The sequence below is a fragment of the Phyllostomus discolor genome, chromosome Y (genome assembly GCF_004126475.2).
Source record: "Phyllostomus discolor isolate MPI-MPIP mPhyDis1 chromosome Y, mPhyDis1.pri.v3, whole genome shotgun sequence".
NCBI classification, from domain to species: Eukaryota; Metazoa; Chordata; class Mammalia; order Chiroptera; family Phyllostomidae; genus Phyllostomus; species Phyllostomus discolor.
The window spans coordinates 1,402,473-1,543,547 of NC_050199.1; the positions used below are offsets into that span (position 1 = coordinate 1,402,473).

The window sequence follows — 141,075 nt, forward strand, 5'->3', positions numbered from 1 at the left end:
CCACACTGTGGCATCTTCTTTATCCCAGCCACAGGGCACCGAGAGAGGAGGCTCGCTGACGGGTGGGGGGGTGGGGGAGGAAGAACCCACATCCCCGGGGCGTGTTGCTATGAAATCTCACCGACATCACTTCATACACAGAGAGCTTGCATGTCCTCGACGCTTACCCCTGGGAACTCTTAGAGAGTGATATCTAAAAAGACGTTTCTCTGGACTTTAAGCAAATCTGAGTTTGCTGCCTGAACAAGGCAACAGCACAAAAATGTAGGAGATGAGAAAGAGAGAGAGAGAGCAAGAGAGAGAGAGAGAGAGAGAGAGAGAGAGAGAGAGAGAACAGGCGTTAGATCCACTCCGGATTTCCAACGTGCGTTTCTAAAGCTCTTTAGAGGCGTGGCATCCTGTGGCGTTGGCTCCGTCCTGAGACGGGGACTGTCGCGATCCCCACCCCACCCGTGGGAGACCAGCAGCTCAGAGAGATCGGGCAGTGTGACCCAGTTTCCAGCAGCAGGAAGTCGAGAAGTCACTACTGACAAGGTCTGGTCTACGGTGCGGCGAAGACGGTGCAATATGCCGGCTCCCTGGTGCCCGTCCCGTAGATGCTCATGAAAGGTGGTTTTTCTCTGCGATTCTACTCTTTTTTTTTTAAGATTTTATGTATTTATTTTTAGAGAGGGAAGGGAGGGAGGGAGGGAGAGGGAGAGAAGAGAGAGAGAGAGAGAGAGAGAGAGAGAAACATCCATGTGAGGTTGCTGGGGGTTAAGGCCTGCAACCCAGGAATGTACCCTGACTGGGAATCGAACCTGGGACACTTTGGTTCCCAGCCCACGCTCCATCCACTGAGCTACGCCAGCCAGGGCTGATTCTACTCTTAACTGTTCTCCTCAGCCAGCATTTAAGGTATAAGCAGAACTTGAATGATATTGTGTTTTTGCCTGCTGGGGGTGACCTGTGAGGAAGAAGGCTTGCGTCCAAGCCCCAAACAGAGTGAAATGCGTTCATGGCAACGGATGCTATGAAGCTTTTACAAAGGAACGTGCTAGAAGAAATAAGGCCGGTGCCAACGGAAAACAGCACGCACCTATGCCTTCCCTCTCACCATACTGGGCATTTCGCTATTGACTTCTGCAGTGCTGTAGCTGACGGTGTAACACCCACGCTGGATTCTTTGCTCCTTCTCTCTGGTTTTCTTGACCATAGACGAGGCATCACACGCCAGCGAAGTCCAGTGTGTGCACAGGTGATTTGGAAAGACTCACGTCATCCCGGCAAAGGTTGGTGTCCTGTCTTGGCTAATGCAAGCGCCTCTCAGGCGTGACAGAAACCAGGTGCAGGCAAAGCCTTTACCCTTCCGAGAATGTGTACTTGGGCTGGTCACGAATGCGGGCACCCCCACGCCGTGAAAGGTTTGTAAAGTGCGGTGTAGAATAAGGACTCAGGGAGCGTGTTCTAAAAGCTGCAAAGGCAGCGGAGAGGAAATTAAAAAGGGGTCGTCCGAGATCTACCTGGAGAACGTGGTGCAGACAGGACCTGAACTGGGGCCAGCCCCAGAAAATGGGAACGTCCCATATTTTTTATTCAATGGCGAGGGCCTGGAAATGGTCTGAAATCCTGGGACGGTTGCCTCAGATTTTCCACTTCCCTGAGCCAGGCGAGGAACTGCATTGCACGTAAAAAAAAAAAAAGAAAGAAAAAAAAAAAGGAGTGAAGATTATTGCACCAAGAAAAATACACCCATTGTAGCATCTCACGGACGACGGCAGAATGGAAAACTCAGACACCAGCCACCATCCCAGGCTGGCTGTCCAAACGCAAAGGAAATGGGCATGTGTGTGTGGGGGTGGGGGGTGGAACTTTTTGCATCAGAGCCCACTGCTGGTCCCCATTTGAGTTACGGGACGGACGGAGTTACGGCCGCCAGGGCCTGAGATGCAGTCACCTTCCGCTCCACGGCGGCGGCGTGTTCCAGAAACACGTTCGTTCGAGGGCGGCTGTCTGGCCAGATCAGCTACGACACCAGGCAGGATAAATTGTGAGGTGCTGGAAATGTGTGTGGATGCGTTTTCGGGGGTTGCCATAACACGAGCTCCAGATGGGGCAGGTTAAACAGCAGGCATTGCTCCCTCCCCGTCCTGGAGGCTGGAGGCTGACACCCAGGGGCGGGCAGGGCTGGCTCCCCCTGAGGCCCCTCTCTCTCTCCCGGGTGTGTGCACGGCCGTCTTCCCCCGGTATCCTCCCACGGGCGTCCCTCTGGGTGTGTCTGTGTCCCCGGCTCCTCTGCTTATAAGGGCCCCAGTCCTGTGGGATCACAGCCACCTTAGGGACTTCATGTTACCTTAATCACGCCTCTAGAGACGTGCCCCCACGCAGGGTCCTGTTCTGAGGTCCTGGGGTCGGAACTTCAAGATGCAAAGTCTGGGGGTGCACAGCTCAGCCGACGGCAGGATCCGTTCCTGTGGAAGTGGGTCTGGGAGGGAGCAGTCTGTCCATCACCGTCCGCCCTGCTCCGTGTATTTTTATGAAAAATGGGAATACAGGTGCCATGCATCGGCATGAGGGGAACACGGCAGGGAAAGGTCATTACTGGGGGGGAGGGAGGGGGGATCTCCGGTCACGAAGTACGGTAGACACGACTCTTAAATGCCCTGTAAGTCGGAGGGAAGATGACCACGGGCCCCCTGCCAAACCACCGCACCACCTGTGTGTGCAGGCCGGCTATCAATCGAGGCAGATGATACAATTCCTTTGATAAAGTTTTATTGGCCTACAAGCCCTGGCTGGCGTAGCTCAGTGGATGGAGCATGGGCTGCGAACCAAAGCATGGCAGGTTCGATTCCCAGTCAGGGCACATGCCTGGGTTGCAGGCCATGACCCCCAGCAACCACACATTGATGTCTCTCTCTCTCTCTCCCTCCCTTCCCTCTCTAAAAATAAATAAAATCTTTTTTTAAAAAAGGGGAGGGTCTGCTTGTGGCAATGGGGCCTCCTCTTGGGGTGATGAACAGATACACCAAATGGGGCTCACATACACGGTGGAATATTACGCAGCCACGAACAGGAGTGTTACTCAGGCTACCGCATGGGTGGGCCTTGAACACGGGAGGCTCCGTGAGAGATGCCAGGCACCCATGGTCTCGTGGTGTGGGTTCCTCATGCATGAAACATCCAGAGAATGGAAATTGCTAGAAATATACGGCGGACCAGAGGTTGCCAGGGGCTGGGAGAGGAAAATAGAGAATGCCTACTTAATTTATTCAGGATCTTTCTTTGGAAAGACAAATGTATTTTGGAACTAGGTAGAGGTGGTGGTTGCATGACATTGGAAATATGTCAAACATCACTGTTCACTTTGAAATGGGCAATTTTATGTTATGTGGGCTTTGTCTCAATACCTTATTTAAAAACCACAGAGTGGCAGCAACATGATGACCGTAGCTCGATTTTTCTTGTCCCCATTGAAGCATAGCCATTTTTTTGTATTTTATCGCCAAATGTGGAGAGAGAGAGAAAGAGAGGGGGAGGGAGGGAAGGAGGGAGACAGGGAATGAGGCACTTGTGAATTTTACCGAAATAAACGTTTGTAGACTTGATGTTACAAAAGAAGAGGACACAGTCCAAACTCCTTCTGAAACCCCTTCCTGCTCCAAAACAGGAATACAGTAGCAGGCGAGAGAGTCAAGGACATTGGCGCAATCATCAAACCTTGGAGGACGGCTAGAATCCTGGGTAGAGGCTCTTGCGTACCTCATACCTGTCTATTTTCGGTAGGTTTGGCTTTTTGACACCAGCAGTTCCAACGGGCTCTCTCTGAGTGTTATATTGAAGAACAGTGTCAGAAGTTGGAGACTGGTGTGTTTGTTTTAGCTTTTTTTTTTTTTAACTGATGCATGGCACAGGTTTCTAGATGGTTCTAAGATCTCCTAGAGGATTTGCAGGGCAGGGGGGTTCACCACCGGCCACAAGGGTGAGGCTGTCCAGCTCCAGGCAGGACAGCATGGTCCAGGTTGCGTTTTTATTCCAGGGCCGATGTGTCTGTGTTTTGGCATCCTGACCTGAGGAACCATAGACAAATCTCGAACAAGCCAAACGTTACAGCCAGGTGTGCGGGCACTCTTTGATGAACTTTTCCTCGATAGATAGGACCTTAAATGCTTGTAATGGGTCCATAGATCAAGTTGGGCCCTGACTGGTTAGCTCAGTTGGTTGGGGCATCGTCCAGCCCAGCAAACGGTTGCAGGTTCGATCCCCGGTTGGGGCACGTGTGAGAGGCACCAGACTGATGTTTCTCACATGATGCTTTTTTTCTCTCTCTCTTTCTCCCTCCCTTCCTTTCTCGGGGAAATCAATAAACACATCCTCAGGTGAGGATAAAAAAATAACTTAAACAATCGAGCTGATGGTGCATGTATGGACACAACCCTATATTCAATGTCAAAACACCTGTAATTCTTTTCATTCGCCCAAAGCAACGTAGCTTAGAGATATGACAGGTGTGTGTGTGTGATGTTGTTTCATGGTGTCACGGGGCTTAAAATGCAGGGCACCCACGACAGGCCGGCCCCCTGTGGTGTGAAGGTTTCCATTAGCGGAGGTTATCCTTGCACAGGGTTTGGACCTCAGGCGCGGTCTTTTCTTTGGGAAGGCGGGGGAGGGGCAGTGTGCTGAGGCTCATGCTACTGCCCGGAAGTCAGTCGTCCCTCCGTGGGGGTTTAGTGCACGGAGTCTGAGCAGAAGTGCTCGCCCATGAGAATGTTTCATGCTGGTGAAGTTAGGGTGAAAAGTCTGAGAGCGGGGAGAGAAGAGGGAGGAAGGGGAGGGAAGGGGAAGGAGGAAGGAAGAAGGAAGGGAGGGGAAGAGGGAGGGAGGGAGGGAAGGAGGAAGGAAGGAAGGAAGGAGGAAGGGAGGGAGGGAAGGAGGAAGAAAGCAAGGAGAAGGAAGAGAGGAAGGAAGGAAAGGAGGTAACAAGGGAGGGAGGAAGGAAGGAAGGAAGGAGATAACAAGGGAAGGAGGAAGGAAGGAAGGGAGGGAGGGAGGAAGGAAGGGAAGGAGGTAACAAGGGAGGGAGGGAAGAAGGAAGGAAGGAAGAGAGGGAGGGAGGAAGGGAAGGAAGTAATAAGGGAGGGAGGGAGGGAGGAAAGAAGGAAGGAAGAAAGGAGAAGGAAAGAAGGGTGGGTGGGAAGGAGGAAGGAAAGGAGGAAGCAAGGAAGGAAGGAAGGGAAGGAGGCAGGGAGGAAGGCAAGAAGGAAGGAAGGAAGGAGAAGGAAGGGTGGGTGGGTGGGAAGGAGGGAGGGAGGAAGGAAAGAAGGAAGGAAGAAAGGAGAAGGAAAGAAGGGTGGGTGGGAAGGAGGGAGGAAGGAAGGGTGGGAAGGAGGGAGGGAGGAAGGCAAGAAGGAAGGAAGGGAGGAAGGAGAAGAAAGGGAGGGTGGTTGGGAAGAAGGGGGGAGGAAGGAAAGAAGGAAGGAAGAAGGAAGGAAACCATACATGTGCCTACGTGTTAAGTTGCATGATCACCTTTCAAACGGCTTCCTTTTCCCTCCCATGCACTACAAACACCAGGCTTTCGTTGCCGCATCTTCATTAATAAAACAACACACACACAAAGGCATTTGGGGAAGGAAGCATGAAACACCTATAAACCATCAGTCCTCCAGCAGGCTTTGATTTAGCCCTCAAAAACTTGCCATCTAAGTTGTTTTTTTTTTTTTTTATTGCAATCCAGACTTGCTTTACATAACTTGTCCAAACCTTCCTATTTTGTTTTGGACCTTGACTCTATCAGCTGTGCTGTTTGCCTCTTAAATCCAAGCCTTTGGAGAGAGATAAATGATTTCCACGTCTACCCTGATTTTGTTTTTCCCCTGACGAGGAATGCTGGTCTTCTTGGACAATCCTACTTTTGCTTCGCCACGCTCAGAAACACCATCAATATTAGCCACGAAAACCTGAGTTTTAGACTCGTTAAGAACAAAATACGTTATGGGCTGTTTCTCCTTTTTGATATTCAAGCCCCTTGCTTGGTGATCACCCTTTGAGTAGGAGCTCATGGGTCCGTCTACATTATGAAGAGGTGAGCTGGAAGGTTCACCTTCAATGTACATATTGAACCTGTGAGGGGTGGAAAGTTCAGCCTGCTGGTTTCCTGAGGCGGTGAGAAAGAAGCCTTCTCCTCCACACACGTGGGTGAACTCTATTTATTCTATAGAACAATGATTCTAATTTGTTCTATAGAATAAACAGAAAGAACCACGTTCCGAAGGAAGTTCCTCTCAGAGTAGAGAGAGAGAGAAACCTGCCACAAAAAAGTAAAATACATGCCTAATCGCTTTCTGGGTGCTCCTTAAATAGAACACATCCAACGGACCTACCCCCCCAAATATATATTTTTAGCTCTGATGGGATGGATCCCTTCCAGCATGAGGAGAGAAGACACATCAGTCTGCAAACGTTTCTCGTTAATTTATGTCGTCGTTTGGTTTAGGAAACCGCACTGGGCAGGGTCAGCAAACACTCCATATACAAGTGGCCGAGCCCGTGGCCCCTCAAATGGCCATAAAGTAAACTGTTTCTTCCTTTTCCCAAACACGAAGCAACGACACATTTTCTTAGGACGTTCCAATGTGTCCTGCTGAGATCTGTTCGTTCCACTTAACCCTGAAGGGTTTTGCAAGACCCGCTGGCTTCGTCATGTGCCTTCACCTACCAGCAAGAACAGAATAGCTGTTGTTTTTTTTTTTCCCCTCACACAATAATAGTGCGAAATGTGTTGGGGATATCTTCATAGGAATACAGGCCCCTGCAGGGCAGGGCTGGCCTGGCCTTCTTCTGCCTGGCTGTGCTTTCTTTTTCATTCCCGGTTGCACAAGCGGTTTTTTCAGGATGGAAAAAGGATGTGGCAACACTTCAGTGCTGGACCCAAGGAGCCAGGAGGCGCTGAGCTCCATCGAGAGCCAGGGACTTTCCGAAGGGTTGGGAGGAAGCCACTCCGTGAGGCTGGGAGTGGAGCATGGCCATTCTCTCCATACCGTGTCCCTTCTTGCTCCGGGGGGCGGGGAATAGGGACGGCGAAAAGCAGCCTGTTCTAAGTTGTCCTCACTGTGTCTCTCTGACTCCCATGGTCCTTGGGCGATTGTTGCCCACCTGGGGACACTTGGCAATGGCCAGAGACGTTGTTGGTTGCCACGGGTTCGGGGTAGAGGGCGCTACGGGCATCTGGCTGGTGGAGACCCAGAGTGCAGCTCCATACAGAGAAGTAGGCAGCACCAAATGTAGGATTACTGAAGGCAGAGAATCCTCTCTTAGCACAAGGGACGCTGTCTGTCCATCTGCTCACTCATCGACCTGTCCATCCACCCATCTGTCCACCCATCCATCTGTTCATCCATCCATCTGTTCATCCACCCCTCCATCCATCCACCCCTCCATCCACCCATCCACTCATCCATTCACATCCATCCATCCACCCATCCATCCATTCATCCATGCATCCATCTGTCCATCCATCCCTCCATCCATTCACATCCATCCATCATTCATCCATCCATCCATCCATCCATTCATCTATCCACTTATCCATCCATTCATCCATGCATCCATCTGTCCATCCATCCCTCCATCCATCCACCCCTCCATCCATCCATCCATTCATGCATCCATCCATCCATCCACCCACCCACCCACACATCCCTAGCATTATCTATCTAGCCTATATATTCATCCATCTATCCGTCCATCTATCCATCCATCCATCCATCTGTGCACCCATCCATCTGTTCATCCCTCCAGGCATCCGTCCATCCATCCATCCATCCATCCCTAGCATTATCTACCTACCCTATATATACATTATTTATCTACTGTTATCTATCTACTGTTATCTATCTATCAATCATCTATCTATATAGTACTGGTGTTATGTTTCCCTCGAGAATCCAGACTCATATGCATGGTACTGAAACGAGAAAGCCCGTGTCTCTAGTCAAGAGAGAAAGAAAATTTGGGCAGTAGGTAGAGCTGGGGAGTGTGGTCAAGCAAAGTGGAGTCTCAGAAGACTGGTCCCATACACTTTTTTAAAAAAGATTTTATTTATTTATTTTTACAGAGGAAGGGAGGGAGAAAGAGAGAGAGAGAGAAACACCAATGTGTGGTTGCTGGGGGCCATGGCCTGCAACCCAGGCACGTGCCCTGACTGGGAATCGAACCTGCAACACTTTGGTTCCCAGCCCGTGCTCCATCTGCTGAGCTAGGCCAGCCAGGGCCATAGACTTTTAAAAGGAATCCTCCCCCACTGGGTCATCTTGATCCTTGTCCCAAGTTCCCTGGTGAATAAGGGGTTCAATTCAAACCAAGCAACCTCCATGAATCATGCAATAGGCCATGGCAGAGACACAATCTGAGTCAAGGGTTATTGCAGCAGGATAAAAAAATATAACCGGGAAATCATTCCCAACCTTCTCAACTTTCCTGGGATTAGGTATTTTGCAGGAAATGTAGGAGCTTGAGTTGGAAAACCATAGAAATCTCAAGAGAGCCAGGACTCACTGGTCGCCCTAGCTCTTAGGATACTGGGGAAAATCAAATTAAAAAAAAACGTGGAAAGCAAAATGTGCCTAAATTATGCCTTGCTTGATGAATATTGTTCATTGCCCTGGGCAGGAAATGCTCAGGGCTTGAGATTAAAGGATGGTGTAGGCACACCGGATGTAAACAAGTGGATCTTGCATATTTCTCAAATACGACTTGTTTATCTTTTCCTCCCCAGAAGTGAAAGGTTTCCTTTAAAACTGGACACAGGTCTTCTCCTCCGGGATAGTTCCAGAGGACGGCCTAGGAAAGCCGTTTAATTTATAAGATGGACTGCCCTGGCTGGCGTAGCTCAGTGGATTGAGCATGGGCTGCGAACCAAAGTGTCCCAGGTTCGATTCCCAGCCAGGGTACATGCCTGGATTGCAGGCCATGACCCCCAGCAACCACACATGGATGTTTCTCTCTCTCTATCTCCCTCCCTTCCCTCTCTAAAAATAAATAAATAAAATCTTTAAAAAAATAAAAAATAATAATTTATAAGATGGAAAATATGGATAAAACTTCATTTTGTATTATTTTAGGAAATAAGGCATCCTTCAGTGGTGTCCTAAATTTGAATCTCGACAGGCATTCGTTCTTCAAAGAATACCAATAAGGTGCTTAACACTGCCAATGGGAGGTGCTCACGGGTGGGTCACCACCGTGAATATAGGTCACGTCACCACTGTGAAGAAAGGTCATGTCACCACTGAGAATATAGGTCACCACTAGCCTGCACTGACACCCTATTTTCTTTTTTTTTTAAGGTGTTATTTATTTATTTTTATAGAGGGAAGGGAGGGAGGGAGAGAGAGAGACAGATAGACAGACAGACACAGACATCAATGTGCGGTGGCTGGGGGTTATGGCCTGCAACCCAGGAATGTACCTGGCTGGGAATCGAACCTGGGACACTTTGGTTCCCAGCCCGAGCTCAATCCACTGAGCTACGCCAGCCAGGTAATATTTTCAACACCCGTTGAGTGTTCCAATCCTTGCACACAGTCTAGTCAGAGAACTTCCATCTAATCCTTTCCACTGACTCAACAAAACTAAATTATATGCCGGGCAGGGTGAGCACTGGGGGACGTGGTTAACGGGACCCATGTGGTCAAGTCCCTTCACGGGGGAGCCGGCCGTGGGGGACGGGAAAAGGACACACCCATTCCACAGAGGACCTGGTTCCGTGCACAGTGAACCCTGTGTGCTAGTTCAATCCCCAGATCATCCCAGGACCTCCTTACCCAATGAGGACAGCCACCACCACCATCTGGAAGAAACAAATTGCATCCAAGAGGTGACCCTGGTGGTGTGGGGCTGGAGTTTACCACATTCGGGCGGGGGAAAGGTCATCCCGAAGAACGTGAATTCCAACGTCTTCCTTTGGGGAATTTTGAAAAACCCACACGTGTGGGTGTGGCGATCCGTGGGCACCGAGGAAAGAACACTAGTGCCATTCACGGGGGCACCCCCTCATCATCACCAAAAAACCTCCCCAAGACAGCTCCTCCGAAATAACATTGCGCTGGGGATTTAGCATCGCCCTATGGATTTGGGGAGGGACACCTTCATTCTAGAACACCCCGGTCTGTCCCCTCCACGAGGGCCACATCGGGCCACCTACAAGACGCCGTTTGCAACACATACCCACGGCGTTCCGTCGCATGCACGGCCCAGCTCACAGAAACCACCGAGCCTCCTCTGGCTGTGGGTTCCGTGGGCCCGACCAAACGCTGCTATTTCCATACTGACACGGGCCACTGAATTGAGTGGCCCTACATTGGCTTTTCCTAGTGAGACCATTACGACAGGCACCTCGACAGGACTTTGGAAATGACCCAGTGAAACCTGTTCCTGTCCACAGGTGGTGAAGGAAGACCAATCGGATGGATGTATTCAATACCATCTTCTGCAACAGAACGCATTCTCTCGGCGCATTATAGAAAATTTGAAGCGGTGGAATAAATCCCAAGCACTAAAGGATGTCTTCATTTTTTTTAAGATTTTTATTTATTTATTTTTAGAGAGGGAAGGGAGGGAGAGAGAGAGAGAGAGAGAGAGAGAGAGAGAGAGAGGGAGAAACATCTATGTGCGGTTGCTGGGCTCATGGCCTGCAACCCAGGCATGTGCCCTGACTGGGAATCGAACCTGCGACACTTTGGTTCACAGCCCGAGCTCAATCCACTGAGCTACGCCAGCCAGGGCTAAAGTACGTCTTTATATTAAAAAAAAAAAACAACAAAAAATAAAAAACAACTCAGTGCTTTTTTTGGGGGTGAAATAATCTATGGGCTATTCAGATAACGACTTCACACACAGTTATTCTGTGACATCAGTGCTGATTTTAGGCGTTTCGACTGAGATCAATGCATCGAGGCTGAGCGTCCTCCCGTGGGGTAAAAAGAAGAAAAACAGTGAGTTAAAGACAGTGTTTTCTATTCCTGTGAAAATCTAGCTTCAAGCCACTTTGGTCCAAATTGAATGTGACACCGAATATGGAAGCTCTCCCTTCCCCTGACCACCCAGTGCAGTTCTTCAGAAATCTCCAGAATGACCTAAAATTGGAATCAGCTCAGCCAGCGCTTGTAAAGCAATTTTTTTTCTCATGCATATGACTTTTTTTTTTTTTTATGAGAAGAGCACTTAATACTTTGGCTCTCGTGGACCGGTTCTGCCGAAAAGTTGCATCATCGCTTTATGAGCAAGGAATCCAGATAGCTGGTCTGGCTCATAACTGACGGGCCAACGAATACATAATTTAAACCCAGATAGATACATAGAGAGATAACAGGGGAAGACAGATATCTTTGCATAACACAGAAACATATAAAAGCACATGAGCAAATAGCTCATAAAATGGAAAAAAAAAAGGTTACTTAACTTTCAAAAGTATTTGCAGTATTGTGAAACCACTCATAACGACGGCTAGTCATCAAACCTATCTTCTAAAGCGTTCATGCGACTCTTCCGAATGTTGTCCTTGAGTATCCACCAGGGTTTCTCAGTCTGAGTGATGTTTGATATTTGGGCTAAATAATTGTCTGTCCTGGGAGCTACCGGGGGCATGGAGGGTGTTGAGCAGCACCCCTGGCCTCCACTCCCCACGTGCCGGTATCACCCCCTCCCCCCAGCGGTGACAACCCAAACCATCTCCAGGCCTTGCCAGACATCCGCTGGGGGACACGCTCCCCCCAGCTGACCCCAGCGGGTGTCAGCCTGCAACGTAATTGTCTCAGCAGTTGTCATTCAGTTCATCCTAGTGTGTGTGTGTGATGACTCCTTCTGTGGGTCAACTTGGTTGGGCCATTGTGTCCAGGTACGGATGGGGTCGACCATTGTGCTAGATATTTCTGTGAGGGCGGGTCTGGGAGGAGATTGACATTTAAGTCAGGAAAGCAGACTGCCCCCCATCATGCAGGTGGGTCTCACCTCACCAGTGGAGGGCCTGAAGAGCACAGAGACTGAAGATGAAGGAACTCAGCAGCAGACAGCCTTTGGCCTTGACCCGGAAGTCTTCCTGGAGTCTCCAGACTTCCAGCTTACCTGCACATCGCACTGTGGGCTCTCCAAACCTTCACAATTGTGTGAGCCGGTTCCTTAAAAGAAATGTCTCAATGGATGGAAGTGTGGGTGGATGGATAGGTGGAGGGGTGGACAGATGGATGGATGGAGAGGTAGGTGGGTGGATGGATGGATGGATGGATGGATGGGTGTATGGATGGGTGGGTGGATGGATGGAGGGATGGATGGATGGATGGGCATGTGATGGATGGATGAACAAATGGATGAATGGAGAGGTAGGTGGGTAGATGGATGGGTGGATGGGTGGGTGGATGGATAAGAGGAGAGGTGGATGGATGGGTGGACATATGGATGGGTGGATGGGCAAATAGATGAATAGACAGGTAGGTGAATGGATGAATAAATAAATAAGTGAATGATCGATAGATACATAGATAGACCTTGTGTACCTACTCCATTCACCCTGTTGGTTCTGAGCCGCTGACTGACATGCCATGGTTCTAGAATCCATCTGGGAGAAGCTTGTTCCCCTCTTTCCCATCACAGAACCCGGGCTCTCACCCCACGCTCACCTTTTCCTCTCAGTCCCACTTTCCTCATGCCCCACGGGCCTTCGAGTGCCAAGGCCGTCTGGTTGTAACTGCCTGGTGGTGCAAAGCTCTGTAGTGTGGATGGAGTCTGCAACTCTCATGTTACATTCATTGTCCCGTAGGGGAGACCCTGCCTTGGAATCTGGTGATCTGCTGGGAATAGTCCATTCTTTTTTTAAAAAAAAATTTATTTATTTATTTTTAGAGAGGGAAGGGAGGAAGAAAGAGAAAGAGAGAGAGAGAGAAACATCCATGTGTGGTTGCTGGGGGCCGTGGCCTGCAACCCAGGCATGTACCCTGACTGGGAATCGAATCTGTGACACCTTGGTTCGCAGCCCGTGCTCCATCCACTGAGCTACGCCAGCCAGGGCCCAAACAACCATTTTAAAGTGGCCTCTTTGGGAGGCATTCAGGGCACTCATAAAGTATGCAATGAACAGCTCTGTCCAGTTCAAAGACCTCCTCATCTCCCCAGAACACAGCCCCACACAGCCCTCCCCCTCCCCCCAGGCCTTCCGATGCCTGTGATTTTGCCTGTTCTGGACATTTCCTGTCCATGAAATCACACCCTATGTGGTCTGGGTGTCTGGCTTCTTGAGTCATGTTTTTGAAGTTGATCCACATGGAATGATGTACCAGAGCTTCTTTCTCTCTTTCTCTCTCTCTCTCTCTCTTTTTTTTTTTTTTTAGTGTAACAGCTTTCTGGAGAATGAGGTGTGCACTGTGATTTTGTGGGGGCAGTGGCTACTGATCCATGTGCTGATCGATCCGTTATCACCACATGGATTCAATGTGCCTGGTGAAGAGCACCATTGTCAGTTTGGAGTCTTTTCTGTTGTTGCTGTCGTTCATTTATTCGCCCACTGATGAGAAGCAAGAAAACCAGAAGGTTCCTGTCTTGTAAAAATCCTTGCTCAAAATATTGCTGATTTCTCAAAAATGTATCTGTGGATTTGGATGGGTCTCAAGACATTGTTTCAATGTTTCGCTTCCACACACCCATCCACTCCCTGGACACTTTCCTGTGACCTGCCATGCAGTGAATTATTTCACTCTCAGACACATACGAAATGGAAGGAGGCAGCTCTCAGAAACCCTCCCGAAGCCTGAGTTTGCGTTGCGCCGTGCTAGGCACGCTCGCCTGTCATCGACTTCAGAAAGTCTGGGGAACAGGCGAACGTACGTGAAATATTTGCCCCCGGTGACTATCGCTGGCCAACTGGTGTGCGTCCGAGAAAATGGATACAACGAAGCCCCCAAACTGTGAGAAATCCCTGCAAGCATTCCCAGACAGCTGCGCGACGTTATGATAATATGCTGATTCCGTGTGGTTCTGTGTAGCCGTTTGGTGGATGCACACCAACATGAAAACCACGCAGGAGTAAACATCGTTTTACTCTGTCTCCGCTCTTTGATGTCCTTATCTTTGAAGAAAACGAGCCAAGTTCCGAGGGACATAAAGAGCTCTAAACAGGAGGGTGCCTTCCGTGCAGCCTCGGAAAGGGGCAGGGAGGAGGAGGAAGGGGACGGGTTGTTGAGCTTCCTGGGTCGCCGCGGTTGAAGGAAGGGGTGCAGGTGGGCATAGCGAAAATGACAGGGACAGTAGGGACAAGAGCGTGTGCCCACTGGTGAGCGATCAGAGTGACGACAAAAGCCACTTACCCCGTGCCTCACTCTTTTCCTGTTGTCATTCATTGGAACGCCAGCGCGGGGCACGGTTCATGCCCAGCTCCTTAATCTCCCGTGTCCAAGACGGAGACGGTACTCTCCTGTATTCTCCCCTTGCACCGAGCTGCACCACCGACCCAAGGCAAACAGGGGTTGCTTCTTCTTTGTTTAGGTAAAGAGATGTTTTAAAAGAATTTATTTATTTATTTTTAGAGAGGAAACGGAGGGAGAAAGAGAGAGAGAGAGAAACATCCATGTGCGGTTGCTGGGGGTCGTGGCCTGCAACCCAGGCATGTGCCCTGACTGGGAATCGAACCTGCGACGCTTGGGTTCGCAGCCTTAAGTATATTTTACTGACGAGGCTGTTATGGTTGTCCCATTCTTTTCTCCCCTTTACCTGCCAACCTCTCTGTCCTCAGGAGCCCGCTGCCCTCCCTGAACCCCGGGGGCAGCTTGGTTGTGTGAGGCCCCCCGGTATCCTGCCCCCACCTTGGCTTCTAACGCTTAGCACACCCACTCTGGGCATTGGACGTGGGTCCATCTCTCTCTCTCTCTCTCTCTCTCTCTCTCACACACACACACACACACACAGACACCCCCCAGGTGGCTCCCAGATCTCCCTCAAGGGGCCCCCTCCCACCTGGCCCTGGGCCGGCCACCTGCACCGCCCTGTCCACATCCAAGGAAGCGAGACTTAGCTCATCGGACACCTCCCATGGAAGCCCGCCCCAAATTAGGGCCCTGATTACAACCCCTAACATCCAATTACCCACGGGGAGGGGGGCTCTTTGTCGGCTCCAAAGCCCAGCTGGCAGGAGAGGCTGAAAGGCGGGTCCTTCCTAAGAATCCATTCAGCATCCAGTGCCCTCACAGAGAGGTCCCGGGGCATTTTGTCCAGGCAGACCCCCCCCCCCCCAAGCTGGGTTTGCGATGCGTCTGCTCTTATGCCCGGCCAAAGGACACTGAGCGTGTTTCCCCGTGACGCCCCGTGGCACACGCTCGCCTGCATGGGGGTGCTTTGGGGGAAACTTTCTGAGATTCGTTCGTGATTTGGGGGAGAGGTTGGGTGTCCCTCACCCGCCAGCTGTCCCCCCTGGGAGGGGGGTAGAAGGAACCCGATGGGAATTCTATTTCCCTCTGCGTTCTCCTTGATGGGCTCCGTTCTGACTTTCTGATGGGAGGTGGCATGGCTGAAGTTTTTTCCCTGAAAAAAACGATCACCACCCTTACATTCTAGATGCCTTTTAATCATCTCTCCATGCCAGGGGGGTTGAAATGGTTTAAATGATCATTTACATGGTTTACATACTTTTGAAGTGTTTTAATGAGGTTCCCTAGGATTGGGAGGGAAATCCATGCATTTTGTAAAGTTCAATCGTATGCACATGGCAAAGGCGGGGAGGGGGGGTGGGGAGAAAAAAAGTGTGGAGATGGTGTGCAAGCCGGGGAGTTGAAATCTAATTTTCTTCTAAAAGAATGAAAGCCGAGGAAATTCTTTTTTTTTTCTCCAAGATTAGAAACCATTCAAACTTCATGAGTTTGCTGTTTTGATCATAATTTAAATCTCTTCCAGATTTCTGCCCCGAGGAGGAAAAAAAAAATATATGGGTTCATGCTTTTAGCAAAGCAAGATCAAAATAGTATATTAAATACTCCCAGAAGACTTCTTGTACATACAAAAAATATTCAGTGAGTTAATATGAAATAAATCAGAAACAGATTGACGGATCCTTCCCCGGATTATGCAAGCGTTTAACCGTTAAGAAGATGAGGGATCAGAAATGAGGAGACTAGTGAAAAACAGCCATCCCCCAAAGAGAAATGTTTCAAAGTCTTAATTGTGGTTCTGAGTCCCTACACCCAACAAAACTCAAGGAATACATGGAAAGTGGGAATGGTCATGCCTATGTTCTTTACACAATGTGGAATTTGCACTGTGTACATTTTCAGGGCTTTTTTGGCGGGGGGGAACAAGGAAAGGATAATGATGGAGTAACTAGGGCAGATTAGGCAGCAAAGCCCTTGTCCTGTGCGCAATCCAAATCATAAACAAACAGAATCCTGTCTGGAACATACATTCCCGTCGTGGCGTCCGGCCTCCCTGGTTCTGAGGGAATTCCCTTTGCAAGCCCAAGCTGAGCCTGGCTCAAGGGCACGAGCCCTCCGCCGAAAAAGGCTGTGCCCTCCCAAGACCGTCCGGCCGCTACAACCAGCCACCACCTGTCCTCACACTCTGTAGGATCTTCAGGCCCCTTCCGGGCCCACAGGACCAATGGGGGGCTCGCCGTCCATGCTGGGGTTCCTTATCAACCACAGTGTGAGAGCCTCCCCACGCCCCAGAAATAAAGCATGGGTTCATTCAAGAGCCCTGGCAGTTCACAGCTAAAGGCAATCACCACGTGCCTTCCTGTCTGTGTGGGTCAGCAATGTAGGCTGGGCTCTTCCTGCTGGTCCTCTCTGTGTGAGAACAGCCCCATGGCCTCTGGTTGACGATGGGTGGGCAGATGGCCCAGGCTGGGGTCCCGCCCCGTGTCTGGCTATTGGCACGGGTGTCTGAGGGGCTAATCCGCTAATCCTGTGTGCTCACCCCAGGAGAGCTTACCTGGCTTCCTCCACAGGGGAGCCACGTTGGTTCTGGGGGACCACCGCCACAGACCGCCGTGACCTCTGTGATTTCCAACAAGATGTGGTTGGAGATGTGCCCAGCAGGACGCCAGCTAGGAACGCTGGCTGCATCTACAAGAAACGCAGAGGAGGTGAGCCTGTAACCAGTCTGGTGTAAATCATATAATATTATGGATATACATATATATATTTGAGCCTCCTTTGCAATCTACACTTTACTCAATCTTTTAAAAATATATATATATATTTTTAAAGATTTTATTTATTTATTTTTAGAGAGGGAAGGGAGGGAGATGGATAGAGAGAGAGAAACATCCATGTGCAGTTGCTGGGGGTCGTGGCCTGCAACCCAGGCATGTGACCTGACTGGGAATCGAACCTGCGACACTTTGGTTCGCAGCCCTTGCTCCATCCACTGAGCTACGCCAGCCAGGGCTCAATCTTTTTTCTTTTTCTTTTCCGTTGTTGTTCAAGTACTGTTGTCTCCTTTTGTCCCCACCCCACCACTCCCTTCACCCCCTCCATCCCCACTTCCCACCCCTGATCCCACCCCCCCTTGGTTTTGTCCACGTGTCCTTTATAGTTGCCCCTGAAAACCCTTCCCCCTTTTCCCCCATGATCCCCTCCCACCTCCCCTCTGGTTCCTGTCACTTTGTTCTTCATTTCCATGCCTCTGTCTCTATTTGGCTTGCTTGTTTGCCTCGTTGATTAGGCTCTAATCAATATTTTTCTTGACCCGGAGATCTCTTGCTCGATGAAGCCAGAGCCCCTCCCATGAGGAAACCCGTAAGTAAAACCCACAGAGCTCTTTGAAAGGGCAGAGGAGTATTTAGCGTCCTGCCCGCGTGAAGGATGATTTCTTTACGGGGAGCCCGAGACGGGGCGTTCAGGAGGAACCTGCCATGGGCCTCACAGGAAAGCCTCAAGGAGGGACGCAGCAGCTGCCCCCGCCCCTCCATGGTGCCCCTGACCTGAACACCCACATCGGGAGGACGTGCATGCACTTAACGAGTGAGGTCATCCCCTCGGTGCAGCTCAACGCAAGCTGCGGGCTATAAATAGAAGCCCCGTCCACTCTCCTCGCTGGGACGTTCGTTTCTGCAGCAGAAGCACATTTCAGAAGCGGACGCGGGCGGGGGGGGCGCCCCATCTGGGCCCCACGTGTCTGCAGGAGCGAGGCTTCTCACATACGCCGGGCTGTATCACCCACCCGTGGCTTCCGTGGGGGACCCTCAGGCTTGTGCTGCCCCTGGTGCGTCCGCCTGGCGTTCACGGGCTGGTGGGGAGAAATAAGACAGAGGGGGGCCTAGGAGCTGGCGGACAAGGCCTGGGCTCCCGCAACGGGGGGCTGGGGGGAGTTTCCTGGCAGGAGAGCCCAAGAAATGCCGGTGGAAGGACGCTCATTTCACACTGAAACGTGGCCTTGGTGTCCCGGCCACATGGTTCAGTGGGTGGGAGTGGTGTCCACGCACCAAAAGGTTGTGGGTTCCAGGCCCAGCCAGGGCACAGACGGAGGATGCAGGGTCAATACCCGGTCAGGGCGCGTACCATAAACAAACGAAGAATTGTTTCTCACGTTGATGTTCCTCTCTCCCTCTTCCTCCTTTCCTCTCTCTCTAGAATCAATAAACATATCCTGGGGTGAAGAGTAAAAAATAAAAGAAACAAAGGTTTTGTTTGTGCACAAACACAGAGAGAATTAACAGTGTCAGGAAACTGATCTTGTGCACGAAGCAACCTGGGAAGGAGGTTCATGGAAAAGTGGACCATTTCATCCCCATGGGGTGCATTGTTGGTTACTGGGGTAGTAAGTCAAGGATAATAATGTGTGTCAGAAGAGACCCATTTTTTTAAAGATTTTATTTATTTATTTTTAGAGAGGGACGGGAGGGAGAAAGAGAGAGAGAGAAACATCCATGTGCAGTTGCTGGGGGTCATGGCCTGCAGCCCAGGCATGTGCCCTGACTGGGAATCGAACCTGCGACACTTTGGTTTGCAGCCTGAGCTCCATCCACTGAGCTAAGCCAGCCGGGGTGAGGAGACCCATTTTGGAGATCTTTGTTCCTAAAACTGAGAGGTACATGTTGAAACCCACCTTAAGATGGTCGTGTCAACCTCAAGAAGACTAAACTCTTTTTAGGGTTTTTTGACACCTATTATATATATATTTTTAATATTAGCTCTACACTGCATGCTAACACCCAATGGTGGGTAGATTTTCCCCTCTGTGTGTTTTCTCTTTCTACATTGCTTGGGGTGGTCCTAGGGGGATAAGACACCCTCTGGAAAATACACAAGGTCGTTGCCCAGGGAAGTCCACGCTCAAAGTGTGAGCTAAAAAGCCCTCCTTATTCGACTGCGACGGCGTTCCGAGCATTTCGGAATCCGTGCGTCGGTTCCTGGACAGAGTGAGGAAAAGATTTCTTGGCCTGAGATTCGTTCCACTCTTACGCTATAAAGACATATTGGATTCTATCATTTTGGGGCAACCCCGTATTTCCAACAAGGTACCACAGTTCCAGCTGCAGCCAAGTGTCGCGGCTGCTGAGGCTTGTACGTGGGTCGGCGTGTGTTGGGGGCATGGCCTCCCAGTCCTCAGGGTCTCAGCACCCACGCGTCCGCCGCTCAAGGTGGGACCTGTCATCTCTCTGTCCCATATCGATGGCGTCGAATTGCCGGACAAAGGCAGGCCTGGCCTCTGGGAGCCCGGCACCCATTCGGTTACACGGGGGGTCCGCTGTTCCATGTAACAGCACACGTGTTCGACACTCCAGCCTTCCAGATAAAAGGCTCAGCGTGTCACATGTGCTCAGGACCCTATGGAATTGGAGGTCGCAGTAAAGGAGAACAAATCCTCTACCCAGAGAGAACTCCGTTCCAGACGGCGATCGGCCTTGACCCCCAAAGGCACGCCGTAGAGATGAGCTCAGCCAAAGTCCAGTTCACACTGGCTTCTAACACCCATTTTTTAATAGTTAAAATCCTTAAAAGTCTTCCCCAAGTGCGGCCTTCTTGAAAGAAGCGAGAAGCTCGCTGTGGTGTCAGCGCACAAGGAAACCTTCCGTGTCTGCCCTGGCCGGGTGGCTGGGTGGGTTGGAGCATCATCCTGTGCACCGAAGGGTTGTGGGTTCAGTTCCCAGTCACGGTGCATACCCAGGTTGTGGGTTTGATCCCTGGACGGGGAGCACATGGGGAAGCAACAGGTCGATGTTTCTGTCTATGTCTGTCCTTCCTCTCTCTCTCTCAAATCAATACACCTGCCCCTGGCTGGCGTAGCTCCATGGATTGAGCGCGGGCTAGGAACCAAAACATCGCAGGTTCGATTCCCAGTCAGGGCACAGGCCTGGGTTGCAGGCCATGACCCCGCAGCAACTGCACATGGATGTTTCTCTCTCTCTCTCTCTCCCTCCCTTCCCTCTCTAAAAATAAATAAATAAAATCTTTTGAAAAAAATCAATAAACCTGTCTTCAGGTGGGCATTAGAAAAGAAGAAGAAGAAAAAAATAAAGATCCCTTCTCTACAACCAGCGTCGCAGATCATGGGTTCATCAGACCCCAGCACAAACGGCCTCTCGAAAGATTTCTTCAGTGAGTTTTACTAATCGTAGGGATGATGTCCAGCAATGCGTGTTTGCCCTGGCAGGTAAGAATTCCTCGATCAAAAAACTATGGAACATTTACACAACGGAATACTATGCAGCAGAAAAGAAGAAAGTGCTCCTATCCTTTGCAACAGCGTGGGTGGAGCTGGAAAGCATGAGGCTAAGCGAAACAAGCCAGGCGGTGAGAGACAAATACCACATGACCTCACCTTTAACAGGAACCTAAACAACAAAACAAACAAACAAGCAAAATAGAACCAAAGACACTGAAATAGAGGACAGGCTGACAGTGACCAGAGGGGAGAGGGGAGGGAATTTTAGGGGAGAATGGGAAGGGTTTACGAGGACAAGGATAAAGGACACATGGACAAAAACTAGGGGCAGGTGGAAATGGGAGGGAGGAGGGGAGGGCTGGGTGGCTGGGTGGGTGGGGATGGGAGTAAAAGATAGAAAATTGTACTGCAAGAACAATTAAAATAAAAGAGAAAAAAAAGAGTTCATGCTTCCCCAGACCCGTGGGCCCACTCAAGTTCTCGGTGGCACTCGGAGCCCTTTGCCGCCTCCAGAGCATCCTGTGGGGTCCACACCCCCGAGCTGCCGCTGCTGGGAGAGCAGGCGGCGCGGCTCAGGCCCTCCTAGGCTCATAACCCACAGCCCGAAGCAAAGTCGGGGAAATATTTGGAGCCAGTGCTGGGTCTCCCCAGTCCCATCGGCCCCCCGTCCTTTCCCAAGACTGCTTTATAACAATATCAGCGCGATGATGCCTTTTTCTGGAAGAGCCGCCCCTCAGATTGGGAAAATTAATGACCAGCGGCTTGCAAGGCACAGCTGTTTGCGGGGAGAAGCCTCCAGCATGTTTTTTTTTTCTTCTGTGCGTAATCACTTTCTCAGGGACCCACCGCTGCGGCCGATATTCTCAGAGTGACAGCTCAGCCTTGACCGTGACATCGCAGGCCACAGAGGTCACGGAGTGGGACCAGCTCAGTGACACTCCTATGGGGTCAATCTGCAGGAAAAGAAGGATACTCTTTTGCAAACATGCTATTTCGGGTTTTCCTCTTGCCTTAGCCAATTATCTTTGTGGAGGTGGTTTCCTCCCCGTGTGCCTTAGCACCAGCAACTTTGGTGTTCACGGGAATCCCAGCACACACACGCTCATTTTCTCTTGACTACAGGGATAACGTGGGATGTTTTCCTTTTTCTTTTTAAGATTTTATTATTATTTACTTTTAGAGAGGGAGGGGAGGGAGATAGAGAGAGAGAGAAAGAAACATTCATGTGCAGTTGCTGGGGGTCATGGCCTGCAGCCCAGGCATGTGCCCTGACTGGGAATCGAACCTGCGACGCTTTGGTTTGCAGCCCACGCTCCATCCACTGAGCTATGCCAGCCAGGGCGGATGTTTTCTTGATTTTGTCTGTCGTTCACTTTTCAGGAAAATGGCCTTTTGTCGCTTGAATGAAGAGACAAATAATCATGGAGTGTTACCATATTGTGTGGTCGAATACACATAAACGTAGGAGTTTACATACTTTATAATGTTGCAGGGAGACACGAATAAAGAAGTATCACTGACCTCTGAGTACAATTTTAGAAAGCCCGAGATGGGTTAGGATACCCCACAGATTCCCAAATAGTGGCCGGGGGAAGAATATAACAAATAACTTTAACAAAATGCCAAAGAATGCATGCCACTCAGAATCTGGGAAATAAAACTGAAATGCCACAGAATGGGAGACCATATTCGCCGGCACATCTGGTAAGGGGTTAGCACCCAAAATTTATAACGTACTTACAAAACTCAACACCAAAACCACAAACAACCCGAGTAAAAAATGGGCAAAGGCCTTGAATAGGCACTTCTCCAGAGAGCACCTACAGATGGCCCAGAGACATATGAGAAGATGCTTGACATCTCGAATCATCAGAGAGATGCCAATGAAAACCACAATGAGACGCCGCTTGGAACCAATCACAATGGCCAGCGTCAACAAAGCACCAAACAACAAGTGCTTTGGCGAGGATGTCGACAGAGGGGAACCCCGGTACGCTGTTGGTGGGAATGCAGACGGGTGTAGCCCCTGTGGAAAACAATATGCAGTTACCTCAAAAAACTGAAAAAGGAACTGCTTTTTGACCCAGCGATCCTCCTTGTGGGAATCCATCCGAAGGAACCCCAAACGCTGAGTCAAAAGAGCATCAGCACCCCTATGTTCTCGGCAGCATTATCTACCATCGCCAAGATATGGAAGCAACCCGAGTGTCCATCAGTAGATGAGTGGATGCAACAACTATGGGACATTTGCACGGTGGAATACTACTCGGCCATAAAAGAAGAAAAAAGTTACCCTTTGCAACAGCATGGATGGACATGGAGATCGTTATGCTAAGAGAAATAAACCAGTCGGGGAAAAACAAATACCACATGATTTCACTCATATGGGAAATCTAATGAGCAAACTGAACTCACAAGCAAAACAGAGACAGACTCATGGATGGAGAGCAGATGGCAGCTCGTGGGCCGGGGGGGACTGGGGGCGGAGGGGTTGATGCAAAACAAAAAAGAATTCATGGGCCTGGGCAACACCGTGGTGACTGCTGGACGGAGGGGGATCTGAGGGGGTGAAACGGTCATGGGAGAAATACAATAAAGATGGAATTTTAAACAACTGCCATGAGGGTGATATGGGGAAGTTTGAAGGGTAAAGGATGATGGAGTGAGAACTGAGACACCCAAAGGCTGGAGTAGCTGGAGACGCTTTAATGAGTGTTGGCAATAGCAGCTGCCCTTTCTTTCAATTCACTCCATACGAAGAAGAAGAAGAAGAAGGAGAAGGAGAAGAAGGAGAAGGAAGAAGAAGGAGAAGAAGGAGAAGAAGGAGAAGAAGGAGAAGAGGAGAGAGAGAAGGAGAAAAGAAAGAAGAAGGAGAAGGAGAAGAAGGAGAGAGAAGAAGGAGAAGAAGGAGAAGAAGGAGAAGAAGGAGAAGGAGGAGAAGAAGAAGGAGGAGGAGAAGAAGAAGAAGAAGAAGAAGAAGGAGAAGAAGGAGAAGAAGGAGAAGAAGGAGAAGAAGAGGAAGAGGAAGAGGAAGAGGAAGAGAAGAAGAAGAAGAAGAGAAGAAGAAAAACAACAACAGGTCTACCCAGAAACAGGTCTCCCAGAAAAAGAGAAAAATGGCTGTTTGTGAAAACACATCCCGTGCAAAAGCACGAGAAGTATTTTCAAACCGGGACAGACAGTGTAGAGGTACAAACCCCAGCAGAGGAGAGTAAAAGTTCTCAGAACGTGGCAAAGGTTCAGAGCACGCCCTGTCACATCTCAAATTCACGACGCGGAAGACAAACTCGGGAAAGAGGAAACTGGGAGGGAAAAAAGTTGGCTGCCATCAAAACGGTAGCAGTTTTGTTGTTCTTGCATTTGAATATGGAGGAGAGTTCCGGCGAACCCACGCAGAAATTCCCCCAACCCCGTTCGCCCGAAAGAAATCACGGAAGACACAGTAGAAGAAAACTCCTCTGAGCTGGTAGAAGACCCAAGCCCAAAGACGCAAGAAACCCACGGACGGTAAAGAAACAACAAGTAACGAATCCATTCATTCGGAACCTCAATTCCAATGCCCAAAAGGCCCGGGATGGCAAGTCAACTGATAGAACACACCAAGAGACTATAAAATAGTACGCTGGGCTTCATGCGCGGCGTCTGTCCCCCCAAATGTGGGCCGTGCATGGGGGTCACGGAGAGCCGGCACGTTCTCTGTGGATGGTTCAAATGCCATCCGGGATACGGCGTGAGGCACCCATGACTATTCCCCTCACGGAGCACCCGCCTCACACCACCTTGCTGTCCCCTCCACCGGCCATGCTCGAGGGGAAGGATTCTGTCCCTGTGTGCAGGGCACAGGGGACAAGGTCTGGAGGTGTTTTGGGTTGTCACAGCCGGCGCTGCTGCCCCCATGCATGAGGGGTGTTGCTCAAGACCCTGAGGCACACAGGGGGGTCTCCCACGAAACCCAATGATCCCCTCTGAGGTGTTGGTGGTGGCAAGATGAAGGAACCCCAGCCGATGTGTTGTCTTTCTTCTGTGTTGTCTCAGCCTCCTACCTGGGCTCTGGTCTGTCTTTCTTCCCCATCCCCAGGGGTTGGCCTGCCTAAATTGTGGGGTCTCATACTTTTTTTTTTAGATTTTATTTATTTATTTATAGAGAGGGAAAGGAGGGAGAAAGAGGGAGAGACATCCATGTGCGGTTGCTGGGGGCTGTGGCCTGCAACCCAGGCATGCGCCCTGACTGGGAATCGAACCTGCGACGCTTTGGTTCGCAGCCCGCGCTCCATCCACTGAGCTACGCCAGCCAGGGCAGAGGGTCTCATACGTTTTTGTTGTTGAGGTCCTTCCCTGGAGTCGATGGTCCTTCACCATCGGACTCAGGATCTCCGTCAACCACGGCAAGGCCTCGCCTTGTGGATCCTCTTTCCCTGGCAATCCACGCCCCCACCCCCACCCCCCACAATCTGTGTGACACGTGTCCTTGATAATGCCTGCGGGCTATAAACTATGCTGTGTTGCCTCGTGCCTGTGTGTTTCTCATCTGTATAAAAATAGCGTCGCGCTATAAATCTTGTTCTATTTCTGAACGCGTTGCACTCAGCAAAATGCTTGGGAGACCGAGTCATGCTGCTCGTAGCCAACCCTTCTGCCTCATGGCTGGGCGCGGTGTGAATCCACCACAGTGTGGGCGTTTTACGCGGTGCTGGTTACCGACACCGGCCTCGACTTCCCAACGCCGAGGGAAGTGCCCGAGACGTGTCACCTTGCACTCTTCTGTAAGACTTTGGGGTGGGGTGGGGGTCACGCCTAGCATGGATATTGCCGTGTCACGAGATTAGAAAAATTTTACATCTTAGGGAGCAAGAATCTAAAGTGTGGCTTCCTTTGGTCGTGAGAGAGCACACCTGGAAGGTAACCAAAAGGAGAATTTATGCCGTTATTACTGGTTCAAGCTTCCTTCTGTTCATGGCAACCATGTCTGTGTGCCGGCACCGCGAAACCCAGAGGTCTCCGTGGTACGGGAGGCATGTCCGAGGAGAAAAGGAGGCCAGGTGACCGACGCCCCATTTCTCTGCCCCTCTGGGTGGCATCTCAGAGGGCACACTTCTGGGAAAACATGACACGGGGGGACCATGAAGTGACAGAACTTGGAGAAGAGCAGGGAGGGGCCCCTGGTCGCCAGGGAGTGATGTCCTCACTCCAAGGAGAGAAATCATCTCAGCGGCCCACACAGTCCCTGCCGGCAAAGGCGTCAGGCACTTGCTGTCCTGCATCCCAGGAATCCTGGGTGTGCTGGGGGCTTTCACCATCGTTCCAGCAGATTCCTGGGCACCTCCCAGATGGCTTCCTGCCCTTTCCATTTTTGCTCTTTTATGAAGAACCACAGAAATGAAGATAAAGTGCTTCCCAGAAAGGGTCAAGTTAAAGTTGTTCATCATCACCCAACCCTTGTTTTATGAAATGTTAAAGGGACTTATCTAAGAAAAAGAAGATAAAAAACATGTACAGTAAAAGGACAGCAAACTCACAATGATTAATAACCATGCCTAAAGCAAAAGCAAAAACAAATTAAGCAAACAACTAGAACAGGAACAGAACCACAGAAAGGGAGATCCCATGGAGGGTTAGCAACAGGGGAGTGGGAAGGGGAGAGAGAGGGAAAAGGTACGGAGAATAAGTAGCATAGATGGTAGGCACAAAATAGACAGGGGGAAGGTAAGAACAGTATGGGAAATGTAGAAGCTAAAGAACTTCTACGTATGACCCATGGACATGAACTATAAAGTGGGGGAATGTGGGTGGGAGAGGGTGTGCAGGGTGGAGGGGAGTGAAGGGGGGAAATGGGACAACTGTAATAGCATAATCAATAAACTATATTAAAAAAACAAAAAATAAAAAAAGATTTGTAGTCACAATATACATACACCATCATATTCATTTCAGGGGTACACACAGTGGTTAGACATTAACATACTTACAAGATTTCTAGCACCCACCTGGCCCCGTACATATTACTGACTATTCCTTTTGCCGGACTTTACATCCTGTGACTGTTTGTATAACTGGCAATTTGTCCTTCTTTTCTTTTTCTTTTTAAAAATGTTTTATTTATTTATTTATTTGTAGAGAAAGGAAGGGAGGGATAAAGAGACAGAGAGAGACATCAATGTGTGGTTGCCTCCTGTGCGCCCCCTACTGGGGACCTGGCCCACAACCCATGCATGTGCCCTGACTAGGAATTGAACCTGCGACCCTTTGGTTCTCAGGCTAGCCCTCAATTCACTAAGCCACACCAGCCAAGGCTATTTTTATTTTATATTTAAATTTTATTTTTAAATTTGCCAAGTACAGCTGCTATTCAGTATCATGTTATATGACTTTGAGGTGCATAGCATCATGGTGAGACATTTATAGAATTCATCGTCACGGAGACACAAAGTACAGCGTGGGGACTGCACTCAATCACAGTGTAATAACTGTGCGGGATGAGGTCGGCATAAGCCTCACTGAGGATCACTCTGTGCTTCTCAGTGCTTCCTGCTTTTCCAGCCCTCCCCACCCCCCGCCCCCCCACTCCTGCCATCTGGAGACCACCAGTTTGCTCTCTGTACCAATGAGTTCCTTCCTGCTTCGTTTGTTCGTGTATTTGGTTAGAGACCACAAACAAGCAACTCCATTTAAGAAAAAAAAAGGAGGAGGTCAGGTACCACTCCATAAAAAGACATAGTGGTGTTCATCTCGTCTCTTTTCTAGAATCTCAATGAAACCCCACTTTTCTTCACGTCCTATGGGCGCAAACGTGCTTGTTCATTGCAAGTGTTTTCCCTGAGAAGGTATTCCCCGTCCACGGGCTGCACATGCTCCCGTGTTTGCCACACATGTGCAGAGAAAACCACGTTTCTTCGTGGCTCTTCTGCCTTTCTTCTGCTGCAGGCCGCGCTCGCGTGGGTCTCAGGCTTTGGCGTCCGGGGCCATCGTCCTACCAAAATAAAATCCCACCCCCCCACAAAAAAAGAGAGGAAACCCATTAGATTTATTCATCCAACATGCTTTCTTTTGCCCGGAGAAATAGACCCCACCTGTACAAATATTTGACGCTCAGGCAAAGACGTTTCCACTTGTTATTCTAGAGCCTACAAGACGGTAGGAAGCGGATCCGGTGTTTATTTTCCGACACGGCATCACATGTGAGCCCACTGTGACAGCAGGACGAGACGGAGAGGCTGAACGAGGGGAAACAGGATGGAACTTTCCCGCACGGGACAGGAGCACCGGCCGGCAGGTCCTGGAGACGATGCTGGGATCACTGGGGGCTGCTCAGGTGTGGCCTCGTGTGTGTGCAGAGAAAGGGCTTAGAAGACAGCCAGCCCCGAGCCAAATGCAAACCCAAGGCATTTTTTCCTTCTCCGAAATGACGCGAGTTGCCGATCGTGGGGTAAAATCCAGCCCCGACGAGAGTATTCCGTCGTCAGCAAAGAGCCTTCGGGTCATCCTGCGTGAATTTCCTTCCGGTGCCATTTTTTTTTTTTTCACACTGTTCCAAAGCACAGTTTCTCTTGCCTGCCAGTCCCCTCTGCCTCAGTGAATGAGAGCCTCGTTCTCTTCCCCGTTCAGATTTGCTTCCTTTCACTCGATCCCGTGTAGACATCCCTGTGAGTAAAAGCCCGTGGAGGTGGCGAGAGATTCCTCACGGGTCCGACACCCTTTGCAGCAGCGTCCTGCGTATCGCTGCGTGGGATGGACTGACACACGCCAGCCGTCTAACCAATTCCTCGGCCCCCGTTTCCGTGGGATGCAACTCTCCCTTTTCAAAACCATTCGCGGTTCACCCCCGAGTTCAACCCGAGCAGCCTGTGTCGTATCTGGCCACCGCCCCTCCGTGCACTCAAACGACGGCTTGGGTGTGTTTGTGTTCTGGTGCGCTGCTGTGGGTACCACAACACATCCTGAACGGTCGTCCTCCGGGAGGCGCTCTTGTTGACGGTGAGACAATCTGGGGGTCTTACCTCTTCTCTCTGCAACACGGAAGGTGTGCAGAGGGGTGGTCTGCCACCTTGAACATCCACACAGACGGTGTGTGAGCTAATCGCACGAGCGAGGAGTATCGCTCAGAGATAAGTCCCTGTGGGGCTCAGAGCAGAGCGTAGAGAGGGGGCCGTGGGTCCCAGGCTCGCTGTTCCAAGTGGGGCCACTTGCTTCCCTAGTCTCTGTATCTGGAGGAAGGACAGTGGCCTGGGTCCCAGCACCTTCCTGAGAAGCAGGATGGTGACTGAGAATGTCTGAGAAGCAAGCAAGACCTCACCAAGGAGATGCTCTGACCGCAGGCTCCGAACAGGTGTGGAAGGCTCACACCTTTTAGGGAGCAGGGGCCGGTGGGAGGGGGACGGTGCCGAGAAGCAAGCAAAGGCTAGCTGGGAGTCTGGGCCGTGGGAGGAATTCCGGTATCAAGGTACCTGGGTCGACCTGAGCTAGACACGAATACTGATGTGGAAACCGGGCCTGCTAACAGCTGCTGCCTCAGAGGTCCCCGGGGCAGGGCGGGGGGGATGATGGGAGAGGCAAGAATTTAGAATCCAGCCCTGGCTGGCGTAGCTCAGTGGATGGAGCACGCGGGCTGTGAACCAAAGCATCGCAGGTTCAATTCCCGGTCAGGACACATGCCTGGGTTGCAGGCCACGGCCCCCAGCAACCGCACATGGATGTTTCTCTCTCTCTCTCTCTTTCTCCCTCCCTTCCCTCTCTAAAAATAAATAAATAAAATCTAATAAATAAATAAATAAACAGGGCTGATAAAGAGTTTTGTGATCCTGTCTTTCCATTGCGGGTCACAGCGGAAGCATTTACACCACAGCAATTGGCAACAGCTCAACAGCCCGGGCTTTATGTCACTGGGGACAAGGGGTTGACCCGCACTCCTCAACCTGAGATGTCCTGAACGTGTGTATCACTTCTGCGGCGGCCTGTACCCTCCCAGACGCTCAAGGGGCTGGCAGGAACAGGACGGGTGAGGGACGCTCTACACTCTGCAAGCTGCAAGACGGTTTTCTCGGCGTGACCTCGAGGCCGGTCGCAGACAGAAAAATAAATAACGGGGAGGAAATCTAGCATACCCCTAGGAAACGTTGTGAGCTACCCAGAGGTCATGAAAAGAAAGAGAAGACCCAGGAGGCCGCATGTAAATGGAGGAGGGAAATGCTTTCCGCTCTCAGCTTTCACGCAAACACCAAGCACAAGGGCGGACACCCAGCTCGCGGCAGCGTCCCCATTGTCCGGAATAATTGGCGAGAGGAACAATGCCGGCCTTCTGTGCTTCTGCTCATTTACTTCCAAATATCGCAGGAAGCGCTCCGGGCGGCATACGGGTTGGGTATGCGCTCCAGCGCTCCGCACCAAGCAGACCCTGGAAGACAAAGGGGGTGTCTGTGAAAAACGACAGGAATAAACGTTTTATTTGGCCCCGATAAGCTGAACTAATAAGGACACTCCGCACGATGCCGTCAGTGGCTAAGTTCGGGGGTTGAAGGGTTGGCGAAAGGGGGAGTTACAGCGGTTTCTTTTTCTTTTTTTTTTAAATAGATTCAATTTTTTTCTTTTTTAAATATGTTATTTAGTTAGTTTCAGGGAGGGAAGGGAGGGAGATAGAGAGAGAGAGAGAGAGAGAAACATCCATGTGCGGTTGCTGGGGGCCGTGGCCTACAACCCAGGCATGTGCCCTGACTGGGAATTGAACCTGCGACACTTTGGTTCGCAGCCCGAGCTCTATCCACTGAGCTAAGCCAGCCAGGGCTTACAGCGATTTCTTTATAGCGTTTACTCCAAAGCGAGACACCTCTCGACGGCGAGTATTTTGAGCAAAGACAATGTCACATCCGTGAGTTACATATACAAAAATCCATAAACGTTTTGAGTAAAATTATGCAATGTATTTTTATATGTTACCGAAAGTTATGTTCTATAGAGCAGATTGAGAAAAAGTGAAATTAACTGGGCAATATTTTCAGGTTACAGGCAGTGTGGTTCTGGTGTTGACCACGCCTCATGGCACATAAAAAGTGATGTCATTGGGGTGCGCTGGGTGAGGGTCCACAGGACCTGTGTTTTGTATCTGTGACTTCCTGTGAGTCTTAAATTACTTTGAAGGAAAAAAGAATCCCTAAATAATCTCTAAGACTGTAACAGGAGCCCCACAGACCTTCATATGAAACCCACTCTAAATACGGGGCAAAGGATAGCAACTGCCAAGAAACATAGATGTTGAAAACATCTAAAAATGTCTGAAAAAATCTCGCTAAGAAGAAAATACAGATTACAAACACTGAGATATCACTTTGTTAAACGAAGTCAGTTTCCAAGACTGTACATGGTGGCTACATCTGCTGTGGACCGAGGTCTGAAGGAATTTCATCCACTGCCGAGGGGTTAAATCGACACACCCTTTATTTATTTCTGGATTACGATTCACAATGCCTGACCCTCATTGGATTCTTTTGATCCAGCCGCTTGTTTTCTTGAAACTGACTCTGCACACACATGCACACTCGTGCAGACACACAGCCATATACACACACATGCATGCCGTGACATTTTATGTAGCATTGGTCCTAATACACACAATGCAGAAAACGTAAGTTAATCTTATTTTAAGCAATTGGGTAGCTGGTCCACATGGCATCTTATCCATAAATCAGAATAATCACGATTATTGGGAGCAAAAATGCAGCAAGACCATGTCTAGATCCCGGAAGCCGTAAAAACACGGTTTTCTGTGCCTAAGGCCCCTTCCGTGTCGTCACGACTATTTCAGGCACCAGGGAGGTGAAGCAAAGAACTAAAGTAAAGACCAGATTTCCTGTCCCCGTGGAGAGAGGGAGAATAAAAATAAATAAAGAAGAAATGTGTCTAAGCCATGAGGAAGTGCTTGGTGCTAGGGAGGAAAATAAACTAGGGGAGGATTGGCAGGAAGAGGTGAATGTTTATTGATTTTATTATTATTATGATTATGATTATTATTATTATTATTATTTCAGTGGAATGAGAAGCCAGCAGCAATGGCCCCTTTGCACACCCATCACGGAAGTGTCAGCCCCTCTTCCTTCCCTGTTTCGCCCTTCACTCAGAGGCACACTGTCCGTCCGTCTGTCCCGTGGCGTGACTTTGCCTGGGATTTCTCCCACCTGGCGTCTCTGACCCTGCACTCAGGCAGCAGGACAAGAGCCCACCCCCTCGGCTGGGCGTGTCGGCACGCTGTGTCCCGTGCACCAGCTGGGACGATGAGGCCCTGAGCTCAGGGTCCGGCAGCTGTGCCAAGACCAGCCTTGTTGTCAGAGCCACAGTGCCCCTCGTCAGGGACGCCTTCCCTCTGTCCCCGCTGGACTTTCAAGGTGAGGGACCCTCCGGTGCTCCCTGGCATCCAAATCACACTGAACACCGTGGTTTTCAACCAGGGGGTGCGTGCACCTCCCGGGGAGCTTTCAGGATGTCCGCACACACTTGTGGTTGTCACCACTGGGGGGTGGGGGTGTTCCTGGCACCCGGTGGGTGCAGAGGAGGGACCCTACAGTGCACAGGGCGCCCCACACCAGGGAGCCACTGGCCACAGATGTCGCTCGTGGGATGTGAGCAGCCTCAGACCTTTGCACGGGAGATAATACCCACCGATCTGTGTTTCTAACTGCCCATCATCCATGTATAACTACTTGTCATCTGTCTATCTAGTCTATCATCATCATCTATCTACCCATCACCCATCTATATTTACCGATCCACCCATTATCTATCTATCCATTCAACCTTCCACAAATCATCCATTATCTATCCATCCATTATCTATCTATCTATCTATCTAATCATTCGCCCTTCCACAAATCATCCCTCTATGATCTACCCATCCATTACCAATCTGTCCATCATCCATCCATCCATCCACATCTCTTTCTTTACCCATCTCTCTTCCTACCCATTTACCCACTTACCTTTCTATCTACAGCCATGGGTTCCAATAAAGGGATAAAGTTGGCCCTTGTCACGCGTGTCCATCAGCACCTGCAGGCGTCTGAGGATGTCACGACCAAGGAGCTGCCGGTCCCTGTGGCCGGAGAGTAGGGATGCAACTCAACACCCTACAGGGCCCAGCACGCCCTGAGCCCAGCACACCATCCAGCCCCCACAGTTCCCTGTGCCACGTGCGATGAAGCCCGCCTTAACGATATCATCTCCAGGGTGAAGTCCTTCCTACCGCTGGACACGCAGGAGTCACTGCCCGCTTTCGGTGACAATCTTCCTGTTCAGCACTCACCTGGGGTGTGCACTGCAAGGGGGGAGGGGCTTTCCCGTCGGAAGAGGCAGGAGTGGAAGCAGAGCGGGGATCTTGGGGTCCCCGAGGGCCTGACGAACAGCAGGAGGCACAGCCTGGGGCTGAGCTGAGCCAGGTGACACGCTGGCAGACATGCAGGTAAGGGGCCAAATCAGGGAACTCTGTGGTTCCCTTCCCAGAATGCCCTAGCGTGTCATGAGCCCGCCCAGAGTCTTTTGTGAACCGGGAAGTGGCTGTGCCTAAACAATAAAAAAAAAATCCTGGATCAAGAATACTATATATTTTCCGCCCTGGCTGGTGTAGCTCAGTGGGTTGACCATGGGCTGTGAACCAAAGCGTCACAGGTTCAATTCCCAGTCAAGGCACATGCCTGGGTTGCAGGCCACGGCCCCCAGCAACCGCACATTGATGTTTCTCTCTCTCTCTCTTTCTCCCTCCCTTCCCTCTCTAAAAATAAATAAATAAATAAATAAATAAATAAACAAAATATTTTTTAAAAAAAGAAAAAAAGAGAATAGTATATATTTTCCTACCATTATAAACCCTCTGTAACCATGGCTGAAGAGGCTATTTCTAGTAATACCAATTTATCCACGGTTCCATGGGTTTTAAATTTGTGCGATGTCTGACATATTTTTTTATTGTTTGCAGTATACCCTTGACGATGTTAAGGAGTGCAAGTGAAATGTTATAAGACTTAAAACTGGTTTAAGGAATTAAGTTATTTGAAATATTTAACGTTACCAACTAAAGGGCTTCCCTATGCTTCTTCAAGGAAAAGGGCATTTTGAAGTGGATGATTCACATGCATTTTGCCTGGAAACAGGAATCTACCACTGTATAGGGAGCCTGGAGTGACAATTATCCGTCACTACTTTAAAAAAATTTTTTTTAAGCTCTGGCTGGTGTGGCTCTGTGGCCTGAACACCGGCCTGTGAAGCAAAGGGTCACTGGTTCGATTCCCAGTCAGGGCACATGCCTGGGTTATTGGCCAGGTCCCCAGTAGGGGGCGCTCGAGAGGCAACCACACATTGCTGTTTCTCTCCCTCTCTTCCTCCCTCCCTTCCCCTGTGTCTAAAAACAAATAAATAAAAATTTTAAAAGAAAGAAATGTTTAAAAATATTTTTTAACGTGCAGAAAACAAAGCAGATTCTCAGTGAAGACCCACGGACCCAAAATGCAAGCCAACATCCCAATTCAGTCCGTGAAGGGAAGGGAGACCCGGGTGGAAGGTTACAACTTGAGGGTCTTGCGGACCGACCAGGACAAGAGGAAACCGCAATAGCCGCACCTCTGACCTGAAACAGTTAAGCGCCCGAGAGGTGGGATTCCTCCTCCAGCCCCTTCCTCCCCCAGTGGAAGGAGATCGCTCAGCCAGCTGCCCCCGCGGGGGGCTTGCGCGCATCACCCCAAGCTGCCTCGGCGAGAACCGGGAAGGTCCTGAGCTACGGGCGGGGGCGCCTGTCGCTCCGCCACCCAGCGACCGCCCGCCCCTCTCAGCGCAGGTGGGAAAAACTCCAAGAGCGACCGGCACCGGCAAACGGAATTTTGACCCAACGCTTGCAAAAAAAAAAAAGAAGAAGAAGAATTTTTTAAAAAATAGCTGGACCAAGTCTTTTTTTCCTTGGTCCAAGTACACATTTACAGAGACGCAGAAAAAAAGTGGAAAAAGGGCAAATGTGACCCCTGACACGCCTTTCCATCAAGGCACCCTGACGCGCCCTAGCGGCCGGAAGGCGCGCGCGCGCCGGGGCGAACTAACCAACCATGGAAATGCGAATAAACAGATTCACCATCCGCACTCGTGAGCGCGGAGACCGGCGGGTTTCCTCTGGACCCCCGCGGGGGTGAAATTCCGTGTTAGCTCAGCAGCCACGTGGAAAGAAAGGGAGACGTTCAGAGCAGGCACACTTTTCTTAGAAAAGCATTTTTTTTTTTTTTTGGTTACATAGTAAGCAAAACCCATGCATTCCATTTGGGGGTCCTCACTACCATTCAAACTGAATTTGGAATAAAAACCAGTGGGCTCTTTCCTTTGTAATCCTCACTTCCGGGAAGGGTGTTTATTTAATTTTAGGGACAGAGAGGACGTAGGAGGAAGGGATGGAGAGAGAGGGGGAGAGAGAGAGAGAGAGAGAGAGGGAGAGAGAGAGGGAGAGAGAGAGGGAGAGAGAGAGGGAGAGAGAGAGGGAGAGAGAGAGGGAGAGGGAGAGGGAGGGAGAGAGAGAGAGAGAGAGAGAGAGAGAGAGAGAGATCCCTGACTGGGGATCGAACCTGAAACCCACATATGTGCTGTGACCGGGAATCAAACCCGCAACCTTTCGGTACACAGGATGATGCTCCAACCAACCAAACCTCGCAGCCAGGGCACCAGTGCTCAGTGTCAGGTTAATAAAGGCATATTTGAGAACACGATTTCTACGCTATTGATTTTGCCAAGTTGGGGATTGGGGATTTCACGTTTCGTTTTAGAGATGCGTGCTTGTGAGTTCCGGAGGCTTCTCCCAAGTATGGCAAATATATTTCTCGCTCTGGCCACAGGAAACCTTTGCAAAACAAAGAGTGGCTTACAGGGGTCTTTGATTCAGCCCCAGTTAAGTCGAAGATTATGTACTAAAACAGACATCAACATCCCATATTAGACCACCAGGGCTCTTTTTTTCTCAGTAGAAAGGGTAGTTGAGGGTTGTGTTGGAAAGAGATAGGAAATGAAGAGACAGAAAAGATATCCGGGCCCTGGCTGGTATAGCTCAGTGGACTGAGCGTAGGCTGCGAACCAAAGCATCGCAGGTTCGATTCCCAGTCAGAGCACATGCCTGGGTTGTAGGCCACGACCCCCAGCAACCGCACATGGATGTTTCTCTCTCTCTCTCTCTCTCTCTCTTTCTCCCTCCCTTCCCTCTCTAAAAATAAATAAATAAAATCTTTAAAAAACTAAAATTAAAAAAATAAAAGAGGTGTCGTGTGTGCCAGAGGGTCTCGGGTTCGATTCCCAGTCAGGACGCATGCCTGGGTTGTGGGCCAGGTACCCAGTAGGGGGCGCACGTGAGAGGCAACCACACATGGATACTTCTCTCTCTTTCTCCTTCGCTTTCCCTCTCTCTAAAAATCAATAAATAAAACCTCTTAAAAATATATATAAAAAAGAAATGATGAGTGGAGATCTCTCCACAATAAAACAGACAGTTCTAGGACCTTCGATGTATGTTTCACAATATGAATTCTGCCCCCCCTCCCCCCAGTCTTTGAGGCCTTGTGGGCATTACTCGTCAGTTCAAGAGAAAAAAAAAAGAAGCACGGTGGAAAATAATTGTAAGACCTCAGACCTCTCTGTTCACTCCCCACTGTGACATCACTTTTTAAACTTTGCCCTTTCTGGATCTAAATGTAGTTGTTTTTTTCCCCCTCCTTTTTTTCCAAGGCGCCGGTTGGCAGCAGCCGCACACACATTCTGATTCACGACAGAGAACTGTGTTTCGGCCAGTGGGTCTCGGAGACACGGCCCCCCGGGGGCTGGTAACGCGGGGTCTGCGACAGGCTGAGCGCCAGGCGTCTAGAAGGAGACCAGAAACCTGGGGTCTGCTCTCCGTGACGTTCTCGAACTGCAAACGTTTCCCGTGACACGGAAGACCCCTCACTTTTCCAATGTGAGACAAAACCGGGGGGCGGGGGGGCCGGCCGACAGGGGACTGAGGTGCCCCTCTTGCACGGGGGACGACGGAGTCACCTCTTGAGACCTGCTGGCCCACGTGGTGCTCATGGAGGACAATATTCTATTGTGCACTCCCGTGTGGTTCACAGGGACCACCTCACGGTGCGTGGGTTTTATTTTATTTTATGTTTTAACCGGCATAAAAAAAAAGAAAAGGGTCTGAGTGTGTAGCCTCACGGGTTTACGACACGGTCGGCCAGACGTGGCTCTGGAGGGCCACGTGCCCGTGAAAATAAAACCGGATTCTCGGAGAGGTGGCCTGACCAGGGTGAGCATGCATTCTCAGGGTCTGCCTCAACGTGAGCCTTCTGATTCCAACTCCCCGTTTTCAATGTGTGCATGGTCGCTCTGTGGCTGTGGCCCGTTTGGCCAGTGTGCTCGTCGGGACCCCGGCAATCTGGTCCCTAGTTTCTCCGCCCAGTGTCTCCCTAGTTTTTAAACGGAACCGTCCCGGGCTCGTTGGAAGGAGCAGGAGCGGGAGCAGCTGGAGTTTGCATCTCAGCCCGGAGATTTATGGAGTGTGAGGGCTTGCGTAAGTGAGCGAGCCTGTTTTGGCCCCCACGCCGCTGCCTTTCAAGCGGGCGGATATCCTATTTCACGGTATTTTTCAGTATTAGCACTGGATGTCGGCCCACCAGGGAAATTGCTGGGTCCTAGGGTAGTTCTATCTTTAATGTTTTGTTGTTTTTTTTTTCCCCCAAGAAGGTTCGTACTGCTTTCTACGGTGGCTTTACGAAGTGAAAATCCCACCCATGGTGCACGAGGGGTCCCTTTCCTCTGCATACTCACCAACATTTGTTACTTCTTGTCGTATTGTTTATATCCATTCTAATAGGTGTCCGGTGGTGCCTCAGCGTGCTTTTGATTGCGTACGTCAGGGGCATGCCACACCCCAACGTTCACAATCTATCAAAGAAACCCAAGTGCCTGTCAACAACTGAGTGGATAAAGAAACCATGGCCCGTATAGACGATGGAATATTACTCAACTGTGAAAAAGGAGCTCTTGCCATTTGTAACAAGCGGGGATGCAACTGGGAGGGCCTTATGCTTAGTGAAAGAAGTAAAAAAGAAAAAAAGACAAGTACTATGTGATCTAACTCACATGCACGATCTAAAAAAAAAACCCTCATAAAAATAAAGAATAAAATGGCGATCACTAGGATCTAGGATGTGAGGAGTAGGAGTGCTGTGTTAAGGGTCCACAGTGACAAGTGGGACATGGGTAAGTCCTGGAAATGGAATGGAGAGCGTGGCAGACATGGGCAGCCGTACTCCGTGAGCACCATCAAACTGGCCGAGAGACGGGAGAACGTAGGAATTGCCACCCTCCCAACACAAAATGACGAGTATGGGACCCGATGGAGGTGCTAGCGAGTGCTGCAGGGTCCACTGTATTGTGGCATAGAAACGGCCCGAATCAACATGGGGTGCCCATGACACCTCCCCAAGGTCATATGGCAAATGCTAGTGTCCCCCTTAATCTCCGGTGCAGCTCTCCATGGTCTCAATTATGCAACGACACTCATCCTGGCCCTTTACAGAAATAAGGGTACAATAACACCGTACTCTACAGGGGGCTCCTGGGAAGTTGCTAAGAGGGTAGGTGTTCAAAAAGTCCTCCCTACGAAAAAATGGACAGCTCTGTGTGGTGATGGGCGTGAGCTGGACGGACCACGGCGATGATTTTGCAATAGATAGGCATGTCCAATCATCCTATCGTGCACCCGAAAGTAACGGAACTTTATATAGGTCAGTTCTATCTCAATAAAAAAAATTAGACTTAATTGACAGGGTGAAAACGACTGGGACCCCTGGAGTAGGTCACAGCAAAGACGCGATAGCTTCTCTGGCAACGCCGAACAACGCAGAACCACACTCCGCATTCGTAAAAGATACAAAGTCTTTATTAAACAAACTTGGAATCAACAGGGTAGGTCCATAAATTAGACAGCAGTAGAATCTCCCGAAGGTAAATATATAATATATATATATATGTATATATATACAGATCACAGTGATTTTCATTGTGCAAGGAACTGAACGGATTACAAACGGTTTGCTTTCCGCCCCCCACCCCCGCCACGAGAGAAGTTGGGACGCACTGCGGCAGGGGGTCCGAGGGGGCGGGGTGCCGGGCCGCGCCGTGGGGAGCAAAGGCACTGTGTCTCTGGCAGCCCCCCGGCCCCTGGAGGACAATGAGGGCACCCTGGCCAGGAGGCCCACGGCACGGCATGAGGAGAAGCGAAGCCACAGAGAGCACAAGCCAAGACTGCAGCGGGGTCGGAGGGCCTCCCACCCCGCCTGATAGAACAGGCGTGGGATGGCTTTTGCTTCCATCACAGAAGTGCACAGCGCGGAAGAGCGAGGGAGAGCGAAATCCAACATCTCGAGAGGCCATCGTTAATGAGAAATCGTCACAGCGCGTGTCGGGGGTGGGGCCTGTTCCGTCGGACGCAAGCCCGCGGGGTGTGCAAAACCAGCGTGTTGTGACGAGGGTGTGATGGGTCAGAACAGTGCCGCCCACGCCACCGCCGTCACCACCTCCACACACACACATACACACACACCAAACACACCATCCAAATCCTTCCTTCACACCACCGTTGTTCGTGGGCTTGGCTCTTTGATTTCGGGTAGGCGGGCCTCACCCCTTTGCGCTGGGACTCATTCGTCAGGGACGGCAAGGCAGAGAGGGCTGAGCGGCGGCTTGCCACTCAGAGCGTCGGCCACATCCTAACGGGGAACGTGGTCCGACACGGAGAGGCGACGTAGGTGGGTGGAGGAATGGGAAACGCAGGTCACGTCACACACGTGTTCAGCCTGAGGAGTCTGCCACTGGTGACACGTGGGTCTGCAGGGTTAGCCGTGTAGAATGAAACAAGACATTCTAGATTCTTCTTGAAGTGGATCCTTGGGTGTGGAGGGTGTGAAGCAAGCACACGGAATCTTGTTGCTGGGTTTTCTCTTTTCTTTTTTTTTTTTTGCACCATCGGCCCTATGGACAGCAGCAACCAACAGGGGGCCATTCCGGGCAAGAGTATTTGTATGCGGAGTGCGATTCTGACTTCTGTTGGGAAGGGGTCACACGTCGGCCAGTACACGTGTATGCGATGGTGTGCGATCAATTGTGGTTTTATTTCATTTCTAGCTCTGCAGGTGCTAGTGAAAGACAGGAGTGATAGATAGTTCTAGCCAGAAAGCAAGACCCACCCAAATATAACTCTTGTTGGCTTAGGTCCAAACCCTAGAGATGTGTAAAGGGACTTTCATACAGGATAATATCGCCACAACTTGAACGGGCAGGAAACCAATCTGTCGCCTTTCCTGAGCCGAATTTTGTGATGATTCCCAAGAGCTGGCTTCCACGTGTGACCCACGCACACTGATTGTATGTGATCACAGACACATACATGTCAGCATGAGCCTACTGCATGGTTTATCAAACGGGCACGGAGGGTCTCACATGTTGGGAGCTCGTTTTGATTCCATCAGCTTTTTCATGGCCACGCAATGTCACGGACCCCTCGCTGCGGATGCCTAACACAGCAAGTGTGCGACATGGAAAGTGGGAGGGACTGTCCAAGGTGGGTGTGAACAGCATCAGGGATGGTTAGAAATTTTTTTCCTTGCTCATTGGTGTCGCATGGCGGGCGGCTGAGGGCCACGCTTTCCAAGGGCAACGTTACCCATGCACTCAAACATCTGTTGTTCTTGCAAAATTCGTTGAAAATTTGTTCACAATGAAGGCAATCCCCACCATGCTCCCTTGAAGCTATTTCCATCCCATTTAGTCAATCCTGGACCGTGAGAACTCAGCCTAAAAATAGGCAGAATGGCAAATGCATTGCTTGTATTCAAGAATAATCATTCACTCATTTTTTTTTAAATTTTAAGCAGAAGATTCCAAAGTGATTCTCATAATAATAATAATAATAATAATAATAATAATTTATGTTGTAGTAGGAAGATGTGCTTTTCTTTCTAGGTAGGTAAGTCAGGGCAGAAAATCGCCTCACCAGTCTTATCTAACGTTTCGCGATGGAAGCTTAGAAACCGCTGGAGTTTTGGGCAAGGCTGGCCCTCCACGAAATCCACACGGGATGGCGACCCAGAAGTCCAGAGGGAAGGGACAGTCCTGTGACGGACACGTGCCTAGAACCCATTTGGCAATAATGTCTCCTTGAGGTGCACGTGACAGCGAGTTTGTTTTATTAAATGCTGCAGCCAGGCTCGCCTCCTGAGTTGCTTCTGTTTGGAGAATAGGTCCTGTCTCAGAGGTCTTGTCTGAGAAGGGGGAGCCTTTAGCATCTTCCCTTTGTCTCATGCTACAGTTTGAGAGGTGCAGGTGGTCTTCATGTCACCTCCGAGTACACTCGGGGCCTTCTGATTTGTGGGTGGCATCTGCCCGAATCCGATAGGTCGACGCATTGCCTTTGACATGTTTGCGATGGAAAAAAAAAAAAAAAGATGCACGGCTTTGTGAGAAGGTGGTTCGTCGTGTCGCTGGACACGCGTGTGTGGGAGGCAGAGGTAGCAAGAGGTGTGGGAAGACACGCCTTTTGGGGGCCACAGGAGAGAAGACGGGATCGACAGCAAAGAACAGCCAGGCAGCTCCAGAACACACCTGAGGTGCACAAACCTAAGAAGGCACACGACACTCCATCTTCCTGCCCAGGTTTTCACCGACCTAATCCCCCGGGACACACACTCTCCCTATGGCGGCGGCGGCCCGAGGAGCTGAGCCTGCCTGGACAAGACCTGAGAGAAAAAGGAGGAGGGACAGAAGAGGCCTCAGAGAGTCACCGAAGGCTCCTGGAGCTACTCCTTACATACACAGGTGTCACATGCCCACGGGGGCGGGCACAGCGGAGCCCCCAGACCAGATACGCAGCGATTGGGCTAACACTGTTTCCCCAGGTGCTGTATAGGCAGCTGGCAGCTTAGGTTTGCAGAGCGAAGTCTAGAAATCAGGAGGCAGAAGACGGGGGGAAAGGCAATGAGTGATGGACAACGCAGACACCGAGAACGTCTATCTACGAGTGCCCGGGTTCGGGGGAAGACGAGCATCGAGTCACATGCACGGGGTGGCCAACCCACCTCTGGCTTTCAGGAGGTCACCCTTGTGGGGCGGTGCGGGGGGGGGGGGAAGAGTTGGGAGGGTTCTCTTCCAAGTTCGTTCAGAATCAGCTCCAAAGAGATGTCACCCGCCACACCTCCCTGGTGCCTGCCCCGTCTCTGAGACCACCGTGTGCAGGGTGCACTCAACACAACCGTGGACGAGGAGAAAAGCCCGCATGAGGGAAGTTCGTGGGACCACTTCCGACACCTCAGAGGTCCCCTGTGCGTTACTTTCCCCAACATGAAAATGGAAAGAAAAATCTCTGACCGAAGGTGACGCACACCATGGAGCCAACATCAAGCCACCTTTTTGGGGGGCGGGGGGGGTTACGTTGTAGAATTTTTATAGGTGGCCTTCCCCCAGGCCACGTGGAATTTGGGAAGATACAGAAGATATTTCTTGATTGGGGTTGCATTCCTTGAGCCACTGTCAGGGTCACTGAGTATTTCTGGATTAAAGTCCAAGCACAAGTCTCCTTCCTTTGCCTTTGCCTCCAAGACCTCCTGTGAGCAGACACGAGGCGTTTCAGGTGCTAGCTAGGCAAGGCCACACGATTCTTTTCTTCACAGATGCACAGAAGGGGGTGAAGCCAACACACACCCCATCCTACTTTTCAGGCATTGTCCCCAAGAGAGAGCCGTTCCTTGACGGAGGAAAGGGAGGACTGAAAGCCGGCGGCTGTGCAAAGTCTGAACGTGGTCTCCACGGCTTTCGTCACACGGCTGTTGCACACGCACGCAAACACACATGCACACACACACAATCTGTGGTTATACCCAAGCACGCTCGATTCAAGCTTATAAAAAGCTGAGGCTCTGAGGAAACCAGGCATCGTCACAGTGAGAACCCGTGCGAAAGACAACATAAAACCTGCACCCAGACAAGGGTTTATGACATCCTCCTGTGCCGTCGACTTCCAGGTGCTTAAATAAGGTGAGGTCCATGAGTGTCCAGTGTGGCTTCCGGTCGCTTTGTGGAGATACGGGGGGGGGCGGGTACGACGGGGTCCCATCCTAGTCCCATCTGCAGGGTGTCCCCAAGGCCGCACAGCGGGGACGCCTTTGTCCCACACAGGCTGACGTCATTCCGTGTCTGGGAGGAAACAGGACGAGGGATTTGGTTAGCGTCTAACGTGGGAGTTAAGGGGCACGGGGACAGTCATCTGACCAAAGACACCCAGCTGGCTTTGCCCTTTTTATTGCAAAGGTCCACAGACCCGAATTCTACGAAGGGGAGGTCGTGCCTCCCCAGAGGAACTGAGCACGGTTTCATTCTTTCCTTTTTTTCTTTTTTTTTCTGAACAGTGTTTTAGAGGCGGGCTTTCCTTGTGTGTACACTATCCTCCTCCACGCTAAGAAGCGATTCATGGCTCCTGCAAAACTGGCTCTTGGTGTCAACGTGCTTAATGACAAATGCCACTAAAACAGAAAATGAGGTGCCTCCTTCCCGGCCCGCTGCCCTACCTTTCTCCCTGACATGCTGAACATCGTGCAGAGTAATTTGGACACACACAGTGAGGTCAACTTTCCTTAATCATCTGGAGAGGGGAGTGCTGACTTGGAAACTGTCTTACCCACAGGGCACGGTTTTGCTTCATGAAAAACTACGTTCTTGAGTGGTATTTCCACACCTAAGCGCTCTTCCTAACAAAAACAGCAGCTCTCGGTTTTGCCCCACCTACAGATTATTGCCAGGAAAAGGGCTGAGAAAGGTTAAAATATGAGCGTGCTGGGGGTTTCAAAGAAAAACAGCAGAATCCAGATTTGTGGGATAAAGAGAGAGCCACGTGATCAAGAAATGGCGTCTTGGTTTCCAACTATCGTTCAAGCACGTCTTCAAACCCTGTGCCCACCACTGCACAACGGACATTAAGAAGGAGTCCACCCGGAAAAATGCTGTTTACACATTTTCTCAAGGAGGTAGACCACATTAAGAAAGGTTCTTTCCATAGGCATAATATTTTTTAGGGCAGCTAGGGACAGAGGGTAAAAAGGTATTTATTCACCCAGTAGGAGACAAAAATTTATCAGGTGGCAGCCTTCTGTGTCACTTAAGCCTACGTAAAGAGTAAATTTCACAATCTCTATACCAGAAAAAAAACTCTCTGGATTTTGCTTATCCATAAAACAAAGCAAGCCTTTTCATCATTTAAAGAGTATTGAAAAAAGATCAATCATAAAACATTACAGGAACATCAGACAAAATACGAACATCTGAGTAGACCCGAAAGAAAAAAAATTGTTTTTTAAAGATTCAAGAAGATTTTTGTGATTTTTAAAAATCACAGGCTGGGCTGGGAGTAAAAGGCAGAAAACTGTACTGGAATAATAATTAAAAGGAAATAGAAAAAAAAGAAAATATATAAACAGGAAAATAAAATAAACTGTCCATACTAAAAAAAAAAAAAGAAAAAAAGGAAGCCCAAAATTATTTTGAAAATAACCGGCCAGGATAGTCAGGAAGCTGCTTTGAATCTCATGCTTTTCATGGCCCAAGAACTAAGGGTTTGGGCCCCCCCCCCCCCCCCCGCCACCGAAACAGCTCTGCCTGTCGGATGTCTAGATGCACACGAATCTCCAAGGGGCCTGATTCTGACACACGGGTTCTGCCCAGGCTGACCCGGCTGGGGATGGAGATCCTGCAGGAGAGGCTGAGGACGCCAGGGCCCCACCACACACCCCCAGGAATGCCCAACTAGGGTCTTACAGGATGAACTTGGAAGGCCCGTCTCTCTCTGCGGCATGGCATAACAGAAGGAAGCCCTCCTCCATCAACACAATACCCCCTTACCGCGGGATCCTGTCCACCCTGCTCCTTCTTACTTTTACTTTATTTTTTAAAAATATTACTGAATTTTAGCCCTGGCTGGCCTAGCTCCGTCGATGGAGCACGGGCTGTGAACCAAAGTGTCACAGGTTCGATTCCCAGTCAGGGTACATGCCTGGGTTGCAGGCCATGACCCCCAGCAACCACACATGGATGTTTCTCTCTCTCTCTATCTCCCTCCCTTCCCTCTCTAAAAATAAATAAATAAATTTTTAAAAAAATATTACTGGATGTATTGGGGTGACATGGGTTAATAAAATTAGATAGGTCTCAAGTATACAATTTTGTTGAACATCTTCTGTATTTTGTATTAACCTCACTGTTTTTTTTTTTTGGTTTTTGTTTTTTTGTTTTCCAGTCACTAAGCATACAGACATACCTTCCCGGGGTGGGCTCGCGCCCTCAGAAGTTCTTGAACAGCTCCAGCTCTTTGGCAGACACCGCGGGAGCTGTGGTCCAGTCGTTGTCAGGGTAAGGTTCGAAGTTGGAGGTGTCGCCTTCGCCGCACACTTTGGGCTGGATGGGGGGCTACGGGGCGGGCCGGGACACAAAGGCACGGTTGAGAAGCTGTGGCGAGCACTTGCGTCTCTGTCCCTCCGCCTCCCCCCGTCACGTCACGCAGCCTCAGCATGCGGGTGGTGTGGGCTGACCCCCCGGAGTGCAGGCTAGAGCCCGGGCATCCTCTCCTTGCGCTCACTCTGAGGCACCACGTCCAGGACACTCTGCGAGCAAAGCTGTCCATCACGTACTCCACTCAGAGGAAGATGCCCCACGGAATACTTTCTACCTCATCGACAACCACCCCTGCAAAGCACCCACAGGTCCCTCCCAGACACCAGCTTCCTCGTCGCGGCCACCGAGCCAGGGAGAGAAGGAGCCGGGTGGCCGCCAGCCCGACGGCCAAACCTGGGGTCTTAATTCCTCATTAAGGTGCCCGTTGAGCGGCAAGACGCCCACTGGACAGGTGACGCGGCTCAGGACGGCTCTCGAAGGATCGGTCAGATCTCGCCAGTTAACGAGGGATCAGCCATAGGCAACTACGTCATAGCCTCAGGATTCTGTGACCTTGTCTCAGGGTGGCAGGCGCCCTTGGGTGAACGGCGTGCATACCTTGAGTTTTCTCTGCGGGACGGCGTCCCAGTCCAGCGTGCGGAACCAGCGGTGGCGCTTGACGTCATCAGCTCCGTTCTGGGGGAGAAAAACGTGCGCCATCAGGGTAAATAGGACTTTCATGGGACGGGAGATAAATATTCTAAAGAGCCTGCGTTCTTTCAGGATAGACACCAACCCAAACGGTTGGTAGGTTTTCAATAGTTCCCTGGAATAGGAGCCATTAGGAAAAACTCCCAATACACTTAGTTGTGTTTCCAACTAGCCCCTTGCTAGGAGACATCAACGGTCCTTAGGCTCCCATGGGTGCTGGTCTGGAAGAAAGACCAAGACAGGACCTCGGGCCAGCCTCTCGGCTCCAAGGGACAGAGCCAGTCACTTCTGTGTTTGTCACCTCTGTCCATCTTTACCGTGTTTCCCCGCTGTTCATCATCCTCCCCACACACAGAGACGGAATCTTATGATTTGCTGAGTCATTAAGACTGGTTCCCTGCTGTCCAGCAAGGAAGTCACAGGAGCAGGTCTGGGAGGATGGCTGCGGTCAGAGATCTCAACCATGGCGCAACGTGACCTTCCAATGAACAACTAGGGCCTGTCCATGTCCCTCCCGGGGTGGGGGCGCTGATGGCCAGCTGGCGGACACCAAGCTCACCATGACTCTTCCTCCTTCGAGGACGCCCTTAATTTAAAGGACACTTTGGCCAACTTTTCCCATCAGTTTAACATTGGAAGTGGTAAGAGAGACACGTAATCGGTGCCGTTACACAGAAAACAGGGGATCTCAACTCTACATGAAGTTCCGAAAATATGTATCGGTTCCTCGTCTTTCAAGTTTTAATGGTTTTCATCTCTTCGGCAGCAAAGAAAACCCTTCACTACCACAACTATGAAAGGAAAGGAATGGCGATGTGAACTGTTGCCAGCTTTCTCTAATGCTACCCTTCGGACGGTTCTTCTTTTCCTACTGGGGAAAAAATATGTCACCGTCACACGGGACGCCCAACAACGGGTACCTGTGGCCCGCGCACCTGAGGTGGGGCGGGGAGGAGGCAAGAAGGACCCGGGGTTGACGACTTGCAAGTGGTTCCAACTCTAGTGCAGATAGTAAGGTGTCACGGTATCCCCGTAGAAGACAGGAAGATGGATAGATAGACAGATGGATCGAAAGATAGATGGTACATAGAAAGCCGTGATAGACAGATTGATTAGATAGATATGGGGAGAGAGAGAGAAAGGTCATAGATACGTACATACCTACACAGATGATAGATAAAATAGGCAATAGGTAGATAACAGATAGATGGATACAGAGAGAGAGGAAGATGGACAGATGATACATAGACACACATACACAATCGGTAACAAATGATAAAAAGGTAGACAACGGAGACGGTGGAAGATTGATACATCACAAATAGATGATACACATAGAAAAACAGATGACAGGTGGACAGACAGATAAAACATGGATAACTATGGAAACAGAGAAAGGAAAATAGATGATTGATACATAGACAGATGGATGAGCAGGTAAGATCGATGGCAGAAAGATGCGTAGACGGATGGGTACACTGACACATAGCTAATCCCTCACAGATCCCTGGGGGTCATTTCCTCATCTGCCCACGAGCTGGGGCGTGCACCCCGAAACCCAGACCTGAAATCCGGCCGACGGGTCCCCACGAGCGCCGTGCCTTTTGGTTTTCCTCCAAAACTCCCAAGCGTGGCGCCCATGACAGCGACACGGCATGGAAACCGCCCCCCCGCCCCGTGCAAGGACCCACACTGACCTTCATGTTTCCCAGGCGCTTGGTCCGGTCAACCACCAGAAGCTTCCGGATGAGGTCCCTGTGCGGAGAAAGGAGACGCAGGAGTAAAAGCCGTTCGGGTCGTGAGGGAGGCCCACGTGGGTGGAGCGTGTCGACGGCCGTAACGCCGACCCCCAGAGCAGGACTTTGGACAGCGGTTTACTGGCTCGCGTTTTTTTTTTTTTAATGTTTCCTACCACTTCCGTTTCAGCGCGATCCATCCCCAAATCATTTACGGGACGCTGTGTCGCCTGCACACGGGGAGGGAGCTCACGGGAAAGGAGGCTGATGACATCTTTGCGCAGAAAAAGGGACTTAAGACGATGAGACAAATTGCCCTGGCTGGCGTAGCTCCGTGGATGGAGTGTGGGCTGCGAACCACAGTGTCACAGGTTCGATTCCCAGTCAGGGCACATGCCTGGGTTGCAGGCCATGACCTCCAGCAACCGCACATGGATGTTTCTCTCTCTCTCTCTTTCTCCCTCCCTTCCCTCTCTAAAAACAAATAAATAAATCTTTAAAAAAAAAGACAATGAGATGAATCTATACACCTGCTCTGAGGAAAGTGTGGGGCTGGACGGAAAAGGCACCTGCTAGGCGGTCCCTCCCGAGAAGACACCTCCTCTCACCAAAACAAGACCACCATGCCGTGCCCTGTGGGTTTCCGAGTTTACGGGATCCTGGGTTGGCCAGACCTGCCTTCCCATCAGGGCACAGAGCACTGGGGCCTGTTTAGGTCCGACGTCACATTCATCAGCTCTTCCCCCGAAACGGCAGACCGGGTCGGGACACGGCAAGCCAGTCCCGTTCGGATGGGAGACGAGCAAGCCCAAGGTTGGAGGGAAGGACCTGGGTCTGCATAAATGATGAGGATCTTATTTCTTTTTTTCTTTTTCTTCTTTTTTGGGGGGGAGTGGGGATGGAAGAGAAGAGGAGAGAGAGAGGGGAGAGAGAAACAGAAAAATGAGGAGGAGTGGAAACCAAAATAAACATAAGCTACGAGAACGCAAGCGAGAAAAGGGACCAGACTGGGAGGATGGTTACGTCGACAGTGCCTTCTTCTTTCTCCGGAACGTGCCGGAAGCCCAGGCAATGGATTCATCGGAATGACCTCAGCCCTTCCCAGGAAAGTCCTCATCAACAGCCTAAGATTTTTGGGGTCGTCCTTCCCCGGGGAGACTTCTCTTGGAAGACCTGAATCACTCAGTACTGGACAAATGGACACAGACCTGGTGATCTTCTGAGCTGCCTAAGAATTTGCAGGACCACGCCCTCCGTGGGCAGGACCCCCGCAGGTGCACCTGAGCCAGGACCCTTTCCACAGCCCCCTGGTTCGCCCAGGAGAATGCTAGGCGGCCACCCACGGCCAGACTTCTCTGTGGTTGTGAGTGGCTGTAAATCTGATTGTTGGCCAATGACTGCAAATACAGAACTCAGCATTAACACTGCTTTGCTGCCCACGCGAAATGTGGGGACCCCACTCACATGGACCCTGGGAGAAAAATCCCATGCAAGAGTGAGAGTGTCCATTTCTTTCTAGACAACATAGACTTTGGATTGCTCTCGCTGCCTTTGCAGCTCACTAGCTCACCATGCATGGGGCAGGGCTTCTTCCAGGGGATGAGCTTTAAATGCAGCTTCTTTTTTTGCTAAAAAACCCCCCAAAAACCTTAAAGGAGCAGAAAAGAGAGTGAAGCTTGTGCCTGAACTAGATTCATTAGCACCATCTGGGATGGGCAAGGGGTGAACGGACCCATCGACCCCTCTGGTGCAGCCAGAAATCAGGAGTCAGGGTACAAAATGGCTAAAAGGGGAGCAGATGGGTTAAGGTGTCTGGAAACCAAAAGCATTGTTACATTTTTTTTTAATTTTAGAGGGACAGAAGGAGATACACACACACACACACACACACACACACCCAAACTTGTTGTTCCACTTATGCATGCATCACTAGCTGCTTCTTGCATACGCCCTGCCTGACCGGGGATCGAACCTGCAACCTTGGCCTATGGAGACCACGCTCTAACCCACTGAACTACCCAGCGAAGGCCAGCATTCTTACATTGCTTAAAAACCCACGTTTTTTTGTTGTTGTTGTTGCTGTTTCCCTGCTGCCACGAACTCAATGGCACGCACACTCACAGACACTCACGTCGTCGAGGCCAGGCGAACGTTCCGGAAGCAGCCGGCTGGTTTCTGAAAACCTCAGTGTGAAAAAGGGACTCAAAGAATGAGAGTGACTCAGCCGGCAGGGAGAAGATACAACTCTGCTAAACTCATTACCACGGACGCCCACGGCCACGTGAGCTGCAGAAAGGGGGGGGGGCTTTCGTGTGAAACAGCCCGATGTCTCTCTCGTGAACCGTACCAACGAATGCAGCCCCGTACCCTCAGTCAACATCTGTCCCAGAAGGTGCCGATGACGGCCGAGACTCACGAAGAGGTGAAACGTCGTCAAAGCCGAGACCTGAAACCCTTTCCCCTCTCCACGGAAAACATGCCCCAAACACTTTAAACGCAGAGAAATAACGCAATACGGTCTCTTGCTCCGCAGCTGCCTGGCCCACGATTTTTCTTCTTCTTCTTCTTTGTGACGCCTGACAAATACACACGCCCGAAGGCAGAGGAAACGTCTCACTTACTTGACGTTGAAATCCAAGTGTCTGGGGAAGTCGATTCTGCCGGCAAGGATCTTCTGATAGATGCCAAAGGGGTTGTCGTCGAAAAACGGGGGGAACCTGTGGAATACACCCACAGGTTTATGCTCAGTGGGCGGGCGGCGGGGATGGGAAACATCCCCGCTGGGGGCCGGCGGCTGGGGCTGGTCCGTGGGGCTGGGGCTGGTCCGTGGGGACAGGGCGTAAGTGGCCCCACACGTCCCCTTTGCTTGCGTGCGGGAGCCCTGTCCGGGGACCCAGGGGGAGGGACTGTTGTAAGCCACAGGGCCCTGCCCAGCAGACACAGGGTGACCACACAGATGCCACGTGGCCAGCTGTGATGTGGCAGCTTGTGCAACGGACCAACATCCCCACGGTAGGTAGGCACGAGGGGCTCTCTTTGGGGTCCTCACTCGTCTGCCCAGAGGTGGCGCGCAGTAGGGACTCGGCCACCAGCTCAGGGACGCCTGGAGCCCCCGGAGCTGGAAGATGGGGGAAGGGTCCTCCCTGGAGCCTGTGGAGGGAGCACAGCCCCAGGACACCTGGGTAACCTCAGACGCCTGGTCTCCAGGACGAGGGAGGGTGAACGGCTGTGGTTTAAAGCCCCGCAGGGAGTGGACATTTGTGAGGACAGTGCCAGGACACCCATACACACAGATGACACACCTTAACTCTCCAAGTATTGATCAGAGAAGTAGAAAAACGGAAGAAATCAGAACGTGCCGTATCCCCTACAGAAAGGAAAATCCGTGGGAAGCACAGGCAGGTGAGTTAGAAAAAAGAAGGACCCTCCACCAACATAAAAACGCAGCAATGCCGGACGTGGTGTAAAATAGTCTTTAAAGCCCTGGCTGGCGTAGCTCAGTGGGTTGAGCACGGGCTGCGAACCAGAGTGTCGCAGGTTCGATTCCCATCCAGGGCACATGCCTGGGTTGCAGGCCATGGCCCCCAGCAGCCGCACATGGATGTTTCTCTCTCTCTCTGTCTCTCTCTCTCTCTCTCTCTCTCCCTCCCTTCCCTCTCTAAAAACAAATAAATAAATAAATCTTTAAAAAAAAAAAAAAAGATCATTGCGCCCCAGGATACAATTCTCGGCGGGCGGTACCGCCCTCTAGTGGCCGATAGCCTTGCAGCCGGAAAGCGAGCTGAGGACGCCCAGCGGGGAAGCTGATTCCCGGGGCTACTTTGTAGCCACCTTCGCATCCGCTTCCGCGTCCCCAGGCGCGCGGGGGACAGCGACCTTTGCCTCTGCTTGGGAACTTCCTGCGCGGGGGTGTCGGCGGAGGCATGCGGTCCTCGTGGTTTGCTGCTACAGACCTCTGAGTAAACAGGGATGGAACAGTCTCCAGCATTTTAGGTGGATAAACAGGTAGATGATAGAGGTGATTGACAGGTAGGTGAGTTAGATCGATAAATACATAGATGGATAGGTGGATGGACAGATACCTAGGTAGATAGACACATGATAGGTAGACATCAATGATTGATGAATAGACACTATGGAGAGAGATGATGGAGATAATAGATATTTAGAAAGAGGTAGATAGATAGATAGTGAGATTGGTAGATGGTGCAGGAGGGTGGACACAGATATGCAGATAGATTCGTACAGAGATGATATGCAGGCAATAAGACGATGGGCACTGAGTGATCGATAGATACACGAATTATAAGCAGATGCACGGTAGACAGACAGACAGAAAAATAAATCCCGGTGTGCACAGACTGCACTCCAGCTGGTCACCCTGTCCATGCAGAAAAAAAAAAATCCCTCACTCCACCTTCCTCTCTCCCTGGAAGGGAAGGCTCCCAGGTACCCTCTGGGGAGTTTTCCCGCATTGCCCAGGTGCAGAGCGGGGTCTGGCTTTGGATATGACCAGGAGCTGCCCTGAGTGTGGCCGTGAGACTGGCGGCCAGGAAACCGGGATGGGGGAGGAAGGGACACGGAGGGAAGGGGAGCAGGTGTGAGGGGCAGAGACGCAGCCCGTCCCATGGTCTGCAGAAACGGTCCCGGGCCGGCTGGCCGGCTGGCCACGGAACCAGCCAAGGCGAGAAGCAGCCCCCAGCTCCCAGGACGGGGAAGAGCACTTGCTGTAGGCAGCTGGTGGGGGACATCGGACCACCCTCAGCCGAAAGCCAGGCTTGCTGACTCCACCCCAAGGAGCCCTTGACAAAGGGTTGACCTCTCGGGCAACTGGGCGAGCGAGAGACATACCCTTCCAAAAGCCCTTCAGCGCCAGTTCTGGGTTTCAGAAAAACAGACGCTTTTTCTCTCCTCCGTGGTCACCCTCACTGAGTCCTAAACCACTTTTTGGATGGGTGTACGGGTGTCCGCCAGGGAGCTTACCCGGCTCCAGGGAGACCACACAGAGGAGAAGACAGAAGTATGGACAGAAGAGAGGGGTGTGTGGATGCAGGATAAAGAGTGTCCCCGGGCGTGCCTGGCTGGTGTACCTCAGTGGATGGAGCTCGGGCTGCGAACCAAGGTGTCGCAGGTTCAATTCCCAGCCAGGGCACATGCCTGGGTTGCAGGCCACGGCCCCCAGCAACTGCACACTGATGTTTCTCTCTCTCCCTCTCTCTTTCTGCCTCCCTTCCCTCTCTAAAAATAAATAAATAAAATCTTAAAACAAAAAATAAGAGTGTCCCCGGGCGTGACAAACCGCTCCCTGCTTCTGGTCGTAGGAAGCCAGCGGCGCTGTCAGGGTGCCCAGCCAACGACAGCGCCGGGACATCCAGGTGGAAGCGGCACCCCAAGGATCTGTGAGCCCCCCGTGCACCCTCCAGGGGCTGACAGGGCAGAGCAAAGTGAGCAGGCAACGGAAGTTGGGGGAGCATACCCTGACCCTCCCTGGCAGCCGGTACTCACCCCGAAAGCATCTCGAATATGAGGATGCCCAGCGCCCACCAGTCGACGGCTCGGCCGTGGCCCTTGCTCTGGATGACCTCGGGGGCCAGGTACTCGGGGGTCCCGCAGAGGGTCCATGTCCTGCGGAGACAAAGGGGTTCGCAGAAGCTCAGCGGTGGCGGACGCCGCCGGGACCGGCCCCTGCACGAGGTAGTCACGGTGGAACTGCCTGGCCACACCCGAAATGAGTACAAAAACCACAGTGAGCACCCGCTGTCAACTGAACCATAAAAGGGAATTCAGGGGACAAAAAACCCAGGACTTATACACAGACACTTAAATTACATACATACACACACATACATAGTGTTTTTTTTCTACTCCAGTTTACACTCAATAGTATTCTGCATTCCTTTCACAGGAATGGTACGGTGATGACAGAATCGTGTATTTTTTGGAGACGCTCCCCCCCCCCTACATTTTAAGTGTATGTCCCTACCAATGAGCAGCTTAAATGCAGATGGATTAAATGCTTCAACCAACAGAGGGTAGCTGAGTGGATAAGAAAACAATACCCAGGGACGTGCTGCCTCCAAGAGACCCCCCTCAGAACAAACAGAGCAGAAATATATTTGAAAATTTTTGCTAATGGAGCGACATGGTTGCCAAAGCTGACTTTTTTGTTGTTGTGGCTTGAAAATCAAGTGAATAAATAACGGTGCCGCCCTCCTAAAACACCAGATAAAACAAAATCAAATTCCTTGGGGCATAAAAAAAAAAAAAAAGGAAGGTAGGCCAAGGCCGGTGTAGCTCCGTGAATTGAGCGCAGGTCTGCGAACCAAAGGAATTGGTTCGATTGGTTGCAGGTTCGATTCCCAGTCAGGGCACGTGCCTGGGTTGCTGGCTTGGGTCCCCGGTGAGCGTGCGAGACGCAACCTCACACATGCATGTTTCTCTCCCTCTCTTTCTCCTTCCCTTCCCCTCTCTCTAAAAATAAATAAATAAAATCTTTTAAAAAATAATAATAATAATAATAAAAAGAATGTGGAATGGTACGGTAAGGTCCCTGACCGCAACGAATTCACTGTCCGCAACCCTCGGATGGAAACAGTGTCATTATTCCAGCTGCTCATTATCCCAGCTGCCTCGGTCTCCTGCAAACACCCTGTATCGGAGGAGATAACTTGCGGGCTTGCCTCAGTGCCAGGAGCTTGGTACTGTTGCGCACGGCGCTGGGTACTGTTGCGCACAGCGCTTGGTACTGTTGCGCGCCGCGCTTGGTGCTGTTGCGCACCGCGGTTACGCAGTTAAAACGACATTAGAACGAATGAGGGAAGCATCCTGTCCTCGGACTCTGTCTCCGGGACCCCTTACAGAGCCGCAGCCGGCTCTGTGGGCAGGAATAAGCCAGTTCTGTTCTCCCAGGGAGATTCGAGGCTCCGGCTGCCTCCGTGTTCCACGTGCTCGAGCCAAGGTGGGAAGGCTGAGCAAGGCTCACGTGCGCTCGCCATCATTGCAATGGCCTGGGTGGCTTCTCACCATAAGGGATGCTGGGATGTTAGGGGGTTACTCGAGGCGGAGAATTTGTGAGAGGATTTTCTCTGCTGAGGAGGCGTAATTTGCAAAAAATAAAAACTAAAATTAGCTTCTAGCCCCACCTAGAGGACGGCCGGAGGGAAGCAAGAGATTCTCTACAGCCAAGCGCTTTTCTGTCTAGTTGGTTACTCCGTTTCTTATTGGGATCATCCCCCGTTTGCCTGTTTTTTTGTTTGTTTGTTTTTTCACAACAAACGGGCGAACGGTTCCTTTCTTCTCCTTATAAAAGAATTCTCTTTACACTTAAAAAGAACCGCGACATTCAGTTACAACCTATACATTTGGGACGTTTCTGAAGACAGATCTTAGTTTTACGCTCTATTGTCTGATTGTCTTGATTTGCTCCTAGTCTGCCTAACTCGACCCAACCAACTTAGCTAACACAGTCTCACCTGTAAACAGGTGACGGTCCGCCCCGGCTGGTGTGGCTCAGTGGATTGAGCACCAGCCTGCAAACCCAAGGGTCGCTGGTTCGATTCCCAGTCAGGGCACATGGGGGAGTTGCAGGACAGGCCCCCAGGAGGGGGCGCATGAGAGGGAACCACGCATGGATGTTTCTCTCCCTCTCTTTTTCCCTCCCTTCCCCTCTCTCTAAAAATAAATATCTTTCAAAAAAGGTGACGGTACCAACTTCCACCTAAAAAGCATAACACTGGGACTAGACTTATTCAATCATAACACTGTGTTTTTTTCTCGAAAGTTGCTAAGACAGTCGCTGTAACAACTTGCCAGCACAAGAACGTGATTATCACGAAGGTGCGTGGTAACTAGATTTTTTTTTTTGCCATATATATGCAGCTATCAAATCATGGTGCTTTAGACTGGGAAAGAATAGACTATGGTGTGGGCCATATCTCAATGAAAAACAAAACAAAAGGAATAAAAAAAAAAATAACCACACAAGAGCCTTAGCCAAGGAGCTCGGTTGGTTGGAGCATTATGCTGTCACACCCCAGAGACTGTGGGTCCGATCCGATTCCCAGCCGGGGCAGGTACCTAGGCGGCGAGTTCTGATCCTGGTCAGGGCGCTCACCGGCGGCGACCAACGGCAGCATCTCACCCCACGGCTTCTCTTTGTCTCTCTTCTTGTGGGGGCCGGGGGCCTGGTCCCTGCTGATAGTAAACACCACGTCGTCGAGGCCGGCCGCGCAGGTACCGGGGCCTGCCTCCTCCGAAACGCGCGTCTCGGCTTACACGTGGGGAAGCGAGGCTGTGTGTTGGCTCCGTTGAGTAATGCAAGGCCCTGCGCTCATTGGCGGCTGTGCGCGTGGCTCTTGGAGAGGAGGCTGTTCTCAGCGTGCTCCCGGTGACGCCCCCCACCCACCACAGCAGCGGTGGGAGACCGTGTGCGCCACGGAATGACGGGGCTCTCCGCCACATGGGACGGCCGAAGCCCTCACGGCCGTGGTCCCGCTGCCCTGGCCTCGTGGGCCGTCTGCAGTGGGGTAACTCGTGTTCCCCGCCCCCCAAAAGCCCCATCCGCCCCCGTTGCTGTGCGCGGGACCTGATTTGGGGGCGGGGTCTTGGAGATGGGGTGACGTCGCCGTGAGCGGATAGGGAATGAAGGTGGGGCCAACTCCGTGAGTGGCCTCGTTAGGAAGAGGACACAGAGAAAGAGAAAGAGAGGGACAGACAGACAGACTTCTCTCTGCGCGCCGTGGGAGGGCCTGCTGGGGAGGGGGTGCCGTGAACTCCAGGAAGGCAACTCCGCCGGGAAGCGGCCACGCCCTGACCTTGGACCCGAAGCCTCCGGGAGTGTGAGAAACCAATGTCGACAGGGGTATTGATCCGAGGAGATCGCGATCTCACTCTGTGGACGTGGCTTAACCTTTACCACCTCCTCAGGTATTACCTCCGAATTTGGTGGCATCCGGGGTTACAGGTTCGACACGGGGATGTCGGAGGGACACAGTTGGGTGCGATACAATGGTAACCATGGTGCCAATTATGGTGGGGATGGTGATGATCATGGTGATGATGATGGTGATGGTAGGGATGATGGTGATTACAGTGATGATGGTGATGGTGATGATGATGGTGATGATGAGGATGATGATGGTGATGGTGATGATGGTGATGGTAGGGATGATGGTGATTACAGTGATGATGGTGATGGTGATGATGATGGTGATGATGAGGATGATGATGGTGATGGTGATGATGGTGATGGTAGGGATGATGGTGATTACAGTGATGATGGTGATGATGGTGGTGATGATGGTGATTACAGTGATGATGGTGATGGTCATGATGATGGTGATGATGATGGTGATGATGATGGTGATGGTGGACGGGATGGCGATGGAGTTGACAGACACAGACCACCTCATGCCTGCTCAGTGGTGGGCGGTGGGAGGCAGGTGAGACTGGGAACACCGGGACCCACCCAGCAACCATTTCCACTGCTTTATGGCAGGACAGGGAGGGGTGCCCACTTCTCGCCAGGATGCAAAAAAACCCCCACTGCACCACCCGTTTTTTAAAAACAAAGCAGGGAAAGGGAAGAGGGAAGAGACCCTGAATCTCACCCAGCCCATCGGTGATCTAACCAACCACCGGTTCACGAGACTTCCTGGGGACAGGAAACAAGAACAGGGACAGTGTGTGCTGGCAAGCCACCACACCCAGGCCGCAGGGTCTCCTGGTGGGCCAACAGCCTCCTGCGTTTCACAAATAAACAGCCAGAGGGAGGGGGGCGGGGCAAAAGTCAGAAGGTGAACTTGATGGATGAAATGCAGCTGACAGAGAACTCCGCCAAATGCCCTGTAGGAACCTGGGTTAGAGTCCGAGTCCCATGGCCGGGAGGGAAAAAGACATTTTTGAGACATTTGGGGGCAATGGGAATGTGGACTGGCTCTTAGATGACATGAAGGGTTTTTTTCTTTATAATTTCCTTAGATGGGATAAGGGCATCAGAGGGAGAGACAGGATGGTGGGCGCCTGCTGGAAAATAATCCCAGAAACGAAAACAGCAGAGGGGCAGAGACACCCAAGTGGTGATGTTTTGCGGTCTATGCATGCTGGCTGGTGGGTAGGGAGGGAGTCCATGTACGCTCTTCCCTGTACTTTTGTGTGTGTCGGAAAACATTAGGGGGATATTGAAAATATCCTATTGCGTGTCATCCCTAGCAGGAGGCCAGAAATAAAAATTCAAAGGACAGTATCGAACGGAAAACATCCGAATTAATGAAACTACCATGGAATCACTACTAAAGATCTGTCGCAGGGCAAGACAACCATCACTAAAAAGGAATGCTATGAATTTTACTTGTAAAAATCAAATGAGATGTTCTCAGTAGCTTCCTCTGACCCTTTTGGAAAATCAGCAATAATTCTAGTGTGTCCCTGCGTCTCTCAGGAGGGCTGGCTGTGTGTTGAAGAGGGTCAGCTGATTTCTGCACAGAAAGTTTGCCACGAGACGTTGGAAAGAAATGTTCAAAGTGATGAAAAGGAAGAAGAAGCGACACCCTAGATGGCTCTATCCAGCCGAGCTATCATGGAGAACGGAAGGGCAGATCGGAATGCTTCCTGGACAAGCTAAAGCTAAAGGACTCCACCGTCACCCAGCCCTTTATTCTAGGACGCGCGGAATCGACTTCTCTGAGAAAAAGAAGAAGATCAAAAAAAACGATGAACGTGAAAACGGCCACAAGCACGTACGTATCGAAAATGGAACCTAAAGAAGCAGAGTAAACACAAGAGTCATGGGTGCAAACCACATTTGGAGACAGTTGCCACACGGGAGAAGGGGTGGGCGGCAGAAGAAAAAGGCGAAGGGGTGGAGAAGCACAGGTGGACAGTTACGGAATCGTCCCCACCCCCCCAGGACGGAAAGTGCAGCCCAGGGAGCGTGGTTAGTAACAGCCCAACAACTGTGGACACAGCCAGGCAGGCGGGAAGAGATTTATTGCGATGACCGTCTCGTTAGTTACTTAATGTGTCATCACTGGGGTGTACGCCGGAAAGGAACACAGCATAATAATCTATGTCAACTGTAACTGAACAATAAATATGATGGAAACATGCAACCCCCCCCCACATTTGTATGCAAAACCGTTTCAAACAGGAATAAGAAATGTCCCCGTGAGAACACAAGAGTTTTGCAAAATCAAGGGGCAAGAGAAAAAAAAAAAAAACATCTAGGAAAAACATCGTCAATCAAGTCACCGTGAGCGAATAAACAAAAATTCGTAGAACAAGGAGGGCATTGAATTCCAGGGTGCTAAAATATGTTGTCCTTCACGGCATTCAAAAAAAAAAAAAAAAAAAGGCCCTGGCTGGTGTAGCTCAGTGGATGGAGCGTGGGCTGCGAACCAAAGTGTCGCAGGTTCGACTCCCAGTCAGGGCACATGCCTGGGTTGCAGGCCACGGCGCCCAGCAACCGCACATTGGTGTTTCTCTCTCTCCCTCTCTCTCTCTTTCTCCCTCCCTTCCCTCTCTAAAAAATAAATAAATAAATCTTTTTAAAAAATATGAGAAACATGGTTCTCTAAGTTGTCCTTTCAAAAATATTTTTCAGGAGGAAGTGTCTGTGTTTTGTTCCTTCTATCTTTGTCAGGGTTCCTGGGGACTTGGGGGGAATGTGTTGCTGTTTTTATGCAGAAGGGGGGCTTGCTTTGGGGACAGCTGACTCAGACCCGGCTGCTTCAGCAAACCAGGAGAAACACAGGAAAAGGGGGAAAAAAAGACTAAAAGTAAAAATCTTTGCAAACCACACTATGCATGTTGGGGAAGCTAAAAATTAGTGTCTAAAACCCATCTATCAAGCTGATAATAAGGCTGTCTTCCCAAAGCGCCAACCTATTTGTTAACCTCATTAATCGCGTGTTGATCTACACGGAACTGATTTCATTTGTTGAATCGTAAGCAGATGAACTGGATGGGGACATAGTCTGCCGCCCTTGCCACCAAGTGAGTCTGAGACACATTTTCCTTCTGCTTCATAGGAATCAGACTTCCGAATAAAACGAATTCAAAATAAAGGAAAGGTCCATCCTACACCACGTGCTGCCTGTAGGGGGCAGCACGCAGGTACTGAAACCGACATCCATGATTTAAAAAAAAAAAATGAGTTTTTCTTTCTACATTGTAAAAACACCTCCTTTTTTTTTTTTTTATCTGCTTGATTCTCAGAAATGCGACCAATGGAATTCCATAAAGGAAAATGAAAGTGCATTGAACTAAGAAGCTCATGGGGTGGCCCCTCACACACTGTCAGGGAGAGAAATAACTTGCTATAAAACTGTCCCCAGTTCAGTTTTCCCTTAAATACAGATGCGTCTACCACGTGACGAATACAGTTCTCTCCTTCTCTGAGCCTCCTTGCCTGAGAAGCACCTACTGAGCCCTTGCAATGCACTGAGAAACCCACATCTTAATCCAACTATAGTCATTGAAAACTTGGCAAACCCACAGACGAAGCACGCACTACAACGGCTTAAGGATTTTGGGAGAGTTTGCACGGGTGCATCAGCCTCTGCAGCTGTAAATATTAGGCGTCGAGTGTTCCTGATACAGATTGAGGGCACCGATTCGGGCGCCTTTGTGAGAGGCAAAGGCACCTGGGGTTCCAAAAACTTGGCAGCAAAAAATGCGTGGAATGTGTCCACTTTTATTAGGGCCGTGTGTTGAAATGGCTGGACTGGTCCTATGTTGCACTGGAGAGGCACGTGAGTAAAATTATTTGTTACTTAGTTAAAAAAAGGATGACTTGAGAATTTTAAACAACCCAGGAGGTTGTTTGTATTAGACAGTGGTGCTCTAGAACAACAGGACTTTCAGAACATAAATGAGGAAAGTTGCCCAGAGCGCCCCCTTCAGGCATCCATGTTGCTGTCCGCAGGTGTGGGGACATCAGCAACGAGACTGTCCCTGAGACCGCTGTGCCTGGGTGTGTCTGTGTTTCACACTTAATGGTTCTCAGTGACTTGGTGAGCCCTTCAGGACAGGAGAAAGGGGGCTCACATTTTATTACGGGGATAAAAACGACAAGAAAAGCAACCAAAGCCCTGGCTGGCGTAGCTCAGTGGATTGAGCGTGGGCTGCGAACCAAAGTGTTGCAGGTTCGATTCCCAGTCAGGGCACATGCCTGGGTTGCAGGCCACGGCCCCCAGCAACCGCACATGGATGTTTCTCTCTCTCTCTCTTTCTCCCTCCCTTCCCTCTCTAAAAATAAATAAATAAAATCTTTAAAGAAAAAAAGCAACCATATAAACCAAGGCGCCATCCCCCCCAAGCAACAAACCTACTAATAGAAAACTATCATGTGGCATGAAACGGAGAAAAGGCCAATGCACCAAAAAAAAAAATTAGAACGTTTCTTTCCTCCACTCTTCTTCCCTCGCCCTGTCTCTCTCATCCCTCTGCGCTAAATAAAACTCGAGAATCGCATTCGAAAACAAATGTTTGGACCCCAAGAGAGACCGCCCCCCCCCTTTGCTTCATGGAAGGGGTCCTTCTGGCTGAAAGGCACGGGATAGAAAACACGAAGAGGGTTTTGTGAAACTATGAAGAGTGAATGAAATCCTTCGTTTTATGAACGTGGTGCATCACGCCAGACTCACTGTGCAATATCGAACCCCACTGTGTGTGCCAGGGAGAGAGACCCCGCTTACTACGGCGTAGGGGCTTTGGGCCGTCCTGCTAAATAAACTCTGTTTGGTCGCGTGTCACTGAGGGCTCCTGTTGTACGCCCAAGGCTAATATAATACCCAGTGTCCACTCTAATTCTCATTATACAGGACGGACTTCGGCACAGTCATCATAACCTCCTCCCCCTCCGGTTGAATAAACCGGTCCATGAAGCCAAAAGATATTTCATCGTGGACGATGTAAACTTTTATTGGTGCTGTTATTCTGAGTAATATCCATTCTCGGGGACGGGACAATGGAGAAAACGGTTGTCCCAGTAATTTCGTGTTCTGGAAGTCTACATGAAATGACGGCATGGATTATACAGTTCCGTCTGCATGATGGTTTTAGAATTCATGTGAAACACCAGTAAATATTTATGCCCAGGGTATGCACTATATATACTTTTACTTCTCTAAGAAAACACTGAAATTAATTAATAAACTATATATCCATCAAGAGGACCTTTTTTGTATTTTGTTATTATGAGAAATAAAACCCCCAAAATATGGCTTTTAAAAAAGTACATGAACATGCCCTCATTAGTTTCACATTCGTATTCTGCTTCTGTCAAACACGGGGAAATGAAACAAGGTCAGCCCTGCCCGTTTCCAGCCATGTCGTAAAAATGATTTGTTGGCGCAAAGAAAATAATGGCAAGTGTAACTCACAGCACTTAAGGGACAAGGGGAAAATACAGTCGTTTTGGGGAGTTGCCCAAGAGATGGGCCAGAGGTCGGAAGGTGGCTCTCTGTTGAAAATGGAAAAAAAAAAAAAAAAAAGGTGGGGGATGGGTGAGTGTGGCAACACAGCTCCTTGACTTCCTGATGTTGATGAAATAAAACCAAGCTACCTTCAGATACATCATCGCACGCCACTGAGACTGGCTACCGCCAATAAACCCACAGACAGCAAGGGCCTGCGAGGTCGTGGAGGAAAAGGGAACCCCCGTGCCCTGTGGGTGGGACTGCAGACTGGGGCGGCCACGGTGCGGAGAAAAAAAAAAATACCGGTAGGAAACGTCCTCAAGAAATTAAAAAATGGAACTGCCATTCCACTGCTGGGTATATCTGAAAAAATAAATAAATAAAAGCAAAACGTAATTTTGCTTTTGCAAGAGTAATTGGAAAGAATTTGTGCACCCCTGTGTTCATGGCAGTGTGGCAAGGCTTGGAAGCAGCCCAAGTGCCCGTGAATAGGTGAGTGCATAAAACACCTTGGGCACATTTGCACGTTTGCACTATGCAATACTGCTCAGCTGTTAAAAAAAAAGGGGGAGCAATAAAAACGGGGTCTCCAAGAGATACCTGCACCCCACTGCATCACGGCGTTGCTGACAGCTGCCCAGACACAGGAACCACCTGCCTGTCCACGGACGCATGTACGAGTGGGAAAAACAGCGCGAGACCGAGGCCATGGTTAGTATCCAGCCATTCGCGACAGCCCGCGGGGGGCGCAGCAGGCGCCCAGCTAAGTGAGGCAAGCCAGGCAGAGGAAGCCGAATACGGCACGATCTCCATTATCCGTGGGCTCGCAGAGAAAAGGAAGAACGCGCAGAGGAAGGGAGAGCAGGTGGGCGGCTGCGCGCAGCAGGGACAGGGTGCGTGCGGTCAGAGGGCGCAGGCGAGGGGAAGACGCATAGGCGGTCACTTACTTGTCCACCAGCTTCTTGGCAAAGCCGAAGTCGGTCAGCTTGACGTGCCCGTCCTTGTCCAGCAGGATGTTCTCGGGCTTCAGGTCCCGGTACACGATCTCCTTGGAGTGCAGGTACTCGAGCGCGCACACGATCTCGGCCGAGTAGAAGAGCCCCGCGCTGTTGGAGAAGCGGCCGCAGTTGCGCAGGTAGCTGAACAGCTCGCCGCCCGGCACGAACTCCATCAGCATGTAGAGGAAGCGCTCGTCGTGGTGCGTCCAGAAGCTGCGTGGGAGGCGGGGCGTGAGCGCGGGGGCCACAGGGGGCGGGCGGACCCAGGCAGGGGGCGCGCAGGTGGGAGGGCGTGCGCAGAGGCGCGCGCACCAAGGTGCAGGGGCGGATTGGCCTGAGGACCGACACTCCTTCCGAAGGGCACATGCCAACTAAAACAGCGGCTATTTCCGGAGGCTGGGGTTGGTTGGATAGGTGCTAGGCGTTTAGATACAAACTGAAAACACAGCACACACACAGCAGTGATCACACGTGCCTAGATGTATGCAAAGGAACGGGTATCCTTATGAAATGTATACACAAGTGTGCCAATGGCGCTGGCTGGCGTGGCTCAGTGGATCCAGGGCTGCTGTGTGAACCAAAGGGTCACCGGTTCGATTCCCAGTCAGGGCACAGGCCTGGGCTGCCATCCAGGTCTCCAGCAGGGGGCATGTGAGAGGCAACCACACATTGATGTTTCTCTTCCTCTCTTTCTCCCTCCTTTCCCCTCTCTCTAAACATAATAAATAAAATATCTTTTTTAAAAAAGTGTGAGAATGGACAAGAGGAAATACCGTGTGTTGGTAATCAAGTGGCCAACAGCTTCTGACAGGTTGAATTCTGTCCCACACACGTAATTCCTACGTAACTGTGCGAACTCCAGGACTTCAAAAAGGCACTGCATTTGGAGGTGGGTCTTTACAGAGGTGACTTAGGTGACATGAGGTCCCTAGGGTGGTGGCCCTGGTCCCACAGGGCTGGGGTCCGTGTAAGAAGAGGAGCTGGGGACACAGACACACCCAGAGGGACGCCCATGGGAGGACACAGGGGGAAGACGGCTGTCCACATGCCCGGGAGAGAGAGAGGCCTCAGGGGGAGCCAGCCCTGCCCTCCCCTGGATCCCAGCCTCCAGGACAGGGAGGAAGAATTGTCTGAGGCCCTGGACAGACCTTTTAGGGGCAGACAACCTTGAGCATCATTTAGCGGACTCGGAGAATGAAATCTCTGTGTTTCAAGCTGCCCCGGTGGAGGACGTTTGCTTTGGCTTCTCTCGCTCACATGCACCCCCGGGGGCACATTGGCAGAGGGCTCACACCCAGTTCGGCGAGCCAACACACCATCAGGGCCTGGAAACTTCCAGCTCATTAACGCCGGACCGCCGTGCCCCCAGCAGCAGGAGGCATTACGGGCTGCAGAGGGAGAGGTTCCTGAGCCATTACGGGCAGGGGAGGGCCCGGGAGAGCCAGGGAGTGGGAGAGTGCCCGGGAGAGCCAGGGAGTGGCAGCCTGCTTACAAGGGCATTGGCGGGCTCTGTTCCCGAAAGAGAAGGCTCCCGTCGGGAACCAAGACGTGGAAAAAAAGGGTGGATGAGACACTGAGACACGGGGCGGGGGGCAGCTGAGTGTGCTGGGTATATTTCGGAAATCTTGGAGATGAGGGAGAAGAAGGTTTTCCCACTGAGGCGACGAGGCAAAAAGAGACAGGAGTTTACACCATGCATTCTCATAACCCCCTCGACGCCCAGTGGATTGGCTGCAGAGGCTCCCAGAAGTCAGAGACGCATTCCTCACTGGGTCCCCAGTTTTGTTGGGTTTTGTTTCTTTCGTGAACGGAGTGAACTCGGAAGCAGGAAGATGGGAGAGACGCGGAGGGCAAGGGGGCGGGAAGGAGTAGGGGGGATGCCTCGCCTTGCCCAATGGACACCTGCAGCTGTTTGCCAACCCACAGACTCCCCAAAGTCATCTTTGTGGGTCGACGGCAGCTATATGGGGTTCAGGGTTTCCACTCCAGCCCCTCTCCCCTGCCAGGAGGGCAGCGGAGGGGGGGGGGGGCCTGAAAGCTTTCACCCCTGATCTCCTTGGCCGGCCCACCTGGTAGGCAGCCCCCACACTCAGGTAGGGACCCAAAGTCACCTTGTTCACACAGCACACCTGGGTCGTGCTCTTCCCGGGAAATCCCGACGGGTTTCAGAGAGCCATGTCGAACACAGAGAGGAAGAACCGAACACCCAGTTCTTAGTAGAGGTCACAGGACAGCTGTCCCCTCACCACGGGGGAAGAAGGGCGCCATGATCTTGGGCTGTGGGAAGGTAAGTCCGTCCCACGGACCTCGCCACAAAGTCACTCAAAGCACACACAAGCCGTAATACCCAGGAGCGGCACTGATTATTATGTGACAGAAGGCATCTTTGCCTCCGCACTTCCCCGCCACGGGCCCCGAGCTATCAGCAGCCATGAGCACTAACACATGCCCTATAAAGATTCTCCATCATCAGTTAAAAACAAAAAACAAAAACAAAACCCCACAATGGCTATGGAAAGAGAAATTTCCCGAGAGCCCCAATTCTGATTCCTTCGTCTTTCTCCAAATCACTGATGCCCAAGAAATACCGTGGGGGGGGGGGCTGGGTGGGGAGAAACAGAAACTCCTTGGCCACATCCTTCCTTCCAATCTCCAAAAATAAGACTTCTCTCTTATGCAGAGCATTTACGGAGAGTCAGGCATTACGAATGACCAGAGCCAAAGTACCCAAAGCGAGAGGAATCACCGCCACCCCCAGAACGTCCACAGACATGCAGGCGTCACTTGGGGCTTACGCGCTGACGGAACACAGTCCGTGCGGCCACAAGTGAATTCAAGTCCGAGTTCGGAACATCGTACAGGGTTGACTGTGAGCAGGCCATCCGTGGGTCAGACCATCCCCCTTACATGCGGGGTGCTGACCCTTGCACTCAGTCCATAAACAAATAAATAAAAGTGCATTTCACTCAGCAGCATGCTCTCCGGGTCCGTCCACGTGAAGGGTACGATTCCCTTCTTCTTTGCGGCCGTGTAACTATTGCTTGTGCTTTTTTTTTTTGTCCACTCCTCTGCTGATGGACCACGCTTGGGCCGCTTCCAAACCTTAAAAACCAGCCGGAGAGAGAAAGGCCAGGCCCTAGCATGTCACTCCTACGTGAAATCGAATGAACGGAATATAAAGTGAAAAGCAAAGCAGAAACAGACTCATAGACACAGAGAACAGACTGACAGCTGTCCGAGGGAAAGGGGTTGGGGAGCTAGAGGAAAAAGTTGCAGGGATGAAGCAAAACAAAAAAATACTCATAGACACAGACCACAGTGTGGGGATGAGCAGTAGGAAGGGCAGAGGGGAGGCGGAGGAGGGTGGAGGGAGACACACGGTGACGGAAGGAGACGTGACTCGGGCGGTGAGCACGCAATCAATGCAACATACAGGTGACATTTCATGCAACCGTGTGCCCGAAACACGTACAATCGTATTAACCAATGTCACCGCCATAAATTCAATAAAAAACAAACTGCAAAGGCAAAGAGAATGAGAAGGTTGGCCGCACGGATAAGAGAAAGGAAGGGCATGTTTCGGAGCTAACACTCACTGAGAAAGGTGTGTTTTGCGGCTAACACTCCCTGTACGGGTTCTTGAATGTTTTCGGCTGGGACACCTGGCACAGGAGGTGCTACTGGGTGCAGGGGGAGAGGCCAGGCAGGCTGCCCAGCAGGGCAGAGGGTGCCCCATCCACCGCCAGCGGTTACCTAAGCTTCCTATGTCCATGGTGCTGCGTCTGAGACACCTGGTTTATGAGCACGAGAGACTCTCTTGGCCTCTCTCTGCCTCTCTGTGCCTGTCTCTCTCTCTCTGTCGACACATGTATCATCCATCCATGTATCATCTATCAGCTGTGTATGTATTAATTATCTATCCATCCATCCATCCATGAATCCATCCATGAATCCATGAATGCATCCATCCATCCATCCATGAATCCATCCATGAATCCATGAATGCATCCATCCATCCATCCATGAATCCATGAATGCATCCATCCATCCATCCATGAATCCATCCATGAATCCATGAATGCATCCATCCATCCGTCCATCCATCCGTCCATCCATGAATCTATGAATCCATCCATCCATGAATGCATCCATCTATCCATCCATCCATGAATGCATCCATCCATCCATCCATCCATGAATCCATGAATGCATCTATCCATTCATCCATTCATGAATCCATCCATGAATCCATGAATGCATCCATCCATCCATCTATCCATCCATCCATGAATCCATCCATGAATCCATGAATGCATCCATCCATCCATCCATCCATGAATGCATCCATCCATCCATCCATTCATGAATCCATCCATGAATCCATGAATGCATCCATCCATCCATCTATCCATCCATCCATGAATCCATCCATGAATCCATGAATGCATCCATCCATCCGTCCGTCCATCAGTCCATCCATGAATCTATGAATCCATCCATCCATGAATGCATCCATCCATCCATCCATCCATGCATGAATGCATCCATCCATCCACCCACCCACCCACCCACCCACCCACCCAAGGCAGTGGCCTCTAATCAAGGTCAATCTCCCTGTTGGGAGTATTTCTGACCACATCAGAGACACTCTCCCTTGTGGCTGCTGCAGAGGGTGCGTTGCTGGCATCGAGTGGGGAGAGACCAGGGAGGCCTGCTGCCCCACAGCCCCCAGCAAACAGAACAGCCCCTCCCCCCAGAGAAGTACCTGTCCCCAGCTGTCAACAGGGCCCAGCTCCAGACACCTCTGACACGCTGGCCCTCTCTAAAAGCAGCAAGGGCGAGGAGGGCTCTGGGTCTGCCAGCAGCCTGCAGGCCTCGGCGCCTGCACACGCTGGCTTTGCTACGCCCCCTCTGCACCCCAGACGGGGAGTTCCTGGGCTATTCTAAAATTATCTCGGCCAGCAGCGGCTGAGCTGGCCGGCCTTGGGGAGCGGCTTCCTCCCAGCGCAGCGCGTGTTCCTTCATGCGCCTTGAACGGGTGCCCGGGCAACGTTTCAAAAACAGAACCAGAAGCAGCAGCTCGCACGCTGGGCTTTGATAGATGGATGCGTCCGATGACTCCCGGGACTGTTCAAGGGGAAACTAACTGAACACTCCGGCCAGCGCGCATGCACGCACGCACGCGCGCGCGCGCGCTCGCTCCTGTGCGCCTGGCCGGCTGGCACCCTCCGCCTGGCGTGCGTTTGGACAACACGCAGACCAGCGTGCTCCGTGTTTAAGGACACAGTATGGAGAGCAGATGTCGGGGGAGGCGACCCAGCGTTTACCAGACAAAACACACGGCTGCGGGGACGGGAAGGCGCTCCTCGCTCGTGGTGTTTTTCCACCAACACACGTCCCTTGTTCCAAGGCCCTGGACCCCTTCCAGGTCCCAGCGCCCGGGGCCGGGCTGGCCAGATACAACATGCTCCGGCGTGCTAGGCACGTACAGGCAGGCAGCCCTGGTCACACCGGGTCAACTTGCACGCCAGTTTGAAACACACCTGGGCTGTCAACGGCACTGCACAGGAAAACACACAGACACAAACACACACACACACACACACACACACACCACAAGCTGAAGTGCATTCTAACAAGACCCCTGGGCGCTGAGAAACACGCCGTTAGCAAAGTCTCTGAGTAAGTGTCGCAGGTGGAGGAACTACATTCCCACAGGCTTACAGGTGGAAGCCCTGAGCCCCAGGCGCTCAGAAAGGGGCTGCACTTGCAGGTGGATCTTTAAAGAGGGGATGAAGGTAAACATGGGGTCACCAGGGTGGCCCGGATCCCACAGGACTGGGGTCCTTATAAGCAGAGGAGATGGGGACACAGACACACCCAGAGGGACGCCCGTGGGAGGACACGGATGGGGGGGGGGGAAGACGGCTGTCCACAAGCCCAGGAGAGAGACAGGCCTCAGGGCGAGCCAGCCCCGCCCAGCCCGGCCTCCAGGACGGGGAGGACTAAATATGTGGGGTCCTGGACGCACCTTTTGGGGGAGGACAGCATTTAACTGGCGACAAAATCAAATCCCCAGATTTGGAGGCCTTCCCCCCCCCAGCATTCCATGGATAGCCTACAGCACCCCCGAACCAGACCCGGGGAGTGAGCCTGTACACTCCAGCACAAATGAGCCACGTGAACGAGAGATATACTCCGTGGGTCCCCACCGCACACTCCAGATCCTGGAGGAACCTCCTGCCACCGGCTTCCTCTGTCTTCTCAACTCTTGCTGCTTCTCAACAACCACATCTGAGCCTTCTTGCTTTCACACGAATCCCTCTTGCTCCTCACGCCCCCCCAGGGTCACCGCCAGCACGCTAACACCTCTTGCCTCACGGTTTCCGGAGACGAACCGGAGCCCTGGTGTCCCGCACACGGCGTCCCTTGGAAAAGGCAGCTAGAAATCGCCTTGTGGGACTCATGCCCGGTGTGGTGTGCGATGTCCCGTGCTGGGGACCAGCCTGAGACGGCTGTCCTAACACACAGGATGACAGTTAGGTGATAGTACAACCCAGGCCATGTCTCCGCAGACAAGATTTACTGAAAAACCCGGTCCGCGGGAGTCTTCCCAGAATCCCTATTTCAGCTCCTAGAAGACCCATCCCTAGGAGCTGTTCTCTCCCGCCCAGGAAGACCCATGACAGCGGTCTCTTCTGGCCGCCCTGCCCCCTGGCTAGGCGCAGACTTGGACACTTAACAGACAGCGGTGGAGTGCCCGGGGCACCAGCTGCTTTCGGATGCAGGAGAGAAAAATAAAACAAAAACGTCCTCCGCCTCTCCTCGCCCATCCTTCCACCTACCACCCGAGACAACTCTGTGCAAGACCCTGTGTCAGGCTTGGAGGAGCATGCTCGGGCGTGTTGGGGTCCCAGGGGTACCTCCCTGTGCAGGGGTGCGTGCCGTGTGCCTGGAGATCAGGAGGCACAACACTTGTCTCCGTGCACACGGGTGCACGGGGCACGTCCCCACGTCCTCCTGCGGTTCGGTGGACACAACGGTGTGGGAAGAGAAACGGAGATGAAGCACAAGCCCCCATGAACTCTTTGCAGGCCCCTAAGCCCCTGGGGCCTCACCCTGGGCACCTGGGACCCACGCCGCAGGTTGCTCTGCAGAGACGCAGGTCGTTGGAGAGGCAGGTGGGAAGAACCACCATGGCTCTAAGGTGAACAACGCTTTGGCGGAAAGCAGGGTTCGGGGCGGGGGTCAGCAAGGGGCGATGCCGGGACAGAAAATCAGGGCAGAGAGGGGGGCACTGGGCTCCTTCCACTGGGGAGCAGGGTCCGAGGGACCTCGTCCTGCACCCGAGGAAAGACGTGAGGAAATGAATGAATGGGAGAAGGTGGCCGAGGTCCCTGGAACACCCAACTGTCCAGGGAGCTGGGGCAGCAGGCCCCGATGGGACAAGTGCATTTCGGGAACCGGTGCCTCTGTCCGCGGCCCTGGCCAGCCTGGGGTCAGCATCCGTGGCGGGACCACGTCGGCAAGACCCGAAGCCAACATAAGCTCAGACATGGAACACACTCACACATCCTCCAGCCACGACCTCACTCCAGCCGCTGCCTGGGATCCCAGAGAGGAAGCAAAGGAAGGAACAGACCCCGCCCGGGGGTCAGGACCCTCAGGGGGAGGGCGGGGCCCGGGGTGGACTCACAGCTTCACCAGGAAGGGGTGGTTGACCTCCTTCAGCACCGACTTCTCGTTGTGCACGTGCTGCTCCTGCTTCAGCCGGATCACCTCGGGGATGCTCATGACCTTCAGGGCGAAGAAGCGCTTGGCCGTCTTCAGCTGCACCAGCTGCACCCGCCCGAACGTCCCCGTGCCTGTGGGGGGGGACGAGAGACCAGGCCGTGTTGGCGCCCGCGTGGGACGGTGGGGGGAGCCGCTCCGCGCACTGTCTAAGGCACCGGCGACGTGGCGTGCTGGGGCACTCTTCTAGAATTTCCCACGGGGGCCGCACACGGCCCACACGCGTCGGCACGGAGGGTCCCCCGCCTCTGAAAGGTGTTTTAATTGGAAGGACGCTGGACATCATTCCTGCAAATGGGTCATCTCAGGAAACACGCTCACGTGCGCGTGCACACACGTACCTCGAGGGGTGAGCACGGAAAAGCATGGTACATACGTGTCTTCCACGTGTGGCTTTTAAAATGCCGTTTGGATTGCATTTATCGGGAGAGACATTGGTTAGTAACTCTCTCTCTCTATATATAGGTTGTGGGAGGGACTCCGGCCCGCAGGCAGAATCCTCCTGTCCACCACAGATGGTACATAAGTCGTCCCCGACACGATCTTGCTGTTCCGGTGGGAAAGGGGAGTGGACAGAGTGGTCCCCAGGGATAGGCCTCAGGTGCACATTTCTCTAATACGATATCTGGACAGTGGATTGTGTGTGTGCACCTCCCCAGGTCCCGGCTCCGTCCCCGTGTGTGTCTTGTTTCCGGCCGTCTGCATACACACGGGACATGCGGCCGCCTGCAATGATGAAGCCCCGTTCACTAACGCACGACAGCCTGCTCATGAGCACGCCTGGGTCTTTGCCTTCAACTCTGCCAGGCGTCGCAAGGAACGGATACAGATGCCCGAAGAAAGGCAGCCAAAAAAAAAAAAAAATATTGCCACCACGGCAAATACAGAAGGTCACCAAACCCTCTTGGATACTCACACGCCACATGTTGAACCCCAATTCTTTCTCGTCCCCGTACTCCTGGCCTGCCCTGTCTCCTCCCAAATCTTTCTTGTCCTCTGAGCCTCAATGTGGCGCATCGCGAGCACCTTGTACCCTCACACTGCCCGCCAATCACGTGTGCAATGATGCCATTAACAATGCAGAGGGATGTCACCCAAAGGCGAGACGCAAAGTTGGGGAAGAAAAATGGACACCCGTCTGTGTGCTTTGGCACTCGAGATGCGTGTCAATGGTGGCAGCCTTTCGCGTCCAAATCCGCCAGAAGGATAATGCAAACAAATGCATCTTCTTCCGAAGCCCAGAGATGGAGCTCTGCTGGCTAACGGAGCTCCTGGCTGGGCAAACGGCCATCGAGCAGATGAGAAAGGAGGAGGGAGGAACCCAGTGGTGGCTTGGAAAGAGACAAGCCCTCCAACGCAACCACGCAACCCACACAACAACTAAACAATGTGTCTCCTTTCTTGCGTAGAGCTCGGAGGTGCACAGGGTAGCAACCGAAGAAGAACCCAGTTCCCCCTCAAGCAATGTGATTTTTCAGCATTTTCTATAAATTGAAGTCCCCGCGAGACCCAATACATCTACTGGGTAATGGAGTGAGGGTGGGGCGGGGCGGGGCGGGGCAGTGGGGTGTGGGGGGAGCTTCTGGAACCTTGGCTTTCAAACGAAATTTCCGTCATGAATATTTTATTCCAGCAGCAGCAGAAAGCAAGCTACAAAAGACCAGAGAGAGATGTTTGTGTAAGGAACGGCAAACGATGAGTAATTCCCTTTTCAAAGTGTATTCTCTTGAAAAAGACAACTCAGAATTGTATGAGAGGGAGGTGGCATCGTGCTGATACCCTAACGCGGAGGGCGATCCAGATAGACAGGCAGCAGGCAAAGCGCGCTGGAAAGAGCGAGCGGAAGCAGTTCAGGTGTTTTTGTACAGAGGAGAGTGTTTCTATCAAGTCAAGTGCATTCAGCTGCAAACCACGCTGTGTCATCCACGGTTTCCCCTCAAGTTTCATCTATGACCTTCGGTGGTTCGTGTCTCCAAAAGTGCAGGGACATCCCTACGAACAATAGAATAGTCTTGCCACATTCTAAGATGCTAATAACAAAAAGAAGGTTGTGTGTCTCAGTCTTTTTGTTTCTGTCCCTGCCCCCTTTTTCTTTTTTCTTTATCATCTCGTTTATTGCCCCTGGGACGGGATTCACTCCCTTTTCTGCCGGTATTGACTAGACAGTATATTCTGTCTTCTGAGCACTCGTATTTGATTGGCTCCCTGCTGTGAGGTGTCTATGCCCACGGGAAGCATAAGCCACTGTGACTCAACAGATTTTTTAGTGTTTCTGTCTGCCGCGTCGTTTAAGCTTTCTCTGAGCCGTGAGTTATGATCACACGGGATTCAAATCCCTCAGCCCTGAACCTCAGGCCTCAGTCACCCCAGTGGGGATGTGGGGAGACCCCTGAGGCACAAGCAGATGATCAGGACTACACGGGGACACCACCTGGGTCCAGGTGGACAAACCCAGCATGCTTTCATTTTGAAGGTGATGTGTGTAAAAGTGGCCAAGCCAAAGAGAGCTGAAGGTATTGGGATCGAGTCGTGATTGCCGTGGAAACAAGGAAAGTGGAGAGATCACTTCCTGTTGGTGTCGGGAGTCTGCCCCACATGCATCCCCGCTTCTCAGCATCTCCCACGAGAAAGCGGAAAAGGCCAGTGCTCTGTAGCTTCGCACCAGGTAAGAACTGCCGTATGGTTACACGGCGGGATACAACTGGGCCACAACAAAGGAGGAAACCCCAGCAGGAGCAATGACACGGATGGACTGAGAGACTATTCCGGTGAATGGAATAGTAAGTCAGATAGACGAAGACAAAGGTCATACGATGTCCCTTTTATGTGCAACCTGAAAATAATGAACTCACGGATACACACCAGAGAGGGGTGGCGGCCTGAGGCGGGGGTGGGGAATGGGTAAAGAAGGTCCAGAGAAACCAACCTCCACCCGTAAGATGACTTCAGTATTTTTTTAAAGATTTTATTTATTTATTTCTGGAAAGGAAGGTAGGGAGAGAGAGAGAGAGAGAGAGAGAGAGGGAGAGAGAGAAACATCCATGTGCGGTTGCTGGGGGCCGTGGTCTGCAACCCAGACATGTGCCCTGACTGGGAATCGAACCTGCGACACTTTGGTTCACAGCCTGCGCTCAATCCACTGAGCTACGCCAGCCAGGGCTTAAGATGGCTTCAGTTTTGAGGATGGACTGTACAAGGTGATGACTAGAGCCACTAACTGCATCACGTGTTTGGCAGTTGCTGACAGAGCACATGTTAAAAGTTCTCATCCCGGGTGGATGGGCGGGGGGGGGGGGGGCAAGTGATGAGGGGGAAATGGAGACAACTGTACTTGAACAACAATAAAAAAAAATAAGAAAATAAGGAAGTTCTCATCCAGGGAAAAAAAAGTGTTACTAGGTCAGGTGATGAAAGTTAACTGGATGTATTCTGTTTTTTCAAAGATTTTATTTATTTATTTTTAGAGAGGGGAGGGAGGGAGATAGAGAGAGAGAAAGAAACATCCATGTGCAGTTGCTGGGGGCTGTGGTCTGCAACCCAGGCATGTGCCCTGACTGGGAATCGAACCTGTGACGCTTTGGTTCGCAGCCCGCGCTCAGTCCACTGAGCTACGCCAGCCGGGGCTTAACTGGACGTAGTCTGCAGTGGAGATGAGATGGGGGACGACAAGAGACACGCTCCTCAACACAACATTCTTAATTTTCTTAGTTCATACACTGTGGAAGTATTTACTCTACATAATAGTAAAAAGGAAGATACATCAGTACTGTCGATGAAATGAACAGACTACAGAATTATTGCAGAGTAAGGAGTGTGTTGTCATGTACGGAGTTACCGTAGTAACACTCCTTCTTTCCTTTGGAGTTTCCTCCCTCACAGGAATAGCCCAAAAGGTTATATATATAAAACCACAATGCACAGCCTCACAAAGGTTCAAACCCTTCCGGTCACCTTTAATAAGCTGGTGTTTGAAATCGTTGCTACACGTACCGAGGCTGGTCCAGCCTCTGTTTTATGGGGTGGCGGGGGCGGGGTGGGGAAGCCTTTAAAATTTATTTTCAAACGTGGGCTCATTCTCTGATTAAGCGAAAAACCACAGAACTGGAGGCACAAGGAAAGATTCCATCTTACAAGATGTGTGTGATATGTCAGCGATCCAAGTGCACCCACAAAAAAAGGAGGTGTGCTCCGGGCAGTGTGATGACAGTTGTCTTAAAAACTTGGACTGTGCAGGCAAAGATCAGCTGAGTAAACGGAACCCACTCAGCACAGCACAGGGGGGCAGGAAGGGGGGGCGCTCTCTGAGCTCACTCGTCTAGACGGCTTAAGAAAACAAGCACATGCACTAGCGACTCCCTGGAAATTGTGTCGAAGCCAGCAATGTTCAGCTGGGCATGGCCCCACTCGGAAAGATAAAAAAACACAGCAGGTATTGTAGAAGCTCTGTTTCTCTCTCTCTCTCTCTTTTTTTTTTTTTTTTTGCACATTATTTACAAAGCTCTCCTCTCCGCCGGGATGCCGGGAGAGATGTAAAATAAATACTTGCTGCAGGACAGAGAGGCACGGGAAGCCCCGCCCCCCGACACCCAGAGCTGAGCGAGGCTGTGGAAGGGAAATGCCTGGCATGCCTGGCCCATGCCTGGACGTCTGTGGCTTGGGATGGCACGTCGGGGAGTTCCCACCCAGAAGAGCAAGGGTGGATCTCCCCGTGTCCACAGTGTGCGCCAGCCCAGTGAACCCCACGGCCTTCAGCACCGTCCAGGACAGGACGGAACAACGTCGTGGTACCCCCCGCCAAAGGATTGCCCTTTCCATCGGGGGTTTTTTCAAACTGGGCACAGGGGGCATCTGGGGCTGGAGGGGTGTCTGGGGCGGGGGTGCTGGTGCATCTTTGGTCTCTACCCACAGTGTGGGAGGAGCACCCTCCATGAGATAACAAGATGTGTTTGCAGAGGTTGCCAAGAGTTCCCGGTGGGCAGAATCACTCTTTTTTGAGAAGCGCAGTGGCAGATGGATGAATGGATGGTGCGTGGGTAAGTGGACGGATGGGGGGATGGGTGGATGGATAGGCAGATGGATGGATAGATCGATAAATAGATGGATGGATGGGTGGATGGATGGATGGATGGATAGATGGATGGATGAATGGATGAATGGATGGATAGATCAATAAATGGATGGGTGGGTGGATGGATGGATGGATGGATGGATGGATGGATAGATCAATAAATGGATGGATGGGTGGATGGACGGATGGATAGATGGATGGATGAATGGATGGATGGATGGATGGATGGATAGATCAATAAATGGATGGATGGATGGATGGATGGATCGATCAATTGATAAATGGATGGGTTGGTGGATGGATGGGTGGGTGGATAGATGGATGGATAGATGGATGGATGGATAGATCGATAAATAGATGGATGGATGGATGGATGGATGGGTGGATAGATGAATGAATGGATGGATGGATAGATCAATAAATAGATGGATGGGTGGGTGGATGGATAGATCAATAAATAGATGGATGGGTGGGTGGATGGATAGATCAATAAATAGATGGATGGGTGGGTGGATGGATGATGGATGGATGGGTGGATGGATAGATGGATGGTGGATGATGGATGGATGGGTGGATGGATAGATGGATGGTGGATGATGGATGGATAGGTAGATAAATGGATGGATGGATAGATCGATAAATAGATGGATGGATGATGGATGGATAGATGGATGGATGGATGGATGGATAGATCGATAAATAGATGGATGGGTAGGTGGATGGATAGATAGATGGATGATGGATGATGCATGGATAGGTAGATGAATGGATGGATGGATGGATAGACAATATAGACAGAGTACTGACAGACAGTTTATATAACATATGAATGGAGAGAAGAGAGAAGACAGGTGAACAGCTAAGGTAAAGACAGAGAGATGCATGCATGTGAGAGAGAAACACAGAGAGAGAGAGAGAGAATGGATATCTCTGCCAGCTCAGGGCCCCTCAGCCTCTCACACGTACAATGTGGGGCGTCCTGGGCACGGCAGGGTGCTGAGCAGCCTCCCTCCTCACCACCCACCACACACCAGCAGCATCACCCCGCAACCCCCCTGCCCCGGTTTCAACAGCCCCAGAACCTGCAGACATGCCCCAGGGTCTGGTGGAAGCAGTGTCCCTGCCCACAGTTGAGAGCCACCAGCCCAGAGCGAGCCCGTCCACCAGAGCTTCCTGAGACGACCCCCACACACACGGCCCCCTGCGCCGTCCAACCCAGGAGCCACACGCTCCCCCATTGGCCCCCGAGGATGGGAGCCATGGCCACTGTCTTTTTGTGGTTGTCCCTGTGGCTCGTGGGTTCTGATCTGCACTGTCTGCCCCTCAGCTCACACTCAATTCTTACGCCCACCGCCAACGGAAGACCAAGTTTGCAAACTCCGCCTGAGACAACAAACGCTTATGCACCCGTGTCACGAATACCATCCAGCTCTCTCCCTCTCTCTCTAAAAAAGGGGGGGCCCATATAAGGAAGTGAGGTGTTTGTTCCCCCACCACGGAGGCTTTGCCTGTGTGTGGGGTGCTCCAGACGGCACTGAAACAGCCGTGGCGCACAGCGGGCTGGCCCCCAAAACTCCACTGCCCTGAGGGACTGAGCCCAGACATTCAAGACCACGGCAAGGAGGCCTCTGGTGGGCTCCCCGGGGTTCAGCGAGCTTGTTTGGTCTCGACGTTTGAGAGCCTGTTTCCTAGGGCAGGTGGGCTGAGCCCCGTGAGCGCCCCCTGATCTCAGGGCTGGGGGACAGGCTGGCGTGGGAGGAAGCAAAGTTCCAGACGGAGATCGGAGGAGGGTGCTCTGGGGCGAGGGCTAAGCCGTCGAGTGTAGGGTGCCGGAGAGGAGGCTAGGCAAGGCAGCCGCAGCAGCCAGAGAGAGAGAGAGAGAGCTGAGATTCGGGAGCTTGGGGGGGCAGGGGGGTAACATGCGGACACAAGGAAGGGACTCTGAAACCCTGAGTGACCTCTCTCTTCCAAGGGCAGCAGGAAGTCACGCGGCCCGGAGCAGGGAAGTGCCTGGGTGGATGGCGGGTGTGCGTGCTTTTGTTCCGTTTTGTTTTGTTCTGCTTTGTTTTGTTGTGGAGGTTTCCCTCAGGTCAGGGAGGCCTGGCGGGAAGGATGACAAGGAGAGAGAAGAGGGGACCCCGGCACCCACCACACGGATGCCAGGCACCAGCGGGGTGAGCCGTGGTGGGTAGGACAGGCACCGCCAAGAGGTGGCTGCAGCAGTCCACTGAGAACCTGCCTGGGGCGGGAGAGGGAGGGAGGGAGGGCGGGAGGAATGCGTCCAGGTGGGCTGTTCAGGTGTCTGAGCTGAGGGCGGGAAGAACCACGCAGACAGGTCACCCAGGCTGGTGCGCAAGGGCCTCCTGAGTTAACTGCACCTGGGGACGAAGGTGGCCAGTTCCCTGATGGAGCTGCGGGGATGCAGGGGGCAAGGAATGCAGCAGGTGACACTGTATCTCCCCCAAAAGGTACGCTCAAGTCCTAACCTGGGCTACCTGGGCTACCTGGGAATGGGGCCTTATCTGGAAATAGGGCGTTTGCAGGTGGGATTGAGGGGAGGGTCTGAGAGGAGGTCGTCCTGGGTCAGGGTGGCCCTGCGTCCAGTGACCGTGTCCTGTGAAGGGACAGAAGAGGAGACGCAGACCCGGAGGAGAAGCCACGTGGAGACGGAGGCAGAGACGGGAGGGATGCGGCCAGCAGCCCAGGGGCACCTGGAGCCCCCAGAGCTGGAAGAGGGGGGAGGGACCCTTCCTGGAGCCTGTGGAGGGAGTACAGCCCTGGGACCCCTGGGTGACCTCACACGCCTGGTCTCCAGGACGGGGGGAGGGTGGTGCATGTCTGTTGGAGGCCACCAGGCTGCTGCAGCCACGGGAGGCTCACAGGAAGGACACATGGAGTGTCCAGGGAGACGTGGACCCCACGGGGCGTGGAGGGTCCGTGCCTTGGAGACTCACTCATGGCACCCAAGACAAACATGGAGATTAGAGCCGTGCATTTGAGGGCAAACACGTCTTTTAAAAATTTTCTTCTTTAAATGTTTTTAAAGATTTTGTTCATTTATTTTTAGACAGAGGAGAAGGAAGGGAGAAAGAGAGGGAGAGAAACATCCATGTGTGGTTGCCTTTCTCACGCCCCCTACTGGGGACCTGGCCCGCAACCCAGGCATGTGCCCTGACTGGGAATCGAACCGGCGACCCTTTGGTTTGCAGGCCAGCACTCAACCCAGTGAGCCCCACCAGCCAGGGCTCTCCTTTAATTAAAAAAAAAAAAAAATTAAGCAATGCTATCGAAAGTTCTTTCTGTTTCTCTATTATTGCAACATCCCTTTTTTTTTGTTGATGAACACAGAATATTCTCAGGCTTTTCTAAATATATGACTCAAAAGGACAGTTTTCTTTAAAAAAAAATGATCTTATGTTTCCCTTTTTGGTTGAACCTTCTCTTAGGCTCTCAGAATTATCTCCTCTCTCTGGGACGCCATGTCTTTACTTATGTGGATGTCTCAGAGTCTAAGCTGTTGATCAGCCCTGGGTGTGAGATTTTTTTTCTAATCAAAATGAAGCACCAAGCCCTGGCTGGCATAGCTCAGTGGATTGAGCGTGGGCTGTGAACCAAAGCGTCGCAGGTTCGATTCCCAGTCAGGGCACATGCCTGGGTTGCAGGCCACGGCCCCCAGCAACCACACATTGATGTTGCTCTCTCTTTCTCTCTCTCTCTTTCTCCCTCCCTTCCCTCTCTAAAAATAAATAAATAAAATCTTTAAGAAAAACCTCTTTCTCTCTACAATCAAAGGTGCCATTTGAGAATGGGACTGAACATGGTACTTTTCCCCCAACAATCTTCCTTCCACCGTTTTTCCCCTGTCCTGGGGGGTGGATATGGAACTCACACTGCCCATCCCTTGTTACCTACCCAAGGGGACTTCTGCATCATCCTGCAGGGGGGTCTGGAAGGATTTGAGGGTGTCGGGCAATGATCTTTTACACGTCCCTGTGGACGGGGCCCAGTGGCTCAGCTGGCTGGGGTGTCTACCCCACACCTGAGAAGGTTGCAGGTTCGGTCCCCGGGCGGGTGTGTATGGGAGGCAATGGATCAATGTTTCTCTCCCTCTCTCTCCTCCCTTCCTACCCGCCTCAAATCAATAAACACACCTTCGGGCCCTGGCTGGTATGGCTCACGAGACAGAGCACCAGACTGGGAAGCAAAAGGTCACTGGTTCGATTCTGAGTCAGGACAGATGCCTGGGCTGCAGGCCAGGTCCCTCCAGTAGGGGGCGCTCAAGAGGCAACCACCCATGGATGTTTCCCTCTCTTTCTACCTCCCTTCCCCTCTCTGTAAAAATAAGTAAATGAAATCCTTTAAAAATAATAAAAAATAAACACTTCTTTGGGTAAGGATTGAAAAATAATTAAATTTAAAATAAAATAAAAATAAATAAATAATTAAAATAAATTAAATTAATAAAATAAATAAAATAAAATAAAATAATGAAATAAATAAAATAAAATAAAAATAAATAAATAAATAAATAAAATAAATTAAATTAATAAAATAAATAAAATAAAATAAAATAATGAAATAAATAAAATTAATAAAATAAAATAAAATAAATAAATTAATTAATTAAAATAAATTAAATTAATAAATAAATAAAATAAAATAAAATAATGAAATAAATAAAATAAAATAAAATAAAATGAATAAAATAAATAAATAAATAAAAATAATGAAATAAATAAATATAAAAATAAAATAAAATAAAATAAAGTGAATAAAATAAATACATAGAATAAATAAATAAAATAAAACAATGAAATAAATAAATAAATCAATAATAAAATAAAACGAATGAATAAATAAATAAATAAAACAATGAAATAAATAAAATAAATAAAAATAAATAAAATAAAATAAAAATAATAAAATAAATAAAATAATAAAATAAAAAATGAAATAATGAAATAAAATAAGTAAAATAAAATAAAATAACATAACATAATAAAATAAAATAAATAAAATAAAATAAATAAAATAAGTCCCCGTGCTCTGGACTGAGGCGCAATCCCACCGGTCACCCCCGCGTGGCTGAGACGCCCCACCCCCTGCGCCAGCCCGCGGGCTGCAGGCGTGTCCTGAGAAAGCACCGCACGAGCCCCTGTCCCGCCTGCCGCGCGTTGTCTGACTCCGGGCCCGGCGGGAGCGAAGCCACGGGCCATTTTCACGAACGCCACGTTCTCACCCCAGCCCCGCCACGGAGGCCCCGTGCAGAGCCGGGGCACGCCAAGGCGCTCTCTGGAAAGGAAAGCACACGCCCGCCACAAAGAAAGCCAAGAGGAGACAAAGCCACCGACAGAGGGGGTTGACACTCCCCGGGCATCACGGTAGAAGCCCCTCTGAGCCGGGGGCGGGGGGGGGTCTCCTCCCTGAGCCCTCCCGTCCCTCCTGCGTGTCACCAGCACGCGCGCCCACTGCTGCCCTGCACGCTTGCTGTGTCCCGTAGACGAATCCCGCCTTGCGTCATACCCCTGCTTTCCACCTTCCTCCTGTCTCGCGGTGCGCGCTCTGATTCCCGGCCGTGTTTTTGTGCGCTACCGACGAACCCCCCTGCAACTCCAACCGTCCCGCGTGGGGTCGTTTGCAGCACACGGACGCCCCGAAGGGACCGTCCACGCACCCCCTTCTGGGGCAGGACACGGGCTTCCGCGCCAGCTCCGTGTTCTGCCCCGCGCCCAGGAACGCCACGGGTCGGAGCCGGCTTCCCTGCACCACGTGGCAGCCCCTCTGAGCACGCATCAGGGCCTTTGCCCACATCCAGACCCACAGCGCCCTCCACCGGCACAACGGTTGTCGCCCCATCCGCCAAAAGCCCTCCCACGCGCAGGGACGTCTGCACCCCCATGGGTGTGTTGGGGTCACAACTGCGTGTGCACACTGCTCGCCCTCGGTAACCAACCAGGTCAAGAAGTGCAGTGCGTTTCGTTATCACAGACTAAGGGGTCTCCGCTCCCTTCCACGGGGGGTAAAGGAACTGGGAGGCACTACCAGGCACACCCACCCCAATCGCCCCGCCACGGCTGCGCCAGGGGCATCTCAGATCTTGGATGGGAATTCTGAGCCAGATGCCGACAACCACCCTCCACAAAGCGGCAGGCTTTGATTGCAGCGTTTACTGAACTGCTTCTGAGTTTAAAGGCCGGCCGGCTGGTGCCCGGGACGCCCCTCACAGGGAGGGACCTGCTTCTGGGGCCGGTGGCTGCTGAGTGGCTTTCTTCGGGGCTTCATAATTCCCGAGGCTTGTGTGCTGGGGAGGGAGCTGGCGTGTTGATTAGGTGCGGGGGTGGGGGGCGCGGGAGGGAGTTGGGGCCACGGCAACCCTTTGGGGAGAGGGAAACGGAAACCCACCGAGAAGCACGAGCTGGGAAAGAGGGCCAGCCAAACACACGGACGGGAGAACACAGCACAGTCTCAAAGACCGGGGTTCCGCTGCTGGGCTGCCCTGAACACAGAATAAATACAGAAAAACGTGCTGTTTTCGTGGGCAGTTCCCTGGGTTATGATCTCATCTCTTCCGTGGCTCCCTGACACCCTCCAAGCAGCAGCCCGGCGGTGTTAATCCACATAAAATACTTGAGAAAGCGACGCCAACAGGACTGGCCCAACCCTGTACACGATAATATAAGTGGGGCCACTTTAGAGCAGAGCAACATGACCTTTGAACCGAGCCAAAGCCACCGTGTGTCCCACAGAGCCATCTGCAAAGGGGACAGGGAAGCAGACGGGGTGACGCCTGGACGGAGGAGCCCAGGACTGAGCATGAAACACGCCGTGGAGAATCAGCGTCACAATGCCGTGTCCTCTGCACCCCCAGCCACGCCCCCCCTGCTGGGGGTGTCCCTGTCCCCTCCCCTTTCTCCCACATAAGTGCCACCCCTTTGTCTGCTCCTCGTGGGGACCCCGAGTGGGCTCCTGCCCCAGTCAACGCTTCCGCAGGAGCGGTTCTTACGGATCTCACATAAATCGCCTCTCCCGTCGAAATGCCCTTTACTTTCAGATGAACAAACCTATACAGCAGGCAGGACAAGAGGCCTAAGAAAAATGAGCAGAAATCCGTGAAACCGAAAGCAGGAAAGCAACAGAGAAAAGAAATAATCAAAGAAACGAGATGCCGGATCTTGGAAGACATCCATGGAGCGGACCCCACAGGATCTGTGATCAAAATGAAACGTGAAGCTGCTGAGGATGGCACGAAAGAAACTTTTCACAAGCTAAATCCCCTCCCTCGAGGACGACCGACATTCCAGGATGCGGCGGGGGACGTGCTGACGTTTTCTTGCCTTTATTAATTCATCGGTTTTACAGAGAAAGAGGAAAGGAGACGGGGTGGGGGGGGGGGGCGGAATGAAACACGGATTTGTTGTACCACGTATGCACGCATCCTTGGTTAATTCTCCTTACGTGCTCTGACCGGGGATTGAACCCGAGACCTTGGCGTACCGGGAAGACACTCGACCCAAAGGAGCCACACGGCCGGAGCAGGTCAAGTCTCTTCAAAGGAGCCTCAGGAGGCCTGGCCACTATGGCTCTCAGTTGCTTGGAGTGTCATCCATCCCATAGCCAGAGGGTTGTGGGTTCGATCCCCGGTCAGGGCACAAATTGTGGTTATGGGTTCAACACCCAGTCTGGGTGCCTAGGATCTGGCCCACGTGCAAATGGGAAGCAACCCATCGATGCTTCTTGCTCACATCAGTGTTTCCTTGTGTCCCTCCCTCTGTCTCTCTCTAAAAGCAATTTAAAAAACGTCTTCAAGACGCGATTAAAAACAAAACAGAACAAAACCCTTGCAGGTTGCCCTGTGGGTGTCTTTGGTGACTCATCCAAGTATCATCCAAAACTACGTCCAAACTAGCTAGCCACCTCCAGAGTATCAATAGGATGCCGGCACTGGAGACCTCGTCCATCTACTGTAGAAACTGGCCGCAGTTACCCGTGAGAACTGGACATTCTCACTTCCTTTTTCTGGCCGCTGGCGGGAAAACCAGCATCACCTCCGAGTGGGTTCAACAGGGTCGCCAACCCCAGTTGGACACCCCACGGCGTGAGAGGGGAGGACCAGGTTTTGGAATGTGGGATGAACCGGTGGGTGGGGCCCCCGGGGCACGCAGGGTTTGGCCTGGGCACTCCTTCGGGTGTCAGGGGGTGGGGACCCCCCGGGCAGGTCTGGGAGAGGCCACGGGAGGCCCCGATGGGAGATCAAAGCGTGGAAAACCCGTCCGGAGGTGCCCTGCGGGGGAAAAACTCCTCCGCTGGGTGCCAGGGGAGCACCAGGCTGACTCACCCGAGTGGGCGTGGCCTCCCACGGGGAGAGTCTCCGCCCACCCACCGCGTCCTGACCCCACAGGCGCGTGGGGCGCCAGAAGCTGAGCTCTGGAACGCACACCTCCGTGGCCAGCCGCTCCCACCCCTTATGCGGCCTCACAGATGGACACGCAGCGCTTTCGTGGAAGAGTGGCCAGGCGGCGTCTCGTTCGTGGCCATTTATCACCCTGTCTCCTGTTCACACGTCAGCCAGACACCCACTGGACACTACTCGGGTAGTGCCTTACTGGTGAGGCAAAGCTGCGGCACCCCCTCTGTCCAACCCAGCACAGCCCTGATCGGGGGTCCCCCCGTATAATGGAGGGGAGAACGCTGCTGAACCAGGAGCTGGTGACGAGCACTCGTCGTGTGGATTGCATTATCTTCCCACAAAGTAGCTCTGACAACAAAAAGAGCTTGCCAAGTTTATTTATATATATTTTAAACTGCCCATGTTATCAGTGAATGCACCCACATGCTCCACAATGTTGGAGACGACCCACCTCCCCGGCTTTGCCCTGTGGCTCCAGGTGGGAACCAGGTTTGCCTGTAGGACTCCCCGGGCCGGGACGCCCTCCCGGAAGGCAGGCCATCTCGTCTTCATAGAATCCTGTGCCCGGGCTCCCTCGCCATGCTAGAACTGGTTCTGCTGGCTGAGCACGAGGGAGGGCCCCAGGGAGGTGCCAATGAGTCCCCGTCCCCGGTGCCAGGCAGGCAGGAGGAGGTGTGACACGCAGGTGTGAGAGCCTGAATGAACTCCTTTCATTGCTTCCCCGGGCACACGCGGGAACATGCACAGCCCCATCCACTGTGCGTCGGCGGTGGCCTCCCTGCTCTTGGGGACACGTGTGTGGGAGAGCTTCCTGCTGTCCCCGTGGTTTCGGCATGCGCGGGGGTCCCTGCAGGGGGCCACGGACGAGCCCAGGCCAGCGTGTGCTAGCCACACGGCCGCACCCCACTGTAGGATGTCCCGCCGGAGTCCCCACAGTGTGTGAGTTTGTGAGCGAAGGAGGCAAAGGGGAAAGGTAGCCTCAAGACACTAGATACAGATGGCCATCCATGGTCCTCAAACGGGGAGGTGACCCTGGGTTATCTGCGTGAGCCCCGTGGAATCCCCAGGGTCCTTATTAGTGGCAGGGAGGTAGGAGAGAGACACCGGAGACAGGGGCGTGAAGGGGATTTGACCCCACCCGGCTTGCCTAGAAGGTGCAAGAAGGTCTCACAAGCCAAAGCACATGGAAGCTTCCAGAAGCAGGGAAACGCAAGGAAACAGACATGCCCCTAGGGACTCCGGAAGGAGCCAGCCCTGCTGGTGCCTTGATGTTAGCCTTCTAAGCCTCACTTTCACACTCATAGTCTGCGAAACTGTGAGACAGTACATGCATGTAGTTTTTTTATTATTATTTAGTTTTTAAAGATTTTTATTTATTTATTTTTAGAGAGAGAAGGGAGGGAGATAGGGGGAGACAGAGAGAAACCTCCATGTGCAGTTGCTGGGGGCCGTGGCCTACAACCCAGGCATGTGCCCTGACTGGGAATCGAACCTGCGACGCTTCGGTTCGCAGCCCACGCTCCATCCACTGAGCTATGCCAGCCAGGGCTTGCATGCAGTTTTAAGACATTCAGTTTTGGGCAATTTGTTAGGGCAGGAGCCAAAACGAGGGTGAAAGCCCATGAGAGAGACCAGGGGAGGGAACCAAGGAAAGATGACCGTGCGGTGGACAGCCTGTGGGTCTCACCCCGCCCTAACCCAGGAGTTGGAACAGGGAGGCGGCCCGTGCAGGGGACGGGTGAAAACCCTGGCCCACTCACGGCAGGTGGGCTGAACAGAGTAGGGTCCAAATGTACGCGAATAACGCCCCATCCCTCCCTGAAAATTTGGTGAGCCTGAGACATGTTCACAAAGTAATGGTCAGGATGATGATGGTCATGATGGTGATGGTGATGATGGTATTGATGTGATGGTGATGGTGATGATGGTGATGGTGGCAATAGTGATGGTGATGAAGGTGATGATAATGGTGATGGTGTTGATGATGGTGATGCTGGTGGTAGTGATGATGATGGTGGTGATGGTAATGGTGATGGTGATGAAGGTGATGATAATGGTGATGGTGTTGATGGTGATGCTGGTGATGGTGATGATGATAATGGTGATGGTGATGAAGATGATGATGGTAGTGATGACAATGGTAATGGTGATGATGATGGTGATGGTGGTGATAATGATGGCAATAATGATGGTGATGAAGGGGATGATAATGGTGGTGATGATGATAATGGTGATGGTGATGAAGATGATGATGGTAGTGATGGTAATGGTGATAGTGATGATGGTGATGATGATGGTGATGCTGATGATGACAAGGTTTGCCTTCAATGAGGCGTGCTCACTTCCTGGCTCATGTGGAAAGGACCACGGTCATTGGCGCTCATGGCCACGCTGTGGAGGAGTCCCACGGAGGACAACACAGTGCCCACCACACACACACACACACACACACACACACCCCTGCCAAGCCCGCAGGAAGCAGCACCCCCCTGGGCCGCAGTTGAGCAGATGGCGTCTGACAGCTCAGGAGCCCCGGTGAGGGACCTCCCCCACCATGTGGAGACCCTCCGTCCCTCCTGGAGGCCTCCTCGAGGGTTGTGTGAGAAACAAGAGTAACCTGGAATCCAGCACACACACACACACGCATCGTGGAGCAACGCCCGGGAGGAAGGGGCGGCAAGGCTGACGGACAGGGTCTTCCCCTTTTCCCAGAAGAGACCATGCCCACCCCCCGTGCACGGTGCTACAGCTGTCACCTGGGTGAACAAAGAGCCTTCAGGGTGGACGACCGCCATCCACCTGTAAGCCACGACACCTTTATGGGACAGTCGCCAGTGAGCGGGGGAAAGAAGGAAAGGACTGTGGTGGACGGTCACACAGGGAAAGGCAGGCGGAGCTGATGCCCGGACCAAGCAGAGGGGGGTCTGCAAACCAGGGGCACCGCCTTCCCTCTGTTGCCTTAGCAGCCTCCTGCCTCCTGCGCTCACAGCTGATGAGTCAGACCTGCCCGGTGAGATGCAAAACCACACAGTGTTACAGGGACTCTATGAGGCACGGGGGCATTGCTGGGTGCACGGGCCGGTTCATGGAGACGCCTCTTTTTATAGGTGATTAAGCTAAACGGAGGTCCCTAGGGTGGCTCTGATCCCATAAGACTAGGGTCCTTATGGGACGAGGAGCTGGGGACACAGACACACCCAGAGGGACGCCCGTGGGAGGACACAGGGGGAAGACGGCCGTCCACACGCCCAGGAGAGAGGGAGGCCTCAGGGGGAGCCAGCCCTGCCCGCCCCTGCGTGTCAGCCTCCAGCCTCCAGGACGGGGAGGGAGAAATGTCTGTTGTTCAAGCCCTGGCTGGCGTAGCTCAGTGGATGGAGCGCGGGCTGCGAACCAAAGCGTCGCAGGGTCGATTCCCAGTCAGGGCACATGCCTGGGTTGCAGGCCACGGCCCCCAGCCACCGCACATGGATGTTTCTCTCTCTCTGTCTCTTTCTCCCTTCCTTCCTTCTCTAAAAATAAATCAATAAAATCTTTTTAAAAAATTACAGGCTTTAAAAAAAAAAGTGTCTTTTGTTCCAGGCGCCCTGTCTTCCAACTTGGTTCCTCTGAAGACATGAATGGCACCTACAGATAGACCAAAGCATGGTCCATCCCACACGTGACATATTACTGAGCCAGGGGGAAGGAATGAAGACACAGGTGCATTTGCTGTTACGTGGGAAGGTGCCACACACACACACACACACACACACACAGGGAGATGCCAGCCACCCTGTGAGTGAGTAAAGGAAGGCGTGCCGGCCGGTGTTTTGGGGCGCGGTCCCTCAGGATGCCCGCACCACGCGGAACACCACGGTGGATGCCTTAGCTGCTCCGTCCGCAGCAGCTCAGCAGCTGTGAGCATCAGCCCCACTTTCTCAACGGGGAAGAGCAGGAAACCTGCTGCCCACACAGGGTCGGCACTCAGCACAGTGCAACCAGCCTCTCCTTCCAGCCACAGTGGGCGAGGGTGACCCATGCCGGGGACCTGACTGCCACCATGCTGTGCACCGTCCACAGCCCCTCACAAATCCGTGTGGAAATCAGAGCACTCGGGTTCTCTCTGCCCCCCACGCTGTGGACAATCTCCAAAAAAAAAAGGAAAAAAAAAAGTGGACCAATATCCTACTATTCTTCTCGGCAGGAAACAGGCCGGGGAGCGTTCCGAGGAAATCGGGGAGAGAGGAACGGTGTGGACAGGGCAGCGCTGTGGGGGTGCTGTGGCTGTGAAAAAAAGGAAAAAATTGGGGGGAAATACAGAGAAAGGCCCAAGAAGGGGGCTCCCCAAACGAGGCTGACGGCAGCCGACTGAGAACTCTGAGCGTGTCTCTCCCAGAAAGGACCCTGTGTCTAGAAGCTTCCTGCGGCCTCAGGGAGGGGAACGTGGCAGCGAAGCTTTGCTCCGTGTCATGAGTCCCTCCGCCCTTTTCTCCTGGTGACAACGGTGGTCTCTCCTTGGTGGTCCTCAGCTGTGGAGGGACTCACTCAGGAGCTGGGTCTGAGACCACGTGGTGAGGTGCCAGGGCCCTGTGCCCATGGGGGACCCAGGCTGGGGCACAGAGGGCTGTCCCCAGACCCAGGGAGGAGGGGGTCCTCCCTGGGCATTCCGGGATGGGACAGAGTCAGACTGCGGCCAGGGCAGGCACCTTCACCCCAAATGGACGATTTCAGGAGACAAAAGGCAAAGCAGCCCACGATGGGCAAAGCTAGTGTTACGGCCCGAGGGTTAGTGTCTCCGGAAATCGGTGCCCGGAGGCCCTAACGCCCAGTGGGGTGGCATTCGCAGGCAGGTGGGTCTCTGGGAGGGAATTAGGGTCCGATGAGTTCCCGAGGGTGGCATCCCCCTGACGGGACGACTGTCTTTCCAAGAGTCACAAGGAGTCACGAGCGTCGTGGTTCCCTTGTCTGCCCTCGGCCACGCCAGGACACACCGAGAAGCAAGCCATCGGCAGCCCAGAAGAGAGATCTCGCCAGGTCTCAACCCTGTCGGCACCAAGATGTCAGACTTCCGGCCCCCAGAACTGTGACATGTAACCCCCTGGGGTGTCTAAGCCCAGCCCCCGGGTTTGGGGTATGTAGTTCGAGAAGTCCAACTGGACAAAAATGACAAAACTGCGGCTGATTCAAGACGGCAGCCTTTGGCCGGACCAGGTGGGTGGGATGCGGGCTCTCCCCTATGCTCACGGGTGGGGATGAAGGGAGCCGCACACTGTGTGCGGGGCACCACTCTCTGCCGGGGTCGGGGTCCGGGGGTCGGGAACACCGAGTTCTTGGTGCTCTCCGTCTAGCCCTGAACACGGGCCTCATGCATGGAACCACAGACAGAATCATGCACGGCATCATGCATGGCCTCCTGAGAAGAAACCCATGGGTTCTTGCTTTCACTGCGCCCCTCTCCTGCAGACCAGGCGTCTGAGATGATCCAGGTGTCCCCAGGGCTGTGCTCCCCCCACAGGCCCCAGGGCGGGGCCTTCCCGCCTCTTCCAGCTCCTGGGGCTCCAAGCGTCCCTGGGCTGGTGGCCTCGTCCCTCCAGTCAGGGCACATTCCTGGGTTGCAGGCCGGGTCCCCAGGAGGGGGCGCACGAGAGCCAGCCACGCAATTTGACCCTCTCTTGCTCCCCTCTCCTGTCTCTAAAATAAATAAATATATATATTTTAAAGGAGGAACAGCTACCTGCCAGACTTCTGGACTTGTTAGTGTCCTTTCCTCATCTTTTAGCTAATTTCTGACTTTCCCGGGGCGGCGCGATGTCGGCGCCATCCTCCAAGTCTGCTTGGATGGTGTGCTCTAGAGCGCCCTCCCAAGGCGGAGAGTGAGCAGTAAACACTTCGGATCGCGATGGCAGCTCCACCCTTGTGGCTGCCCCTTCCCACAATCTCCCTGGACCTGATGGCCCTCGCTTGGTCTGGGGGGGTGCTGAGGGGTGCTGAGGGGCGCTCAGGGGCAACAGTGCAGGGGTACTGGACAGCCCGGGCCGAAAGCAGACACACAGTGGGGCCAATTCCAGGAAACCAAGGTCAGAGGAGAAAGGGCTGTCAGTACACTGGAAAAGGCCCGGAGAGAACTTGGTCATGACTGATGCGTGAGGGACCGTCTCCCAGGCTGTAACGAAACACAGGCTTGTCGTCTCGTGGTGGGACACAGTAAAGAAAGGGAAGCAGGGCCCTGGCTGGCGTGGCTCAGTCGGATGGAGCTGGGGCTGCGAACCAAAGCGTCGCAGGTTCGATTCCCAGTCAGGGCACAGGCCTGGGTTGCAGGCCACGGCCCCCAGCCACCGCACATGGATGTTTCTCTCTCTCTCTGTCTTTTTCTCCCTCCCTTCCCTCTCTAAAAATAAATACAATCTTTAAAAAAAATAATATTTTTTTTAAAAAGAAATGAAAGCAGGAAGCATTCGGGAGTGGTCGGTGAGGAGGCAATAACTTGTGCACCTTGACCTTGGGGGCGGGGTTCTCTAAACGGACGCCCTGTCTAGAAACACACAGGCGCTCACCCTTGGAAACACGAAGGAGACCCCCCCCTAGGAGCCGGGAGCAGCGAGCAGGGTCTCTCGTCTCTGAGAGGACGTGACCCACGCTGCCATCCGGGTTCCCATATTGTGCTACAGCTATGAAAGATGTCACCGTGTCCGTCCGCATGGGGGGAGGTGTGGGACTCTACAGAAAGCTTTTGGGATCCCCTTGGAGGTTATAACGATGCCACTATAAATATATATATATATATATATATATATATATATACACACACACACACATATAGCCATGCACAAGGAGGGAGGGGGAACCATTTCCACCTGGCATGCCAGCAACGGCCCACACACCTAACCTAACGCACGTGGAGGAGGACTCGGGACACCCTGTGACGTCATACGGGTCCTCACTCCGTCCCCGGGCGCCAACACCCCCGTGTGCTCCCAGCTGGATCTCAGGCTCGTGGTACCTCCCGGAGGGCCCCGCCGTCCATCCTCACAGCCACGTGCCCTAACACACCAACGTCCCCTCAGCCCTGTCGCACGGATTGGGAGTCAGCGATTCCGGCCCCAGGGTGGGGGGACCCCTCCCCACCCCCAGGCCAAGCTCACGGGCAGAAACAAAGGGGTGAAAAACACAAGCGTGTGCGGGGGACGAAAGGGACCCGTCACCCACACGCGGAGAGACCAGACCCAAGGGGCAGGGACGTGAGCGGGGGACACAGACTGTGAACAGCCCACAGACGACAACCCGAGCTGAGCTCTGCCTTTGCCCTGTGCCTGGTTCTAGGGGCGGGCGGGGGGTGGGGACGGCATCAGGCACACGCCAGACAGTCGCCTCGGTCAGCAGGAAAAGTGCGGACAGACACCCCGAGGAGAAAACTCAGAGCCCCTGTGGGCAGTGCCTGTGCGGGGCGGGCAGGCAGAGGCTCAGGGCCGGGACCCAGGGGCAGGCGGAAACCCAGGCCCTCTCCCGCCGAGCTGCAAACGCTGGCAGCAGAGCATGCACGCCCGCCCTGACTGCCTTCAGGGTACAGATACCGGGCCCCCTGCGCCGTCTGAGGCGAGCTGAGGGCGCCCCACGGGGTGACTCGGGGACACCCCATTCCGGTGCTTCGGGGACGGCTTGTCATTTTTTTTCTTTTTACGCTCATTCTTAATCTCTTGCATGTGTCGTGCTCAGATGAGTCTGTCACCTATAGTCAAGAGAGGGGTTGAGGTCACAGGTCGCCGAGAGTGTCAGGGGCTGGGAAGAGGGCCGTGCACCGTGTACACACAGGTGTGGGTTCCTGTCCCCTGCGTGCCCACTGCCGGAAACAGCGACAACCGGCCTCGGCCTCCAGGCCCACAAGGAGTCGCCCTGGATGAGCAAGCACCGGCTTCACTGAGACAAGCAGAGAGGAAAGAATGAAACAGCTCCCCTTCCCAGCCCCGGCTGGCCGGCTGGTCGGTCCCCACAGGCGGTGACATTCTGTTTTTAAGGACATGACTCACTGGGTACCTATGCTCACTTGGCAGCGCCCACGGGGCACCAGACGAGGTCACACCTGCAGCCCACCACCCGCCTGCCCGGCACGGGCTCGGCGCCCTGGCCTCCACAGCCCCCACGGCTGCCACCACGGACCCAAGCGCGCGTCCGAGAGGAGCACAATGGCGGGACCAGGCGCCAAGGGGCGGCGGGGCGGCCAGCAACTTTCCATTGTTCACCTGCTCTCCACCTCCTGCGGGACTCCCCCCGGGGCCTGGGTCCCCGGTCCCGTGGTGGACAAGTGCTAAGCACATCGGCGCAGGACCGACCCGAGTTTGAGGGAGGAGAGAGCGAGAGGGAGAGGGAGGGAAGAAGAAGAGGAAGAGGAGGGAGAAGGGGAAAAGAGGCGAACAGAGGAAAAGAGAGAGAAGGCAGAAAGGTGGAGAAAGACAGAAGGGTGGATACATGACAGGTAGATGGATAATGGATGGGTGGATGGGTGGGTGGGGGCACGCATTCACAGGCAGGTACCCAGGTACACAGGTAGGTAGCTACAGAGCTAAATGCAAGGAGGAAAGAGGCCGAAAGAGAAAGACGCGAGTGTCTCCCGCTGAAGTCGGAGCCTCTCACCCTCAGCCTCACAGCCTGACTCCGCGGCTGCCGGCCGCCCACTCGTGGGGTGTCCTGGGCCCCGTGTGTGGGAGGGTGTGGAGCAGCCCCCTACCCCGTCTCCACCCACCAGGTGGCAGCAGGAGCACCGCCTCCCCAGCTGTGACAACCAGAAACGTCCCCATACGGCACCTCTGTGACAAGCTTTCCCCACAGGTAGACAAATAGATTGGGGGGGGGGGGAGGGGGCCCCTCCTACGCCCTTCGCCCCCCATCAGGGTGCCTGCTGACGCCTTCCTCACACCCAGCTGCACTTGGAGAAGGGAAGGCCCCTCGCCACTGGGGCTCTCACCGTCACCCTGGCTCTGGCCCTCATGACCTTGACCTCACCCTAGTCCGCTCCCTTGTTCCAAATTTGGGGGAGCGTGAAGAAACTTCTTAAGCACCCCTGCCTCACGGGTCACTCTCAGCATGGCCCCCCCCCGTCCATAAACAACAGGCCGGCGCAACCCCTCGGCACCGGGTGGCCAAGCGGCCACCCCCGAGCTTGTGCGCGCACAGTTCAACTGACTAGCTCGCAAGGCCAGGCACCTTTCAATTCAGTCTGGCTGTATCCATACGCCAGGCGCGTTTTCGGGATCCAGGCGCCGCTGAGGAAACGGGAAAGTGACATTCCCAGTGGCCCAGGTGGGGGGGGGGGGGATCCCTTTGGAACAGAGAGGGGACAGAAGGAAAGCAAGGTCTGGTGGAAGGACGGCCAGTGATGTCTGGAAACGTCTAATCCATCTCCCTTGTCCCAACCCCACAGCGTGGCGGGACACCTGTGTCCAAAAGCGATTCCTTCCAAGGCCCACCTCAGGTGCTGCCTCCTACCACCGGGCGCAGGAGCGCCGGTCCACCTCCCCAGCGGCCTCCTCTTCCCCTGGGGGTCCCCGCCGGGGGAGGGCGCCTGAGGTCCCCAATGGGAGGTCAGCTCCAGGAACTTTCGTGACGTCAGGGAGCCCCGGCACCCGAGCGGTTTAGTGGCGGCAGGTATAAAAAGACGGCGCCTTTGGAGGCGCCAGGTGGGGCGCTGGCAGCTTAGGGAGGTACTCGGGGGGGACCGGGGGGACTCACTCCAACTCTCCGGGCGTCTGTGGGACCGAGGGCGCCGGAGCAGGCGGGACCAGGCGGCGGGCTCCACGGGAGACAGCCGGGGGGGACGACACTCTCCGGGAGCTTTGTCTGACGCCCGCATCCCGGGCGGCGCCGAGCGCCCCAGCGGGCCGGGTCCCCACGTCTCGCACTCACCCACGGTGGCCAGCGTGTCGAAGTCTTGCAGGCGGTAGGCGGGCGACTCGGAGGCGGGGGTGTCAGAGCCGGGCCCCTGAGCGGGCGCCTCATCGGGAGTCTCTCCCGGGCTCTGGGGAGGGTCGGGGTCTACCGCGGCCGCTTTGGTTGGCTCGGGCGCCTCCATGGGGTCGCGCTCCAGGGCGGGGAGCCTCGCCGGACTTGGGGGAGAGGAGAGCCGGACTTCCTGGGACGCAGCCTCGGAGTGCGGCGCAGCGGCGCGGGCATCAGCTGCGCCCACCCATGCGCGCCCCTCGCCTCCCGATCCGCGGCGCGGCTTCGCTGGCAGGGCGGTGGGGACAATGGCGCGGCGCGGGGCGGTGTTCAATGCAGCAGCAGCGGCAGCGGCGGCGGCGGCAGCAGCTGGTGGGAGTAGCCGGCGGCTTCGGCAGGCGGGCACCGCGGGCCGGGCGCCCGCAGCGGCGGGCCGGGCGGCGGCGCGGCTTCGGAGTGGGACGCGGCTGGGCTGCGCGGAATTGGAGCAGGGTCCCGGCTGCCGGAGCCGAGGCCCGCGCTCATTCCTCGTGTCCCGACTCTGCCACTACTGGTGCCAGGGGCGCGGAGTGCGTGATAAAAAAGGTAGTCGGGCGGAAGCGGGCAGGGCGGGGCCGCGCGCTCTCCCCGCCCTCCCCGGGGACCCCGCCTGCGGGGCGGGGTCTCTCCGTGTCGCGGGGCTCGCTCCGCCCCCCGCCGTGTCCCGCCCAGGAACCGCGAGGCGGGGCGTGGGGGGGGCGGCTGGCAGCTTTGGGGTGGTGCCCACGCCCCTCTGCACCCCGGGCCACCCCAGGGTGGGGTGCCTGCCGAGCTCCCCCCGGGGGGTGGGGGAGATGCCAGAGGTTGGCCACAGAGATCGCTGGGCCACATCCCGTAAAGTTGGAGGTGGGCCCCGCTGGGGACGCGGGGAGCGTGGTGCAGACCGAAGTACAAAGTTAAAAAATAAAACTGAACACGAGCGGTTAAAGGCGGATGGGAGGGTTGGCGGGCTGCGCCGGGTCCCCAAGTCCCCAAGGAGGTGCCGCCGGCCGCCGGGGCCACTTCCTGGAGGCGCCGCTGTGGGCCTGGAGCGGGGCGGGACGCTGATTGTGTCGCGGGCGCGGGGTGCCACGAGCCTTGGGGACGTTTCTGCACAGCTTCCTTGCACCCCATAACGATTTCCAAAAAAAAAAAAAAAAAACCGGGAAAATAATGACACTAAGGGTAACCGATTTCAGAGACACAACAAGGGCAGGCGGCGCGTGCGACTGCATGGGCCGCTGCCCCAGACGCACCAGGGACACTCGGAAAACAGTTTCTTACTGGTGGGTCTGCAGGCCAGACAGATAGATTTAGATGCGCTGCAAAGTGGCTAGTGCACTTCGGAGATTATAATGTCCCCGGAGGTCCTGAGTTCTCAGTGGCCACTATCTCCCCCGCCCGAGGCATGTGGTTAAAAAGCACGCCGGCTTCCGCTGGCCCAGCGAGGCCTGAACGCCTCGGTGCTAACCAGGCCCCGGGGCTGGCTGTCCCAGGTGCCGGCCCGCGGAAGCCACTGTGAGCTGAACCGGGGCACCCTGCCTGCCACTTTGTTTGCAGGGGTCTCCGCGATTGTGATCATGGGTTGGGGAAAGTGTCCCGCCCGCGGGGAAGGGTGTTCTTGGAGAAGCGAGGGACGCATTCAAAAACGGAAAACCTTTACCAGCTCGAGCCCGGTGGCTGGCGGGGAGGGGGCGACGGAAACCGGAACCGGCTCTGGGTGTGGTTTTTCTGGCCGGGGCTGCCAGTCTGGCCCCGCCCCCTCAGGGGCGCTCTGTGGGTGGCATTGTCGCTGGGGCGGGGTAGCCTGCTCTCTCCTCGCCGGTTGCCAAATCTGCAGCTGGAATTCGAAAAATACGCGCCGGGAGTGGGCCGTGCGTACCGTGCGCCCTAGCTTGGGGACCCGAATGAGGGGACCCCCGCGCCTGGGCCAAAAGACCCCGTCCGCCCCAAGGGGCTTGGGGACACCAGGAGGTTCTCCCCATGGAGCGCTGCGCCCTCTCCACAGGGATTCCATCTTGGGACTGCGGAGCTGGGGGCTGATCGGCGTCGGTGCCCAACGTCCGGGGGGATTCCGCACCGAGTTGAGGACGTGCCTTGCCCTCCCTCCTCCTTGCGCCCCGCCAGAAAACGTCAGCGTCAAATCCTGGGCCGCAGAGTGGCCGCGACCCCTTCCGCTCCCACCCTCGAGTCTGACCACCTTACTTGCCTCCGTTCCCCCAAAAGGTCCCGGGGCAGGTTTCCCAAGGGCTGGCTGTCCTTCCCTCTGCGAGGACGGCCCGCATTGCCCAGAAAACGCGGCCATGGCACTGGGAAGGCCTGAAACCCTGGGGCCAGGCAGGTGTCCCAGCGCCATTCCCACCTTTGTAGTGGCGAGCGCGAGAACCCCCAAGACCACTCCCGGCCCTCGGTTATCGAACTCAAGGGCAGTAAAAACGACCTATGAGGGCGCTTCTTTCGCGGTGTATGGTATACGTACACACACAGACACACACACAACTTTGTGCATATGTATGAATGCACGTGCGCACAGGTGGACAAATACACATGTCTAGGTGTGTCTACACACGGAGTTAGAATGACAAAGAAGCATCCCCTGAGTGACCTTCAGAGACTGCAGAGTTCCTACGTGGTATATAGCATTTTATTCTAATACATCCTATTCCTTATATACATTCTAACACATTTCCTTACATCGTCTATGACTTCTCATGCGCGTATTAGAATAAAAGACGTTTTCAGCCGTCTTCACAGATTTTTAAAGTGTCCATGGATCGTATTACACTTGAAATGCTCTGTAACAGACTACACTATATATATATATATATTTATACTATATATTCTATTTTATTGAATATTCTCATATATTATAAGAGAATTGTTAAGCTGGCTTCACACACACTACGAGTTATTTGTGTGATATTAGATATTATATATATATAGTATGTTGTCAGGGTTGCATCATACATTCTAGTATAGTTTATCATATAATATTGTTTACTGTGTATTCTGAAACACATGTTTTAAAAGAACTGCTTTTAAAACAGGTGGGTTCATAGGCCTGACAACTTATATATATATATATATATATATATATATATATTAGATGTTGCCTATGTCATATATATTCTGTTTGTCAAATGCAGTCTAACACACATTACATATACTCCAACATAGTCTATTACATATTCTCACACACATATTTTCCAGAGTGTTCCGCTGCTGCCTTCCCAGACAGGACGGTGATCAGCCTAAAACCGCACCTGTACGTACTCTGTGTCAGCTGTGCGTACGTGGGCTGCCACCCACGCAGGTGAGCACAGGTATTAGGGAGTCACAGAGCGCCTTCTGCCGTGCTTGGGAAGAGGCCGTCCTGGGACCTCCGGAAGGGGACCCCGCCCTGGGACGTAGGGATCCCCTGGCATGTGGGCCTGGGCGGGCCAGGAGATGTCAGACCGTACGTTGAGTAGCAGGGGGAGGCTCATTTAGGGTTCGGCCTCAGCGAGTAGGCGGATGTATCTGGGCCCCGGCCTGAGGCCTCGGACTGCAGCGGGGATTTGCCAGCACAACGCACAGAAAGCCCCCTGTGTGTGTGTGCGCGGGGCGGGGGGGGGGGGGGCACTCTGCTTAGGCCTTTCCGGGACTCAGGGCCTTGCTTCCACCGTCCTTGGATGCACCAGGGGCCTTGGGGGTGTCGTCACTCGAGCACAGGAACACCTTCCAGGCCAGGACAAAGTCAAGTACATCGGGGCACGTACCGGGAGTCGCTCTGCCCGCATCTGCCCCTGGCCTCTCCCCCGTCACCAGACAGGCCCCGCGGTGGACGCCTGGGTGTCTGATCTGTTAGGAATTCCTGATAAGCTAGGGTGGTGTCTGACTTCTGGAGCCTTTGGTCCACTGCGGGGGGGATGACTCGAATTCCTTTCATAGACACTCAACAAGAACCAGGCACCCTTGACCCGCGCCAGGCCCCGCCCCCCCTGGACCCTCAGCGCACCCAACTCTCCAAAGATGTTTCCTGGAAAGGGAACAGCCCGTCCCCACCACTGAGGCCTCGCTTCTCCAGGTACCTTAGAACTTCAGGTACAGACTAGTGTCCAGACCCAACTCGTGTCCCCCAGCACCCAGCAAGGGACCCAGAAAACTGGGGGCGTTGCATGGGGACGCCAGTGCCGTGTTTGGTAGGGACCCTGCAGCTCCGGCTACAGGGGGCTGTGCATCCCAAGTGGGCTTAGAGCCATGGATCCATCCATCCACAAACCTGTGCACTTAACTCACGGCAGGTCCCGAGAAACACGCACCCATCCCCAACCTCGCTCAGAAAACCGAACCCTGCGCCACTCACTCTAGAAACTCTGAAGTTTAAACGTCAGAAGCAGTTCTCACTGGCAGCCAAGATGGAGGTTTAATGGAGAGACACGCTGGGCCTCCTCACACAACCAAAAGAAGGACAACAACCAGGTTTAAAAACAAAACACAACCGGAACTGCCAGAAAAGTAAACTGTGTGGAAGTCCAACCATTGGGGAACTGAAGCACAAACATTCATCCAGACCAGTGGGAGGGGTGGACATGGGCAGCCGGGGTGGAGAAGGCTGGCGGCCAGGCGGTGGCTGGAGAGCTGGGGCGGGCAGGGTGGCAGCGGGCGGGCCGGGCAAGAAGGCGGCTGGCGGGGTGAGTGGTCCCACATTTGCGAACGGATAAACCAGGAGGAACAACTGGGGAGCGTAACAGACCATGCAACTCAGGGTTCCAGCGTGAGGAAATAAAGCCTCAAAACCTCTGACTGAAAACACCTGTGGGGGTTGTGGCGGCGGGAGAGACTCCCAGCCTCACAGGGGTGTTTGTTGGAGAGACCCACAACAGGGCCCTAGGTGTACACAAACCCACCCACCCGGGAATCAGCACCAGAAGGGCCCATTTGCTTGTGGGTAGAGGAGGAAGTGACTGAAAGCCAGGGAGAGCTGAGCGAACGACACTGTTCCCTCTCAGACCCCTCCCCCACATACAGCACCACAATGCAGGGACCTGGGTTGCCCTGCCCTGGTGAACGCCTAAGACTCTGCCACCATGCTATGCAAAAAGTGCGCTGAGATTTTTTTTAAAAATGGCCCAAATGAAAGAACAGATCAAACCTCAAGAAAAAATACAACTAAGGGATACAGAGATAGCCAACCTATCAGCTGCAGAGGTCAAAACACTGGTCATCAGGATGCTCACAGAATCCGTTGAGTATGGTCACAAAATAGATGAAAAAGGGAAGGCTAGGAAAAGTGAAATAAAGGCAAGTGCTCAGGGAACCAACAGTGAAGGGAAGGAAACCTCGACTCAAATCAATAGTTTGGAGCAAAAGGAAGAAATAAACATTTGGCCAGAACAGAATGAAGAAACAAGCATTGGAAAAAATGAGGAGAGGCTGAGGAACCTCTGGGACACCTTTAAACGTTCCAACACCTGAATCATAGGGGTTCCAGATGGAGAAGAGGAAGGACAAGAAATTGAAAACTTATTTGAACAAATAATAAAGGAGAACTTCCCCAGTCTGGCAAAGGAAATAGACTTCCAGGAAGTCCAGGAAGCCCAGAGAGCCCCAAAGAAGTTGGACCCAAGAAAGCACACACCAAGGCACATCATCATGACATTACCCAAGATTAAAAGTAAGGAGAGAATCTTAAAAGCAGCAAGAGAAAAGGAGACAGTTATCTACAAAGGAGTTCCTATAAGACTGTCAGCTGTTTCTCAAAAGAAATCTTGCAGGCAAGAGGGGGCTGGAAAGAAGTATTCCAAGTCATGAAAGACAAGGACCTCCATCCAAGATTGCTCTATCCAGCAAAGCTTTCATTTAGAATGGAAGGGTGGATAAAGGGCTTCCCAGATAAGGTCAAGTTCAAGGAGTTCATCATCACCAAGCCCTTGTTATAGGGAATGTTCAAGGGACTTATCTAAGAAACAGAAGATGATCAAAAATGTGAACAGCGAAATGACAACAAACTCACAACTATCAACAACCAAACCTAAAAAAGTAAAACCAGAAACAAACGAAGCAAACAGCTAGAACAGGAACAGAATCACAGAAATGGAGATCACGTGGAGGGTTCCCAGTGAGGGAGGGGGAGGGGGGAGAATGAGAGGAAAGGTACAGGGAATAAGAAGCGTAAAATGTAGGTACAAAATACGGAGAGTTCATAGTATAGGAAATGGAGAAGCCAGAGAATTTATGTATAAGACTCATGGACATGAAACAAGGGGGTGAGGGGTAATGCTGATGGGAGGGGGAGTGCAGGGCAGAGAGGAATAAAGGGGCAGGGGAATGGGAAACTACAATAGCATAATCAATAAAAACATTTAAAACTAGGAGGCAACTCAAGGACTTTTGCGATGTGACACGGAGATGCCCTTATTCAAACACGCAGCACCGACTTCTGAAAAATAATGCTTCCACACCAGTCTGTCTACACTGAGGTTTTCCTTGGATGGTTATTTGTAGAAAGCCATAGAGAGAAGCATTTTTTTTTCCTACTTTGGGCACCTCATGGGATGGCAGTTCTTTAAAAAAAAAAAGATTTTATTTATTTATTTTTAGAGAGGGAAGAGAAGGAGGAAGAGAGAGAGACATCCATGTGCGGTTGCTGGGGGCCGTGGCCTGCAACCCAGGCATGTACCCTGACTGGGAATCGAACCTGCGACCCTTTGGTTCGCAGCCCGTGCTCCATCCACTGAGCTACGCCAGCCAGGGCTCGTTTTTTTTTTTGTTTGTTGTTTTTTTTGTTTTGAAATGAGGCAGCAGGCTTCAGACCACATGATACACGATTTCACGGGAGATAAACGCACCCCGCGATCTGGAAAACAGGTTTCACGCGATGGGGGGGGGGGGGCGGGGCACTTATCTCTCAGGAACTGTGGTCCTGCCGCCGCCCGCCGCCCCCGGAGAGCGGGGATGCGGCCTTATCAGCGCACCAGATTGGCCCTTCCATCGGCCCAAGGCCCCCAGGGAGGACACTCGGAAGTCCTGAAGGCCCTAGGGAAGTAGGGGCACGCTGGGTGACCTCGCACACGGGACGTTGGCGGCCGCCCTTCCCCCTTGGCAGGTAACACTTTGAGGTCCGTGTCTTCCTGGCACTGGGTCTGAAAAAGCCAGCGTGACAGACAGGACGGTGAAACTTCTGAGAAATGAGACTCTTGGGGGGAGGGGGGGGTGAGAAGTAGCTTTCGGTCCAGATACAGGCGGGCGTGACACCATAGTGTGGGGGACACGTGGTGAGCGGTGGCATCACCCGGGAGTCTGTGAGTGGGGTGCAGAGCGCAGGGCTGGCCCCACACACGCTACCACACGGGGATGTTCGTGTTTTTCACAGGCAGCGTGCCTTTTGTACTCTTCACACCAAAGGAGGTTTTCATGTGTTCAAACGTACACGTAAAAACGAAGCCACAGGGTGTTCATATCATTTACATGTAATATAAATTATGTATTTGATATATTTATAATTTTCACATTTAATTTATACGTGGTGTATAACATACAATTTACACAGGAGATATATAATTTGCATATAAAATACATCGTTTATAGTGTATAATATATAAAATGTATCATTTATATTGCATAATTTACGAACAAAATATATATAATTTGGGGGTACAGAGGCTTTCCCAAGAATCCACAAAGACAGGTATATTAGTGCTTATATTACACAGGAAAATGATACACTTTCTATGCAGACACATATCTATGCAAAGATATAGAAAAATGCATGTTACGGTACAATACAGCACTACAATGTAGTACAATGTAGGTAGACACACGTGTCTATACACCACAGTGTGCACTACAGTAGAATACAATGGTACAATGTAATACAATGTAGGTAGACACACATGTCTATACACCACAATGTGCATTACAATAGAATGCAATGTAATACAAGGTAATACAATGTAGATGACACACATGTCTATACACCACAATGTGCACTACAATAGAATACAATGTTACAATGTAATACAATGTAGATATATGCACTTGTCCATATACCATAATGTGCATTACAATAGAATACAATGTTACAATAGAATACAATGTTACAATGTAGATAGACCCACATGTCTATACACCACAATGTGCATCACAATAGAATACAATGTAATACAAGGTAATACAATGTAGGTAGACACACGTGTCTATACACCACAGTGTGCACTACAGTAGAATACAATGGTACAATGTAATACAATGTAGGTAGACACACATGTCTATACACCACAATGTGCACTACAATAGAATGCAATGTAATACAAGGTAATACAATGTAGATGACACACATGTCTATACACCACAATGTGCACTACAATAGAATGCAATGTTACAATGTAATACAATGTAGATAGACACACATGTCTATACACCACAATGTGCATCACAATAGAATACAATGTTACAATGTAATACAATGTAGATAGACACACATGTCTATACACCACAATGTGCACTACAATAGAATACAATGTTACAATGTAATACAATGTAGATATATGCACTTGTCCATATACCATAATGTGCATTACAATAGAATACAATGTTACAATAGAATACAATGTTACAATGTAGATAGACCCACATGTCTATACACCACAATGTGCATCACAATAGAATACAATGTAATACAAGGTAATACAATGTAGATAGACACACATGTCTATACACCACAATGTGCACTACAATAGAATGCAATGTTACAATGTAATACAATGTAGATAGACACACATGTCTATACACCACAATGTGCACTACAATAGAATACAATGTTACAATGTAATACAATGTAGATATATGCACTTGTCCATATACCATAATGTGCATTACAATAGAATACAATGTTACAATAGAATACAATGTTACAATGTAGATAGACCCACATGTCTATACACCACAATGTGCATCACAATAGAATACAATGTTACAATGTAATACAATGTAAGTAGACCCACATGTCTATACACCACAATGTGCACTACAATAGAATGCAATGTTACAATGTAATACAATGTAAGTAGACCCACATGTCTATACACCACAATGTGCACTACAATAGAATACAATGTTACAATGTAATACAATGTAGATATATGCACTTGTCCATATACCATAATGTGCATTACAATAGAATACAATGTTACAATAGAATACAATGTTACAATGTAGATAGACCCACATGTCTATACACCACAATGTGCATCACAATAGAATACAATGTAATACAAGGTAATACAATGTAGGTAGACACACATGTCTATACACCACAATGTGCATTACAATAGAATGCAATGTTACAATGTAATACAATGTAAGTAGACCCACATGTCTATACACCACAATGTGCGTTACAATAGAATACAATGTAATACAAGGTAATACAATGTAGATAGACACACATGTCTATACACCACAATGTGCGTTACAATAGAATACAATGTAATACAAGGTAATACAATGTAAGTACACCCACATGTCTATACACCACAATGTGCACTACAATAGAATACAATGTAATACAAGGTAATACAATGTAGATAGACACACATGTCTATACACCACAATGTGCATCACAATAGAATACAATGTAATACAAGGTAATACAATGTAGGTAGACACACATGTCTATACACCACAATGTGCATCACAATAGAATACAATGTTACAATGTAATACAATGTAAGTAGACCCACATGTCTATACACCACAATGTGCACTACAATAGAATGCAATGTTACAATGTAATACAATGTAAGTAGACACACATGTCTATACACCACAATGTGCATCACAATAGAATACAATGTTACAATGTAATACAATGTAAGTAGACCCACATGTCTATACACCACAATGTGCACTACAATAGAATACAATGTTACAATGTAATACAATGTAGATATATGCACTTGTCCATATACCATAATGTGCATTACAATAGAATACAATGTTACAATAGAATACAATGTTACAATGTAGATAGACCCACATGTCTATACACCACAATGTGCATCACAATAGAATACAATGTAATACAAGGTAATACAATGTAGATAGACACACATGTCTATACACCACAATGTGCACTACAATAGAATACAATGTTACAATGTAATACAATGTAGATAGACCCACATGTCTATACACCACAATGTGCACTACAATAGAATACAATGTAATACAAGGTAATACACTGTAGATACATGCACAGTAGACAAGGAAATACAGGCATGCACCTAAGTGTGTCCTCCCCCAAATGTCAAGACCCGCAGGCCTGCTTAATCAGCGCTCCTGACCCTGGTGCCTGTATCCATAGAGTACACACGAGCACAGCCCTTTGAACTTCGCGTCTCTGAAAGCAACATAAGCTCATTTCCCAGGCCACGGTGGACGTCAAAAATACCTGCGCGCCTCCCCGTCCTTCACGCCGCGCGTGTGCAGGTCTTGCTTTCTGCTCTCTGCGTCTCCCCGTCACCACGCCGCCTCTGCCTTTTCGCACTTGAACTCTGACCTTGGCTGAGAAGCGGCTGGTGGTGATATCGCTGCTGCCGGACTGAGCGCAGGACCCTGTGGGTCCTCAGGGGGAAGCGATGGGCCCGGACACCCTGTGCCAACACCCCTGACACCCAGGCTCGGAGGAAACGCAGGTTAACGTGCCCGGGGTGGCTGCTCCCCTGGCAAGGCGCGCGCGCCCACCGCATTCAGGACACTCAGCCTCCGGCAGCCGCTCCGCTGCACCCCGCAAGGCGGAGCTCGGATGGGTTGGGCCTCGGCAGACAGTGATGGCTTCCGGGTAGCTAGCTGGCCAGGTACGCACAGGTGTTGCCAGAAGTAGTCCCTGGCAGCGGAAGTTCACATCGGACAGGCGGCCACCCAACAGGGTGCCGGTGGAATCCATCGCACGTGCAGGACAGGCGGCCACCCAACAGGGTGCCGGTGGAATCCATCGCACGTGCAGGGCGGGGGACCCCCAATGTGGGCCTGTGGGTGAAGCAGACGCAAGCAGACACCCGGGGCCTGGGACTCGGATACCCGCGGAGGGCGACGCGCAGTCAGAGCGCAGAGAGGCGGTTACAGGGAGGCCAAGAGTGGAGGGAAAACCAGAGGCAGCAAAGTCGCAGAGCCGCGAGTGGGAGAGGGTATAGAGTGTGATAATTATCTGTGCTCGCTGTATATACAATTATCCGTAAGTACATGCTGCTGTTCTGTATCTCGCAATAGAGGTGTGTGCCCGTTTGTGATGCCGTAGATGTAGGTCGGTATGCACACCTGCATAAGGCCTTCCAGAGGGGGCGGGCCCTGGCTGGCGTAGCTCAGTGGATGGAGCGCATGGGCTGCGAACCAAAGGGTCGCAGGTTCGATTCCCAGCCAGGGCACATGCCTGGGTTGCAGGCCATGGCCCCCAGCAACCGCACATGGATGTTTCTCTCTCTCTCTCTCTATCTCCCTCCCTTCCCTCTCTAAAATAAATAAATAACATCTTTAAAAAAAATAGAGGAAGTGGGATTTGAACAGCTTCAAGGAGGGCAGGTGTGACCGTCGCAGGTGTCAGGGAAGGGACACCCACCGCGTGGCTGTGCCTTGAACTCTCCGCGGGGTTGTGGGATGGAGCAAGGAAAAATAACAGCCTGCCGGCGACCCTGGAATTTCCCATAAAGAATAAATCATCGCTTGAGAGACTTCTATAAATGCCTTTACACCTCAGCCTAATAATATAGAGAGTGCACTGCAATGGAAAAGTTAATTATTTTATTTTATTTTATTTTAAGATTTTATTTAGGCCTTTTTAGACAGAGGGGAAGAGAAGGAGAAAGAGAGGGAGAGAAACATCCGTGTGTGGTTGCCTCTCCAGCGCCCTGTACTGGGGACCCGGCCCGCAACCCAGGCCTGTGCCCTGACTGGGAATCGAACCGGCGACCCTTTGGTTCACAGCCCACGCTCAATCCACTGAGCTACACCAGTCAGGGCAAAAAGGTAATAATTTTAAAAAGTGACATCATAAAACTAAGTAATTATTTTTGTATAAGCACACCTCATGCAACGTTTGGGATATATTTATGTTACATGCGAAGCTGAATTTGAATCTGCAATAAACAATACTTCTCATAACTATGCCCCAAACTCCGGTAGGCTCAGTTTGAATTTGAGTCTATGTCATTAACCTTTGGGGCATATTTATACTAAATGCCTTATCTGAGTTTCAGTCTCAGATAAGTTTAATATACATGTGTCCCATGCAATCTTTGGGAGGTTTTTATATTAAATGCCCAATGAGATTTGAATTTTAGCTAAGCATGAATAACGCTTTTACCATAAATATGTCCTATCCTGTATTTGTGACACAGTTACACTAAAAAACAAAATCATTCGTGGTATACCTGAAATTCTGGGATGCACCTGTATGAAGAGAAGTATTTGTGCTTTCTCCGAAGTTCAAGTTCAACAGGGGCCTTGTATTTTACCTGGCAGCTCTAACTCTGAGCGGAACGCAGAACCACTGTCGAATCGGGGAGCAGAAATACGGCCGCTGTGCCCCGCGGCACGGGAGCCTGCTGCTCCCCGCGGTGTTGAGAATGAGCTTCACCAGCCCACCCAGTGCAGGAGCGACAGCTACCTGGAGCGTGGTGGAAACCCCAGGTGTGATGGCCGAAGCCGTACATGGGACACCCCTGTAATTTAACTTTCCTGTAAATGTAAAACTGCTCCAAGAGATAATGGACTGTGAAAAATAAAAACACACGGATGCCTGTCTTTGCAGCTGAATGCTGTGTGTTCACTGAGAAGCATAAACTGGCATGCTCTCTCCGTGTTTATTGGTGGGAAGCTATCCAGGTAGTATTGCTAAGACATGCTTTGTAATACAGGATCTATTGGTGGCTTAGCCAAACCCGAAGGATTCAGTGATCTGTGGGATCTTCACCAAGCAGGCTGAGTGAGTCCTGAAACCCAGGGCTCTGCCCTGAGGTAGGTAAACCAAGTCACGCTCGGGTGGGGAATTGAAAGGGGAGACGGAAAGTTTGCTTTGGAGCTATAATCCCTTTCGACGCGATTTGAGTTTCTTAACGGGAGACGTCATTTTGTAAAAGGTTTTGGGTTTTTTTTTGGTCGTTTTTTAATGAAGTAGTTTTGTTAGCTGCCGGGATGGGGAAGGTGGGGAGTTACGTGCAAGCAACCCGGGCATCTGTTCCGAGACGCCGAGGGCCCAGCATGCTGGCCAAAGAGAAATGCCATCCTCGTTGGCCTGCAAGTTCAAAGGCTGCTCATTCCTGAATGGCTGGGTCAGGAATCTTTCTGAGGTGGACAGATAACAGTGTGATTACCCTCAACAGAGCCTGCAGAACATTCTGGTAAAAAAGAAAAAAAAAAACAGAAAGAAAGAAGGACAAGTTCATCTTGGCTGGGTAGCTCAGGCAGTTGCAGCATTGTTCTGTGGGGCTAAAGGTTATTATAGGTTTCGTCCTCGGTCAGGGCACAGACAAGAGACAATTGATTGATCTCTCTCTCTCCCTCCCTCTCTCCCTCCCTCCCTCTCTCTCTCCCTCCCTCTCTCTCTCTCCACCCCATGTACCTACCTGTAAGGTTTCATAGCTTTCCCTACTAATTCTCTCTTTCTCTCCCCTTCCCTCTCTCTCTCTGTCTCTCTCTGTCTCTCTGTCTCCCCCCCCTCTCTCTCTCTCCCCTCCCTCTCTCCCTCTCTCTCTCCCTCCCTCCCTCTCCCTCTATCTCTCTCTCTCCCCCCCTCTCCTTTCTCTGTAAAACAAGTGAACATATCCTCAGGTGAGGATGTAAAACAGGAAAAGTTCAAAATGCACGTGAACACACATAATGAACACTTACATATATTTTTCCTACAATGCCTTCTGTATTCATGAAGCTGATCAAGGCCCTCCCCCCCCCCAAAAAAAGCAAAAAAAAACCCCCACAAACCCACCCCAAACAAACCCTAAAGACCATAGAAAACAACCTATGTCTTATCAGATGGTGTTCGAGATTTCCCCACACTCATGTTTCACAGCCTCTTGGGTGTCATTAGAGCGACCCACGGGGGACCGGAAATGATGGCCCCTGAAGAAGTCACACCGCTCAGGACTGTTTATTTATTTTTGAATGTATAAGAACCGTTCTCTTATTGCAAGGTGCCCGGAGATAGAGAAAGCAAAGAAAAACAGACACGTAGCAGAGAGTGAACCATATTTGTGCAGGACGCACTTGGCCGGCTGGAAAGATAACTCTGCCCAACTCTGCTCTCAGGACGTAGCAGGAAGCTTCTAAGACGTGGATTCTCCTGGATGGGGGGCTGGGGCTGAGGCTGGGGGCTCAGGTTCACGGCCACCTGGAGTTTTTTCAGGCCTTTCTGCCCGTGTGTACCAGTGGGCAGTGTGGGAGCAGCGGAAGCTGAGAGAGACAGAGAGAGAGCAGATGTAGGCAGAGCCGTAGGAAGGGAATTCTGCAGCCGTTCGCTGCCAGGGAGTGAGACTCCCGACGTGGGTGGGAGGATACAACACAGGGGCCAAGATTTCTGCTCGGAGGGCAGCTCCCAGCCACACGGCCAAAGAGGCAAGGCCATTTCACGCCAGCCCACTTGATGTAAACACGAGTTCCGTTCCTAGTGGGTCTCATCCGTGTTGTAAGGAAGCCGGGATGAACAACAGGACGCGACTCAAACACCTGTGGTGTGTGTGTGCATGTGTGTGTGTGTGTGTGTGTGTGTGCGTGGTGGGGACTTTGGACCCTCCGTGTCTGCAGAGGACATCATCTGCGTGACGCCGGCCCGGGAGGGAGCTGGGCCCGGATGCCGTTCTCGGGACGACGAGAGCCAGGACACGCCCTTCCTTCTCTGCCTTCCCCCACGGGGGCTGCACCACCACCAGCTCGAACCCTCTTCCTTCGTTGGGGATTCCGAGCCACCCCGGGGCAGGAGTGCCTCTGGAGGTGCCCCCCTGTCCCCCTCCCCAGGGGCACGGAGCACATATTTCCCCAACACACACATGCATTCACACATGCACACACACACAACTGTCGGAGGGATCCTTAGCCATGTGGTGGGCTGGCTTTCTCCTGCCCCAAGGAGCAGGCCGGGCCTGGGACCTGCAAGGCGTGTGACATCCCAAGGCTGCAGGAATGTTCCGGAAGGCAGCCCGTGCAGCGAACACTGTGTGTCCAGGGCAGGACGGCCGCTTCCAGATCCCGGCCGCCCCTGGGAGCTCTTGCCGCCAATGCCCTTGCTCTGGAGGGGGTTCCTTCTGGAATGATCCGCCAGCAACCGTCGCACCCAGACACGCAGAGCGGCTCTCAGACTAGGCACCCGTGCTTCTGTCCCGTGGGGCGTGCTGTTGTTGTGGTCCCAGCTGGGGTTGTGGGGGGGCTTTGGGGTTTTGTGCTCATGTGTGTCGGGGGTGGAGGGGAGGTGTTGGTTTTGGGGAGCGTTTGTGGGAGAAGCTGGGGCGTCTGTGGGCAGGCCCTCACGCTCCCAGCATAGCTCTGTGGGGCCGGAAGAAGTCTTTGCTCTCCAGCTGGGCTCCTGGGCTGGTGTTTCTGGGCTGCTGGCTGCCAGGTGCTGCACCTCCCCTCCCCCCCCCCCGAAAAGGCAAGCCAAGCTTTGCCCAAAACCTCATCCAGAAGACCTGAACGCAGCTGTTGTGGAAATGCACTGGATTCCTGGGCCCCACGTTGGACGGGATTGACACCCCCCACACACACGGCAGTGTGTGTTGGTCTCACATGGAGACCATCTCTCTCTTTCTCTCTCTTTTTTTCTACCTGGTTTCAGGTTCGGTCACTGGCTGTGCTTAACGGCAGCGATGTGGGTCTCATATGGAGACGGTCCGGGTCCTAGTTTGGGATGAAACTGTCCAGTCACCATGCTGAGACCTCGAATGGAGTGATGGGGGGGACCGGGGTCAGCTGGGGATGACCTCGGAATGGGGCTGGACTTGGAGGTGGGTCTTTATAGGAGGGATGTAGGTGAAATGAGGTCCCTAGGGTGGCCCTGGTCCCAAGCACTGGGGTCCTTATAAGACGAGGAGCTGGGGACACAGACACACCCAGAGGGACGCCCGTGGGAGGACACAGGGGGAAGACGGCCGTCCACACGCCCAGGAGAGAGAGAGAGGCCTCAGGGGGAGCCAGCCCTGCCCACCCCTGGGTGTCAGCCTCCAGCCTCCAGGGCAGGGAGGGAGAAATGTCTGTTGTTGCAGCTGCCCCGTGTGGGGTAGTTTCTCCTATCTGCCCCAGCAAATGAAGGCATGTGGGCCACGGCGAGTCCATCTCAGATTCGACAGGAAGGAAGGAATACCACGTCTTCCTGCAGAAGTGTTCGTCGTGTAGAGCGTGGGGTTTTACGAGGCCAGGACATGGATAAAAAATACACTCGCCTCTTCCCCCCCCCCCCCCCCCCCGCCCCCCCATCAACAGGCCCTGCATTCAGGGCGGGGAAAGACAAGACCCACTCCGCCTTCGGAAGTCGCCTGACTCAGGAAGGCCCCAGTCTGCGGTCCCCCCCTCCTCCCGGCAAACCGAGGAAACCCCTCCCCTGGCAAACTCGGGGTGTCCCCTCCCTGGCTGGTCGGTCCGGGGGCCCACGCCCAGCCCCGCCCCTCACACTTCCTGCCTCGGGCTTCGCTCAGAAACCCTGTGAGGGTTTTCTGACACCTCACCGTGCAAACAACACACGCCCTGAGGGACGGGGGGTTCCAGACAGCTGGTGTGTTTGTGTGTGTGCATGAAAAAAAGAAAACCCACTGAAAAAAACACACGTCATTTATTTATTGGAAACGTTACTAGGAGATTGTTTGGTGGGGGGGCGTTCTACCTGTGGTCTTTGCAGGTGCAGCAGGTAGGGCCTGGGGTGCTCCCCAGCTTGGACACCAAAGCGCTGCCCACTGGCTGACCGGCAGGGTCTGAGGGGCGGGTGGGCACCCGGTGGACCCTCCCCTGCATTGGAGCGGTTGTGCTCAGAGCATTGCAGGGTCCCCTCCCCGGGGTGTGAATCAGGTGCGTCTCGCTGGCTGTTTCGCTGCTGATTCTGAGCTCAGGGTGTCTCGACCTGGGCACGGTTAGCACTTGGAGCCAGCTCCTTTTTCACTGTGGGGCGTTGTGTGCATGGCAGGGGGGTTGGGGAGCAGTCCTGGGCTCTGCTCACCACAGGCCAGGAGCTCCACCCATCTCCTGTCCCCCCCCCCCCATCAGTGTGACAACCCCAGTGTCCCCAGACATGGCCGCCTGCCCCCTGGAGGTGGACGGCATTGTCCCGGGTTCAGACACATTCTCTCAGCAGCACGTAGGACTTACATCAGGGGTGTCAAAGTCATGTTCACCCCGGGGAGGCCACATCGGCCTTGAGGTTGCCTTTGAAGGGCTGAATGTACCTTTAGGACCATATACAGGTCCTAACTCCTACTTTTAGGGCCGTATACAGGTCCTAGCTCCTTAACGAGGGGCAAGGAGCTGGGCGCTGCCCTTGTGTAGAAACAAGGTGCTGGGCTGGATTGAACCAGGTGGGGGGCTGGATTCAGCCCACGGGCCTTGTGCTGGCCGCCTCTGCCTGACACTCCACGCCAATCCTGGACACAATTCATACACATCACCGCACTTACTTGTGGTGCGAACAAAGATCGATCGATAGACGAGAGGCCTGCAGATAACAGATAGATAAATAACCAGATACACAGATACCAGAGATAAGCAGTAGATACAGATATATATATGTATATATATATATGTATTTGTATATATGTATATATATATATCACACACTCATTGATACACAAATGGAGAGGCCCCAAATTATCTTTTAGAATTTGCCTCTCATTTCCATTTAAAGAAAACACCACTAGGATGGATTGGTCTCTGGTTAATCTTAAAAAAAAAAAAAAAAATCAGCCCTGGCTGGCGTAGCTCAGTGGATGGAGCTCGGGCTGTGAACCAAAGCATCGCAGGTTTGATTCCCAGTCAGGGCACATGCCTGGGTTGCAGGCCACGGCCCCCAGCAACCGCACATGGATGTTTCTCTCTCTCTCTCTCTCTATCTCTTTCTCCCTTCCCTCTCTAAAAAATAAATAAGTAAAATCTTTAAAAAAAACATATTTACAACACCCAACAGACTTCTTAACCTTACACTGGGTGCTGGAGTGGCACGGAGCATTTCCCACCACCCCAGCAGAAGGCTCAGTTGCACACGCTGAGGAGTGAGAAAATACCGTAGAGCCTTTTCGTCAGCTCCGTTCCGGAGACGCCGGAAGAGTCAGATGTGGTGTGTGCTCCCCGGCAAGCGACAGGGAACACGATGCCAACATCTTATCTCCACACAAGGAGATCCTCAAATGTCAGCCCTTGGCCCGGAGAAAGGGGGCCCGCGGGGAGAGTGGCCGATGGCTCACTCACCCACCAACGACACTCCTCTCTCTGCCCGCCTGTGCCATCGCTGGCCGCCAGCCTCGGCGCTGCGGCCACTTATGGCCGGTGACTCCCTGCTGCGGGGCGTGCTGTGCACTGCAGGGTGACGGTCAGCGTGTCTGGGGCCAGGCACAACCTGTCCCCCCGTCGCCGTGACACTGAAAATGTCCCCAGACACGGGAAGCTGGGGGCCAGCCCCGGGGCTACGCAGGTATTTTGGGCAGGGTCCTCTTGGGTCAGGAAGAGGGCCAGGCAATCCGGATGGCCCCACCTGTAAGCTGCGTGGTGTCACCTCTGTGAACGATGCCTTGTCCCCCTGGCCACTCCCATGCTCCCACACGACGGAGCAAGACAGACAGACCCATGTCCTGTGGCCCCTACGACGATTCCAGCACCTGGCGACCCCCAAGCCCCCTCCGAACCTGTAGACACTGTGTGTCAAAACACGCGTGAGCCAAACGGTGGCTGCTCCTGTGAACAAGGTCTGAGCGGACGGAGAAACACGCTTCTCGGAACCAGGGTGCCTTTTCTGGGGTGGGGTTTCGGGAGGGGGAGGAAGGCAGGTCACAGGCAGGTGGGAGAAAGCAAAGTGGGGATTGTGTTGCAGGAGCATGAGGGTTGTGAGGCCAGGGATGCCCCTGAGGGGTGTTGTGGCATGGCAAAGGTGTGTTGTCGTAGGTGCATCAGCAAGAGCAATGAACACGACCTCTTTAGGGCAAGGTCAGCCCTTCCCTCTAAAAGCTACAACCTGGGGTGGGACTCCCCATTCTCAGCAGCCCGCTGAGGGAGGTATGATCTCATCACCCCGGCAGGAGCTTCCTCTTTGTGAAACCCCCTTTCGTCTGCATCCCCTTCCGGCCGTGGGGAACCGTGTTTCCGTGAACACGCATGGACCCATTTTCGTAGGGACGCCCTGGATTTATTTCTCCTGGGTGTCTTGGACCCAGGAGCGGGAAGTGTGCAGCACACACAGGTTCAGAGAGAACGGGGGTCTTCTGTTTCCTGTGTGTGACCTCCTGAGGGGGCGTGTTGCTTGCACACTTGGAGGAGGAACGTGTCAAGAAGCTCTGGCAGTTGCTAGCTCTGACCTGTGGCTTTTTTTTTGGGGGGGGGGTAGTAGGACTTATTCCTCTCATCTGGGAGAGGTGGGCTTCTTGGTGGTGAGGGTGGTGAAGACAATGCCTGTTCATTTTTGCCCTGGGAGGGGGAAGGACCGAACAGGTGTGGAGTTCACGGAGACGGAGAGAGGGAGCAGGCAGGAAAGCGTGGGCAGTCTGTGAAGGGGAGTGGAGTTGGGGGCGGCCCAGAATAGTAGGTCCACGGGACACCCAGAGCTGAGAGTTAGACTGAGCCAGTCACGAAGCACCCAGGAGAGAGGCGCAGGGCACTGAGACAAAGAGGAGAGGGACGAGAAAAACCAGGGTGACACCCCCCAGAAGGGAGCTTGCCTGGACATCGGTGGGAGTGCCGTCTCCCCCCGCTGTCTTCCCCGGGGCTGGCCCTGTGATGAGCCTCTCACGGGGCCCAGGCAGACAGACACCAGCCTCCAGACCTGGGTGCGGGGCTGCGGGCGGGGTCAGGGTGTGCTCAGGGTGATGGCTGAGGGACGTGAGGCTCAGAAACGGCAGGTATGCGTCTGGCCAGCGTCCAGCATGCCTCTGTCTGCATTTCTCAGCCGTGGCGACACTCTGGCTGTCCTGGGGATGTTGCGGAAGGGCAGATGAGGCTGGGGCGGGGGGGTGGGGGTTATTCCCTGCCGGTGATCTGGGCTCGGTCCTGCTTTCCTGGGGGCTACCATCGCTGTGCCCCAGACAGTGTGATTCAGCAGCAGTCACTTTGGCTACAGTTCTTAACCTCTGGCATTGCAACGGAGACAGACAAAGGGCCAGAATGCACTGGGCCAGGGGGAACCCCAGCAATTATGAGGCAGTTTATATATATAGTTCAAGGAGGCCCTCCTTGCTGTAAAATAATCATGTTTTTGTGTGCTCAAAACACCCTGTCATCCTCCTGCGATTGACAAGTAAGGAAATGTAGCCCGGACAACTGGTCGACCTCAGGCCCCGTGGAAGGTGTGGTTGGGGGGGCCAGCAGTGGTTCCCAAGTTCAAGCGCTGTCTACACGGACAAAACCTTGGTGTCACAGCACATCCCGAGAACGGCAGGTTTTTACAGCCGTGTAACTTTTAATCCTCGGGTTCCGCTGCTGTGGGTTTACTTTGGATGCGTCCATTCTGACGGGATGTTTCTCTCTTGTCTACAAAGCAGCCTCCGCTCCAGGGCACTGGCTAAGGAAGGGGTGGTTCTGGTCCATTTGTTCTGCCTGGTAACTTGGCCACATTCTGGCTCCTCTTCCCGGGTAACCTCAGGGCCACCCTGGTCGAGCAGGCTGCTCAGACAGAGCTCCCCACAGAGGGCTGGAGGTGTTCACTGTTTCCAACCAGCCCCCACTTGGGACCTTGTTAAAAATAGCCACACCCCAGGAGGTTCAGATGCCACAGACTCGGGGAGGGGGGCCTGGGGCTGGAGCTGACGTATTGAACAGGCTCCCCCGGTGGCTCTGACCCGTGATGAAGTGAAGTAACTCACCACATGAAGCCAGCTGCCCGGTGGCTTGGGGGTTCATTGGGGGTATTCCACCATGGAAGGTGCTTCTAGAAGGTGGCCTGTTCATGGAGTGTGGCAGCCTCCTGCTTTTGCTCCCCAAGGTTTCTTTACAAAGGTTCAGATGTGGGTTCACTTGCGTCCCTCCACACTCCCCCACCCCCCGAAAGTTCATGTGTGAAGGTCGTGACCTCCACTAACTCACAATGCAGCCCTTACGTGGAAATAGGGTCTTTGCACATCTAACTGGTGCTCCCATCTTTTCAGCTCCCAAGTGACAGCCTGCTTGTGTTCTGTTCAAAGCCACCCCCGGCGATGTGACAGTGAGGACAGGCATGTAAGACACCACGATTCCACCCTGGCTGGCATAGCTCAGTGGATTGAGCTCGGGCTGCGAACCAAAGCATCGCAGGTTCGATTCCCAGTCAGGGCACATGCCTGGGTTGCAGGCCACAGCCCCCAAGCAACCGCACATGGATGTTTCTCTCTCTCTCTCTCTTTCTCCCTCCCTTCCCTCTCTAAAAATAAATAAATAAAATCTTTAAAAAAATAAAAATAAAATAAAACTCAATGATTCCATACTTCTTTTGTTCTCCTGTAATTTTTTTTTCCCAGTTAGAGTGGATATTCAATGTTATATTACTTCCATGTCCTCAGCACAGTGGTTACACATGCACCTAACTTAGGAAGCAGCCCACCAATATGTCCAGTCCCCACCTGACTCTAGGTATCGTTATGGCAATATTCCTGACGACATTCCCTGTGCTGGAACTCACATGCCCGAGACTCCCCTGTACCTGCCCGCCTGTGCTTCTGAATCCTTCACCTTTTCACCCAGCGCCCCAATCCCCCTCTGTATCTACGAGCCTGTCTCTGTTTTGCTTCTGTATTTATTGGTGTTTTAGATTCCACACCTGATTGAGATCACATGATATTCATTGTCCTGTGTCCGACTTATTTCCCTGAGCCCGATACCCTCTAGGTCCACCCACGTTGTCTCAAACGGTACGATTCCACAGGAACCTAACCAACAACATGAAACAAACAAGCAAAATAGAACCAAAGGCGCTGAAGCTGAGAACAGGCTGACGGTGACCAGAGGGGAGAGGGGAGGGTGTTCCAGGGGAAAAGGGGTGAAGGGTTTATAGGAACAAGGATAAAGGACACATGGACAAAAACAAGGGGTATGGGAAGTAGGGGAGGGAGGTGGGGAGGGCTGGGGGGAAAGGCCAAAAACTATACTTGAACAACAGTAAAAAAATGTTAATGAAAAAAATGGTAAGATTTCCTCCTTTGGCATGGCTGAGTAGCAGTCCGTTGTATGTAAATGTACCACAGCTGGTGAAGACACCCCAAACTCTAGTTCAAAAAGACGTATGTAACCCCATATCCTCGTAACAGCATGATTTACAATAACCAAGAAATGCAAGCACCCATGAATAGATGACTGGATAGGGAAGGTGACACCCAAGCCATCTGTGGGTGTCTCTTCTTAGGGTCCCCTCCGACACACACTAATCAAATAGACTTTTCACATTTGGTGTCTGTTCCAGGAGGAGCCCAACCAGAGAGAAATGTAAAAAGGGTGAAGGGGAAAGCTACCCTTGGCCCCCATACCTGGGCGCCAGGGTTTCCAGGTAGAGATTAGCAAGGAATGCGGCCCCGTCCAGAATCCTGGAAAACAGGTTTCAGGCGAAGGCAGGTGGAGATAAGGGAAGAACAGAGCCTGCTACCTACGAAATGGACTCCTCCACCTCTCTCCTGCTCAGGCCACGGAGCTGGGGTCTAGTCCCAGGGAGCATCACACACGAGGCTTGTTGGGGGGCTGGGAGGCCTCCCCAGCTTGGTGATGGGGACCCCCGGCCAGGAGGCCGCCAGGGGAGAAACCAGTCAGGTGAAGGGAATTGTGCACACTTCCATCTGACGGACCCTCAGGCCATGGCCTTGAACCCTTCCTGACTTGTGCCTCTGAAAGACACTGTTGGCAAAACATGGAGGATTTGGGCTTCCCGGGCTAAGGGTTTCCTCCTGTTCTTGTGCGGCGTGAGCTGTGGGGACTGTGATGTCTCCATAGCCATTGTCCCCCATTTGGTTTTTGGTGCTGTGGCCGCATTTCAGCTCCATAACATGCTGACACATTTGCCTGAAGCTTTGGCTTCTAGCTCAAAGATGTCCGGTTCCTCCGGGGGGAGAGCGACCACAGGGCCTCCCTCTCAGAATCCTTGGTGCTCAGCCCTGCACCAGCAGCATGGTGACACCTGGGGGCTTGTGGGGAATGCAGGTTCTCGGGTTCTGCCCTGAGAGGCTGGAGGGCAATGTCAGCATGGGGCAGAATCGAGCAGTGCGTGCAGGAGATGTTGGGCATGCAGGGGACCCCTAGACATGGAAGGAGAGGAAAATGGGTGCTTCTTCACAGAGACCCCCAAGGTTCATCATCACCTGTCTGTCCCCTGGGAGGGTTGGGGTGCTTCTCTGAGAGCAGCCGCCTGGGGTTGGACAGGTGTGACTCGGAAAACACCTGCTAGTCTAGGGGCTTTTCCAGGGGGTCCTTCCTGCCTCTCCCAGCTCCTGGGGCTCCAGGTGGGGGCTGGTGGCCGCATCCCACCCATCTCTGCCTCCATCTCCACGTGGCTTCTCCTCCGGGTCTGTGTCTCCTCCTCTGTCCCTTCTCAGGACACGGTCACTGCACGCAGGGCCACCCTGACCCAGGACGGCCTCCTCTCAGACCCTTCACTAGGTGTCACCTGTAAAGACCCCATTTCCAGGTGAGGTCCCATTGTGAGGGTAGTGGTGGTCAGGAATGTCGGGGCCACCACGGAACCCACCCAGAGTTGTCTTAGGATTCTGGCAGCCGCACCTCGTACTGTCAATGCGTCTCCCCGGAAGGAAACTCGGAAGTGTACCTGCTGTGTTTTCCAGCCCATTCCGGCATGACATTCACGGGCACGTCCTCCAAACAGCCTCACAAATGAAGACAGCTGCAGCCCTTTTTTTGAAAAACCCCGAAACCGCAGCTCCTTCTCCCAGCGCACGGTGAAGGCAGTCGAAAAAGTAAATAATGAAGTAAGATAGAAATGAGGAGTTCTCATGGTTTCCGGCTTCTCGTCTGCGTTACGTCTTTATTTTTTTAATATTTTATTTATTTATTTTTAGAGAGGGAAGGGAGGGAGATAGAGAGAGAGAGAGAGAGAGAGAGAGAGAGAGAGAGAGAGAAACATCCATGTGCAGTTTCTGGGGGTCATGGCCTGCAACCCAGGCATGTGCCCTGACTGGGAATCGAACCTGGGACACTTTGGTTCCCAGCCTGCGCTCCATCCACTGAGCTACGCCAGCCAGGGATGTGTTATGTCTTTATTTCAGCTGGCACTGCGTCGAACAGTCTCACACCCCGTGGCTCATGTGCACGCAGACCCATCTATTTTTTTTCCAGCCAGTCCCGGAAATATTGACAGTTTGCTTGTTTTTAGCCAACAAACCACTTACAACACCCAAAACTGTCTGCCATTCCCCGCCCCCCATTTCATATTTCACCAGGACAGACTGCACTGGCCTGTCTTTCCCCGCCCACGTGTTCTACTGTTTTTCATGTCTTTTTCTATTTCAGTCCCTTTGTTTTGGAAGAGGATCACCACGCTGGAAACACATTTCCAAAGGACCGGGGGGAGGGGGATGGATTAGCGTCCCTCACTTCGAGGCCATCAGCTGTATCCCCCATCTGACCCAGCCCTGCCAGACCGTCCCCCCGGTCTCCGCACAGATTTCACCGGTGGCTGTAATTACACGAACCGTCTGGTTCCGTGCGGCATGAAAGTGCCATTAGAAGCACAATTACTCCATAATCAGAGCTCTGCCCTGCGAGGGCGGCCCACGCTTTGCAAGGAATGTCTGTTGTTTTTTTTTTTTTTTTCCTTTGCATTCACAAAGCAATTAGAGTCTTATGATAGTGGTTTGTAAAGAAAAGGGGAGAAAAAAAAAGGGCTTTTGTTTGTTCAGTGGAGCTGCTCTTCATTGGATACAGTTTTGTTTCTTTAGGTGACTCTGTTTCAGTCTCCAAGGAGGGCCTTGCACGCGCTGGCTGGTGTTTCCCCTGCTTGGAAGTTACAAGGGCAACTCTTTTTTTTTTTTTTTTAGTTTTATTTTAATCGTTGTTCAAGTACAGTTTTCTGTCCTTTACTCCCATGCCAGCCCACCCACCCATCCCTCCCCTCCCCGCTCCCATTTCCACCCCTCCCCCCTCAGTGTTTGTCCATGTGTCCTTTAAATTTGTTCCTGCAAACCCTTCCCCTTCTCCCCTGAAATTCCCTCCCCTCTCCCCTCTGGTCACTGTCAGCCTGTCCTCTAGTTCAGTGTCTTAGGTTATATTTTGCTTGTTTCTTTGTTTTGTTGATTAGGTTCCTGTTAAAGGTGAGATCATATGGTATTTGCCTTTCACCACCTGGCTTATTTCACTTAGCACAATGGTTTCCAGCTCCATCCGTGCTGTCACAAAGGGTAGTAGCTCCCTTTTTTTCTGCTGCATAGTATTCCATCATGTAAATGTACCATAGTTTTTTGATCCACTCACTTACTGATGGGCACCTAGGTTGCTTCCAGCACTTGGCTATTGTAAACTGTGCTGCTATGAACATTGGGGTGCAAAGGTTCTTTTGGATTGGTGTTTCAGGGGTCTTAGGATACAGTCCTAGCAGTGGAAAAGCTGGGTCAAAAGGCAGATCCATTTTAACAAAGCAACAAACAGCAAGTGTTGGAGAGGGTGTGGCGGAAAGGGGACCCTCGTGCACTGTGGGTGGGACTGCAGACTGGTACAAGTGCAACTCTTTGCATTCTGGGTTTTCTTCAGAAACACTGAGAGTGTGACATCTTTCACAGAAAGGATTTTACACTTAAACTGCCTGTGTGAAGCACTTGGCTGAGCAATGCTGAAAATATGGTCATTTTTAGCGTGTGAATTATTGCAGTCGAGACAAACAAGCAGCTCTAACCCAGCAGATACGTGGGCCAAGATATATAGAGTTTGGAAGAAGCAAGGCCCGCCTGAGAGTGCTGGGTGGGGTCATAAGAAGGGCATATCACAATTTGTAGTTTCAGATTGAACATTTCACCTAAGACATCCTACCTAGGGTGTGCTGGGGTATGGTGGTGTAATGTCCCAGAATTACATGTTGATGCTTTTACAGTAGAAGATTTTGTAATAAAAAAGGGGTGTTATTTGCTGTGGACCCTGCAGTCTGGCTTGAATGGGGTTCAGCTGTTTGGAAAAAAAAAACCCCAACAAACCTATAAGATTATTGGCAAGACATCACGGAGAGAGTGAACAAGGGAAACCATGAGAATTCCTCCTTTTTGAATTGTATAGTGTTTAAATTTTATATATATTTTTTCACTAGGGCAGCTCAGCGCCCTTTCTTCCCAAGTTCACCCAGAGGAGGCAGGGCCCAGCGGGGGCAAACGTTGACCCCGGCGTGCCAGGGTGCCCTGATGGAGGAGGCGCACAACCCGGCGTTCCGAGAAGACGCACGTAAGTTCTGTCCCTCACGACCGGCAACGCATGCCTTGCGAGCCATTGGACCTTACGTGGACAGGTATGATTCTGTGCCAGGAAGGCCGACATGGAACAGATAGGGGAGCTGAGGGTACCGTGTGAGAGGCCGGGAGAAGCACAGAACACACGGGAACAAAAGTAGGAAAAAAAAAATCAAGGGAACAAACTATACACGACCCCCCCCCCCCACGCACACACATTCCGGCAACGCTTATGACATCAGAGAACAAAATGAATGCTCCGTGTTTTCAGTGTTGGTATACCATGAATTCACCTATAAAATCTGTATTTTCTTTTCTTGTCTTCTCTTTTCTTTTCTTCAAGATTTTTATTTACTTATTTGTTTATTTTTAGAGAGGGAAAGGAGGGAGATAGAGAGAGAGAGAGAGAGAGAAACATCCATGTGCGGTGGCTGGGGACCGTGGCCTGCAACCCAGGCATATACCCTGGCTGGGAATCGAACCTGCAACGCTTTGGTTCGCAGCCCGCGCTCAATCCACTGAGCTATGCCAGCCAGGGCTTAAAATCTGTATTTTCTTTGTTTGTTTATTTATTGCATTTATTGGGGTGACACTGGTTCATGAAATCATAGGGGTTTCAGGGGTACCATGCTATAAAACATCACCTGCACATTGTATGGTGTGTTGAGCACCTCAAGTCAAGTGTGTGTGGGGGAAAAAAAGAAAAAGAAAACAAAATAGAACAAAACACAGAAGATCCACGTCGTCAAAAATGACAGGGATTTTGCTTTCTTTTTAGAATTAATTTTATCTTAAAGTGAAGTTTCATTTTAATACAATCAGCGTAACTCTAAATTTTATTTTGAGCATGTCTTACTTTAATTTTACCATTTTCAAGTCAATTGTATTTCAAATGTTACCTTTCAATTCACTTTTAGGTTAAGTTTTCATGTGTAGTACAAAGTTGAAAAGACTAAGCAAAACAGAAATAGTGGTAGAAACAGAGGCAAACAAAGTAGAAATAGAATAGAAACAAAACTTCAGTAGAATTGGAAATGACAAGAAAATGTGCCCCTGAATCTCATACGAAACATAAATAAGAGATAGAACTTCAAAGAAGCTGTGTTGATAAAGGAAATAATGCAATAATGTGAATTCCAGTCCCACTACCTGTAAGTATGTGTTCACAGTCCACTCACTCACAGAACAATTGTGTTACCCAGGCTGACAGAAGTACATCTCTAAGACCCGAACGGTGTTATAGAAATTCAATTAATTGAATTAGTAATTAAAAAGCTTCCCCTCAAGAAAATGCTAGGTTCGGGAGTTTCCGAAGGTAGCTAAACATTCCAGCATTATCTAAATGTCTCCAGGCAACAGTCCCAAACTAGGTAGGAAGCCAGTCATATTTTTATCCCTAAAACCGATAAAGAAAACATAGGAAGAAAGTTACAGAATGATCTCACTCTTGGTGACAAAACATCCCAAATTCCAAAATATTTGCAAAATAAATTATGTAAGCCATGAAATCCATTCGGTTTATATTGGGAGGGGAAGGTTCAACCTGTATTTACGATGATCCATGAGCTATCAACATATTAAGAGAGAGAAGAACACTAAATAAAGTACACTTCTCAAATCAATTGATTCACAAAACAATAAAACTGGAGCCTATTTGTTCATGATTTAACACACCCAGAGAAAATCAAAACCTCCTTCCTCTAATAGTCTTTCTACAGAGAACCTTTTGCACAGCATGGTGAGGAGCAAAATTTTGAAAGCAACCTCTTCAAAGTCAGGGGGAATTCAAGATGAACTATTATCATCATTTCTAACCACCATAATCTTGGCTGTTGTAGCTAGTACAGTTCCACCATAAAAAGAACAAAATGTACAAGAATTGTAAAAACAAGTAATGATATTATTTGCAGGTACAATTTACTATATGTGTATAAACAAAAAACCCCACAAATTTCTAAATAAAGCATAGAAGTAATAAGAATTTAGCAAATTGAGATTTACAAAACCATTAAACAAAGCCGATGCCATTGCAATGCATCCACACAAAAATATTTCAGCCCTGGCTGGCGTAGCTCAGTGGATTGAGTGTGGGCTGTGAACCAAAGTGTCGCAGGTTCGATTCCCAGTCAGGGCACAGGCCTGGGTTGCAGGCCACGGCCCCCAGCAACCGCACATGGATGTTTCTCTCTCTCTCTCTCTCTCCCTCCCTCCCTTCCCTCTCTAAAAATAAATAAATACAATCTTTAAAAATATTTCAAAATATAATAAAAATATTTACAATAACAAGAAAAAATAAGGGCCCTAGAACTACTTTCCGAAAAGACATACAGGAATACTTAAAAGTATGCAACTTCCGTGTCCCGTTGACAGACATACTCAAAGAATATTCAAGAGAGATGCCATTTGCAAAGTTTGAAAAATGTGATAGTATAAAGATGCCTACAGATGTATGTGGACAAGATCCTCTCTCTCTCTCTCTCTCTCTCTTTCTTTGAGCCGTCTTCACACTTTCATCACAGCCCCTGCAGCATGCTTTGGAAGCAGCCAGACTTGAGCAAAACTTCCATGCACCTGGCCAACACTGGGAAAATCAAGGTGAGGAGGAAAAAATAATGTCGAGACCAGCCCTGGAGGTTTCGGGTTTACTTGAACAGAAAACCTCTGGTACGAATGCTGTGTGCTGTGGGTGCCGGGACTGCAAACGGTCCGTGGCAGGCAGGCTGCCATGGCACAAGTCTGTGGGAAATAATGCCCGGCTAAATTAGTCCCTGGCTAGCCACGGGGACCGGACCGATGAGGATTAGCCAGTGAGACACGAAAGGCAAAACCTTCAGCTTTTTAGAAGGAAAGGTAAGGAAGCAACTGTGTGTAGGACCTCGTGAGGGAACAGGGTTTGTTTTCCCAGCCAACAGCAGAAACCAGGAGGAAAAATACGGATGCCCCTTTTTTTTATTTTTACATGAAAACGAAGAACTCATTTGGCTCAAGAGTCCAGTAAGAGCGGGGAAACTCAAGAGGGACTTGCAGAGAATGTATCTGCTAGGAGGACCCAACAGATGAGACATCAAAAGTCCTACCTGGGGCTGCTAACCAAAGCGTCGCAAGTTCGATTCCCAGTCAGGGCACAGGCCTGGGTTGCTGGCCACCGCCCCCAGCAACCGCACACTGATGTCTCTCTCTCTCTCTCTCTATCTCCCTCCCTTCCCTCTCTAACAATAAATAAATATAATCTTTATAAAAAAAAGTCCTACCTGTCCACTTGAAAACACAATGCCATCATAGGCCAATGGGTAAAAGATGAAAACCTTCATGCAAAGGAATTCTAAAATGACCTTGTTTTCTTTTCGGTGACAGAACAACATCGTGTCCATTTGATCAGGATCTATGGTAGTTTTTTTTTTTAATGGAATAATATAGAATTCAACAGAGAACCCACATAAGGGAAGCCATCGGGTCTCGGCGAAGGGTGAGAGTCCTTGACCCCCGACAGGTCGATGGTCTTCAAACACGACGTGGTTTTGGAGTGAGCAGGGTGGGGTCTTCCTTACCTCTCACTGCGTCCTTGTGAACCTGGGTTGGGCCTTAGGCAGGGCGGGGCCCAAGTGGGTTTGCAGAGGTGAGTACGAGAAACACGGAGTTGACTCTGGTAGGAATATTTCTTTTATTTAAAGATTTTATGTCCAAAAGGTTGGACCCCCCCTGCTCCGCTAAAAATAAAAAAGGGAGTTCCTTTCTATGCGTACCCACCCCCAGCCCCCCACCCCTCCAAGGCTGCCGCCTCCCAACCCAATCTGGCGCTTCCCTTTCCTGAGATTTGAAACACGAGCTCTTGCTCCTGCTGCTCAGCGCCCTGCCACCCTCATCACAGGTGGTGCTGGCTTTCGCTCTTCCTTCGCACAGCTCCACCGCCACTGACCACATCCTGTGGGGCTGCCTGTTATCAGCTCCTGCCAACACACACAGACTCTCCTTCCCTTCTCCCTGTGGCCTGTCCGCGCACTCGCTCGCCCGGACCGCACGGGGCCGTGCCTGTCGCAGCCTGCCTGCGGCCTGCTCTCTGCAGTTCATCACACCCTCGGTGGATCTGACAGACGGATGTTTCTTATGGTCACGGGGCGGGGGGAGGACGCCCCAAAGTGTTCCTTCTCCGTCATGGGGAACACTTCGTTGGGTGCCCGCTTCCGGATTCTTCCAAACCAAGGAGCCCGCCATGCCCAGGGGCCTGGACTTACCACCCAACGCTTTATCAAAGAGTGCGTTGTCCAGCGGTGTAGACCAACATGGTCCTTCCGCCCCCAGGGCTCAGCAAGGCCTCGGAGATGAACAGGGGTGCATATCGGATCATTGCAACCCAGAAGGGGGAGGGGGCAGAGCACGGGAATAGTGCTTCCTGTACAGAGAAGTGCCGGAAGGGAAGCAGAGGAAACCCGGGACCGGAGAACGCACCTGTGGCCCCTAGCAGATGTCCAGTCCATGCTCCTGGAATGAGTGAATGCAGCCAGCATTTTAGACATGGCCAGGAGCTCTACAAAACAATCGCCTTTTGTCCTCCACAAGCACCGGTTCCTCCAGGTTTAACACCTTGCGTGGTCACTGACAAGCCAGAACTGCTACCTTATTAGTAAGTCAAGTCGGTAGCTGACACTGGGGCCACCTGTTGTGTTGTACAGCCTGTGGGTTCTGAGGAATGGAGGATGAAGTCCACCCACCATCCCAGCATCACACAGACTCATTTGTTTTTAAAACAAATGTATTTATATTGATGCTAGAAAGACTGAGAAAGAGAGAGAGAGAGAGAGAGAAAGAGGGAGACATCAATTTGTTGTTCTACTTACTGATGCATTCATTTTTTTTTTTTCTTGCATGTGCCCTGACTGGGGATCCAACTCACAATACTGGCCCAGCGGAATGATGCTCTAACCCACGGAGCTGCCCAGAATAATTCCCGTCTCCTAAGAACCCATTCCCTCCACGTGGGATCCCACCTGCCCTCCCCAAGCAAGAATCCCGGCAGCCAATCCTCCCCCATTCTCTCGACAGTTTTTGCCTTTTGTTTGTTTTGAAATGTTAACCTGGACCCGCGTGGGCCCGCTGCTGAAGCCCCCTGCTGGGAACGCACAGGAGGCTGGGTCTCGGTTCATCTTCATTCATGTCACTGCTTGGGCTGGCACGGGCCGCTGCCTGCTCGCTCCGCCAGACTGTGGGCCGTCTGCCCACAACCGGCACTTTTGCCAGCGCGGCAGACGGAGACCTTGGCTACGATCACAAGCCCCGCTGTGTGGGGGTCTGTTGTTGGGGCTGCCCCTTCCCCGGGGCATATGGAAATTCCGTATGAGTCGGGAATAGGGTCAGGAGAAATAGGGCCCAGAAAATGATGACTTTATGTTGAAGATCTGCTTCTTTTGATCCTTGTTCTGGCCAACTCAGGGATTTCAGAGAGCAAATTCTTTTTTTTTTTTTTTTTTTCCCAAATCAAAGTCAAATGCACATAATGTGTTATGGATCATTTTCAAGGGTACATTTCAGTAGTTGGTACCGAGTACACATGCAGTGTTGTGCCATCATCGCCCCTGTCTAGCTCCTAATCATCTTCATCTCCCCCAAAGGACACCCCACACCCATGAATAATCACCCTGCCTCCTGCTCTCCAAGCCCCTGGCAACCGCGGATCTGCCTTCTCGCTCTCTGCACTTGTCCACGGAAGGCACTTTGTCTTTGCAGCCTTTCCCCACCCATGACTCACAAGATGATTGCCGTGTGCCTCTCGGTCGTCAATATACACGCACGACGAAAATCATGAAATGTCACCTGGTCGGCCTATGTGTGGGCAGACAGCCCCACAGGGACAGAGGATGGACCATAACTCAACCTGTAAATGTACCTATTCCAGTGACCAGGGGACATTTGTAGAGGGGACGGTTATGGAAACTGGGATCAGGGAGAAGTGTGACAGGCAAACGTCATTGCGGTCATTGTCCTTGAACTTGAACCAGGACCACGGCAGTGAGAGGAGACTGGTGGACAGGTCCGTAACATCCCCGATTGCATTACCCATCATTTGAACCTGTGCTCCACCTCTGATCTTCAGGCTCCTCTCGGACGACCAACACAGAACACCTGACTTAAACAGAGGCATCCCTTGAGAGGACAGTGACCCGTGACAGGACAGCGGTCCTGCTAGAAAACAAGACAGGCCAGGACAAGCAGAGGGGATTTGATGAAACACAGAAGCAGGTCTGCAGGCAGCAGATGCAGGAGAAGACGGAGAAGTGTGGTCGAGTAGGACAATGGCTGATGACACGAGGGAGGGAAGAGTTGAGATGAGGAGGCGGCAGGAACATCTGGTCAACCTGAGCCCAGAGGGTACCATTTCCATGGGCTGGGCATGGAGCCTCCTCTGACAGTGCAGAGTGTGGGGACATAGGGGGTAACCTCGAGGAGATAAAGGACGAGGGAAATGGAGCTCACTGGGGGAGGCCACGAGCCACGGGGTTTCTGAGACGGGCTTTGGAGGGACCAGCTGTTTCCTGTACCAGCCTCAGTCCCTGATGTGACCCCGCTATAGGTTCCAGCACATCCAGATGTCCCCAGTCCCCTGGGAATTGTGGGGCACCCTCAAAGCCCAGAGACCCATCAGTCAGGGATGGACTCCAGGATCCACGATTTTCACCTGCCAGTCAATGGACCACATGTACACAATTCTCAGGCCACCCTTGGAGACACCGTGGAAGAGATTCCACGAATCCCAATATCAGAGGAATTATCGGCACGTTCAGAGACAGGATGCACGGTTGGATTCTTGCTTTCTCTGGTCCCTTAGAAAAACAGATTTTATTTATTTATTTTTAAAAAGATTTATTTATTTATTTTTAGAGAGGGAAGGGAGGGAGAAAGAGAGAGAGAGAGAGAGAAACAGGAATGTGTGGTTGCTGGGGGCCATGGCCTGCAACCCTGGCATGTGCCCTGACTGGGAATTGAAACTGCGACCCTTTGGTTCGCAGCCCGCGCTCCATCCACTGAGCTACGCCAGCCAGGGCTATTTACTTATTTTTAGAGAGAGGGGAAAGGAGAGACCAAAAGCAGGAGAGAAACGTCAATGCATGACAGAAACACAGATTAGCCGCCTCTAGCATGCCCCCTCCTACTGGGGACATGGCCTACCACCCAGGCGTGTGCCGTGCCTGGGAATCGAACCGACGACCCTTTGGCAGGCCAGTGCTCCATCCACTGAGACAGGGCTCTGTTCCTTTCTTGATGCTGGCCTAACAGAATCACCTCTGGGAATGGTCATTATGGGATATTGCCCAGTGCCTGAAACTAGGGTGAGAAGGAGTATGTTTTGTTGGAGAGGATGGTATGAGTCTTCTTGCAAGACCACAGATTTGAGACAGTTCAGTGCTCCCTCATTGAGCCCGAGAGAGAAACATGCCCTCGTCTTTGGGGTCCTCCATCGGCAGAAGGCCTTGAGGTTGAGGGTGTTTGGGGTTGGGATCGTTTTTCTTGGCCACGTTGAGGCAGCCTTTGTGATCCCAGTGGGTTGCTGCCTCTGTCTTCTCTGATGGAACCTTCCAGACAAGTGGCTTATAACTCAGGGAGCATGTCCCCAGGGAAGACAAAAAGATCCATGGAAATATGGGAAAACATGAGAACTTCTACTCACTTAGGTCTTATTTACCACCCGGAAGAAAATAAGCTTTCTGAGCATGTAATATGGTATGAGCATGGAGCATGGCCTTGAAAGTTTTATAATATTGCACGTAAAGAATTTTTTTTCTTGGCTTTTGATTTCAGCAGCTCGCTTCCTGTTCCTGTCTTCTCACCAAACAGTGGAGATTTTTGTTTTATTTTCGGTAGCCCCCACCCACACCCAAACTGTGTTTTCAAGCAAGGATTTTTAGTGCTTCCATATTTTTTCATTTCAGTGGGGACTTTTGGAGAACTGAAAGTCAGACGTGTAATGTGTCTTGACTGGTCTCTTCGTCTTGTTTACGACAGGGCGTGCTGATTTTTGGAGAGTTGACTAGGACACTTATGACGTTGTTCATGTCATCCCCTTGGAGAAAGGAAACCTAAGAAGACTAAATATCGCTTGGTATGAATTAGTATGGAAATGCTTTTGTAGTTGATCCTATGTCACTGTGGAGCTTTTGCAAAACTGGAGTAGGCACGTAGAGCTGACTTCACAGGGAGACATGTACGAGGCTGGTAGTTCAGTCCGACGTGAGGCTTGATAGAGTCCCCTCCGGATCAACCCTGTCTTTGTCATCTCCTCCTGCGTCGCCCCCTTTCTCAGCGATGTCTGGGTTCTGAGGTGGGGGGGGCGTGAGGGGAGCTGATATGCCTTCCAGGAAGGAGAGCCAATGGGCCAGGTTGCCAGGCGCCGGCTGCTGCTGCCACCCCAGGTCTTTCTGTCCCAGTTCCAGGAATTCCTGGGGGCTGCCGGCACGCACGGCTGCTGTCGGTGGCTGGAGAGCGCCACGGCCTTGCCAAGGGCAGATGGCGCTTCTGGCTTCCATTGTCCTGGAGTTGCTTGCACCCTGCGGTGAGTGGCTGTCATACCTCCCACCCTGTCGTACGTAATGCAGTCTGTCCTGTTCCCTGACCCGGCTGGGGGTGCGGTGGGTGATCTATGTCACTCCCTGCATCGGTGGCACCAGGCTTTCGCCGGAGGCCGCCTCTCACCGTCCCAACGAGGCTGGCATGGAGGGACAATGATAATTCCTCTCTGCCAAGCACGTCTGAGCATGCACGAGCATACACATGTGCTGACTAAAGCTAGACTCCCATGTTTCTCCCTGGGAGCCAAGGGCCAGATCGCCGCTTTCCCACGTGGGGGACGTCCACCTCTTTGCCGAACCAGCCTCCCGCGCAGCCAGAGCAGCGTGCATGGAAGGACACAGCACCCGGGAGGAAAAGGGCCAAATCAGAGGGGTGGTGTCAATCTCTCAGGGGTGGAAATAAGGAGGCACAGTGAGGGGGCCGCACCCTGTGCGGACCCTCAAGACTCCTCTACCTCCTAGAAGAATACAAAGCTTTGGTGGATGACGGTATGGGCCTTGGAGGAGAGCAGAAGCAGTTCCCCGTGGGTCCCTGTTCCTTCCGGAGCAAAGGCTGCATGGTTCCCAGGGATGCTTGGCCGGGTCTGCAGACAGAGCTGGTGGTCACGACTCGTGGAGACGTGGGCTGCTGGTCCCTAGCAGGTGGAGGCCTCGGGGTGTTGCTCAATCCCTCACTGAGCACGAGACTCACAGCGTCACGAAAGGAGGCAGCCTCACCTGTCAGCAATGCTGAGGTTGAGGGATGTTGCCTTGGAGTGATGGATTCCATCCATCTGTTCATCTTCACGCCTGTCATCTCTACAGGTGTCATCTACCTGTGATCTATTATTGACCTGTCCATCTATCATCTGTCCATCCAACCATCCACCCTTCTTCATCTCTATTATCTCCGTATCTACCATCTATCTCTCCATGATCGACTTCTCTACTAGGCATCTACCTACCTGTCTATCATTTACCTGTCTATGTATGTGTGCACCTATCTTCCCATCATCCATCCATCCATCCATACTCATCTGTCTCATCTCGATATCTATCATCTATCTATGATCTTCTCTGATCTATTATTTATCTATTTTGTTTCTATCTATCCATCCATCCATCTCTCTATCTAACTATATATCTACCTACCTACCTGTCTGTCTATCATTTGTCTCACAGTGGTTCTCAGTCAAGAATGATTCTGCTTCTCATAGCACAACTGTCGACATCTGGGGACATTCTTGATGGTCGCCCCTACTGGTGTGCGGGGGGTACCATTGTTCTCTTGTGGGTGGAGCCCAGGGGTGCTACTCAGCACCCCAAAATGCATGGGAAAGCTCACCCCAGAGAGCCACCCTGTGCCCAATATCAGTTGTGCCCAGGCTGAGAAATGCTGACCTAGATAAGAAACATCCAGAGGACTTTCAGAATCTGAAGACAGGCCTTCTCAGGCAGCTTCTCCTGACCCTTCCTGGTAATTTTACCTGCTCAGATAGTGTGCTGTTTGTATCACAAATTGGTCGTACCTGCCTGACCAAAGCAAGCATGCCTTGCAGCGGTCACTCAGAGAAGAGCAGGTAGAAGCATTGAGGGGGCGCCAACCTGCGTAATTGTAAGGGTGCACAAGAACTTCCCCGAGTCTACCAGGGTGCGTCCATCTCAGAGTGTGGACATTTTCGAGCACCTAATTCCTTGAGGTGGAAGGCGTTGTCTTGTGCATTATCGAACACTTAGGGACATCTCCGGCCTCCATTGCATGCCAAGAGCAAGCTGTCCTGGTGTCTGCCAGCCTTGCTGAGCACCCGTTTGTAGAAAAAAAAAGATCACCCTTGATGGACAACCATCGCTGTAGGCTGCTTCCCCTAAGGGAGCCGTTGGCTTCCTACGGAGAAAGCAAAACTCCTATCTGTGTCAAAGAAATCTCTGTCACATTTTTCTGCTTCCTGCTGCAGTTCCTTGGAAGAAATAAGAAGATCGCTTCCCCAGACAGACAGCAGTGGACCCAAGGGCTGCCTCTGTGCATGAGAACCACCGGGGGCTGCTTTGGAAACTCCACCCCCCCGCCCCACCCCTCGGACCCCCAGGCCAATGGAATCAGAGTCTCTCATACAGTAGACTCAGAGGTTCATAGTTTATGAAATCTCACTGAGGGACGGCAGCCAAAGTTAAGAATCTCCGCCCTAGGGAGTCATGTCCTGGCAGGGCCGAAAGGTAAGGATCTCAGGTTTTATCGGGCAGGTGGGCCTCACTGTTCATGGTGGTAACGTGACAGCTGCCACGGGCCATCAGCGAAACGGAGACCCTCCCTGTACCGCACCTGCAACGTGGGCAGCGGGCGACACTGGGCTGCTGGGTCCCGGCTGGAGTCCAGGATGGAACACTGATTGTCCGGGAAGCGCCTGCCCCTGCAAGCCCCTGTCTCACGGAGCCCGAAGTTCCTGCAGCCACGTCATCCGTTCCGGAGCTGCCTTTGGACATGGAGACACAGGAGCCTTTCACGGCGAAAGAGCACGGAGAGACAGCGCCTGTCTGGGTTGCGGCTGAAGGGCTGGAGGTGGGAGAATCTGCAGGAACAGACAGACAGGTGGTGCCCGAGTGGGTGACAGAGACGGTGTGGAGCTGGTGGGCATAAGGGTGAGGCATCGTTGGCGTCTTTGTGGATCCTTCTGCGTGGGACGGGGGGGCCTGTTTCATGTGGCTGTGTCCTCTCTCTCTCTCTCTCTCTCTGTCTTTCTCTCTCCCTCTCTCTCTCTCTCTCTCTCTCACACACACACACACACACACACACACACACACACTCTTCTGAGTGATGTATTACCTCCTGCAATGAAGCAGCCACAGACTTTGTGGGCTACACCTCTCGCTGTTTCTCCACTTTGTGAATCATCCTACTGTTTGGGGGTGTCCCACAGTTTGAGGTGGCTCTGGATAGATCTCCCCTATGGCTGCAGCACTCTGGAATCCCCTAGTCTCACACCCCGCACACGTGCCTGGGAGGGAGAAAGCACTTTAGCGGAAGTTTCTAAGGGTCCACAGGGCCTCTCTGAGGCATGGCCTATGGCCAGAGAATGCACCGAGGGGGCTGGAGTCTGCTGGGTTTCACCCCGAGCTCCTGGGTTCCTAGGGGGTCATCGCTTCCCCAAGGGGACCAGTCAGGTGGCCCCTGAGACCTCGATGGTTATGATCCAAGGCCCTAGAAGAGGCAGACATGTACCCACAAAAGCAGCCTGAGAGGCTCAGCGAAAGAGTCACCCCCTACCCCCGCCCCCGTGTCGGGGATGGGTGGGGCCCGAGGACAGAGGGGTGTGTCCATCCATGGCTCGTGCTTCCCGCGCCAACCAGAAAGACGTCGGTCAAGAATGATCCCTTTGACGGAGTTCAAATGGGCTGTCCACGTACCCACTTCGCCATCTCCCTGTACCATCTAAAGTTGGTCTGGATTCCAAATGTAGTCTTTTTTGTTGTTGTTGCTTTGTTTTTAAAGTCTATTAATACCCTCTTTAGGACAGAAAAAAAGGAGACCGCTGCAAGCTCAGACGGGAAAGGAGGGAGAGGCACCTCGTCAGGGAGCTCCTGAACATCCCCCCGCGTGAGGTGCGGGCTGCGTCTCCTGTCTCTGGGCTCAGGTGTCCCGTGGACTTTAAGAAGCAGAGCTGAAGCCCTGGACGGTGTAGCTCAGTGGATGTATGACATTCTAAATGCATGCAAAGTGATTGCATGCAAAGTGATTGCACGCAAAGCTGGTCCATCAAAACATCTTAGGATAAGTTTGAAAATGAGCAACATAACACGATGACTCCCGTGATTTTTTAACTTCTGTACATCGGTTGAATGTTGTCTGTGATCTTTCCCATTTCTCCCCTCCTCTTCGGCTCCGTTTAGGTGAGCAGCCCTCAGTCAGCTTATCTGGGGGACTGTAAGACATTGATCACATCTGGAGGGATCTCGGGACCTCAGACAAGAACATACCTGTGGGTATCAGGAAAACTATAAGAGTGAGTTTCAAAATCAGGCAGTAGGGCAGGCTTTCCCCCTCCCCCTCACCTACCCAAATTCAAATTGTAATTCTGAGCCCTGGCTGGCGTAGCTCAGTGGATTGAGCGTGGGCTGTGAACTACAATGTCGCAGGTTTGATTCCCAGCCAGGGCACATGCCTGGGTTGCAGGCCATAACCCCCAGCAACTGCACATTGATGTTTCTCTCTCTCTCTGTCTCCCTCCCTTCCCTCTCTAAAAAGAAATAAATAAAATCTTTTAAAAAATTGTAATTCTGCACCAGAATTTCAGGTAAAGTGTAAATCCCAAGCATTCGGAAAAATTCCCAAAGCCATGTTGACAATACTCAATAATATATTTCCTTATGTAATGTGGAGTTGGTCATATCTTACCAACATATTCCACGTCGTTTATGTTACGTTCAGATTTTAGAAGGAATTTTGACCTCATATGAACCTTCTCCCCCCTCCCCCCCAATACCTTCTACCCATGTCTGCAAGCCTCCAGTGAGATGCTTTTACAATATTTTGGTTAAATGCTGTGAGTCACGGCAAAGGTCACAGGAATTACGGCTTGGGTCATGCCAGTTAGCACACATGGTCGGGGGTGGCCATAGCTGAAGAATCCATACATATAATCAGTGTGTAATCAGTGTGTAACCTCCTTTCCCCCCAATAAGTTTCTTTAAGGAGGAGTGTTTGCTTGTCAAGGATGTAGGAGAATCCAAGTGCCCATGTAGCTTCATGTTGTTTGCATTTCTCAGCACGCACACTTCCTAGACAGGCCACAACGGTGGTTCTCCTCGATGCCCTGGCTCTCCTTCAGAGGTTCTCTGTCCTGACCTCGTCCCCGCTGGCCTTAAGAACCAGTGTTCAAACAAGCGCACGCCCATAACAGTTGTTCCTTATTCCCCACAGTGCACATTGAGCTGTGAGTTCTATTCCTGATGACGGCTTTCGGCCAGCACGGAACTCATGCCCTGCTCGTAACACTCCACGTCCCTTGAAATCAAAACGTGCTTTGTGAATGATCTCAACAGCATGTCCATCGCCGCTTCAGTAACAGCAAAGAACCTGCTCTCCACAGGCCCTCACACAGCGGAAAATGAATGTGCTGGCAGAAGACCTGTCTCGAGTTACATCATCACAATGATGCCTCTTGAGCCAGATCAGCCCTTGAGTTCTCTCCCCAAAGCGCGGTGTGGATTAAGAGGGATCTTGGCCGGGAAACCGTGGCATGCTCGCGTGTTCTGATTGGAGAAGGATTTGGAAAGGGACCATTCCCAGAGATGTCGGGAGGGCGTGCGTGCATGCTAGCTGGAGACAGTGAGTTCTGGCACCCCCGATTTTCAGACACGGTTTGATTGATGTTTTTGAGTCTTGTTTTAGGTTTTGTGAAGCAGGACCGAAACAGGCTTTAGCCGTGGGTGCTTCCCCTCTGCCCAGCACTGAACCGATAGGGTTTGGACGATGATGCCCAAAGCCTCCGACACTCATGAGCTGTCTCATCCTCTGAACTCGTGGGAACCGTAACTGTCCCTTGCTTTGCATGAGTGTCACAGATGGCTCCTGCTCACCCTTCCAGGGTCTTCCCACCTCCTGGGGGTATTTTCCTCTCACGCATGTGCTGCGTAGTAGGGCTCACAAGGGAACCAACCACCTGCACGTCTTCGTGATTCCTTTTCTGCATAGCTGTCTTTACCCTCATGGCCCACTCAAACTTTGAAACGCATCACCCCAGCCTAGAGCATTCCCTAGGCATTCCCGGGACTCCTTCTTTTTCTTTTTTAAAAATGTTACTTGTTGATTTAGAGAGACAAGGGAAGGGGAGAGACAGAGAGAGAGAGAGAGGGAGAGAAACACTGATTTGTTGTCCTTCTCATGGATGCATTCATTGACTGACTCTTAGATATACCCTAACCAGGGATCGTACAACCTTGGCACATTGGGATGGTGCTCTAACCCACTGAGAGGCACACCCAAGACCCAGTTCCTTCTACTTTTGCCAGAAACTCTCTGTAGGCAGGGAGCCGGGGACGACTGATCAGCCTTCCTGATACATGTCTGACCCCAAAGATCCTCACGGGCAAGCCCAAGGTCAACCCATTATTTTCAGGATGATGTTTGACACTGGACAGGCAATGGGTTTGCCCTCAGCATTCTGCGAGAGGCCGTTTATCTTTGCCTGAGAGCTGCTGTCCTCCCGAGAGTCTGTTCTTCCTCATCTCACCAGACACACCGATGTCTGAGTCGTTAACCCAGGGATGGTTTCTGCTCTGATTGAGCCTTAATGGGACTCCAGACACCGGACGCCCAATTCGGTTTTAACCACCTTAGGAGAAAGTCACACCTGAAGCAGTGGTTCCAGAATGTCCCTGGTGATCAGAAACACCCAGAGGGGCTGGGAAAATGTAGTTCCGAGTCTGTGGGTCAGGTGGTTTGCATTTGTTCGGAAGATCTGATTTGCAACCAGCTGACACCTAAGGTGCTGGTGCTGTAGTCCAGGGACCGCCTTTCAGAACCATTGCCATGGAAGCTCTTGTGAGGTTTGTGGGGTGATGTGTGGGTTCGCTTTGTCATCGAAATTGAAAACACACCCCTGGCTGATATAGCTCAGTGGATCGCGCGGGGGCTGTGAACCAAAGCGTCGCAGGTTCAATTCCCAGTCAGGGCACATGCCTGGGTTGCCGGCCACGGCCCCCAGCAACCACACATTGATGTTTCTCTCTCTCTCTCTCTCATTCTCCCTCCTTTCCCTCTCCAAAGATAAATAAATAAATAAATAAATCTTTAAGAAAAAAAGTGAAAACACATTCAACTGCGTTAGATGTGTCTACCAAAGCACACTCTGATGCTACTGAGGTTCTATTTCCCTTCCAGTATGTTCTGCACGGCATTGTGCTGGAAGATTTAGGGTCAGAGCTGTGGCGTCTGGAGACTCCAGCTTAATTCTGTTAACGTGCATGCGAGAGAAAAAATAAAACCCCCAGTCGTGCATGAGGAGTGGTCTTCCCTCTGAGAATGCGATTGCCTCTTGGCAGGGACTAATTTGTAAGCTTTCTCTGTGTTTTTGTGAAAGAGCAGAAGCAAGTTTGAAAGAATGGAGTGTGTTCAGAAGCAATGAAGAGAGGGCAAGAGGAGGTGGAGGAAAGAAAGACCCCACGTTGCAAATATTCCCTTTGGGTTGGCTTTCCTCTCAGGGTTCGGGTGTGGAAACTAGGACATCATTGAGGACATTCTGACGTGGGAGATGGACTGTGCTCTGTGAGTGCGGATGGTCAGTAATGCTCTCAGTACATTCGGGAGAATTAGGAAGACTTTTTTTTTTTGCAATCCACATTGATAAGGAGGCTTTGAGGAAGGCCAGCATGCCGTACGTTGACTAAAAAAACCAACCTCCTTTCAACGGCTATTTTGGGGGTTCAACTGTTGGGAACGGCTCCGCCCAGTATCAGAAGCTGAAACCCCCACCTAGCCTAAGGCTAAGGGAACGCCCTTGGAACCGTAAGCCAGCAAGGAGACAAAAGCTTATCTCCCTGGCAGGAGTGCTGCTTCTGCTGCTTCATCCATAACTGAACCCCAAAGCTTGGTCGGTTAGCCAATGACAGGATCCCAATTCCCCAAGGGGGGAACAACCTAAGACAGGCACAATCACATGGGAGGCCCCCAAGAAAGGACTTTGGGGGCTGCAGCAAAAGGGGGTGATGGACCCTCGCTCCTCGGCTTTGACATAGCCAGAGTCCTCATTGTCTGGGAGAAAATCTCCTAATCTCTTGGCTGCCTTACTTCTCTCACTCCACCTAAGCCTGAAACAATGACAGGGTGGTGCAGCTCTGTGCTGAAAAGGGCGGATTCCCCAGGTGATCAGGCCTAAGAAAGAACCTGTAAATTCCTGTGAAACCTGCTTTGTTTAGAATGCTCTCAGCTGAATGAGAAGGGTCCAAGGAGGAAGTTAGTTTGTTCCTCAAAGTCTTACAGCTCTTTGACCCTGACTCAAAATAGGCCCTCAGACTTCCTTGTTATCTGTTATTTGATCCTTACTTCCTAGCACTGAATAAGGAGCTTTTACCTGAATTCTTATGCAAATGAAACCAATAAAAAGCCTCCCTGGAGGGGGAACGGCGTGCTCCCCCCACCAGGGAGGGTGGCCAAGGTGCTCCCCACGTGAGGAGTGGCCCTGCTGTTCCTACTCCCCCACAGGACCTGGTTGTCTCTGTGTATGTTTTTCTCGCGTGTTTTCCACGAGCCATCTGCAGCGTTCTGTGGTCACTGCTGGCCAGCGACCCACGCATCATCCAACGTCTGCTAAAATGGGCCTTCTGAGACCTTCTGGAGCTAGCTACTCTAGAGCTAACCCAGGTGGCAAGCGCAAGGCCCTCGGGCTGAATCCAGCCCTGCACCTGGTTTTATCCGGCCCGGCACCTTGTTTCTACCCGGCGGCAACACTGACCTCTCGCTTCACTGTTGTTAAAGAGTAGTTACGTTTACACAGTCCTGAGATGACATTCGGCCCTTTAAAGGCCACCTCAAGGCTGAGGTGGCCCCCGACCCCGCGAACATGAGTTTGACGCCCCTGTGTCTAGAGCCACTGACTGAGATTGGGGGGGGAGTCCCCATTGGGGTGGAGTGGATGGTAGAGAAAGGAACGAGAGAAGAGTCTACGGCAGAATACCATGCTTCTTGGAGGAGGTGCAGACCCCAAGGCAAGAGATGATGTCCTGAGAAAGGTGTTTATATGAGGAGTCTCCCTATGGAGAATTTTTCTCTGCTTTGGTTGCAGTGCAGGCGGGGGACACATATTTAATTTTAAGCTTCCCCTCCTGTTCCAACAATTCCATAGCGTTTGCTGTGGCTCAGTGGTCTTCTGGCCCCTCCGTCTTTATTCGCTCACTGGCTATTTTCAACCTGCCCGAGGGTTGTGTGCTCCTGTTATCATTGAAGCCGCTGGGTCTGGAACTCTCTCCTCGGGCCTGGCGGGAAATGTGTCTCTTCTTATCAAGGGCCTCTCCGTGAAACGAGCCGGCGGTGCTAAAATTAGAAGCGGTGTCCGGTAACCCGGAGAAGGCGACGCCGGCAGGCTGGAAAGAACAAGGTGTGCGAGGGGCAAATATAGAAGGATGGGGACAGCACCGGGGAGAAGAGGCAGAAGGGGTCCTCGGAGGGGAGGGCGAGGGAAGGGCATGCAGGGGGGACAGTCGGGGAGTCCCTGTGTCCCCAGGCATGATGTGGGGGGGGGGTGCAGCTGGTGCAAACGCAAGGCAGGGGTGGGATGGGAAGAAGTGTTGATGCCTGAGGGGGAGCTCAGGATGAGGGTGGGATGCGTCCTCCCACTTGGGGAGGACCCTCTGTTCCGATGTGTCCTGGCAACTCAGGGGGCACAAACTCCTGTTGAGTTCACCCCTGAGTTGCACATTGCTCACCCCAAATTCTGTAACCTCTTTCCTTTCTGTCAGACTCATTCCTCCCACCCAGAATGACAGCAGGAGGTACAACCTCAACACTTGTTTGTTTGTTTTTTTTTTTAAAGATTTTATTTATTTATTTTTAGAGAGGGAAGGGAGGGAGAAAGAGAGAGAGAGAGAAACATCCACGTGTGGTTGCTGGGGGCTCATGGCCTGCGACCCAGGCATGTGCCCTGACTGGGAATCGAACCTGCGACACTTTGGTTCGTTTGTAGCCCGACCTCAATCCACTGAGTTACACCAGCCAGGGTAACGTTTGTTTTCTGGCTACTTCAACTCCACTCTCGTGAGGCCATTTTCCTAGAACATGTCCCTTGCCATTGTCCAAGGCTTCCTTCCATCTGGGTTTGAGGTTCGGTGTCCTACTTTCCCCCATGGCCTTCCTGAGCAGTTTTGCTCATGTCCCTTTATCTTCCCAGCCCCCTATGCCCCACCCCAGAGGTGTAATGCTCTCATTGCTGATCTCATGTATCCCCAAAAACCCTACAAGGCTCACCGCAAGTCTCAGCCCCTGAACCTCGTTTTGACATTCATTCCCAGATTATTTATCCTGTTGACACATAGCAGCCTGTGTCTGCTGCTTTATGTCTCTCCTCTCTACTCAGATTACACCAATACGTTTTTCTGGAGTGACTTTTACATGCAGCAGTGCATGTCCCCGGTTTTGGGAGCACAGAGCACAGACTCTGTGCCCCACACAGTACCTAGCACGATACTGTCATTTTTACTGCACCACATAAATTCAGATTGCATTATTTTTTAAAAGATTGTTATGTATTTATTTTTAGAGAGAGGGGAAGGGAAGAAGAAGGAGAGGGAGACAAACATCCGTGTTTGGTTGCCTCTCGAGTGCCCCCTACTGGGGACCTGGCCCGCAACCCAGGCATGTGACCTGACTGGGAATCAAACCAACAACCCTTTGGTTAGCAGACTGGCAGTCAACCCACTGAGCCACACCAGCCAGGGCTCAGATTCAGTTATTAATATTCTGAGATTTCAATATTGTTTTTATTCTCAGCTGAGGACATTTTTCCATTGCTTTGAGAGAGAATCAGGGTGTGTGTGTGTGGGGAGAGAGAGAGAGAGAGAGAGAGAGAGAGAGAGAGAGAGAGAGAGGTGAGAGAGAAACACCAATTAGTTGTCTCACACAGACACCCCAACAGGGAATCAAACCTCCAACCAGGCATGTGCCCTGACGGGGAATTGAACCTACGGCCATCCAGTGTATGAGACAACGCCTCCAAACAACTGAGCCACACTGGTCAGGGCTCTATAGAATTATATCTCAAAGAATATGAAATAGCACCCATTGGGGATTAAATCGTTTCTCCAGAATGTATGTTCAAGTCTTAACCTGTGACTGTGACCCTGTTTAGATGTGGAGTCTTTGCAGAGGCAATGAAGTTAAGGTAGGAGCATTCTGCAGTTGACTGGCCTTTAACCTCAGTGGCTGGTGTCCTTATAAAAAGAGGAGAAGAGACACCCACGGAGGGAGAACTCTGTGGGACACATGGAGGCAGGGAGTGGAGGGACATTTCTACAACCCGTGTCAAGGATCGCCAGCAATACCACGGGCTGGAAGACACAAGCAAAGACCCACCCCTAGAATCATCAGAAGAAGCATAGCTTTCACACTTCTCTTACCGAATACTATTACTTACTTCTCACACTATTCTCTCACCAGAATAGTGAATGAACATATATACATGTGTGTGTGTGTGTGTGTGTGTGTGTACACGCGCCATCATTGTGTGGCATCCAAGTTTGTGTCCATTTGTTTTGTCCGCCCAAGGAAGTGAATGCTGCCCCCACTAGACCTGATCTTGCTACTGTTCAGAAAAGTAAACAACTTCCTTCTGCAGACTGAAGAAAAAAAAAAAAAAGTGTTCTCAGAGACCTCAGAGGAATGGTCACTTGAGATGCACTCAGCGTGGAGCATTTTAAATAATTCAGAAGCCAGAGGGACGTCAAAATGGTAGGGAGTGGAAACCATGGCGACTAAAATGTTAAATTCTACAACTACAGAATAGCACGAAGGAAAAATACTCCAGCTCATAAAAATATGGGTGGGTTTCTATTTGCAATATCAGAACATGATATGAATAAACAGTAAGAAGAATGTTAGGCTCCGGCAGATGAATTTTTCATAACAGTGGCTGAAAGTAATTTTTCTTTTTTTTAAAAAAAAAATTGATTTTAGAGAGAATTCCCAGCCAGGGCACATGCCTGGGTTGCAGGCCATGGTCCCCAGCAACTGCACATGGATGTTTCTCTCTCTCTCTCTCTCTCTCTCTCTCTCTCTCCCTTCCCTCTCTAAAAATAAATAAATAAATCTTTAAAAAAGCTTTAAAAATGACTTTAGAGAAAGAAGGACAAAGAGAGAGACAGCAACATCAATTTGTT

At 51.9% G+C, this 141,075-nt stretch overlaps 1 protein-coding gene across 5 annotated transcripts; it reads right to left on the reverse strand.

Annotated features, from left to right (window-relative positions):
* Positions 1-27,340: 27,340 nt before the first annotated feature.
* Positions 27,341-94,711, reverse strand: PRKX (protein kinase X-linked). 5 transcript variants are annotated; one of them, XM_036017225.1, is made up of 10 exons: positions 94,077-94,711; positions 70,631-70,799; positions 62,884-63,147; positions 55,596-55,712; positions 53,025-53,144; positions 50,141-50,236; positions 47,481-47,538; positions 45,691-45,768; positions 44,960-45,108; positions 27,341-27,351 (listed from the first exon to the last, which is right to left on the reverse strand). In XM_036017225.1, the coding sequence occupies exons 1-9, from the start codon at positions 94,240-94,242 to the stop codon at positions 44,983-44,985; spliced, it is 1,194 nt and encodes a 397-aa protein (XP_035873118.1). In that variant the 5' UTR covers positions 94,243-94,711; the 3' UTR covers positions 27,341-27,351; positions 44,960-44,982. The 5 variants fall into 5 exon arrangements, with proteins under 5 accessions (XP_035873118.1, XP_035873119.1, XP_035873117.1 ...); XM_036017226.1 differs by lacking the exon at positions 27,341-27,351 and adding an exon at positions 42,010-42,846 and having other exon boundaries at positions 55,596-55,709; XM_036017224.1 differs by lacking the exon at positions 27,341-27,351 and adding an exon at positions 42,010-42,846.
* Between the last annotated feature and the right edge of the window lie 46,364 nt (positions 94,712-141,075).

Coding starts and splice junctions, on each gene's coding strand:
- PRKX (XM_036017225.1), bottom strand. CDS start 94,242: ATGGAGGCGCCCGAGCCAACCAAAGCGGCCGCGGTAGACCCCGACCCT. Junction 63,148..70,630: donor CACCCCTTCCTGGTGAAGCT/GTGAGTCCACCC, acceptor CCTCCCACGCAG/CTTCTGGACGCACCACGACG. Junction 55,713..62,883: donor GCCAAGAAGCTGGTGGACAA/GTAAGTGACCGC, acceptor GTTTACTATCAG/CAGGGACCAGGCCCCCGGCC.